The following is a 144,179-nucleotide window of genomic DNA, read 5'->3' as shown; positions in this document are numbered from 1 at the left end:
TGTAGGATTTTGAGCATAACCTTGCTAGCATGTGAAATGAGTGCAATTGTGCGATAGTTTGAGCATTCTTTGGCGTTGCCCTTCTTTGGAATTGGAACGTAAACTGACCTTTTCCAATCCCGTGGCCACTGTTGCGTTTTCCAAACTTGCTGGCATATTGAGTGCAGCACTTTAACACCATCGTCTTTTAGTATTTTAAATAACTCAGCTGGAATACTGTCATCTCCACTAGCTTTGTTGTTAGCAATGCTTCCTAAGGCCCACTTGACTTCACTCTCTAGGATGTCTGGCTCAAGGTCAGTGATCACACCAGCGTGGACATCAGGGACATTAAGATCTTTCTTGTATAGTTCTTCTGTGTATTCTTGCCACCTCTTCTTAATCTCTTCTGCTTCTGTTAGGTCCCTGCCTTTTTTGTCCTTTATCATGCCCATCTTTGCACTAAACGTTCCTTTCATATCTCCAATTTTCTTGAAGAGATCTCTAGTCTTCCCCATTCTATTGTTTTCCTCAATTTCTTTGCATTGTTCATTTAAGAAGGCTTTCTTATCTCTCCTTGCTATTCTCTGGAAATCTGCATTCAGTTGCTTATATCTTTCCCTTTCACCCTTGCTTTTCGCATTCCTTCTTTCCATAGCTATTTGTAAAGCCTCATCAGACAGCCATTTTGCTTTCTTGCATTTCTTTTTCTTTGGGATGGTTTTAGTTGCTGCCTCCTGTACAATGTTACGGACCTCCGTCCATAGTTCTTCAGGCACTCTGTCTACCAAATCTAATCCTCTAAATCTATTCATCACCTTCACTGTGTACTCACAAGGAATATGATCTAAGTCATACCTGAGTGGTCTAGTGGTTTTCCCTACATTCTTCAATTTAAGCCTAAATTTTGCAGGAAGAAGCTCATGATCTGAGCCACAGTCAGCTCCTGGTCTTGTTTTTGCTGTCTGTATAGAGCTTCTCCATCTTTGGCTGCAAAGTATGTAATCAATCTGGTTTCGGTATTGACCATCTGGTGATGTCCATGTGTAGAGTCGTCTCTTGTGTTGTTGGAAAAGAGTGTTTGCTATGACTAGCTTGTTCTCTTGACAGAACTCTATTAGCCTTTGCCCTGCTTCATTTTGTACTCCAAGGGCAAACTTGCCTGTTATTCCGATTACTCCTTGACTTCCTACTTTAGCATTCCAATCCCCTATGATGAAAAGGACATCTTTTTTTGGTACTAGTTCTAGAAGATGTTGTAGGTCTTCATAGAAGCGGTCAACCTCAGCTTCTTCAGCATCAGTGGTTGGGGCATAGACTTGGATGACTGTGATATTGAATGGTTTGCCTTGGATACGCACTGAGATCATTCTGTCGTTTTTGAGGTTGTACCCCATTACTGCCTTTCCGACTCTCTTATTGACTATGATTGCAACTCCATTTCTTCTAAGGGTTTCTTGCCCACAGTAGTAGATATAATGGTCACCTGAATTAAATTCACCCATTCCCGTCCATTTCAGTTCGCTGATTCCCAAGATGTCGATGTTCAGTCTTGTCATCTCATGTTTGACCACATCCAGCTTGCCTTGGTTCATAGATCTTACATTCCAGGTACCTATACAATATTGTTCTTTGCAGCATCGGACCTTCTTTTCGCTTCCAGATACATCCACAGCTGAACGTCCTTTCGGCTTTGGCCCAGCCGCTTCACTCTTTCTGGAGCTACTTGGAATTGCCCTCCGCTCTTCCCCAGTAGCATATTGGACACCTTCCGACCTGAGGGGCTCATCTTCCGGAGTCATATCTTTTAGCCTTTTAACATTGTCCATGGGGTTTTCTTGGCAAGGATACTGGAGTGGGTTGCCATTTCCTTCTCCAGTGGACCACATTTTGTCAGAACTCTCTGTCATGACCTGTCCGTCTTGGGTGGCCCTGCACGGTATAGCTCATGGCTTCACTGAGTTACGCAAGCCCCTTCGCCACGACAAGGCAGTGATCCATGAAGGGGTGGCTTTATTATGCTTGCACAAAATTGTGTTGATTGTGGTTACTCACCTCTGGTGATTAGCCTGGCCACTGACCCCGTTATTTACTGCTGAATATAGCTGAATAATCTTTGTTGGAGCACTTATTTTTATTAAAAAGCAAACTAAAACTTAATATCTGGAATCTCAAGGAAAATCTCCAGAGTCTTTAAAACAGCAGGATAACAGGGATTTTTGCTCTCCCAGCTTTACAAAGCTTTACAATTATCTAGGATGATTCTAATCAAAATGATTTCACTTTTTATCTAGCTTGATTTCTTTTCTTTTTTTTCCCACAAGGTTGCTGCAAAGCATTAATCTCTGCATTCAAACAATGGGTTAGACAGGTTGTGTTTCCATAGTGAAAGTTTAACTTGCTTGTAACCCATTGCTCCTATGCACTCATATTTGCTCATTCCTTGGTAAGATAAGTGACAAGAGAAGCAGTGCTTAAAGTTCTCCAACTGCATTTTCCTTCAAAGACAGCCAAGGGGCAATAATGAAATGGATCAAAGCATTGTAGGCCAGCAAAAAGGGCAAGTCAACTCCAGCAGAATATGCATTATTTCTAAGCTAATAATACTCTTTCCACACACAAGTGGAGAAGGCTTTCGGAGAAACCTGTAGGGGACCAATTCAACACAGCTCTTTCTGGATTATTGTGGCTTGTGTTAATCACTTGACAATGACTAATGGAGAGAAAGCCAAAGTGTATGTAACATCTTCATTAATTACAACTTAAGCTCCTATAAACAAGAGGTTAGCCCTGTTCAGCATGTATTTAACTGCACAGAATATTTTGAGCACATCTGCATAATCCTACTGTAAATAATTGAGGCTGCCAAATAATTATTTTTTTTGTCAATTAAGTCTCCTGCCCTTAACCATTTAATGGATTAATTACCCAATTTAAGCATTGCAGTATTTCAATAAAGATAATTTTTTGAGAATATTTAATTAAGGTGATTTTTTTTTTTTTTTAAGTAAGCAGCACACAGCAATCTAGGACTGAGCATCATTTATGGAATGCCATTTGATGAAATCCACTGAAATCTAGCTGGATTTATTCAATCCAATTGGATAAATAATATTAAATTATTAATAAACTATCGGGAGCCCTGTTTCCAACCCTAAAAATAGTAACAATTGTAACATTATTTTTAATATAGATGAACTGCAGACTTATTTGGGGTCATTTGTTTCAGCTTTTGATTCATTTTTGGTATGACTGTTTAGGCTCTAAAAGGACTGAACTCCAGGGCTTATGGGATTTCTTCTCCAATATAGTTTGAAGAAAGATCTCCAGGATTAGTTGCTCATATTTTGAGGATAAGGCAGGGTCTTTTCTGTAGTGATGCTCTTTGCAAATCTTTGCTCAGAGAAAGCTGCTGAGTTTTACCTTGACATTCTTGGATAGTTTTTGAAATAAATAAATAACTGAATGGATTCAAGGGTTAAATGCATGCTTATAAGCAAATCACTGTAATACCAGTTTTTCTTGAAAACTGCTATCCAATCCAGTCTAATACTACCCATTGTCTCTGGGGCAAAGAGAAATGTCTTTGGTATGTCTTAATGAGATGCTCAGTGACAAACTCATCAGCTTATGCAGTTACTCTGGACACTACATTGCATGCCACGATACAGGTATCAATGCGAAGCAGTGAGGGTAGCGAGGCCTTTCCTGCACAGCTGCTGCCAAGAGTTCTGTGCCTGCTCTTAGCACTGCCCCTCTCTGCCCATGAGAACCCAGAACCAAGTTTATTAGTATTATATAAAACAAGAGAAGAATCTCAGGAGAATAACTAGACAAATATTAATAGAAGTCATTATAATTATATGAGAATCAAGAACTTAACTTTGCTAAGCATGAATAAGGGGTAAGATTTTTTGTAAGGGGGGTTAAGGCTAAATTAGTTTGTTTTTGTGCCTTCAAATCAGTGCTGAATAAGGACTGAGCTGAAAACTTGGAGTCATTTACAAATTCTGAGTTATTTGAAATCTGACACAAATTTCACTGGAGGTGGTTCCTTGCTTTTAAAAAGTTGTAGTAACTTCCAGGTATTAGAGGCACCATTTAACTCCTCTTGATTATAGAAATAGTCAGTGCCAGTAAACTTCAGTGAAACAGAATTTCTAGCTTTCTTTAAACTCATCAACTGAAAAACAAACATAGAATATGATTATGCATGATTAATAAATACAGGATTTTTAAAGATATTCTGGCAGTTTATTTTTCTGAACTGCAAGTATGCAGACCATCTTGAATCACTAATGTGTCTTAGTGGAGCTGCAGTAAATTATACTGGCTTCAGAGATTGATAGGACTGTTCTCAAATCAAGTTACTTCTGCCATCAGTCATCAAAATCACAGCTTTTGAAACGGGCAGTGAGAGATCATGGGGACAGTAACTCTTGGGCACTGATTTGGCAATACAGAAGATTATTCAAAAAGTCAATTATGGGCAAAATGGGGACAGATCTTGCTCACCTTGGTGAGCCACAATTCATTACAGGAAAGCAAGATTAGAAAGGTAAGAGTCTAAGAATTTAGGGAGTAGCTCCAGCCCCTTGAGAACCCAATCTCTATGTCAAATCTGCTCAAATATGGCAGAGACCATTTGCATATTGACTGTAGAAGAAGAAAGCAACTTGACTAGTATAACAGATAGTCACTGTGGTGACAACAAACTTTATCAGTATATCCTTACGTATACCTCCTTGTGATCCTTAATCTATTAAGTCTAACAGCACAAAGAAAGCCTCCTTAGGAGATAACCTTGACCAGTATAAATTACAAACACACCACTATTCCTAAGGAAGAATGTCACAAAGTCAGCATAATTAAGTAGAAGATGCCAAATGCTATCTTTGAGAAAGCAAAAGATGTCACATAAAGGTATGCTTTTATATTCTGTTGAGAAATCTGCAACTTGAAATTATTCTGTAATGGCATGCACATGTGTAAGCAAAGTAATAAAAGCCCAAGCAATTTGGACAGAGTATCTGATCCTTTGGGGCAACTCCAACAATCGCTGTTGCTGTAATATTTCTTAATACATTTATTCTCTTTATTTATTGACATACAGTAGTTCATTGCTGACCTAAGGAATATTTCCTACATCACTATGTATTAGTATGAGGCTACCTTCTCTCAGCTATGACTCAGTAACAGAAGAAGCCAGGGGAAATGGTGTGGTTGTGATCCATAAGAGCAAGTCGTGATCCATATACTTACCTTCACTAAGATGAGAAAACCAGTTCATGCTGAATGTCTGTATCTTAGTCTTGGGACCAGGGATAGACTGGGGATTGTGTTATCTGCTATCCTCCCTGCTACCTAAGAGAGATCTTGGAACTGGGGTTGGATTACCCAAGGCTCATGGTGCTGAGTGACTTCAATATCTATTTTGGGTCTGGTATGTCAGGAGTGGCTCAGAGATCATAGCAGCTATGACAACAGTGAACCTATTCCCACAGGTCTCAGGGCCAATATCTGATACAGAGAACACCCTCAATTTGTTTTCTTTTGTCCCAATCAGAAGTGTGTTCCCTAGGTGAGCCACCATTCTCCCCAATGTCATATGTGTCTTGATCTGGTTAAGGCTGGATAAATGGAAACACTTCATCTCTGTAGCAAGAATGAACCTATTAGGATGGCTGCTGGATCTAGCTAGAAATATTGTGATTGTGTCCTAGGGACTGTGTAAATGCTTTGGCTGGTACCTGGGACAGAGAAGTTGGTAGACAATCAACACAATCCCTTTATGACATGCTTCAAAAGATGGATCCCATGGAATATGGAAGAAGTGTGAGTAATGTGAAATGTCCAAGTCAGCCTTCACAGCTCAGAATTACACTCTTTGAAGGAGTTCTTCTTCCCATATAGGGAGACATCTTTGGAGGGCATTCTCTGGGTGCCTTCCCATGTCAAGTTGCAGCATATATTTTTCAATAGCGGCCCCCAATTTTTGAATGCCCTACTCAGTGTGAATGCCTGGCATTGTCTTTTCAGTAACATTTTTATTCTCCTAGGACTTTTAATAATGTATTAATGCTGCTGCTATTTATTTAGCAAAATCACAGCAGACAAATGGACTCTGGATGGGGGCACAACAAGATCACAAACAAAAATATAGTACATTAAAATCACCGATAAACAATTAAAAGTTTCATAGGTGCCCTTTAAATTAATATAAGGGCCAAATGACCACTGGAACAATAATGCTTTGGCTAATTTTTAACCTTTATTGCTGATTTTATTCTGTTATTTATTTTACTTTGTATATATTCTGTATAATGTAGTTATATTTTTAATCAATTGTTTTCACTTCCTGTTTTAATTGCATGAATCTATTGTAAACTTTTTTTTTTAATGAGAAATGGTACACAAATGATTTAATTACTAAATATCTAAATTAGATGGAATTCAGGGAGAGGACAACTTAATTTAAACCCAATAAGCCTCTTCTGAATGTTTATGCTGTGGTTATAAGCACAGCAAAATGAGGTCCCCCTGCCCCAAATAAATTGCATCCAAAAGAACATGGCTTGCTGAGTTGTTTTGAATCATGAGATGGCTGACTTGTACTCAGCCTCCTCCTCCAACAATTTACTTAAAGAATCTTCATAGACTTGATGGAATGCTTTTAATTGTTTCTCCACTCCCCCCACCCCAACATTTGGGGCAGTCTGGATGCCATCACTGAAGCAGAGTCAATTATATGGGTGTCAGTCCAGATCCAGCTTCCAGACATCCCTTGAGGTAGCATCAGTCCTGTCTTCTGCTTTGTAACTTCTAGTGGAGAAGTTATTAGAAACAACTTATTTAACACCACTAAGTCTTCTTGACAAGAAACAATTATTAGACCTCTTTCAAAGCAACTTTCATTGGATCCCTCAGTAATAGATAATTATAGGCAAGTCTCTAACTTCCATGGTTGAGTAAGGAGCTCTAGATGGTGTACCAGGCACCTATAGGCAGTTCTGGAGGAAGCAGGTAATCTTGACTGGCTTCAGAGTGGATTCCTCTGGTTGGTCTGTTTGGATGATCTTTGGGGAGTGGTAGAGAGAGTGTGAGTTTTTTGGTTAAACATATTGGAGGCTTTTGATAGCATCAACCATGGTGTCAGAGATTTGGGAAATTTGTAATGCCTCCATTTCCATCTCTCAAGTTCCATTTTGTCCCCAATGTTTTGCTTTCTAAAAGGCCTTAAACACTCTCTTTAAGCAGGCTTTTAATTTGAGTTTTTAACTGTTTTTATTATCTCTGGTTTTAAAGGTAATTCTGGCTTCTGGCTCAAGGTTTACCTCAATTATAGGCAATCATATTGTACTCGTGGATGACCTGCTCATCATTAAAGTCACAGCATGTCTTTACAAAAGGGAAGAGTTAATCACACTGCTTTTTGCATGTTCAGTTCTACATGTGAATGTAGAACTTTGAGAGAGCTTAAGAGCACTCTGAACTGAAAGGTGACCTGTCAGTCACTAAAATCCAGCTGATGTTAAATCCATCTTATTTCCTCCATTATTTTCCCATCAAGTGTCTGAGAAAGTGAACTTTCTAAGAATGTGCCATAAAGAATCAAAGTTCCAGAGATGGAGATTAAGACCAGAGCATTGTACTGTAGAAGTCCAAAACTCTGCTAAATCAAACTGGATTTGCCAAGACTTTGAAATATATATTCTAATTATCCAGTTTTGTCTCTTGATGTGGGGTTCATCCAAACCTGATGTTTATCATTAATAAATATACACACAGAGATATGTATACACACATTTCAATCATATGCATTGATGTCTATATATACAGCTAAGCTGAGCTCTAATCTTTATAGCAAAATGAAATAAAGGCAAAATGAAGCAGGGATGGGTTGATCTGACATCTTGGGGATAGAGACTTTATTTGCAGAAGCATATCCAGCACAAATGATAGTGATTTCTGAAACTAATTTGAAATATAATGGCCCAGACGTGTTCCACAAGATCTTGGCAGGCTCAGGATGATATCCTACCAGTAAAAACATGCTTGTATGCCTCTTCAAGCACATCCCTTTTTTATTGCATGGAACATTCGTAATCATGTCTTTAACAGCCTGCTGTTCCCTTTGAATGATTTTAATATGAATATTTTCTGGACGTTGTAATTCTAACTGCTTAATAGCATACTGGCAATGAAAGCTACAGTGACCAGATGTAATAGGGAGCAGGTCTCTTGTAACTTTAATCATTGTGGAGAGAGGAAAAAAAGGTTTATTTCTTTTTATCCCTACATGAAATCAGAGTAGAAAGTAACCTCAAGGGCCATTTAATCCATCCCGTTAAAGAAGTACAATATCAACTTAGACCACAACATTTTCTACACAGCTATTAAAAAGTAATGGTGCCCTGTCCAACTTTGCATGTGTTCACCCATCCAGGAGGAAAAATCCATTTGCATTCAAGTTTTGCTTGTCCCTTCTGTAAACCCCATAGCTGACTGCAAAGGGTTTAAGCTGATCAAAAGGGTCTGAATAAGACAAAGTTTGCTGGGAAAATATGGCAACTTAAGTCAACAGGAATAATTTAGCAAGGCAAAGAAAGAATATGAGAGAATCTGTGACAATGAACGGCAGCCTTGACAGTTATCATCTTTCTCTCTTTGTTGTTCAAACCAAAGAAAAAGGACCGACAAAGTTAGAGATGCTCAAGGTACTTGTTTTAATCATATCTGATACAAACTGACCTGTTTACCACCTCCTGCTTTGATATGAGGATCAGAACACAGTTACCATAGTCTTGCTCTTCATGAATGGTTCAACTAAGTTTTTGGAACCAGAAAAATGTCAAGTCATATTGCATGAGACATTGATTCTGCTGATGTCTCAAATCAAATCAATGTATGTATCAATACATAGGCTTTTTTCTGAAAGCAAAGGTTAGCATATTCAAAGAGTTACTGTAGAAACAAATAAAAATTCTGATTCACCTTTGATAGTGTTTTCTGACAATGTGGAAATTTGCTCTGTTTCAACTGAAATTCTGAACAAATTAAAGATAAATAGATTTGGTTCAAATATGTGAATATGTAAATCAAATGAACCAAGTCTGCAGTAGACTTGAATTAATTCAGTTTAAAGGACCTGCACAAATGAAATAACCATCAAATCTCCAAATCATGTCAAAATCCTTCAGAATTTCAGAGATATCCAATTTGATGTGGAAAATAAGTCCTTTTCAGAGATTGAATTGAACCTCTAAATTGAGTATTCACATAGCCTTACTATCCACTGAAAAGACTTCAGCATTCCTACTGTTTAAATAAACTGCTTAAATGATACAAGAGGTTGTGGCACATGTGAATTTAGAGTATGAATCATCCTTTCAAGAATCCAAGCTGAAGAAATGTGGACTTCACCTTCAGGAAGAAAAAAAAAAAAAATCCCCAGAAAGGTATATGTCATCAGAATAACTTAACACAACGCTGGAGAGGTCTTTCTAACAAAGAACAAAGAAACAAACTGGACAAGCAGAATATTATTCCAGGACTGTAGAAGATACAGACTATTTTCTATTTTCTTGCATGGATCAGCATAGATCACACTGACTACTCCTTTTCCTGCTGCTTTGGACTTCAAAACTTTACTCTGCCTATCCATGAACACCAACTAGCAGTCAGAAGACAAGATGAGAACTTCATCTCAGAACACATGGGCAGATTCAACCATAGTTTCAACTGGGAAACTGTGAGTATCCTATGTCAGGTTCGGTCAGCACGGGGCTTCGGGGAAGCTCGCAGCCAGACCACACGAACTCCACCGGTGGCAGCTAGCGAGGGAAAGAGGAACTGAAAGCGCCGCTAATTAATGGGCCACCTGCGCCCAGCCAAACAGGAAAACCGCAGCGGAAGTTTTAACTCTACACTGATAACGGCGCGAGCCAACAATGAACGGGGCCGCAGGCAGCGAAACAAGATCGCCGCGCAACGCAGAACCCTTGGGCTTGCACGTAACGGGGGGGGACCAACCCAAGCCGGGGGGGGACTGTCAATCAAGGACAATGGACCCTGACCGAACCTGCCATCATGGACAATTAAGAGGGATTATTGGGGGGCCGATAATCCGCAGCGGTAATGCGATCGCGGGGCGAAAAAAGCGCGGGAAGGGGGGAATATAACGAGTGATGCAATTGTACCAAGCCAGTCCTGGCTTTGCTTGTGACTGCTACGTTATGCATGAGTAAACCTCTTTTGTGAACCACACGTGTCACGGGAGTTTCTCTGTCGAACAGGGCAAACCTTACATAAAGCCAGGACTCACCGTTAGCGCTACCCGGTGCCACCAAGGAGCGTTTCCCTTTCTAATATAGGCATGACCAGCGACGAGGAATCCGTGGGTCAGCTGGAGCGCGAGGAACCCAGACTCGAGGAGGGATGGTCAGAGCCACCCGGGAGCGACGGGGCAGCAGCCAGGGCCGGGGACCCTCCAACGGAGAGGTGGTCGATGTGCGTGAACCAAGGGCCAGACAGCTATGGGGTCACGATGACCCGGGGTTCGGGGGCCCGGAACCGCGAGAGGGATGAAAAGGTCGCCCAACTAGAGGAGAGGATCGAGCGGCCCCTAGACGCCATGGAGGTGATGCTCCAGACCTTGCTACGGAGGGCGGGGCCATCAGCGGTGAGCGATGGCACGAGCAACAGGGGTGGCAGCCCGGCACCCCAGCTGGCACCGCCCACGATGCCCCGGTCGGTGGACTGACGGGCGGCGGACGCCCTGAGACTTCAAGGCACCACCGGGAAGTTCTCAGGGGATCCTGAACAGCTGCCGCACTTCTTGACGCATGTCAGGGGTTTCATGCAGAGGGGTGGTCACCTATTCGCTAGGGAGGAGGATAGAGTATCCTACGTGGCCGAGCTGTTAGACGGCCAAGCGGCTAGCTGGGTGATCGGACTGTACGACGCCAACGCGGCGGAACTGCAGAGTTTCCCGGACTTCATGCAGGCGCTCCAGGACAGATTCGAGGACACATTGAGCGCCAAGCAGGCTGAGGACGACATCTTGCAGTTCAGATAGCGGGAGAAGTCGGTGTCGGAGTACGCCCTGGAGTTCCGGAGGTTAGTAGAGAAGCTCACAGACTGGCCGGAGTCCCTGAGGGTGAAGTATTTTAAGAGGGGGCTCAATCCGGAGATCCTGGAGCGGGCACTGGGGCAGGATGACCCGTCCACAGTGAAAGATTAGATCTGGCTGGCCGGAACGGCGGAATCGGCGTGGCGGCAGATTCAACAAAGCGCGAGGCGACAGGACCAGACGAGGAACCGACCGAGGGAGAGACCCCCAGAGGAGAGGCAGAGCAGTCGGCGGCAGTCCACTGGGGGGCGAGAGGCAACCAAAACCCCGAACCTGTGCTTCCGGTGTGGAGGCAGAGGCCACCGAGCGGCGCAGTGCCTGACCGAGCGGGAAGGAGCCTCACCACAGCCCGAAGTCAAGCCCCTGCGTCCTACCGGAAAAAGGGCCGGCGACCGACCACGGAAGAGTGCAGTGGCGGCAGTGACCGAAAGAGGATGGATGGGGTGGTCGACCCCAGAGACGGCATCCTCTGGAGAGGATTCGGAGCCGGCAGGAAACGAGGCGCGCTCGCACTGAACGGCGTCCCATTGCGAGCAGGGGAACCGAGGCGCGCGGACCCAATCAGGGATGAGGACTGCCCTCCATTCCGGGTGAGGATACACATCCGGGGGGTGAGATCCGGAGGGGAGGCACAGCTGCGGGCGCTGCTGGATTCAGGCTGCACCCACTGCTTGATGCACCCAGCTGTGGTCTCGGGACTCGGCCTACAGCTGAAGCGCCTCTGGGAACCCATTGCATTCAGCCAGCTAGACGGCTCGCTGGCGGGTGGGGGGACCAGCTCAGTATTACACCGAGCCGGTCCAGATGACGATCGGGAGCCACCGGGAAGAACTAAGATTTGTGGTGGTCCCAGTGGCCGACTACGTGGTGGTACTCGGCTTGGCGTGGCTGTGACGACGGAACCCATGGGTCGACTGGACGGCAGAGGCAGTGTGATTCGGGGTCGAGGGGCCGACGGAGCGCAAGAGCAGGCAAGACCGGTCCGTGGCGACGGACGCGACCGCAACCACAGATGGGCAAGTGGAGGATCCGAGGCACGGGGAGACGAGGCGGGAGCAGACGAAGCTCGAGACCCGGGCGGCGACAGCAGCAACAGCAGCGCCGGAGACTCGAAGACTCACAACGATCCCGAGGCGTGGGAAGGCAGCAGCGACTAGCGGGACAACTGCAAAATGAGGGCCAGAGTCCGGGGAACCCACGATGAGCGGCGGAATCCCGAGGCAATATCGAGACCTGACGGCGGCGTTTGGGGAGAAGGAGTCCGACCAGCTCCCTCCACACTGACCCAGTGACTGCGCCATCAAGCTAGAGCCAGGGGCAAAGCTGCCCAAACCGAAAATGTACTCCCTGTCAATGAGGGAGATGGGGGCTCTGCGGGAGTTCATAGACAAGAAACTAGCGTGGGGATTCATCCAACCCGCGAAGTCACCATTAGCGGCCCCGGTACTATTCCGGGAGAAGAAGGATGGCTCGCTCCGGATGTGCGTGGACTACCGGGGGCTGAACGGAATCAGCACCGAATACAAATACCCCCTCCCCCTGATGAAGGACCTAATGTCACACCTATCCAAGGGGAGGGTGTTCACAAAACTGGACTTGCGCAAAGCTTACTTTAGGGTCAGGATCCGCGCAAAAGATGAGTGGAAGATGGCATTCAACATGCCGCTCGGAAGCTACCAATTTTCCGTGATGCCGTTCAGGTTAAAAGGGGCCCCGGGGGTGTTTATGCAGCTAATAAACGAGGTGCTGCATGACCTACTCTACTGGGGCATCCTGGTCTACCTGGATGACATCCTCATCTACACCGAAACCCTGGCAGAGCACGTGAGCCTGGTATGCACGGTGCTCCAGAGACTGCTGAAGGCGCAGCTGTACGCGAAGCTATCAAAATGCGAGTTTCGTCGGGAGCAGCTGGACTACCTCGGCTACCGAATATCCCGTCGGGGAATTGAGATGGACCCGGCGAAAGTAAAAGATGTTCTGGGCTGGGAAGTGCCGCGAACCCGGAGGCAACTTCAAAGCTTCTTGGGGTTTGCGAACTTCTACAGACAGTTCATCCCGAACTTCGCCCAAATCGCCCTTCCCCTGACAGACTTACTAAAAACCAAGGGCAGCAGAAAGCCCCCCAAGCCCAGCATGGCACTCGCGTGGACTGCGGAATGCCAGGGGGCATTTCAGGAGCTAAAACGGCGGTTCACAGCGGAGCCGATCCTGCACCATCCCAACCCAGATCGGCGGTTTATCATACAAGTAGATGCATCAGACGTGGCAACAGGGGCGGTCCTGCTCCAGCCCAGCCCGGAGGAGGCCATCCACCCATGCGCCTACGCCTCCCGCAAATTCACGGAGACAGAGAGAAGGTGGATGGTGTGGGAGAAAGAGGCGTACGCAGTCAAGTGGGCGCTAGCCACGTAGAGGCATCTATTGGAGGGGGCAGCTGAACCATTTGAGGTGTGGATGGACCACAAGAACCTCGAGGCCCTGAAGGCCCCATGTAAGCTATCCCCCAAACAGGCGCTGTGGTCCCAATACTTCGGGAGGTTCAGGTTCACCCTAAAACACATCCCCGGGAAGCGCACCTTCCTAGCAGACGGGTTGTCTCGCATGCCCCAGCACGCCAGCCTACGAGAGGAGATCGTGGACTCCATCATCCCCGCCAGCAGGCTGGCTGCAAAGGCGGTGACCCGGAGCCAGACCAAGGGGGAGTGACGGGACCCAGTGCCTGAGGTAAAGCAAGGGTTTGTGGAGGCGGCGGAGCGGGACACTTGGCTCAAGCAAAACCGAGAAGTGCTAACCAGCCAAGAGGGTTTGTGGTGGCACGAAGGGAAGTTGTACGTGCCCAAGGGATGCCGACGGGGGGTCATGGAAAGAGCCCACGACAGCCGGAACGCGGGGCATTACGGCTTCGTGAAGACACTCCACTTAATTCGATGGCAGTTCTGGTGGCCAACGCTCCGGAAGGATGTGGAGGCATACTCGGGGGGTTGCCCGGTGTGCGCGACGGTGAAAGGGGCCAAAGGCAAGCCTAGGGGGTTACTCCAGTCGGTAGCGGACCCCGACGGCCCATGGCAAGAGATCGCCATGGACTTCATAGTAGAGCTCCCGGAGAGTAAGGGGAAGACCGCCATTTGGGTGGTTACGGACTTATTCTCCAAACAAGCGCACTTTGTAGCGTGCCGGCGAGTCCCCACGGGAGAGAGGTTGACGAGGCTGTTCATGCAGCATGTTTACCAGCTGCATGGCGCGCCCCGATGGGTCATCAGCGATCGGGGCGGCAACTTCATTGCGCGGTTCTGGAGGGAGTTCCTGAAGCGGGTGGGGACGAAGCAAGCCCTTTCCTCCGCGGCGCACCCGCAGACGGACAGAGCCATGGAACGCCTGAACGGGGGGCTCGAACAGTACCTGCACTGCTACGTGGGACACCAACAGGACGATTGGGTGGAGCTACTGCCATTCGCGGAAGTAGCATACAATAACGCCGTCCACAAAAGTACTGGCTTTTCTCCATTCAAAGTAGCCACCGGGAGAGACTTCGTCCCCATGCCGGAGTTGCCTCAGCCGGAATCCCAAATCAACTCCCTGGACGCCTGGTTCACCCAAATCGACGCCACCCGGCGAGCGGTGCACGCGGCATTGCAAAGAGCCAAAGCCGACTACAAAAAACACGCAGACCGCAAGAGACTCCCCGAGGGGCAGTGGAAAGTGGGGGACCAGGTGTATTTGTCAACCAAAAACCTAAAGACACACCAGACATCGAAGAAACTCAGCCCGAGGTTTGTGGGGCCGTTCCCCATTGCAGAGGTCATCAATCCAGTGACCGTCAGGCTGACGCTTCCGAAAAGCCTTGGGAAGATCCACCCGGTGTTCCACTGCAGCCTGCTAAAGTTGCACCAGCCGGGGAACGCCTGGCACAAGGCAGAGGGGATGCCACCACCCATCATGGTTGGTGGGGAACAGCATTTCGAGATCAACCAGATACTGGACACCAGGAGGCACAAGGGGCAGGTCCAGCTCCTAGTGCAATGGAAACATTTTCCCAAGTCCCACAGCGAATGGGTAAGCAAAACCCACATAAGAGCGCCGGACCTAGTGTGGGACTTTTACAACAAATACCCCAGGAAACCGAAATAAAGTCGGGGGGGGATTTGTTTTCAGGGGGGCGGTATGTCAGGTTCAGTCAGCACGGGGCTTCAGGGAAGCTCGCAGCCAGACCACGCGAACTCCACCGGTGGCAGCTAGCGAGGGAAAGAGGAACTGAAAGCGCCGCTAATTAATGGGCCACCTGCACCCAGCCAAACAGGAAAACCGCAGCGGACGTTTTAACTCTACACTGATAACGGCGCGAGCCAACAATGAACGGGGCCGCAGGCAGCGAAACAAGATTGCCGCGCAACGCAGAATCCTTGGGCTTGCATGTAAGGGGGGGGGGGGACCAACCCAAGCCGGGGGGGGACTGTCAATCAAGGACAATGGACCCTGACCGAACCTGCCATCATGGACAATTAAGAGGGATTATTGGGGGGGCGATAATCCGCAGCGGTAACGCGATCGCGGGGTGAAAAAAGCGCGGGAAGGGGGGAATATAACGAGTGATGCAATTGTACCAAGCCAGTCCTGGCTTTGCTTGTGACTGCTACGTTACGCATGAGTAAACCTCTTTTGTGAACCACACATGTCACGGGAGTTTCTCTGTCGAACGGGGCAAACCTTACATCCTAGACCAAGCCAAATCCAAAAACACTAGGGAATTCCTGGAAGCTTGGCATTCAGACAAATCAGCCATCAATAGAAACATAGAGATAAACCCCATTTACACACCATTCGAAAGAGACAATAAAAAAAGCTAAAAAGGAAACAAAAAGTCCAGCACACATCCTCTATAACAGCCTATACCCAGATAAGCAGGGATTAACACCAGATAAACAATCAAGCAGAAAACAATACCCTAATCAAGGAATTACCAAGGAGAAAACCACACTCCCACCAATGCTGGCAGGGCAAGCTACTGTACATAAACAGGGAGCAAATCCCACCTTCTCTCTCACTGGTGATGTTACTAGTCAGGTAACAAAATGTCTGCAAGCAAACAACCAAGCTCAGAGAGCACCAAGGACTCCACTGTTCAACCCTGAACTACATATATTCTCTTTTATTGGTAACATAAAATTATAGAGTACAGCAATTAAAACACAAGAGAATCCTATAAAATTACAAATAATTTTACGATGAATAATCTAAATGCTATAAACAACTAGTATAGATAACTTTAAAAAGGACATAAGTAACATTAGAATTTATAAAACACCCTGAGAATGTAAAGCTATGGTAACTTTTGTTTTAAAAGACCAACAGTAAAACTTGCCTCTCTCATGGTTATGAAACTATGTAGGGAATTATTCACTTTCTTTACATTATCAGAGCGTTAAAGCACTACCCTCACACACACACACCCAGGATGAATATTATCAAGTTTTGGTATTTATTAGTGTCTTTACTTTTATATCATTGATGCTCATTTTTATGAGGTTTTTATTTCTGATATTTGGAATATAGTGTTTATCTTGTAATAGGCCTGAAAATCAGAACATTTTCTATCCCTCCTGCTGTTTTGTCTGTTACCCAATTCTAAAAGATTTACCTAAATATTTTAGACAATTGCTGCCTATTTTATTCTAACAGTAGCTTAGTTTTAATGACTAGAAAGTTGCCACCAATTGCAAATTCACTACCAAACAGTGCAGGCCCACAATAGTTCCTGTTGTGCTGAAAAAATACTATGCATAGCTCACTTATCAAAGTTAATGGAATTTTTACATCTTCAAGGCAATCATTCTGCATTGTACTGAATTCTCATAGCATTTAGAAACTTGCCTGCTGTTTCTATAGAACTTATTCTCACGCAACTAAAGGCAACATATAGTGAAAGTAAACGTAGAAACTGAGTTTTTTTTAAAAAGGCCTTAAAAAGACAATTATGACCTAGTTTAAAAATATTGCTTCCCCACTGCTAATGGATGTTTCTTGTCTGGAATGATTGCACTAGGGTCAGTAGAAACAAAGTCCAGGACAGGGCCTGAGGTCTAGTGCAGTGAATCCAGCCAAGTAATGGGAAGTAGAAGGAAAGTCCCAGTGAAGACCAGGGTCAAGCCCAGTAAGTCCAGCTGAGTAACAGGCAAGATAAAGAAAAAACTAATGCACAAAAATTATTCCAGCAATGAACAGTTTGGAACTGAAGACTTTAAGTTTGAGTTCTTGGACCTTCAGTGTGGGTTAGGGCTCCATATGTTCCTAGGGTTAGACAATGGTTCATCTCATAGTTCTATAAAACCTGAGTATCTCCTGTTTAAAGGCGATCGGTTCTTGGCTGCAACATTCTATATAAGCTCGAGATGATTGACCAGAGATACAGAAAACTCTAATTTTGCTGCCATCTATTGCTCATCCAGAATTTTGCAGCCCAAATCTGATAGTCCTATTCTGATGTAAACTTTACTTCTCAAAGGAGAAACATTGTTTGAAGTGGCCTTATCATGCCTATCTGGTTATTTGTTTCTACAGGAAGAAATGAGTAGGACATGGCAAGTACTGGTGGCATTCTAAAGGTCTCCTAAAAGTTACCAGCTCTATCAGGAAGTCATTCAGCCTGTCACCGAATCCAGATTTTTCTCTAATATCACTCAAATAATCTGCTACTGTCCTGTTTCAGATTTCAAACTCATACACACACAGTTGCTAGGTGACAATAGCAATTTACTCAAGGCTGAATAGATAATGGTAGACAAGGAAAGGAATGTAAATCACCAAAGTCTCTTGGAAAGAAAGCTTGCCTGGGTGGTTTTGCTTTCAACAGAAGCACATAGAAGAGTAGTCAAAACCCAGTCTGAAGTTCAGAGACCCAAGTCAGGTTTGTCAGCCAGTCCAAGGTCAGAGTTCCACAAGCAGGATTCATAGGAACAGCACACCAAAGCAGGAGATCAGACAGTTGTTTCCAACAGAGAAACATGGGTCAGGGCTGTCTCTTAAAGCAGGCTGCGGTGAGCTGTCTTTAATTAAGAGAGTTACTTCCTTGCTTGGCAAGGAGCCTCACTGAGCATCTTTGCTCTCCATTCTACTCACCAAGTCCAAAGGCTTGGAAGCTGTACATCACCATCTGACTGCTCCAGCTGTTCAGGTGGTGCCTGTGTTTGATCAGCCTCAGGTGATTCCTGGCTTGGTATCTCCTGAGGCTGACATTCCACTGGTTCAGCTGGAGCAGCTTCTTCAGAGTCAGAGCCTGAGTCCTGGGCCATGACAGCTGCCACCATCTACTGAGGTGCAGGACATGGTTGGATTCTTTTTTATTATAGTTAATTCTGTCCCATGGGAAGAAATTGTTTCTGTAAATTTATCTGAAGCTGTCCATAAAAAAAAGAAGGGGAAGAGAGTATAGTTTTGTGACTGATTGTTGAGGTTTCCAAACAACAAATGACTTTCCTTCAGCTTTCAAACTGCAGTGCAACGGGACTCTTTTAGAAGTCAGTATAGGATAAAGCAGTAGCACACCAAGGATCATGATGTTCACAGTACTGAGCCTATCCCACTTCCAATGTATTTTAAAGAGACACAGTACAAATTAATAGTTATTGCACACTGATCGCACATAATCCCTATACATATGTGTGCCTCTTGCTTCAAAATGTCAACCCATTCAGTCCAAAATGTGAAAAGAAGTTAAAGCCATGGGTTTGTTTTCCCTTTTCATGGTTGTAAAACCTTTGGGGAAACGGCATTAAGAGTCTCAGGTGGTTCTTGTGAAAGTTTCAGGGATCCCACCTAGGCAGAACACAAGAATGAGTGATCAGAGCAGAAAGTGGCATGTTCACTATAAAAAGCAACACATTTTTCTTCTACCTGAACCATAAGATGATTCCATTCCACTTTATCCAAGACTTATGACTGAAAAAATTGATTTTAAGTTTTCTACTGAAAACTGCTTTGGGCAACTATGAACAATGGGGAGAGGACATGAACTTCAGAAAACTGAAGTGGGGCTCCATCTTGAACCAAAAGCACAATCAGGTTTGGTCTGGAATAGTCCAAAGCAGCAAAGCAGATCCCAAAAGATTTCTTTCCTATGCAAATCCCAATAGACTTATCCCAGAGTACTATGTAAGACATAGTCCCACATTATCTCTAAGATATACTCATTTAATGAAAGATATCTGGAAATACAGACATATAGGAAGCATCAATATGGGGCTGCCATGGCTAGCATTCTTTTAATTTTTTGAGGGCTGATACTGGCATGGAAGCTAGGGTTACCATATTTGGGCTGTTAAAAATCTAGATAACTACTAGAAGAACTTACGATGTAATTGTCATTCAAATTTTTGCAACCCAGATCTGGTAGGCCCAATAGGTAGCAGCTACATGGATTTCTATATTAGGAAACATTGAAGGAGCAAGGCCACTGCTTGATGTTGAAGTAATGTAAGATTAGGTCCTAAAAAGGCAGTGGGCCTTTCCAAATTGCATATGATTTGAAAGGTGAGCCACATAAGATGACAGTAAGAGCTTTGCAGCTTCATAAGGTCTAGGTTTAATGAGGCAAGAGGGTAAGCTGAGGCACAGACAATAAAGCACAAATTGTCAGTGGCAAACTAACAAAGTCAGTATAGATTCATACCAATAAGCTCTTGTGACCAGAACACCACCTTCTGCTGCAACCTAGTAATATAGATATGCTTTGGATTTGTGTCCTGAGCCCCATGTCAAAGTAAACTGATTTTGACCTCTTTAAGATGAAACAAGATGTAAAAATTGACCTGAGCTGAAATTGGGTTGTTGTAAGGCTTTGAAAGAAATTTAGCATTTGTAGTGTGGCAGGAAGGCAACCATTCTGCCTGCAAAAAATGAACCTACTTTCAGCTCTTGCTTTTCTAGGATAGGGAAAGAAGAATGGACAAAAATAGAATAACTGACAGATTATAGTGTAATCACTTGAGACTATCCATTGGGGGTCTTCAGTCAGACTACTTTGGGAGAGAAATGTTGAATTCTTGGACTGTAAATATCATTTAACTCTGTCCAAAGTTGCAGCTCTTCTAAAAATCAGAAGTGAAAGGAACTTAGCTTCAACACTCCCACACTTATACTCCTGAAATGTAGTTAGTGTGTAATTAAGGGTATCACTGCATGGAATTTTTATAGATTGCCTGCTAAACAATATGGAAGATTAGTGAAGCTTTTAATCCTCCCCAAATCTGAGAAAAGTCAAATGCTACAGTAATTACAGTATTGGGAAAGTTAGCTGATGGGAAATAGCAGGCTTTCAGAGTTCTTCCTCCCAATTGAGATAAAGTCCTATCCAATAGTCCTTGAGCCAGCAAAAAAACTACAGCCAAAAATTTACTGCCCCTGATGATATCCTGTCACAGGAACATTGCTAGCAAATAGTGCTGTCTTTGTTCATGACATAGAGGATAGGGATGGAAGGATTCCTCAGGCTTTGTTTCCTTCCCCTACCACTAAACCTCACTAGCTCTCACCAGCCTAAAATGACCAATAGGTACCAGGCTGATCTTACCCCTAGGGGTCACCTGATTATGCTACTGAAATAATGGTTGATGAAGCATGTCATATTGCTCCATCTGTGAAACCTGGCTTGAGATAAAGGGGAAAGCACAGCTTGGTAACACTAAGAACAATTTAAGGCCATCTCAGCTACGGGGTGAGGATCATATGAAGAACTCATAATGAAAATAAAGCAGATGAAAAAAGTACTTTGTACCACAGTTAAAGTAAAGTGAAAAAAGATTTTGAGATGCCCCAACTCTACTACTTTTGAGGTGGTTCCAAGTGAAAATGATACCCTCCAATTTGGTCCAAACTGAATTAGATTATTTTCCAAAGGACCAAATCAGGCACAAACTGATTTTTTGGCTGTTGGCAACACTCTATTATTATTAAAATCCCTTCCCAGCATGGCTGTTCTACATTGGCCAGATTTGAAAGCTGGCATACAGGTTGCGCAGTTGACATCCTATATGTCCTCTGTTCTGGAACCTTCATACACCTGAGTCCAGAAATCATTTATTTAGTACCAAACATTTACACAGAACAATCTCACATGAAACTTCAGAAATCACAGTAAAAATGGGAAAGGTTAATAAGATGTAACAATTTGTTAATATTGACCTGTGACAGCACATATAGCATCTTCCGCTTGACCTTTTAAAAAAACCTCACTTACATCTGTAAAACTTTCTTGCTAATAAAATACATCACTGTGGGCTGGGCTTATTTAATTATTCATTATAAATAAACCAATAAACAATCAGGGCACCTTCTCAACTTTGAACTGAGATTAACTGTCAGAATTGTCAAAGAACATCATTAGATAAGAAGTTTTTAGCCTCTTGCCAAAAGGTAGTTGGGCTAAATATAAATAAATTCAAAGGGAAGACTGAAGTGGATGATTATTAGCATTAGTATGATGGTATTTTTAATGAGCCATTGTTACAATGACGGATTGTTCTTGTATAATCAGTTTACCACTCATAACAGCATTTAATGATCAGTGTTAATTAACATTCTATTATGATTGTTCTTGTATTTCACAGATAGTTGAGAACAATTCTTTATTAAAGAAAAGTTGTATGAATTGTAGTTTTATCCCTTACATGCAGTCCTTTAATGTTATTCAGCCCTTGCAAAATGCTAGTCACTCTGAAATTGAATTAAGTTCCTAGGCAATTCAGGGTGAATGGGGCAAAATGTGGTTTACAAGGCCAAAGCTACTATAAAGTGAGATAAGAGTGCAAGAATTGTGCCTTTCCCTGCCTATAGATCAGAACACTGCATTGACTTGTTAGTTTATTTTCATTGGCTATATTTCTTTATGGATCACAATCACTGGATGAGAAAAATGTAAGACTAAGACTCATAATGCAAGATTGATTGGTTGGTTGGTTGGTTGGTTGGATGGTTGATTTTATAGACCACCATAATCAAATTGACTCCCGGCAGTTTACAACCCAATGAAAAATAGATCTACATTAAAACTACAATTTAAATGTTAATTAAACAAAAATCCAAATACAACCCTGGCACCAATCCCAGCAGCCACAATCTGGTCTCAGAAACTCTATGAAAGAACCTGTCTTCCCAACTGTATGGAAAGATTCCAAGGATGACGCTGATTGGCCCTCTCATGAGAGGCTATTTCACTAGATGGGAGCCACCAGAGGAAAACATAACTTCCAGGCTCCCATTCCTCTTATCTCTCATGTGTGGGAGCTTAAGCATCCCCACTTGGGAGAAACATACCAGATGGAACTGTGAAGGACTGTATCCTGAAAATACCAGCAGCCAAGGCGTGTAAGGCTGTAATTATTCAAACCAGCATTTTGCATTGTACCTAAAAAGCTACCAGAAGCCTATGCAATGAGCACAACACAGATGTTTTGGGGCTTCAGTGATTCTCACCCACCAATGTCTGTGCTACTGCATTTTCCACCAACTGCAGTTTACACATGGACTTCAAAGGCAGCCCTCGGCAAAGTGCACTGCAGTGGTTTATACTTGTGGCGATACAGATGTGAATCCTCCTTCAGGTAGATCTATCAGGCTTTTTCCAGCCTACATTATAGGAGGTATTAATAGACTGCCTGGCTCCTGCCTGGACCTCGAGTAGTCACATAAAACAAAAAATCCAGAGCCCATCTTGACGAAGTGATAGTTGCACTGGAGAGTGGGAAAAGGTAAAATATCTGTGCCGCCTGTCATTATCCCAGTATGAAGCCCAATGTAGCTAATGCACAGGCCTTTGGCTTCCAAAACAGGGAAGGATTATGTGAATTGGTTTTACATGTATTGTAGTTTAGGTATTGGTAATTCTCCTCTGTATTTTAAGTGCATAACAGTTTCATGCCATGGTAATCCCTGTGGTTGTGTAAAACCAATGTGATGAGTAAATGTTTGACTTGTGATATTTGTCGATATAGCTTTCCACCCATCAGAGTCCTTGTAACGTAATGTTCTGTTCACTTTCTGACACACATTTCTGCATTATGGCAAAAGTGCTGGTGAACCTGGGCATGAATAGACAGAGTACTGGCAGGACATTTGGCTGCCCTAAGATCAGTAAGTGCCACCTCAGCTGTCTTCTGTTTCATCTTGCCTCTTTTCTCATGGCCTCCACTAGCTAGCTTTTCCTCTTCCTTCTCCTCATGTAGTCTAGTATGGAGGAACATAGACCTGGCCTTGGGAAGAGAGCAGGGAGCAACAAACCATTAAGGGAGGAGAACAAATTACTTATACTTGAGAAAGAAGAAAGTATGAGAGAAAAACTCATAATAACCCTGCCTTGATATTGTTTGTTATAAGATGGGGTAGAGAGAAACTCTGATAGGCTTTCAAGATTCTGTTATTCTACACTGCCACAATAAAGAGCATTTCTGAAGTCCATACTGCTTCCCTTTCTTAGCCTTGGTGACCTCAAAGGGCTGATATCGGGTGCTTCTGCTGGTGGGGGCTTTTGTCCTGCCCTGTCTGATGGTACATATGTATGTATGTATCTATGTATCTATGTGTTTATGTGGTTGTACATGTGTGTATATGCCCAGTATGTGTACATGTGTGCTGTATGTGTAAAAAAGGACAGAGTAATAGAGGGAGACAGCTAGCAGAAGGGGAAAAGCGCTGTCTGCTTGAAGCAAAGCCTGATATAGCAACTGTAACCCATGCAATTCCCCTATACTCTATTTCTCAGAAAAAAAGGGGATTCTTAAAGAAAGAGGAGCCTATTTTCAGTGACTTATTTCAGATGAAATCAGATCCTGGCTTTCATTTACATATATATTCTTCATATTCATATATGCAGACCATTTTTGAAACAATAATATCTGAAACACATAAAATCCGTACAATATATGATCCTGGCTAAGCAAAAGGAAAACATAAACAGTGTTCTGGTGACTGCGTTGGACTTATTCCTGTCGTAGATTTCATTCATTATTTTGTTTTATTTTATAGTTCTCTAGATGTTACTGTCGGGTCTAATACTACCTGCTGAAGGGGAAATTAGCTTTTATAGGGGGTGTTTTAAAGCAGTGAGGCATTTAACACTGCCAAGGTGATAAACAGAAGAATATCCAAAATACGTTTTCTAGCCTGAAGGAATAAATTGTTTTAAAAGTAATATGACTTAATAGGCCTACAAAGCTGATGTACATTTTTTCTTTTTTCTCTTTATATTTGCACGCAGAATCCCTCCCCCAAGCAAATGGACTGTAGTAAGTATAATTAAATCTATTGCCCAGGCAAAGTGAAGATAAGAATCAATAAATGCCTCTGTTTGAGAACTTGTCATTTATTGATTAATGGGCTCTTTATCTCTTTCTAGCTGCCACTTTAAAAACAATAATCAGTTAATCAAATTACACAGATGGAGATAATAGAATGGAGACTAATAGCATTCCAGAAGTGATTTGCAAAAGGAAAGGGACATTCATGCTGGCTCGAAAGCAGAGTGATGGAAACATTTTTGCTCCAGCAGATGAAGAATGTGGATCACAAAATACTAAGCCAGGCTTGGCTTACTTACTTATCAGCGCTGCACCAGATAACCCAGCAGACCCCAGCCAGCTGTGGTTTTCTGGTCACTTTGAATGCTGGTCAGTGATATAGTGTACATCCGTGTTTTGATACTAAATGTATATAGGATCAAAGTGACCTTGCTTGGAGCTGAAGGCTTATGCCTCCTTAGATCTTAAATAAAGTCAACAGTACTACCCTACATGAAATGACATGAAGCAAGCTCCGCAGAAACCAGGAGACGGCAGCCTTCAGATATGTTATGAATAAAATACCTCGAGCTTCTAGTCAACATGAACAATGGCTGTGACGACTGGGAATTCTGTGAGTTGTACAATCTCAGCGCATCTGGAGTGCGGCAGATCATGTAAATATGATCTCAGGGTAAATATTTAAAGAAGAGATTTGACACCAATCTTTGGCCCATTGTATTTTGAGAAACAATAGAGTAGATAAGAGGAAGAATGTTTTTATGGGACTGCAATTTTAAAAACTCACTTTATTCTCCATTCCAAGATGTGTATCATGACAAAGGCTGTCTATGCAGAGTACTTTTAAGAATATGCTGAGTCCTTTTAAGAATATGCTGAGTTCTATAATCTAGATGAGAGACATCAATTAATTTCATCGCTTGTGAGTAGAAATGGGGTTAGAATCCTTGGTAAGAGTATATCAAGACTTCCTAACAACACTGAGCCCTACAGATTTAGAAAGTAAGCCATTCTTACTTCTCCTAATTTCTTCAATTCATGCACTTTTACAGGAACTCTTACATTCATGCATTTCCCGGGGGGCGGGGGAGAACCCACCTAAAATAATATGTACATCAATGCTTTTAAAATGTCAGGTATTACTTGCATTTCATTGCATGCAAGTTTATTACCTTTCAAAATCTAAATGGGTTATTTTCCTAAAATTGACAACATGAATTATTTCAACCTGATGTTTTATTTTGGTTTTATTCTGTGACTCTTCAAAGTAGCATTATATCTTATGCTTTTGCATTTTATAGCTTCCTTCCTCTTTTGTAATCCATTTACAGAGCATTCTGAATATTTGGGAGTAAAGTAAATACATGGCTTCCATCTTCTAGTTATTTATATGGGAACAAATCCCACTGAATTTTGAGGATCTATTCATTTGTTTATTTGTGCACTTATTTATAGACTGCCCACTTCCACAAAGGACTGTAGCTGGTTTACAATAAGCATTATAACAACTGTTAAAAATAACCATCAGTCAATCTAATCTAATTCATTAAAGCAGTGCTGAACACTGTGTGGAATAAAATAGTTTTTCAGGTCCTCTCAAAGGCTAAGAGCTTAGGGTCATTCCTTATCCTAAACAAGGCATGAGAAGATGTAGGCCTGCATGGAAATGTGATGAAGAGCTCATAGGAGGAGAAGCATCCTCAAAGAGGCATTAGCAACATCAAAGTGTGGGGTGTGACTGGGCGATCAAAGCCCTGGACATTATGTGCACGCAGCGCATGCAAGACACATTGAAAAGGGGCAGGACTTTTATCCCCTAGGCGTCCCCACCATTTTGATATCATTAACCTCCCCTTGCAGATGTCTTTGCATTGGAACATAATATTGCTTCCTTTTCATTATGAATTCAAGTAGTATATTCAGTTGATTGGAGCCAAATGAGATAATAGAGAATAGGGAGCAAGGGGGCGTATGTGAGGATATGAATATAGTCAAGAGGACAATTATCTATATTTGTATCTGTAAGTCCAACCTTATCTCCTTTTTTGTTTTAAAAAGGGGACCAATCTCGGTGGTCATAGCACATTTTTTGTTTATTATTTCAAAGATTTCTATCTTGCCATTCATGAATACTTATCCAGTGGCTTGACAACAAAGAAAGAAACTTCCAGCATCTTGCCTACAGGGCAGTTGATAGAAGTGACCTTCTGGAGGTGCTGAAGGTGAGAAATGAAAACCCCAGAATGGAATGGGTAGAGGAGGGGAAGATATTTGTTTTGTTCCTTGCCATATCCTTTATAAGCCCTATCCATAACTTCCTGAGAATACAAGATAAGGATTCAAAGCAGGTAAAGGGAAATGGCCAAACATCCTATTTCTGGTTCCTCTGTTCCTCATATGTGCCCGCCTGTACCCTTTTATGTTGTGAGGCAAAATACAAATTGGAGTTGTGTTGTAATTCTTCACACAATCCTGACATCTAATAAGGTAAAATTCCTATTCAGATGCTGTAGCAAGGTTGGAAGTGACATGCAAGGCATCTAGGAAAATTGTGGTGCAAATGGGAATCATAGATGGCATGGCTAGCGTGAAGGAGCAGGATGAAAGCTCAGAAAACTGAATGAGATAATCCTGCCTCCCAAATCTAATAACCTGTAAACAGAAGCAAATACTGCAAAAATACCAGAAGCTCCCAGTGGAAGTCAAACAAAACCAAACTGCAGAATGTATTTCTGAGTCACAGAATAAAACCAAAATAAAACATTATCCATCAGGTTGAAATAATTCATGTTGTCAATTTTAGGAAAATAAGTACTCACCTCTCAGAGGATGTGGCAGTATTAGGTTTAACAAAATGCACACAATTATGGTGTTCACATAATATGACCATAGACAGACAAGTAAGCCACCTTGTGGCTTAATATAATGGGCTAGTTCATTCACCTTGCTAAGGTCATGGCTAGGTTCCCATCGCATACTCAGTCACAAACTATTCATTCCCATTTTAGCCTAGTCTAGCTAGTTGGTTGCTGTGAGCTGCCTAGGATCACTGTGTGAGATAGGCAGCCATAAAAGTTCTTTAACTGAATGGCTGGCTGGCTGGCTGGCTGGCTGGCTGGCTGGCTGGCTGGCTGGCTGGCTGGCTGGCTGGCTGGCTGGCTGGCTGGCTGAATGAATGAATGAATGAATGAATGAATGAATGAATGAATGAATGAATGAATGAATGAATGAATGAATGAGTGATTCCCACAGCATATTCAATCACATACTCCTCAACCCCATTTTGTTATGGATGTGACCACAGCCTTTATACAGCATATGAAGTAGGTAAATATACTTGCCCTGCACATAATTATTATTATGGCTGGTCACACAGTCATCCAGAAGTTTAGGCTGTATTTGGCATTTTTATTCACCTATCAAGTCCTTTCCAAGGACCTGGGATAGGCAGATGTTGTTCTTTGATGGTGTTAAAGATATTGTTGCAGGATATAAGCTGTTCCAAGTAAAGCTGCTTTTTGCAATTGACTGATGGAGATTTTGTTGAAGCCAACGGTCTTCATGTGGTGTTCCAGAGGTTTTGGGTTTGCACCTAAGAGGCCTATAGCTATTGGTACTATCTTTGCTTTCTTTTGCCATAGTTGTTCTACTTCTATTTGCAGGTCTTTATATTTTGTGATTTTCTCCAGTTCTTTCTCTTCTATTCTGCTGTCTCCAGATATTGCAATGTCCACTATCCAAACTGTTTTGTCTTTCTTATCAACAGTTGTTAAGTCTGGGGTGTTGTGTGGCACATGCTTGTCTGTTTGAATTCTAAAGTCCCAGAGCACTTTAGCTTCTTCATTTTCTATTACTTTGTCTGTTTTGTGGTCCCACCAGTTCTTGCTTGCAGGCAAATGGTATTTCTTGCAGATATTCCAATGCACCGTTGCTGCTACTTTGTCATGCCATTGTTTGTAGTCAGTCTGTGAGGTCTTCTTGCAGCAGCTAACTAGGTGGTTGTTCCACTGTTTTTTCAGCTTCTTTGCAGAGGTGGCATTTGCTGTCTGTTGCTGTCTTCTCAATTCTGGCGGCTTCTTCTTCTTCTTCTTCTTCTCCTCCTCCTCCTCCTCCTCCTCCTCCTCCTCCTCCTGATGATGATCATGATCATGATCATGATCATGATCATGATGATGATGTATATGCTGCCTGACTCCCAGTGACTCTGGGTGGTTTACTGGGTGGTTATATTGTCAAAAACATTTAAAAACAAAGAACAATACAAAAACCACAAAACAGCAGAAGACAAAGTAACAATGATGGCAAAGAAAACAATCCCAGAGGGGAACAAGGAAAGAAAGAGGCATCAACTGTCTTTGTCAAAGGTTTGGGCGAAGAGCCATGTCTTCAGGGCCCTTTGAAATACCAGTAGGGTGGGCGCCATTCAAATCTCAGGAGGAAACATGTTGTAACTGAACTCTTTTTAAACCACTTAGGGATTTGTTCCTACTGTTAGCAAATTTTAGAGAATGACACAATGTAATATGACAATAACAGTGAAACAGCATTCAGATTTTCAATCATGAAAAAGATAATAGGGGAACATTGGAGGAAGTGACACTGATTCTCAAGCCAAATGGTTTGATATGGATAACACTCTCACAGAAAGAAATACTTTTCACTTGCCCAGGGAGGCATGGAGAAAACAGCGCCAAGGAAAGCAAGTTGGAATAGAAAGAAAAATTGAACTGAGGAACAGACTGTGAATCTGACTTTTGTGGCTCAGATGGAAAGAGCTAATGGCTTTTTGTGCCAAGGGCACCAGGAAATCATAAGCCTCAAGAGGTGCTTTTAATAAGTGAGAAAAAAGTTGTCAGAGGTGTTGTACAAGTTGATGCCAAGCATCTTTCCTTCCAAACCAAAGCACTGATTATGGAATTAATTTCTGCAAGGGAGGAGAATTTTGTAATGGATTTGAATTCCATATCCAGAGAGATAATGGCTTCAGTATGCATTTTGAGCTCTGAAGTTAGGAACTTTATTGGGAAAAGGGACTTTTGGGGGGGGTGTGAGATAGAGGTAAATAAGGTGACAAGATTTAGGGAAGCATGAATATAATGGGTTTAGAGGCATGTGGATGTTATAAAGAAAAGCTAATACTACTTTACTGTATTTATTGCATTTATCTTCTGCTTTTTCTCAGAGAGATGAAGACAGCATACATTAAGGGCTGTCCTAATTTTATCCCTCTAACAAAAATCCTATGGTGTATGTTAGGCAAGTTTTTGATAGTTACAGAGCTTCTTGCTAAGGTGGAAGTTAGGAGTTTGCTTTAGAGACAGTCTAAGCCTAGAGTACGAGATGAGATGGATTGATTCATTTATTTAGACTGAATGGGCAGGTCTGAATTTGCCCTATTCTGATTGAATTCCATTGTTGTGTTTCTTGGAGCTTGGTTGTTCTATGAAGGGAACCAGGACAGTAACCTACAGTCTTTTCATCATTTAGTGGGGAAGACAGGGAGAAGTACTGGATTCGGTAATTAATAGGTATGCTTGTAAAGAAAGTGATTCTTGCCACCACAACACTCTTGTCCTGGGAGATAGACAAATTTTGTGATTGAGAAAAGAATCCTTAGTTTCACCACTTGTTTCCTTCTGTGTAGCTTCCCATCCTTCGGCCATGTCTTCTGAAGTGCCTTTTGACCTAGCCTAGTGCTGATTTATTTTATAGGAAAGAAAAAGGAGTTAATCATTCTATCTCAACCTCCAGCCATCAGTTCCATCATATTCAAGAAAAGGCCTCATCATACTTTATCATATCCTTTCCTTTGGCATGAAACTCATCAACCTATCTGTCTGAAGTTTGGCACAGATATTCCTTATCAGTGGGACTATAGCTCTTGAAATTCCACTACAATCTGTCTAAAAAAAAACCAGGTAAAGATTCTTTGTCGTTCTTTTGATAAAAGGATACTTCTTTGTTTGGAACTTGGAATGCCACTTAAAAATCTAAGGAACCATGTGATATATTATGTTTTTCTTCATGATTTTGAGTGATGAAATAGTGAGCTTACATAAGGTTTGAAAACAATATTAGTTTGAATAAATACCTATCCTAGATGATTCTGAACAATTTTAATTATTCAGTAATCAAATTATTAAATACATCTAGAGGCAATCCAAATTAATTATGCTTTCAATATCTATTTCAAATCTAACACTGACACCTAACCTAGATGGGACAATGCAATTTTCATAATCCCTTATTCACCAAAGTATTCTGTCTGTTATTTTCAAGTACTGGAATATTAGAATGATTCTTTTGGAGATTCAAATCAAAATCAGAATGGAATTAGAGTTGTTAACAATTGGAAGCATTACATTTGATTGCCATTAGGTGTACAACAGACATTTTAATAGCACATGTGAGGCAGATTCTACCTCTGTGTCTGAACAAAAGCAAGTTCGTCTTTTATATGGGAGACTTATATATCTACAGTTGTTGCCCTAATGGGTAGAGTCCCAATTTGTGCCAATGTAAATAGTCTCCTATGAGGAGCAGATAAGATGTTAAAGACATATCTAGGAATAGTCCAGGGAGGAGGAGCATTTGTGCTATAAAAGGGACGGGAAACATTAGTTCTGTCAATCTGGATATCTAAATTCAAAATTCTCTGCTTCAATTCATCCAGAGTTTTATCAAGTCTCAAAGCAGGTAGTGCTGATAAGGTAAGACCTCAGTATGCCAAATCATCATTAATTTGTCTTCTTAAGGAAAAAGAGAACCTATCTAGCAAGGTGAGATGGACCAAAGAAGTTCCCCAATAGACTTGCCAAAATCTAAGATGGCAATGTCTTAATCGAGCCCCTAGGAAAATGCAACCTAATTCCAGCCATGTTAGAATACTAGAAGTTGAATAAGGAACTCATAATAATATTTCAAGAGGTTTGATTGCATTGCTTTTAAACTAGGAGACTCCTTATAAATATATAGCTGAGCACAATACAGCATAAAACTTTGCCTTTAAATAGCTTAATAGCTGCTAGGACATAATTATTATCAAACTGACTTGCAAATTTAGCTCTAGCAAGGGATGCTTTTGGGGCTTTTACTAGAAGCTTTCTAGTTTCAATAGACCAGCAGGTAGAAGATTGAAAATAGGCACTTAGATATTTAAAGGTTTTTACCTGCTGGATGAATTTGCCATTGAACATCCATCTAATTGGGGCCTTAAAGCATTTCCTAGAGAATATCAATACTTTTGCTTTAGAGTAGTTTATTTCAAGGTGTTTTCTAGAGCAGTAGAACGGTAAAGGTTTAAGGCATCTTTGAAGGCCTACTTGGGTTACAGATAGTATGGCTACATCATCAGCATAAAGGAGAATAGAGATGGGGGGTTGGGCAAGAGAGGGAGGATGAAATTCTGGCTTAGCAAACATCTCAACAATATTGTTAATGTAATTAATTGAATAATAGTGGGGCAAGGATATGTGTTAACCTTTGTTAGTGAAGATGGGTTCAGTTAAATCACCAAGGATATTAGCCTTAACTTGAGTGGTTGTGCCATGATGTAATAGCATTATTAGCCTGAGAAGACAATGGTCTCTCATTGTACTAGCTAATTTCTTCCAGAGTCATTCTTGTGGAATAGAATCAAGGGCCACCCTCAGATCTATGAATCATAACGGGCACCTTTAGGCTGGCTGTAATATTTCTCAGCTAAGTGATGTAGTAAGATTAAGATTAAGATTAAGATTAAGAAAAGATGAATATTGTATTGAAGATAGATGCTTAGGATATCGCAGTACAGTTATCAGACTGATAATTTTGAACCAGACATGTCATGCTGCATTTCCATATATAAGAAATGTAATTTGAGTGTTCTAAATGAGCACTTTCTGCAAAAAAAAAAAAAAGTTTCCTACCTATATTTATTTTATAGTAACATTTTGATTTAACTTGAGTTTTATTAGCTTCTGCTGTTTTATACATTGTATAAAAAGGTAATATAAAAAGTTCTCCTTCAATATGTTTCTCAAATGATGAAGACATCCTAATGGAAAGGATTATAATTACAAATTAGATAATACAGCTTCATGTTAAAATGAGTATAATTAAGCCAGGAGCCTGTTGAATCAAGTGATTTGTACCAGCCAATTTCATACATTGTGGTGTGGATTCAAGATACTTTACTGTCTAAGTGAAACAAAGGATGTCCTTCTACCATCTCATTCAGAAATCATCTGAACGAACATCTGAATTTTATCCAATGATGTCATAATATCTGTAACAGGTTAGCTTAGGGAGTCCAAGATAGGAAAGCTGACATACATAGCTTAGTTTCTAAGAGTGGGAAATGGCTAGCAAGGTGAGGATTCGCCTGAAAGAGGAGGCTGCTAGCTTAGTCTTTTGAAGCCATCAAATGTGTTTGTAATGTTCCAATAAAACATAAATTCTTTTTTTTTTTTTTTTTATCAAGACAAGGGGCTGCCATTTTGAGGAACTGTCCATTTTCTCATCTCAGGTGGGTAACCACTGACTATCTCTAGAGCCTCATGGCCCTCCTGCTCCTCCATAGTATTTAATTGTCCTCCATGAGCAAATAGTGAGGGAAACCAGAAGAAGCCATTATTAGCTCTGAAACCTGGGTTTACCGAGCACAAGAGAAAAGGGAAGTAATTGGACATTGCAACAGTGTTAAGAAAGAGGAGAGAAAGAGCCTATGGTGGCATCTCCTTAGAAACATCTTTGCCCCAGGGCCTCCCCAAACAGAAACTGAGCACTGTGTTTTATTATTTGTAACCAGTCTTGAAAACCTTTTATTAAAGGGCACTAAAACAACAGCAAACTATTAAATTAATAAATGCTGAGGAAGGCTGTTGTAAGCAGAATGGGATTAACGCACTATGAAAGAATGAATATTGTAGTGTGGCTTAAGAGCTAAAATACAAATGACATAAAACATTGATTAATGGATAATAAAATAACGAGTCAGTATGTTTATGAAGCATATTAGAGAGAATTTTGCATGCTTTACTCTGAGGGTCAGTGTATGTTCTTCTATCATTATAATCTATATGACATATTGTTGCATAGGTTATAAATGATTTGACTGCTACTTGTTGTCTGAACAGTTTATATTGCCAAAGGGAGCTTGTGTGTGACACTTTCTATTGGATACCATATATGTGCAATGATTTCTGAGTTTGATTACACATTTCATTGACATATTCATATACTTGTGCTTTTTCAAGGCTAATATTCAGTTCCTTTAATATTTCCCCATAATTCTCATGGTCTTGCTATTAATCCCTTTTGATTATAAATTGGGGTAAAATATACACTGCTATCATGTCATAAAAGTGTTCATTTTTTTTCAATTCCTAATTCTGCCTTTGACAGCAGATGCTCCATGACTCAAATGCTGCATGTTTCCACTTGATCAAAAGAGATTCTCAGATATTTAAAAACATGCATAAAGATTAATTGTAAGGCACAAAGATATTTTCAAAATGACACCAACAATGAAGAAAGTAATAATTTCTAAGAGGAAAGATGATGGCTTCCCTTGGGTTAAACTCCATATATCCATCAGCTGAAGAAAGTGACTGAAATCATCCCAAGAAGAACCAAGGTAATAAAAATGTAACAAACATTAATTCCCAAGTCAAAGAAACCACACAAGAAGAATGAGTTGCGTGTATAAGTACAAGGGGGAAGTTATAGCTTAGAATGAATATCTATATTCACATTATTTTTTTTATGTACTGATAGCCTGGGGTGGTTTGCTGTATTGTTTTTTCAGTGAAAGATGGAATGGGTTTAAGGTAACAATAAAAGGCTGTTGATGAGTCTGCTGATGACACATGAAGGAGTTTTAGAACACACATATACTCACAAGATGTGTGTGCCTGCAGAATTTTCCAGGGCATACTTTGGAAAGGCATTTTGAAATAAGGGCATACAATTTCACTTCCTGTTTCAGAACAGATTTCATACATCATTCAGAGGATCATGCAGAGATTCATGCAGCTATTCAGCCCTGCCAAGAAATGTAATCACCTACTAGCCCTCATCCCAATGTGTATGGTTTACAACACAATAAGAGGTAGAGGAACCCTAGGAGGCCCAATAGCCAAAAGATCCAATTTGTTCCTCTAAGTGAGCTAAACTCAAAAGTAAGCAAAGTTCTTCTCTTCTTTTGCCTTCTTCCTCTCCCATTATTGTCTCCTCTTCTTCTGAATTTTGGCAAGTTGGTATAAGCTTTGGCTCCAAAAATGTCAAGTGAACCATTTAAATTCTGAAATAGTGTAAAGTTTAGGGCAAATTTATTGGAGCTGTAGGGAAATCTGAAATTTGTCACTGTGTTCTTAACCAACGCATTCTGAAAAACAGGGTGGGAGAATCCGTATGTGGACATTAAGCTAGGGCAAAAGCTATTTTTTTCCAGCTTAGCTGCGGCACAGCTGTGCCTCTTCCTTGGAAAATCAGATATTTATTGCATTAAAACTGAGTCATTCCAATGTGCTCTGAATGATTTGCTGCTGAGCCTTTGTTTTTGTTTTTATATTACTGTTTTTGTTTCATAAATGTAAGCTATTCTGAGTGATTGTAAAACTCTAGGTTAAAAGATACTGTATATAAAATGTGGCAAATTATCAATTACTATTAAAATATAACATAAAAGAGCAGTTTCTTTTCCATCATACCCAAATATAGTGGCAAAAACGTAAAGTTTATATAGGTTCTACTAGAGCACCCACTTTGTGAAATGTCTTCCTGACACGGATATTTCATTATCTAAACATCTGACCCAAACATGATTGTTTTAGCTAATTGTTCTCTTGCCTTTAATATTTAATGCTCTTCCACCACAATTAAAGTCTGGTGATTTAGGACACAGGGGCATAACATTATTGTGAATATAATTTATGTCATATTTCTTCAAAGGATATAATTGACAGTAATACAGAGGCCTTATAACTTCTTCAAACTCCTCATTCTTAAATGAACCATCATATAATGCTGGGAACCTAATAAAATAGTTGTTCAAATACCATATATAATTTTTTGAAGCTGCAGTTGGAACCAATTTACTCTATCTAATTTTTTCTATAACTTCCATATATCTCCTTAATGTCAGCTATTGACAAATATTAATATATTCATTTTAGTTAATATAGAGCAGTGTTTTTCAAACTTGGGAACTTTAAGATGTGTGGACTTCAACTCCCAGAATTCTGGGTCCACACATCTTAAAGTTCCCAAATTTGAAAAACACTGATATAAAGTGTCTATGATTGAAGTGCTTCAGCAGGTGAAAGAAATTAACCAGTCTTGGCTGATCTCAGAAGCTAAGCAGACTTGACCGAGGTTAGCAATGGACAGGAACTATCTGGGAACTCCAATACTGTTCACTAGAATGGGAAATTTAAAACAACACGCTGGAAGGTAGAAATGGAAAGAAATGTCAAACCACTTCTGTAACAATGTCAAGAAAACTGCATGGATGTAGCCACCAGGAACCAAGGTTAGCTGCAGGCTTACTATTAGTTTGATTATAACTATTCCTATTCTTCTGAAATATCGACTCTGCCAACTTATTATTATTAACCTTATATTTCAGGGAGACCAAAATAAAATGAAGGTAGGTTGTACGTATAATTTTTATAAAGAAGAACATGGTTCAGCACCAAAAACTTCAGAGGTCAAGGGAGAATGTGCCTTGTTATTACAGAATTTACTTATTTGTACAGTCAACTTAGCAATACCAAGCAGACAAAATTCATAATAGAAGCCAGATACAATGGAAAAAGTTATCTTGAATGCTAGGAATAACATGCACACACACAGATACCCAAAGAGAAACCTAAACCTTCAATTTCATGTTACTGTCTGATTTACCAGAGACAGTTTTACAAGAGATGTGTTTTCTATCAAAAAACCAATAAACCTATATCTCAGTATTTGAGAACATGATATTTCACCTCCCAACAAAAACCATTTCCACTGCACCACTGTATCTTCAAAACAGATTTCTTAATTGTGTTCCTTCAGCGGCATTTTTTCTCACATTCCATTATAATTTTGAATCCCCCTAAAATGAGCTGATTGTCAGAATAATTTTAAAACATATATCACATGAAAACAACAACAGAAATATTTTAAATGTGATCCAGTAAGGAAAATAATTTATCAAATAGCCTAATATTTAAATAAAAAGAATAGTTCGGTTCTCATATATTAAAATATTGCCATATGTTTCTCCTAAGTATAAGTGTGCCCTCCCGTGGTTCAAAGTCACTCAGCCAGCTTCCCTGCCTAATGGAGGACTAGAACCTGGTTCTCCCACTCCTAGTCCAACATGTGTGTGTATGTCTGTGTGTGTATATGTGTGTATTTGCATATTGCATCTATGTAGCAAATTTATTTATATGTCATGGGTTAGGTTCAGACAATTAAAAATCAGTCTATGATCTCTCCTAAAGGAAATAACTTCATTTCTTTTTTAAATTACTTTCATATTGAATCTGAGCAAAGGACATTTCCTTTTGACATAATATGATGGCAATATGGTTTCATATCTTCTCTTCCTCAAAGTTCTTAGCCCATAAATAATAGACTGTACATAAAGAGAAAGGATACTACTGGTTTTATGTGACTGAATGAATTTACACCAAAAATATGTTTCGCAAATCATAGGAAGTAATCACTCTACTTCATTCTGCATTGTTCAGTACCCACTTTAAGCACTTTATCCAATTTAGGGCACCACAATTTAAGAAAGATTCAAACAAATTGGAACATATTCAGAAAAGAGCAAGGAGGGGGGTGGAGAGTCTGGAAACTAAGTCCTATTATAAAGAGACCTTGAAAGAGCTGGTTATACTTAGCCTTGAGAAGAAAAGCCTGAAGGGGGATGTAATAGAAATCTCAAAATACTTGAAAGGATGTCCCATAGAAAAGTTTAGGACTTTTTCTTCACCTAGACAGCAGGGCATGGAATAATGGGTTGAAGTTACAAGAAAGTGCCATATGTTATGGTGGACCAGTTAAGTGGGGGGAAGGAACATAAAAATATCAGGTCTCATCTTGAGAAATGAAAAAGCAGCCACAGATTCTAGAAAGTGTTTCATGATATCTTTGTATTTATTTATTAGAATTATACCCACCTTTCTTTCAGGAACTCAAGGAAGCATACATACTGGCCCCTCCTATTTTTCCCCGACTCTATGAGCTGTGAGAGAGTTACTGGCCCAAAGTCATAGAATAGAACCTGAATGACCCCTGCTCCCAGGCCAAAATGTTAACCATTAACATCTAAAATGAATCTTCAGCACAGTAAAAGCTAAGAAGGAAGGAAGGAAGGAAGGAAGGAAGGAAGGAAGGAAGGAAGGAAGGAAGGAAGGAAGGAAGGAAGGAAGGAAGGAAGGAAGGAAGGAAGGAAGGAAGGAAATTTTCAAGTTTAGCTCTATGACTAAATAGCTGAGCAATGAATGATTTACAGATGAAAGTGGAAACACCAGTATTGGTAGTATTTTCAAAATAACTTATATTTACATTGAAAATTTCATAAAGAATCCTGTCATAGTAGAGGAGAAGTAGGGGTCAAAGAAAAACAGAATTTATGACAAATAGTAAAATTATGTGATGCAATGTAATGGAAAAGATGGATAAAATGGTCATTTTGGGCTATTTAACAATATGTTATTTAAGTCATGCTACATTCACATAGATGTAAATAAAATTCTATCTTTTATGATGTTTCCTTGAAGAACACAATCTGCACAATCCTGTCTTATGGCTGCTTGTAAGTCAAAACATTTGCTCCCATAAATTCTGACGGTTATACTATAGCTATGGATATATGGATGCTAGCCACAGCAATTTTATTGGATTCTGTTTGTACAAAAAGCACCCAGTGGATTTCATTGTGATTTTACAGTTTATCAGAATTTTGAGAAGTCCATTCCTTGAGAGTTTAAGGAGGCATCTGTTAATGTTAAATGTCCATCATGAAAAATAAAATTGTCCATTAAATAATAATAATAAACATATTTCTTCTATTTTGAATATATTTCCACCCTTTCATTTCTTCACTGGGTACTTAGCAGAAACGGGCCCCTATGAATCACAAACAAGTGAATTAAGACTGATTAGCAATAGTGAGCTAGCTGTATAGCCAAAAGCTATTGACAGTGGTTTGTCCAGATGCTATGGCAGAAATGGAGGGTGTTTTAAGTAACTACCATTTGTTTCCATACATTGTCATCAAAAGGAAAAACTTTGTGCCTTTCCCAAGTTGGTGCCCTCTTGAATTGTTAAGCTACATTTCTCATAGTTCCCAGCTAGCTGTCCCAAAACATGTAATCATTTTGCCTTATCTGTCTAGGTGATCTCAGACAATTACCTTCAGAACTGAATTAGAAACCCTGTATGGTGATCTTATGTTTCTGATACACCAAGTGGGCATTATTCTAAGGATAAGAGAAATCCATAATTGAAAAGCCACAATGCACCAAGTGGGCACCATCATGGCAAGGCAGCATTATCTGAGTTTGTTGGCATTCATCATAGCTGGCAAGGTATGATTTTTAAGAAAGTTCTGTAAAACTGCAACAATGAATGTCAGGAAAAAATTGAGATTGTTGTGTGTGGGAAAAAAGTACAACTTGAGGATTTTATAGAAATTGCCACCAAAAATACATACATTGTAGAAAGGTATATCTCAAATTTGTGAAGCAAAACTGGGGGGGGGGGATCCTAGACACACAAAGCCCCAGCCAGAAAAACACAAAGGATTGCATGACTGCATCCCCTAATTTATTATTTTGTTTTTCCTCCTGCATCAGACATCATGCCCAAGATTATCCAAAGTACCTCTTTGAAGCTTTAAAAACAAGAAAGGAAAAGCAGAGTCATTAGGCATTAATCAAAATTATATTCAGGCTTACCTTGAAGTAATAAATGTATAGGAATTATTAATTCCCTTAATTTGAATTTAAATAGAGATTAATTAGTCTAGTTGTCAAATGTATGTAGACAATCCCTAAACAATGTTGAAAGATTCATAGGCAGTTGATTAACAGTAGTTTTATCTTGTAGCAATGCTGAGTATAACATGGTAAAACATTAAACAATTATGCCCCAGAGTTTTGACTCCAGTGTTGAGTTCACCTCCTGCTGGATTCATGGGGATGTCAGGGCAGGGGGTCAAAACCTTGCTGAATTCAGTCTTGAAAAATGTATGACAATTTACACCACTGAAATCCCACACTATTTTTCAAAAGCCAACACAGAAAAGAAAAGCCAATTCAATCCAACTGTAGTGCTGACTGCTCATTTTTATTCCATCTTCTTGGTAATTCTCTTGTGGAACACATATTTACTAGAAATATAATAGAGAAGTATAGAGAGGACCATACCCTAAAGGTAAAGAGATAAACTGGTATAAATAGTGAATACGTTGTCACTAAGGCTGATCTGAAATGTTTGACCTCCTGAATTTGACCAAGAGAAGGATGGAAATAGCCTGAAGATTAAGAAGAAGAACAGGCACTGGTTGGAATTACAATGGTAGACCAGTAGTGCTCACACCATAAATAATGAGATTCTCCAAACATAGGAGGATAGAAGGAGCACAACTGGGGTGTTTTTCTGGTGTCCCCAGGAAATTGTAGGCTTATTAGTATTTATTATCATTGATCGCACAGTCAGCCAGATGTTTGGACTGGATTTAGCATTTCTATCCACCTATCAAGTCCTTCCAAAGGACCTGGGATAGGCAGATGTTGTTTGGTGGTGTTAAAGGTACTGTCACAGGATATAAGCTGTTCCAAGTAAAGCTGCCTTTGGAAATTGATGGATGATGATTTTATCAATGCTGATGGTGTTCAAGTGGTGCTCCAGATGTTTTGGGATCACACCTGAGGCACCTATTACTATTGGTATTATATTTGCTCTTTTCTTTTTGCCACAGTTGTCTTATTTCTATTTGCAGGTCTTTGTATCTTGTGATTTTCTCCAGTATTTTCTCTTCTATTCTGCTGTCTTCAGGTATTGCAATGTCCACTATCCAGACTGTTTTGTCTTTCTTGTCAACAATTGTTAAGTCTGAGGTGTTGTGTGGCAGGTGCTTGTCTGTTTGAATTAAAGTCCCAGAGCACTTTAGCTTCTTCATTTTCTATTACTTTGTTTTGTGGTCCCACCAGTTCTTGCTTTCAGGCAAAAGGTATTTCTTGCAGATATTCCAATGCACCATTGTTGCTACTTTGTCATGCCATTATCTGTAGTCAGTCTGTGTGATCTTCTTGCAGCAGCTAACTAGGTAGTCCACTGTTTCTTCAGCTTCTTTGCAGAGATGGCATTTGCTGTCTGTTGCTGTCTTCTCAATTCTGGCTTTGTATGCATTTGTTCTGAGGGCTTGGTCTTATGCAGCCAGAATGAGACCCTCTGTCTCTTTCTTCAACTTTCCTGCTTAGTCATTGCCAGGTCTGTTGTTATCTGCTTTGCCTGCTAGTTTTGTGTGTGTGTGTGTGTGTGTGTGTGTGTACTAGCCATGTAATACTTTGCCTTGCCATATCTCTTTTTTATTCTTCGTTTGGTCTTTTTTATAGACCACTTTGGTCTCTTTGGTATTCAATAGGCATTCATGGTGTATTAGCTTCAGTGCCTCTTCTTTGCTGTCATTCAGATATCAACTGTCTGGTGTACTTGTAACATTCCACACCCACCTATGCTCCTTGGTAAGTAGAGTCTGTCAACGTTGCTGAGTGGATGAAGGACGTGATTCATTGTCATTATTTTTCTGGTCTTCCTATCCAGGGCTTTTAGTTCAGCTTGAGTCCAGTCCACTGCACATCTAATGACTGGAATTGCCCAGATGTTAATCGCTTTGATGGTATTTGTGCCACTGAGTTTGGACTTTAAGATCTTCTACACTCTTCTGATGTATTCACTACTAACCTTAAGTGTGCTTGATGTTGTGACCCTGAAGGATGCCCAGGCATTTGTACTGATCTTCTTCATCCAGACTCTTGATGCTACTTCCATAGGGCATCTTGATTCCTTCAGTTTTCACTATGTTTCCCCTGTTGATGGTCAGGGTGGCACATTTGTCCAGTCCAAACTCCATTGCAATATCTTGGCTGTATATTTGGACAGCGTTGTGCAGTGATTCCATTTCAGATGCTGTTTTTCCATATAGCTTCAGATTGCCTATGTAAAGGAAGTGGGATAAACTGGCCTTTCTGTACATGGACAATCTGAAGCTGTATGAAAAAACAGCATCTGAAATGGAATTGCTGCTTAACTCCTCCTCCTCCTCCTCCTCCTCCTCCTCCTCCTCCTCCTCCTCCTCCTTATTATTATTATTATTATTATTATTATTATTATTATTATTATTATTTCTGTTTATTCAACTGAATGTCACAGTCCAATCAGTTGGGTGTTGACTCCAATGATTCAGGTCCTAGCTGTGATGGAATGTACCTATGAGGAGGAGAGTGATGTGGGAGATCAAGGCGAGGGGAGGCATTTCAGCAGGGGAAAGGAGACAAGAGGCAACACAGTCCACAGGGGGAGCGTGAGAAGAGTAAGAGATTCAGGATAGCCACTCCCTAGAATCTCACAGGGTATATCCGCTAGTTGCTGTAGTATTGGTTAAGTTTGGCAAGATTCTGTCTATAAGGTGTAAGCAAATAAAGGAACTGTTCTCTGCTGGACTGTTTCACCATTGTTCTTGGGCTGGGCCTGACATTAGACAATATTTTTAGCCCAAAATAAATTGGGCAATCTTGATTTAAAAAAAAAAATCAAGGAAACTAATAACCATACCTCATGTACTTCACCCAAGAAATGACATTTGCAGATTATACGTATTCAGAAATAAGGGTTTTAACTCTAAACTCTTAATTTTTTTAAATGAAAATTATTAACATTCCCAATTGCAGGGGATCTCTTGCTATTTTCCTGTCCATGCTGCATGCCAGCACCAGTCAAGTCCCTTAAGAACTAACTGAAATGCTGGTGTTCCCAAACTGTTAAAATGGAAAATTATCAGTCTACCACATAGGATAAAATCAAATTTTCAGTGAATTCTTAGGAAACTTGGTACTGCAAACAGCATAGGCAGGAAAATAGCAAGATCCTCTTGTTTAAGTGTCACCTAACTAATATTTTAATTTGACAGCACTGTAATAGGGGTGATAGGAAAGCATTTTCATAGTATTTTACTTGCATGCTTGGCTGGTACAGTATTGCTGTCCCAATGTTAATGTGAGCAGTAATTTTATATCTATTGGAGCAGAAGCCACAACTCTGGAAATAATTGTCTCCCCAGGGCATTTTGGGTCTCCCACCAAATGCTTTACATGAGAAGTAGCCTTGTCAGAGAAGTTATTAATTTTCATGAAAGTCTAGAACAGGGGAAGGAAAGCGAGAGCAGCACTTTCAGCTTTGGGGAAAAGGTTTTGACTAAGATATGAGTTGTGCCCCTCTCTCACTGGAAGATCCTCCAAAGGACTTGCATTTTTGGTGACTAATCTTTGTTTGAAGAATCTAGGAAGTAATTGGTGTTCATCACCAATGATAAGATTTATACTGAATATTGGGAAAGAAAAGAAGCAGCTAGTCTTACACAGAGGCTGAATTTCGCCTGTTTGCTTTTAATTTCTAAGTCTGCCTCCTATTCTAATTGTCTGTTTCCAAAAAATACAGAAGGTGGGTACCTGAATTGATTACTGCTACATGGGCAGTGTTCTAGGCCCCAAATTTGGCTTGTTAAATAGCACAACGTTTGAACTTATACCTCCTGGAGATCAGTACTAGGCTAATTGGAGACTATAGTGTTAGAAAAGTGTTAGTTGTGAGATAGCTTTGATGGACAGCTATGGACTGGCAGCAAAATTCTCGATAATAGAACTGTGAGCACTACACCATGTGAAGAAGGATATGATGGAGCTTAGGGATCTATTGGCTTAGGGCTAATCCACACTGCCAGATTGCCATGTTGTAAGTGCAGGCCAATATCATTTTCAGAAGGCAGGAAGGGATGTCATCACCCTGTATCCACCCTCTGATCACTGTGAATGTGACCTCCAAGAACATCTTCCTGCTCCACTTCCAAAGCTGTGTTTTTCTGCTTCTCTCAGTTCAACTGCTGCTGTCTAGTTTGTCTGCTTTAATTTGCTTTCTTCAAGGACAATCACTGAATTTTGGCTATTTTGCAGAGATGATAATTCTCCCCTCACTGCATTTTCCCTGTTTTTCCTGAATAACCTTTGCTGAAAATGCTATTCTAGCAAGTCTTTCTTACTAGCATAATGGTTATAACGCTTACCTTGCATACAGAATGTCCCCAGATTGAAACCCAGCATGATTTTTTTTAATTACTCTTTTTTTTCCCCTGAGCTACCTACTTCTCTGTTGGAGTGGGTTGTTTTTTTTTTAATAAGTCCATCCCTGTACGATTTATCTTTTTTTTTTTTTTTTTTTAGTTGCTTGAGTCAAACTGGCATGAGAACAGGACTGAAACAGCATAGGTGTACAATGTAGATTTGCCCTTAGATTATGGCCACCTCTCTAAAATTGTTTTCTTCAGCCACAACTGGAACCGATTTTTCAGCCAAAAGCCACCTTCAAGCAAGCTTGCCTCTTTAGAATGCCTTATTCCATCTTTTAATGAACAATACCCACCACCCATCCTCATAATGCTTCTTGATGTCAATGGGCTCTGGTCTGAATGGCATTTCAGAGATAAGAGTCATCTTTCAGCCCCAGATTTTGTAATAATCACAGTAAAGAACAGCTGAAATCACCATGGTGGTGGCTCAGTGGAAGATACTATGCTTTGCATTTGGAAGATCACAGGTTCAAGAGTTCATCTCCATGAAGGACACAATTTCAGAAAGCTGCTACCAGTCAGTATTGAAAACACTATATTAATAGTGTGGCTGTTTAGAAGGCACATTCCTATGCTGTTATTACAATCAAAGTAACTCCATTTGAATGACTTACCAGAGTCATCAGAAAGAATCCCCGACAGAAAAAGAATAGTGGTGGTGGAGATGGCTCAGAGATAATTACACGCAGCCCAATCTATCCTTAATCTCTGTAAGTGAGCAAGCAAGCAAATAAATAAACTTGACTGAGCTCTGCATTGGCATGAAACTCAGGCTGCTGGTCTCCCATCAGAGAGAGAAATCCATATACATACTGAAGAGAGGGTAGGGTTTCTGTGACTATCACCATGCTTAAGTGGCTCACTATGCACAGTCTGGGGGCCTTGCAATCTCAGGGAATCAAGATGATAAAGCCCACAGTAATTTTACATGGCAAATATCTTCCTTCCCTCTCTTTTCTATGAGATGAATTGATGCCATTTTAGTTTTCTTCCAAACGTTTGCCTCCCATGAGTTGCCTCTTAGTTTGGCTTTCTTGCTGTGCTACACATTTTAACATTTCCTGCTTGTGAATTCATTTAAATGATGTCTAGATCAGTCAAGTCTCTTAAGCAAGGAGAAGCTGCTGCAGACAGATATATCATAAAAGCATATGAGCTTTTTAGTGAAACCACTACTTCTCATTTACTTTTCCCCACAACATTTCATCCATGTTTTTCCTGCTACTTCAGAGAAGTCCATATATCTATTTGACCATGAACCTACAGATGCACAGATTGCTATGATAAAATGCAAATATTCAAAAGAGAATAATGAAAAAAAAACAGGCCTGACAAATACCACAGCTGTTATCAAGGCCTTTGTTTAGTGTGCTATCCAATGGCATCACAATTCTTGTTACCGTCAATGAATATTCATCTGCGCATTAGTGCTGGATGAATTCTCTCTAGTTCAGTGCTGAGAAATTTTCAGAATGCAGTTATTTTTCTGACATATCTTTATGGTTTAAATAATTGCATACAAACCTTGATTTCTTTTGTAAATTCCTACATAGTGAGCAGCATTCTTAAAGATGAATTACTGGACTAATTTTTGAAAAGGCTAATATTTAATTATTTGCAACATTTATGAGCCAACCCATCACCCAAATTTCTCTGGTTGGTTGAGAAATCCCAGAAAGTTAAATTTAACCATATGATTTAAAATAAAGGCAAATACAGATTACAGCATAAAAGCTTTAAGGAGTAGAGAAATTTACAACATTGCCAAGTGAAGCAATCTTACTTTAAATATTTTTACAAGTAGTAAAAAGCTTAGACAAATAATAATATTCCCCAGCGATTTGGATGGCTTCCACCCTGATCATGTTCAGGAAGCTATTAAAGACCTGGTTATTTTCTCAGGCTCTGGGGCAGAGTAAAGGGTTTTTGGTTATATGTTGTTTTGGGGGCCACTTGTGTTTTCTTTTTCTCTTTTGTAATTTTTTGGGGGGGTTAATTTGTAACTGTAACCTGCCTAGAGTTGTTGAGAACCAGGCAGACTATAAATTGTATAAACAAACAAACAAACAAACAAACATTAGCTTTAAGAAACCAAAAAGAAAATTGAGTGGTCCTCAGGCTATGTGATTACTGGTGTCTGAGAAGACCTCTTCTTCCCATGATTGTCACAACTGTACAAAATGCAGAAAAGGAGGAACAAGAAGGGAAATAGCGAACTGAGCAGAGCAGATAGGGATGGGATCTTTCTCCTTCTAAATTTTTAAGAATTTCAGAACTGTATTCACAGTGCTGGGCATTTCTCCTAATGTAAAGGAACAAGGAGTCAGGAGATAAACCACAGACTAGCACTTGTTAGAGCAGCCATGAACGCCTTGGAAAAGATATTCAAATACTGTAATGTGTCTATACCTACAAAGATCAGAATCATGCAAGCCATGGTATTCCCTCTGACACTCTATGGAAGTGAAAGTTGGACTTTGAAGAAGTAGGATAGGCAGAGTATTGATGCCTTTGAACTTTGGTGTTGGAGAAGACTCTTGAGAATACCATGGACAGCCAAGAAAACAAATATTTATTTATTTATTTTATTTTATCAAATTTCTCCCCTGCCCATCTCCCCCGAATGGGGGACTCTGGGCGACTTACAAAAACATTAAAACCATAAATATACATAAAATATATAATACATCTACAATTTAATTTTTTAAAAAATAAATGGATCATTGAACAAATCAACCCAGAGTTCTCACTCAAGGCACAAATGACTCTGCTCAAATTATCCTACTTCAAATACATTATGAGAAGACCTAGCTTTAATGCTGGGAAAGGGGGAAGGAAAGAGAAGAAGAGGATGACCAGCAGCAAGGTGGATGGTTTCAGTTACAGTGGTGATGGGGAAGCCATTGGAAGAGCTGAAGGACCAGGTTGGGTATAGATCATCATGGAGAAAATCTACGTGATCAATAAGAGTCAACAATGACTGGATGGCACATAATCAATCAATCAACATACATTTTATATGCCTTTTTCTCCCAATATACACATTATTGCAGGTATTCATCCTAATATATACATCGATTTCCCCTAGCATGTATTTGGATCCATTCTTTTCTCTAACATACACATGTTTATATCTGTTGTTTAAATTTCAAAGCGTATTCTAACATATTGACCATTACAGTGTATATACATACACTTGCACATATACATACAAATTGTGTAATCCATTACAACACCGTATGCTTTCAAAGATTTCAGAATACTTTGCATTAAAATCTTAACTCTGCAGTGAAATAATATAGCAGCTATACCAAAACCCCCCCCCCAAAATCTCCTTTCTAATCAAGCATCTAACACTGACTTAAAAAAAAAAAAATTGTCCTGACTCATTCCAGAAGAGCAAAGATTGTATAAGAGGGTGGTTCAAATGCACTCTCACTCTTTCTTGGGACATAGGGAATAGTCCAAACAGACGCACAGCATCCTGTCTGTTGGTTGTTTTGATGGCACAAGATTTAGTAGAGCAGCAGCTGTGTTGTGGCTTGTGAAGTTATTTGCAGGAATATTTTGTAACCCTGATGCCTTAAGTGTTGTTGACTGATCTTTTCAGAATGACATCTACAAAGATTCCCCATAGTTGGCCATTAATTTATCTAGATTTATTAAAACACAATGTATGTTAGTACTGTTTACGGCATGCATTTGGATCCGTGTTTTGCACTGCAAATGTTGTAGGTATCCTGTAACCAGGCATTTCTACATATGCCTTGTATTAATAGATGCAGAAAGAGGTTTCAAGCCAGCTGAAATTAGTTGTGATTTTGGCATAGGTCTCACAATGAGCAGATAAGGTGGTAAACCAGGTGCTAGATTGCATCATTCTGAGTATAAGTGGAAGATCCCCCAGCACTTCTGTAAATGAACACTCTCCCTCCACCAACCCCTAGTGTAATGGTTAAGGTTCAAGTTCTTCCTCAGACATGGAAGCTAAATGGGTAACTTAGGACGTGTCACTTCCTTCAGCCCAACCTACTCTACAGAGTTGTTCTTGTGGGAGTGCTCTTGAGTTCTTGAAGGAGAGGTAGGATAGACATCTAATAAATATATCAATAATATTAAAACAACCTTATCTACTACTGATGATTTATCACACCCAGGTTGAAATTCTTTAATTCCCTCAGAGTAAGGCCTATTTAGAACTGGGTTGAACCCCAGAAAAGCCACCTTTGTGAATCAAACAACGTTTTGCCTCTTTCTTAGTGAACAGTTTTAATTTGCAGAAAATAATAAAAGTATCACAGAGCTTTGCTATGATATTATTTTGAATCATAAATACTTTGTGATGATAACTAATTCACCTTTTTAAAGAATACAGCATGGAACTGCAGCACTGTCCAACAGGGCAAGAAAAATAGAGTATTCACTAAAGCAACCCCAGTGGATTGAAATGGGGATACATGTTTCAAAACTGGTACAAAAATTAAGAATACTCAAATCATGTTAAGAGACAATGGAAGAAATGTGTTTTTGTTTGGCACACAGGGCCTATTGGGGAAAGGCACTACAGAGCCAACTTTTTTATTTTATTTTATTTTTGTCCCTTCGAGTCAGTGTTGACTCCTGGTGACTGTCTGGTCCAATCTGTGGAGTTTTCTTGGCAAGTGGCTCGCCCTTGCCTTTTTTCTAAAGCTCAGAGAGAGTGACTGGCCCAAAGTCACCCAGTTGGCTTTTTATCTAAGTCAGGACTAGAACTCACATTCTTCCAGTTTCTAGCCTGGTGCCTTAACCACTACACCAACCTGGCTCTCATAAAGCCACTTAGCTACCAGTTAGAAGACTGTTTCCCTGATCACCATTCACTGTGGTTTCGATGGTAGGATTATTTAGGGACAAATCAGAGTTACCATCTCAGTCAGTAGGCAGACAAACACCCCAGCCATAAACCATATCGAGTTTTAAAAATCAATCCAGCATTTTGAACTGAGCTCAAAGTATAGTGGGAGTTAATAAAAGAATCTTAGTAATGGCTCCATATGTCAGCTGCACACTAACCACAGTTCCTGAATTGACTTCAAGCACTCTAATACATAAAGTTCATTGCAGTAGAAACAAGGCTCACCTTTGGGGGTCAACACCCCTGAATTGTTGCTAATAATCTGAATGCTGAAGAAGGTCCACCAGGACTGAGCAGTGAATAAAGTGCCATGTCAAATGTACTTCTGGCTAATCAAAATCCAACAGGTGCCTGTCTCCCACCCTGACAATGCAAATCCATGAAGCTTCCCCTTTTTATATCCAGGAAGACAATTGGGGTACACTTGGAACTTTTTTTTCTTGGTCAAACATTGGCACTTCACCCTGATTCAGTTCCTCTGAATTAACTGTAGCAGTTACAAGTATGCAGGAAATGCATTGCGGTGCACCTCTAAAGCACATACTCATAAAAGGTCTCCAGTACCCAGCAGTGGCAAATCACATTTATAATCTACCCGGTTAAACAACTGGTGGTTATTTTGGGCCCAACAACTTTTGAGCTTCAGTGGTGATGATGGTGGGGAAGTGTTGTCCTCCTTATTCTCTTGTGAACATTTTTGGACCCTTTCTCATCGAGAAAGGTGGGGGAAGAGAGGAAACAAGTTGCATGCAATACAGAGATGAGAATGCAGAATCTACCCCCCACCCCTTTGTTTTTTCCACTCAGCACTATTATTTGCTTTGATTTGCAGCCTTGCCTCCACCCAGAAAAAATGATCAGGACTTACAAGAGAAAATAAAAGACCAAAACAATAAAAAGAAATGTTCTTCTTTTAGGAGCTTAAAATACATAAAGACAATAATAACATGATTAGACCTGCTTCTGTCCTCCCAGTAACCATTGCTTTAATCATACAACAAATTCATCAGGAAACATGGTTAGTTTGTGCTGGTGAATAAAAGTTTGAATTATGAACAATCCTGGGAATATTTCCTCAACTGAAATTTTATTGACTTATTTGGACTAACAGAGCAAATATAAGCTTCATACCTGAAGTAACATTCATTTGCTGAGGCTTTGCCATCAGGGAATGGACCTATTATTTTTTCTGTATCATTCACTACCACCCTACCAACCAAGTAATTAGACTTCCAGTATGTTTCATTCAAGTCACAGCTGAAACCATCGTGAGGGAAGGGGGGAGCTGTTGAAAAGCAATCCCATTTAGAGAGGGAAAAACATATTTCAGTTTTGAGCTCTATCTTTGTTTAGCTGGCTTCATTATATTGATGCTAGCAGGTAAACCAACCCAGATTAGAGTAGAATTCATTTCTTAGGGCTTTGACTCACCTCACTGGGGTGGGGGCGAAGCAGGTAGGATCTGAAGTGAATGGCTAAGAAAAGGAAATGAAGACAAGAAAAAGTTTAAATGATTGCTGTTCTGTTGCAGCAGCCACTGCATAAAAATGCTAAAAGACAATATGTCTGCTCCTCAGTAGATTACAGGTCAAAAATGATATGTGAAATGAGGTAGGAAATGAAGCACCCAGTATAATGTATGTCATATTCTACCGTGAGTAATATACTGCAGTAGGTAAGCTTGGACTGTAGTCTTTCCTCTCAGAATGTCTTCCAAAGGACTTGGAAACAGGAAAATACAATTGTCCTGTGTGTGCCTCCATAACAAAGGAACATAGTCTCAGCTGATGGTATATCAAGCAGATGATTATTTGGACACAGATAAAATGACCACATGGATCCAGTGAAAACATTTCCTGGCATATTCTAAGAAATGACAGGTTCCCGTGAAGTGTTCATTACAGGAATGCTGCAAAAGTCAGAGTTGTGTACAGGTTACTGTTTTAACTCAAAACAGAAAGATGCAGGAAAATAAAGAGAAATCCCTACATAAGGTTCCTTGAGCTCTGGAAGAAAGCTAAGATATAAATCTAGATGATGATGATGATGATGATGATGATGATGATGATGATGATGATGATGATGATTTTTCCCAGTTTGTAATCCCACTCAAAAAAAAAGGACATTGGAAGAGGGCATTCCAAATTTTCAGAAATAAAACTTCCAAATGATTTTAGATAAAATGTTTCTGTTTTTGTTTTTTAACATCTCTATTTTGTCTGGGAAAATGCAACAACAAACTGCAATTGGCTTACCTTGGCTTGGAGCTTTTCCTCTAAAGCAGAGGACTCATGGCTCCCTTTTAACCCCTATACTTCCAAAATTATGACAGTGAACTGCAGCAGCAAACCTAAGAATACTGGCAATATAATTTCCTAAAATAAACAAAACCCCAGTGCATCAAGCCTCAAATAGGCTTTTAATTTACCTCCTCTACTCCCTCCACCCCCAGCATAATGAATGAATGAATCACTGGTTACCAAGTTTGTCTGTCTGAGGACTTTTAAAAACTATTTAAGAACTTTTAGCAGAGCCAGGTTTGAGTTTCCTGGCCACCCTGCTTGACAGATGTTGGTAACAGAGGCTTTTGGATGACAACGTATACCTAGAGAAGTTTTGATAGGGTAGTTAGAAGAGAAGGGAGTGGGCCCTCTTGAGGTGCTCTGTGAGAGTAATCTTGAGGAACTGGAGGAAGAGCCACAGCCAAGACAATATTCAGATAAGAGAACCTCAGCCCAGAGGAGGAATGGAATTTGAGAAAGTGTCTCAGACCTGACCCTCTCTGAGTTTTTTTTTAGGGCAAGGACAGATAGGTTTATATCAGAAGGTGCAGGTATCAGGAGAAGGGGTGGGCTTGGAGATGTGCCAGATCAGCCCATAGTAAGGTCACCCCATCTTGTTATCAGAACCTACATTCTAGCAGTGAAGATGGTGGTATAATTTTACACTGCTTTTGTAAGTCTTAGGGATCATTTCCAGAGGGTATATAACCTGTGAGCCTTGGGTCTCTTCTGCATTCCTTCCACAAGGAGCCCAGTGATCAATGTAGTTGTGCATGCTAATAAAATATACTTTGTTGCATCTATTTCCAAACACTTTGGTTCCTTACTTAACTGGGAATTTTCCTCACAACAGATGCTACATGTATCACCTTGAGCTGCTGGAGGAAAAGTAGGATATAAACCTAATGGACGAATAAATGCATGCTATAGTGAGCCTTGAGGCAGCCAAGGGAATGAAACTTTAGTTCTGCCAAATTACTGTATCAGGTGGATGATACACATCATGCCCTTTCAAGTGCCTTCTCTTTCTACAACCTTGGCAGGAATTCAGTTGCTGTATTTTTCACCCCACTGTTTACTCACTTTTCTGAGGTTTTGAACCAACAAGTTCTTCCTAGGTTTGATCCTGCAATTCTTCTGTTCTCCAGATGAGGAATCCTCAAGAGAAGACAATGACAAAACTATCTAGAAATAATAATTTCATAGTAGTATCTGCTATGGCCAGAGTGTGAACATTTTTGTACCCTTAATTATAGAATATGTTCTGAATTAGATCTTAAAAATTTTAAATTGCGCTCATGGCTCATTTCAGAATATGACAATTATTGCTTACCATTATATTTCATATTTCTTTCTCACCTTTCCAAAGATATATACTTAAAGTGGTGAGCCCCACTAATTTTCCAATAAGGATAAGAAAATCCTAACATATCCAAAGGGAGTATTATAAATGACCTTCAAAATGCTGTTCTTTTCATTCTGATTGCTTTGTAGTAATTGTATATTATGTTGTATTTTAATCAGATTGTAAACAGAATAAATATACAATCAATGTAACATAATTAATCTGAAAACAGAAGAATGGTTCCCCATGATTTGCATGAGAGAATGTGCACTACAAAAATTATTTAATGAAACTTTTACAGTTATTATGACTGACAATTCCTTGGTACACACAATACAATAAACTGTAAAATGCTGATTAAAAAACTATAGTAAATGAAATAAAAGTGTTTTCAGACACATTTTGTTTTTAAGTCTGTTTTTTTTTTCCCACAAAAACAGAGTCATTCAATTTTTTTCTATTCCAATTTTTGCTCATTTCTCCAATTCTATAAAATAATTTCTGTTAGCATATAACACCCATGAATGATTTACTTAACGTTTCTTCCTGGAAGATTACTTTCCTTCAAATGGTAATTGCCTAAAATCTTTAGCATGAAACAGTATTTTGCCAACAGATGATTGGTAGTAAAATATGAAATGACAGCAGCAAAAGTATAAAATAATTTGATGACTATCAGCCTGCAGGAAAGTTTTGTTGTAAAGCTTCAAATATTTTTCTCAGCCATGACAGATTTACAAACTCAAAAGAGACTTTCCATAGTTTGAATGCAAAAGTCTCTGCTAAATACTAGAACTGCAAGATGAGAGGGGTGGAGCAACATGAAGCACCTCATCAAGGAAATTCATATTGCCTTCTCACCATGACATGGAATATTGTGTCACCTACATGGCTGCATCATGTATAAGCAAAGTACAAGTACTTTATACAGTCCTAATGTAAAATACAGGTTCATCAAGGCACCCTCATCAAGGACTATCTAAATTTCTTGAGATTATCCCAATATACTTTTGAGTAACTTCCATTAAAATAAATAAAATAAATAAAATCATATTCCTGTGATATTCAAATTATTTGCTGTCATAATGAAACCACTGGGCTTAGTTCAAAATGATGTTTTGAATTTAGAAAGCAGGAGCATCCATGAAGTTTCAAGGATGTCAAGAGGGAGAGTACAGCCAGGTGATCAACCCTTTCAGTATATATGTAATGCATGTTAAAAAGGGGTGCAGCTTCACTTTCCTAGTCTTGCCTGCCATTTTGACATCATTGATCCCTCTACCCCAATATACACACGCTGATGGTCTTGCTGGAAATTGCTTTGTGGCTTGGGACCACAATATCTGAAAGAACATTTCTTCCTATGTATTTCTACCAAGAGCTAAGATCATCTTCAGAGGCCCTCCTCCAACTGGTTGTCGAACAACAGGACTTTGCAGTGACTGTAGTTTCATCCCTGACCTCTGGAAATAGCCTCCCGAGAAGTTACACCCACACCTATTTTATTATGTGCTATTTTGTTAATTTATTTGACACTTGATTGTCCTTTGGATAGATAATGTAGAGTGCAAACCCAAATATTTATTTATTTGATTTACATTATACTTTATTATTCAGCTGGAGCACTCAAGGTACTTAACATTCAATAGAATGCAAAATACAGAAACTAAAAATTCAACAGCATCAATTAAAACCAATGTAAACATTAATTAACAACAAAGTATCTTATAAAAGAGGTACATCTGAATATTCTTTTAAAGGAAGAGCCAATAGGATCCAGATGCAAATTGCAAGGGAGTATATTCCACAGACTGAGCAAGCAGGACAATTGTCTTCTCCAGTCTGCCAAGAGATGAGCTTTTGATGGCTGAAGGCATCTTCACAAGGGTCTGTCCTACAGATTTTAATATCTGAACAGGATCATTACAGGAGTAGTTCTAAGCCATTTAGGGGTTTAAAGTTCAATATAAACACTTTAAATTGTGCCCGGTAAGGAACTGGGAACCGGTATAGATCTTTCCATAAGAGCATCATTTTGATCCCCATACCCTGCATCAATGGTCAATGTAGCTACAGCACTTTACCCTAGCTGCAACTTTGGGACCATGTTCAAGACATTGCAATGTGTTGGCACAGTGTAACAGGGCAAGTATAACTTGCCAAATCTGAGCCGCTCAGGAAGTGTTGCAGCTGGTACACTAACAATAATTATGCAAAAGCTAACCCAGTGACCACAGATCAGAACACTAACAGGTTTGTTTTGCCTAGAATGATGTTTTAGTTTCAGACAATACCTGTTTTGACAGCTGATATACATTCAAACAATGGCAAAAAGACATATCTAAATTTGTGTGGCAAGTAAAAAAAAACGCAAGTTAAATATAAAGTGTTAGAAGATCCAAAGGAGAGAGAAGGATTGGGTTTACCAGATTTGAAATTGTATTTTGCAGCTTGTTGTTCGTTTTGGATGAAAGAATGGATGTTGCTGAGAAACAAGAGACTTTTAGAGTTAGAAGATCATGACCTGCTGTTTGGATGGCATGGATACTTATAGTACTTAAGTTAAAATTAATGTGGATTTTAAACATCATTTCATTAGATGTGCCATATTGAGAATATAGAATAGATATAAGTCCAGGTTATGTCTGAAAACACCTTTATGGATCTCAGCACAAGAAGCATTTCACAGAAGAGAAACAGCAGGCAAAGGCAAATGGTTGATATACCATGAACTATTGTAAAACCATCAAGGGGAATTTAAGAATAAACCAAGAGAACAGCTAATACAGAAAGATATAGTTGTCAATGGTTTTCCCATTTACAGTTATCTGAAAGATTTAAAATGGACAAAAAGACTTATGGTATGGAGCAAAGTAAGACAGAATTTGAAGTACAATTGAGCACTGATGATAAACATGTAATTTCTAAAATGTATAAATTTTTGGCTGGTGTGGGTCTTCCGGGCTGTGTGGCCGTGTTCTGGAAGTTTTGTTTCCTAACGTTTCGCCAGCACCTGTGACCGGCATCTTCAGAGTGCAGGAACACGGACAGGAGCAGTTCTCTCTGTGCCCAGGATGAGGTGACCCTTTTGTGGGTATTTATAGAGATCTGAGGGGGGGGGGAAGGGGGGGATTGGGGGTGTGTGGGGGGGTTGAGTTACTGAGTGGCTGCTTGTTTGGGTGTCAGCATCTGTGTGTATCTTCCTGGGGATTAGGCAGGGTTATATCAAAGGGGTCACAGACCGCATGGGAAAACTGATGGAAAAATACAATTTCCAAACAATCTTCAGACCCACCAGAAAAGTACAAGAAGTGCTAAAATCAGCAAAAGACAAAAGGGATCCCGCAGGAGTATACCGCATACCATGCAGTTGCGGACAAGTATACATCGGGACCACAAAACGCAGCATCCATACCAGGATAAAAGAACACGAAAGGCACTGCAGACTACAGCAACCAGAAAAATCTGCAGTAGCTGAACATGCTCTCAAGCACACTGGACACAAAATCCTATTTGAAAACACAGAGATACTGGACAACACCAACAGCCACTATACCAGGCTATACCGGGAAGCCATTGAGATTCACAAACACCAGCACAGTTTCAATAAAAAAGAGGAGAGTCTAAAAATCAACAAAACCTGGCTACCAATCCTGAAAAATACAGCCTGCAAAAGGTCAACGAACTCAGCTCAGCCACCAGGATGTGTGAACAGTTCACACAATGAACTTGCTAATCACCCCCAGCAGCCCCTCGTTAACAATTCAATAGAAGAAAAAACCCTGCCTAATCCCCAGGAAGATGGACACAGACTCTGACACCAAAACAAGCAGCCACTCAGTAACCCAACCCCCCCCACACACCTCCAATCTCCCCATTCCCCCCCCCCCCAGATCTCTATAAATACCCACAAAAGGGTCACATCACCCTGGGCACAGAGAGAACTGCTCCTGTCTGTGCTCCTGCCCTCTGAAGATGCCAGTCACAGGTGCTGGCGAAACGTTAGGAAACAAAACTTCAAGAACACGGCCACACAGCCCAGAAGACCCACACCAGCCATCGTATGCCGGCCGTGAAAGCCTTCGACAATACGTATAAATTTTTGTTGAAATTTGAAACAGAGGAAGAACAAGTTAAAGAATGTACGATAAAGTGGGCTAAGAATTTTGTTTATAATATACAGATGTATCAGTGGCAAAATATGTGGTTAAAATGGTTGAAATTTACATTATGTCATGATCTTAAAGAGAGTTTTTATAAAATGATGTATCATTGATACATGACACCAGAGAAATTATCTAGAATGTATAAAGGCATTCCAAAGTATGTTGGAAATGTGAACAATATGAAGGGACATTCTATCATGCTTGGTTGGACATGTAAAAAATCTAAAAAAATTTGGATTCAAATACATACAGTGATACAGAGGATTGTAAAGATTAATAGTCAACTGAAGCCAGAACTTTTCCTTTTAGGATTGATGGATATACAGTTAGAAAAGAGTCATGGAAGATTATTTCAATATATAATTACTGTGGCAAGATTATTATATGCACAAAGATGGAAAGATTCAGCACTTTCCACTATGGAGGAATGGTTGGTGAAATTGACACATCTTGCTGAGATGGATAAAGTGATTTCTTTGATAAGAGAAAAGATAATTTCTACATTTATTGGCAACTAGCAACCCCTTAAGGACTTTTTTGCAGAAAGATGAAACTTGTGATTTATGGCTTTGGTGATTAGACAGGATAGATTACAGAAAGAAGAGAGTCATGATGTAACTTGAGAGAGAGAGGTGAAAATATAATATTTATAACTGTTATGAAGACTATTGGAAGCCATTTCTTTATCTCTTTTATAGTTTTCTTTATAACTTGCTCTTTTTTCTTTTTCTATTGCACTTTTAGCTGTTTCTCTTATTTCTTTCTCTCCTTTTCAATTGTTCTGTTCTAATTTAGTTTGTTGTAGTTTTTATTCTTTTATAAAAATATTTAATAAAAGTTATATATATATTTTAAAAAAAAAAAGAACACTAACAGGTTGTGGAGCTGCTCATTCAGGGCCTCTCCATCCAAAATAGCTGTCTCTCAGTCTGGTTAGTTATCAACAGCACTTTCATTTTATCTGAATTTAATTTCATTTTGTGCTTCTCATGCAGCCAATTATCGAATTTAAGTAACATTTATGGTATGATCTGCTTTCATAGACTTATATGATAAATAACAATGGTGTGAGTTGTTTAGATTTGGAATAGCACCCCATTCCAAATCTTTAGATGACCTTTCCCAGTGGTTTCATATAGATATTAAAGAATATGGGGACAAGATGGAGCCATGTGTGAAACCATAGATTAATGGAGTAAGTTTCCAATCTGAGGCCTCCGGCACCATTTTCTGGACATGACCCAAAAAGAAAACTGGAGCTATTACAAAACTGTGCTGTACAGCACAATCCTGCCAGATTGTACCAAAAGCTTTTAAGAGGTTTAGTAGAATAGCAGACCACAATCCTCGAATGAATATAATTGAAAAGTGTCTAGGTGGAAGTGACTGCCCCTCCAGTATGTAAGGTAGGACAAGCTACCAGACCCTTTTTACTATAGGTTTCCATGATAGAGATGCTTTGCTATCAAGTGATTTTCATTACTAAATCTCAATCTGAACATTTACGAATTCAGGCCTAAGGGTTGCACTTCCAGAAAAAGGCAAGCTCCTTATTCAGATCTTTTTCTTTTCTCTCTTTAAGAACCAAATAAGCACATACAGGCAATAGGTAAGACTGCTCCCTGACCTGGGGAAAAAATCAAGTCCATTTACCAACTGATATAAAGTAAAGGTAAATTGTGTTTATGTTTATTAAAGGATCCAGCAAAGAGTAGTCAAGAATGTTTAGTGGCCGGTTACATAAAACATAGATGTTGCTAATTAAAACTTATCAGATGTAGCTATCCTGACAGTATTAGGAAACTCAATCTTTCATTATACTTACAGAGCAATTATCTTGAACTCCTCAGCAAGGTTTTGCCTTTGCTCTCTGCTAGCTCTGGAATACAGAGCAGTTTTATCCAACTAGAGGTTTTCTAGAGGATGGGAGTAGCTTCTAAATAGGAAGATTCAAACTGACCTATCAAGGTCTTGGATGAACTGATCAGATGTCTTCCAGGTGCTTCCTACAGTTCTTGTTTATCATAACACTGAGCCATAGGAAAATCCACCTGGGACATGGATTCAGGTAGATTTGGTCAGGGAATGACTGAGTACTTCTGGGCAGGTCCTTTGTTTAAAGGAAAGTTCTAGCCATAAGATAGGGGGATATGCATTAATCCAATGGCATCCACAGCAAACTGCGATGATCACATGCAAAACATCATCATATAAATATCACGATTATGTCCTTGATCCTTGAGATCTGATGCAAGTTCATAAGTCAAGGCATTTGTGTAACGTCATCATGTGCATTTCACCATTTCCCCTCCCACGGATGCAGGGGATCCATCAGGAGGGGCAAGGCCTTATCTTCTAAATGAGCTTTCCAGGAATGGAATGTTTGACCTGGAACTGTGCAGATAACCGCAACAATAGCAGCAACAACAACATTATTGGCACAGGAAAAAAACACTCTTATTCTCCTGGGCCTTTCAATGTTAACTTTCTGTTCATGCTGCAATGGAGCTTTTTAATTAGTCTTCTGCTACTTTAGTTCCTGCTGTCAGAGGCTGTTTTAATTGCTCATTTAACTTACTGCTTTATTTATGTTTATGCACTTAACTGTTTTTAGGATTCTTTTTATAATACTGTTTTTAGTTTAAACATTTTGATACTTTTTGTTATTTTGAAAGTCATCTGGAGGGCAGGGGTGGATTGTCTTGAAGAACACATAAACCCTTAAATAATAAATAAGTTTCATGGATAAAGTTAACATACATATTTTAAAATTAATGGGCACTGCAGAGATAGGGCTTCCAGATTTAGGCTGAAACATGGATGACCACTAGATGGTAGTAAAGAAATATGGAGGGAGAGGGAACCTCTTAACCCATTGCTGCCCTCTCCTGGTTGTATGGATATTTGCAGTTTAGATCTGACATGCCTGTCCGGTCTAGGGATGCTTAATCTCCATACAGGATCAGGGGTATAGTATATAAGGAGAGAATTTTAATTCTTTCCCCTCTTGTAATCTCAATAACAATTTTCCTCCCAAAGGTACTCACAGCTCTATTAGAAAAGTTTGACTTGGTGGGAAATAGTGCTATATTGATGCTCCATCTCGGAGGGAGGGGTGAGAGTTTCTCTAAGATTCTGAATGAATGAGTCTGTTCAGCCATTTTATGTTTGTTTTTCTTAGAAAAATGTTTGCTTTTCTGTTTAAAAGCCATTCTTACCAAGGGCTCAAAAGGTCAACTCAGAAAATTCAAGCCTCAGGAGGAAAGAAACATAGTTTCTATGGGAACAGGCAGTTAGCAAAACTTTATCACCCTTGTAATTGGAAGGGAGAAATAGAATCATGTATATAAGTTGTATAAGCAAGCAATGAGAGGCTCCTTGAGGAAGAGGAAGAGGAAGAGGAGGAGGAGGAGGAGGAGGAGGAGGAGAGGAGGAGGAAAGTTTTGCAGAGGAATTTAGGTGCCGGGGAGAAAAGAGATTGATTGGAAAGAAAGAAAAAAAAGCAGAAGCTGCAGGACAAGCAGAGTAAAACAAGATGAAAGAAATTACTAAATCTCATCTGATAGAGGGAAACAATCTGATTAGGCTTAAATTGAGGTGTTTCCATGAGAATGTTATGGTTAACTGCAAAATGTGATTTTAAATCTATTGTCTCTCCCTACAAAATATCCCTATAACTATGAAATTGCTTTTTCAAAAACTGTAGCAAAATCTAAATTTATTGTTAGTTTAAACATTGGTCTGATGTCTTGATCTTTGCCCCATGCCTAATCACCTCCCTGCTCTACCAAGTAGAAACAATATAGGAACCTGGAGGTATTAATAATGTTATAAAAGACAAAAGGCTGTTTCAGTGAAGGCAGTCAGTGAGAAGCAGTTTCCCTTGTACAGTTCAGACCATCACAGGATTGGTGGGAAGAATTAAAATAGCCCTTTCCCACATTCTAAGGTTCCAGTTCTGTTCCACTCTTGTGCCACAAAAGGGGTCTGAGCTTGGTGTCGAAGCCAAAAGACATCCAAACACGAGGTGCAGAAGAAAGGGTTGCTTTTATGAAGGTACCAGAACAAAAGGACTCCAGCCTGTAAGGCGGCCAGAGCCCTGAGCACAGTTTGGTTACAATTTTTATATTTCCCCAATTCCCCCCCAGTCCCCCATTGGTCAGACACTATGGAGCTTACAACCTATTCAAAGCACCTAAACTACCCGCCCCTGTTTACATCTCCCACTACTCTACTCCAAAGCCCCCTTGCCCCTATTTACAACTATCCATATTTGGGACTTCTATTCACATGTTATCTCGAAAGTTATTGTGTTCCTATAGTTCCTACACTCTGCGGTTAAGCTGTCTGCATCCTGTTGCATCTGTCTACATTCTTCCCCCTCCCAACTCCCAAGTACATTTCCTAAGCATGCATGCGCTTTCAGCACCTGCTTCTGCTTCCAACCACACGATGCAACCGCATCCTCTGCATACTTTAAGCGAGCTAGGCAAAGATATTTCATATTAGCAACCCCCAGAGCAAGTGAAGACTAGGAACTTGAAACTATATGCCGCTAAAGCTAAATATCACACCAACCTTGGAAGGTGGGCACACTTGCACCTAATTTCACAACTATGCACTTTGCTTTTTGTGGGGTCCACTGCTGGCTGCCCACTATAGCTTGGAATGCGCCCTACGTTGCTAGAACCCCTATTATATGGGTGCAAGCTATTTTGAGCTTTTAGCTAAGTTTCACACATCCTGTTCTCCAGGTTGTGGGCCCTCTTGCAAGTGTTTCAGCACATTTACCCACATCCTTACCAGCTGTCCCAACGGTGGGTGGTTGGGCTCATATCCCTTCTTCAAGATGGCATTGATTTGTCCCCAATTCCACATATGAACCTGCATCAGGGCACCCCCTTCTCTGCTGTCCCCTCACCACCTACCTGCATCTGTTATTTAATCATTTGTATACAAAGATGTTGATTGATATGTGACTGCCAATAAACTGGACTGGGGAATGAGGACAAAGAAAAATTCAAATGAAGCGCAGTTGACAACTCTGCCAAGAGGAGGTAGTTCTGTTTTGAATATTCAGCTCATCTCTAAGTGAACAGTATTTCCTCTACATTTTATTATTGTCTTGCAGACAGAGGCCACAGTTGCACTGTGATTGTGGATGAGCTGATTGTAGGGAACTGAGGCCAGAGGAATGGCAAGGGAGCCCTGCCTTGACAACAAAGCCAACAGAGTTGCAGAAAAAAATCTTTTATATTTTCAGGGTCACAGTCTCCTCTTATTTTATCATTCAGCATTCCTGGTGATGTACATTGAGTAGAATATGATCCTTAATGTACACCACAAGTAATTGAAAGGCAAGTTGTCAACTCCACTTGACAGATCAACGTTAAAAGAGCAGAGCTTGGAAACTTCTCTATGCAATTCTGTTGATTCAGAAGTGAGTGAAATGGCTCTCCCTCTTAATGAAACACAATCAGAATCCTCATGGCTAAAGCAGGAAAAAGTAAAAAAATAAGGTGCAATGTTGTCCTATAAAATGGAAGCTTATTTTCTGATTAATAAAATAGAAACATATAGCATAATTATGTATGCTTGTCCCAAAGTAAGATGCCACAGCATTCAATGAGGTTTACTCCCAAATAAGTGTCAACAGACTGTTTAAAACCACAGATTTATGTTGGCTAATTCTGTGGAAGTGACTACACAGAAGTTGAATTGAGCCAGTCTTGAAAGAAGAAAAAAAAACACAATAAAGAAATCTGTGTTAGGCCATAATATACTGATTGTTCTTTAAGGAGCTGAAGGAGTTCTTAGTGGCTTAGAAATGATAGCCTAAAAAATCTGAAAGAGAAAGTGTTCAATGTGGAGATTAACTTTTTAATTCGAATTTGCAAAAGTTTAGTATTTAGGTTAATATAGTCCAGTCTTACATCATGCTACAATAAGGTATTAATTGAGTCCATCTCAGAGCTCTACTGAAGGAAGAGTTCAGTCTTTAATAGAAGGCCATCTCTACATTAGCCCAAGCAATGCAAGCTACAAGTAATACTGGGCCTAAACCACTCCCCAATTTCCCCAGAAAGTTGCTTTCTGTAAAAAAGGGGTTGCAATGTCTTGCATTTTTGAGGGCAGTAAAGGAGAAATTTCAGGGGGGATTTTTGGTTTGGTTTGGTTTGGTTTTGGAAGGAAGCACTTTCAGCAAATAACAAGGTAATCTATTATTTGTTTGTTTTAACTGAAACAAATATCAGTAAAGGCTTTCTCTGCTTTCGGAGTAATGAGGCAAATTATCTGCCTACTACAGCGGCTTTAGAAAAATTAACTGGATGGCGACTGTGATGACTGTCTGACAAGCTGAGACAGGTACTTCCCCTTAATTACCTTTAAGCTTTGCTAACATTTTACAGTTGAAAAAAAATGCACATAGTCAAATTAATATGGCCAATATTTTTTTTCTTTTGCGTAAGGCAGAGCTACCTAAATATATACCAACTGTAGATAAGGTGATAAAAATGTATTATTTTAGACTTTAGGGGTGGATTATTTCAGCAAATACTTCTCCATGTTTAAAATACCCATCTTCAGAAAGAATGAATGTTGTAACAAAACCCCCTAACCTAGCTTCTTTCATAATATTGCTATTAGGAACGTACAAAGACTATTGTTTGTTTTGCTTGTATCTGGAAGTGAAGTATTAATGTGCACAGCTCTTCCCCAACCTGGAGATCTGAAGTTACTTCAAAACATTATAACCTGTAAAAGTTTGTATTGACTGGTCATAAACACCTAATATTTTACTCTGTGTTTCTTTATGGGAAGACAAGAGACTAGAATGATGCAGTGCTATTCACACTTATACTATTGAGGGTTTTTTTTTTTCTGAATAAACATTCATAGGATTGTTATAATTGCAGATAGAGCATATAATGAACAGAGGAGGTTAGCAGTCTGATTTCCGTAACCTTTTAGCCAGAAAGAGCAAATGCTGTAAACAAGATTAGTATTATGTCCATTAAAAAGTTCAGAGAGTCAACAGTCAGCATAACAGACCGTCAACAGATATAATAAATGTACTCCATTTTGATCACAACAGGAAACATAATTTTTTCTTAGTTTCCAGGCTTAGTTGTTGATTCTTAATACTACCCTTCTGATGCTTGGAACGTCTAAGGGCACCCATTAAATTTTCTTTGTTTCTTTTTACCACATTAATGTATTTATTTCTTTTTCTCTTCCAAAGGACTTGCTGTTCTTTTGTTGTTGTTGTTATCCTTAGGACTTAGTATTCCATGCCAGCAGTCATGTAGTTTAATTTTTTTTTTTTTTTTGACCCATTAAAGTTGTTAGCTCTGTGACACCATGTTTTTGGTGAACTAATATTATTAGCTAGCTCCAAATGTCTATCCACAGGTTTTGAAATCAACTGACAAATAAATATGTTGTTGATACAAAAGCAAAAGGGAGGGGAATAGATGTTACAGTTTCCAAATTCTTCTCTAATCTTTCTCAGTATTGAAGCCAGTATTGAAAGAATTTGCTGATTGGTTCAGCAAGCTATGAAATTCAGCTCTCCCCATCTCATCATCTTGCTATGGTCCAGTTCCCATCACATGCTTCACCCAATTAGCCATGAAGCCAGTCGTTCTGTTTATCTATTATTCTGGCAGCATACAATCATGCTAAATAAAAAAAAAAAATCACCATTTATGGAATACAAACTGCCCCCCCATCCGCTTTTCCAAAATACATCTAAACCCTTCTAAGTGACTACATCACCCTGACCCAATTGAGCGTGTTTTGGGAATAGGCCTTTGGGAGTGCTTTTAGGTAGGTCCTTTTTGCCCTTGTAGACCTGCCAGATCACAACAGGCAATTGAAGCCACAAATGGAGGAGTGGGATTGTTAAGTTTACGATTATAGACAGGAGAGAGGAACCCATGGCCTCAGGTAGTCCCCCTGCCCCTATCGTGGTTCCTAAAGTACCCACTCCAAACCACAGTTGTTCTTCTTGTTGTTCTTCTTGTTGTTGTTCTGATAGGATGGTACAAAATAGGTGCAAAATTTGAATTCCCCTGTCATGGAAGGCAAAAAATGGAGCACAACTTTGAGGAAAAAGCTCATACTTTATTGAAACAATGATGATTGGGTTCCAGCTTACAAAGGAAGAGGAACAGAGAAAAGCAGAAAGGTAAAGTAAAAATCTTTCTGATTTGCCATCAAGATCTTGGGACTATATAGGGGAAACCAGGTAAGTTTTATTGTGTAAGGAGAGATTTTTCTTATTAAGGAAAATCATGCTTTTTAGTGGTGGCAGCAGTGCTGGAAATAGCCATTATCTCTTGTTAACAAGTAGAGGAACATTGATGGGACCCGGCACGTGCCCTTAATTGACAATGAAACATCTGCAGCTTTGCCCAGTTATATTGTCGCCTCTTTCTTATTAGATTTGCCTTAGAAAATTGCATAGGGCTGGATCTCCACTGCCTCTAGTCAATTTCATTCTGCCTTTGTTAAGCTGAGCAACCCTTCTTTCTTTTTTGGCAAGGAAAGAATTAGGAAGGGCTTTGTTCTGGGAAGGGGATTTTTTCCTTAGGTATGATGGGATTATGCAAACAGGGGAACTGAATCTGGCCCCTGTCATGTCCACAGGGCAGGGAGATAGGTCCTAAAAATAAATTATCTTTATTTCAGCCATAACATCCCTCTACTGCCAAAAAAGTTACTCCAACCTTTTAAGGTCAAACGTAGTGTCTAATTTCTTTAGCTACTAGCAACATCAGGAACTGAGCTGGCAAATACAAGCATAATGGAAGAATTAGGAGGGAGGAGAAAAGGAAGGAAAGAAAGGAAGGAAGGAAGGAAGGAAGGAAGGAAGGAAGGAAGGAAGGAAGGAAGGAAGGAAGGAAGGAAGGAAGGAAGGAAGAGGCTATCACCACTTTTTGTGCTTCTACAAGCAAGGTGGATGCTTTGTGAGTATCTGTCTACTCAGTACTAGCTATGCAAGTTCATTCTGTACTCCAAGCCATAGATAAATAGTATACAATTTCAGAAAACAGATAAAGGGTGTAAGAATAATTTGATTTGGAGACTCAGTTACAAGGTGATTCAGTCAATGCTCAAAATTGAATTGGAATCCCAAGTTGACAAGTTAGTGTTGGTTATTAAACAGAAATGGATGCCTTCAAATTGACTCAATTAGTTTAAAAGACATGTATGAATATATAAAAATGGTTTTGTCCAGATCATTTCAGTCTGACTGTTTGATTTGGAAGTCCAGCTTGGATTGATGTTCTGAAATGCATTAGAAATGTGAACTGAATCAGATCACAAAGTTGGATTGATTATTCAGATCACATTTTCCATGATTCCCACACCCCTATAAGCATATGTCATTTATATCACATATAAACATGCATATTTTATAGATTTCTGGGAACTGTGGATGTGATTGGAAGGAAGTGTAGGTCTCAACTTTTGCCAAACTCTTTAGGCAGCACACATTTTTTCCCATTGAAAACAACTGGTGGCTTCAGATCTAGCTAAAATAAGTATAAATAGCATACAAGTTCAGCCTGGCCTATTCACTAAAAAGAGAACAGTGACAGTAGAGTAGATATAATGGCAGGATAAATAATACAAGACAATATGACTGTTTGGACTTCCTCCATTTCACATGAATAAAGTCGCTTCTCAAGGGGAATATTCCAATATCTTACTTAAACTGAGAGGAAATGAGCCATCCAAGTAGAGCCCAGATTGGAGCAAATGTGAGATGCATCAGCTATGAAAAAGTTTACAATATGGCACAGCAGTTCTTCCCCCTCATCCCTTCTGTAAAAGGGAGTGGGTAACCTGGAACAAAGCCTCTGGACATGGACATGTGTTGCTGTCCTTACCCTTGCAGTATGCTCTCAGACATGATATACAGCTGTGGGTTGCTTTCACTTTTTATTTTTCTCCAGTTTTGTTCTAGGCATCTCTTTATTTGCTTTGTCAGTAAATCAAGAAGCTTGCTATGATCTGCGAGAGAGGAAAGAATGCTCATCTTGAGGGCATGGTATTAATTCTGGTGGTATAAGATCAGCTCCAGGAATTAAGTTGTTACCTCCTTTGGGATAACTAGGATCCATAATGAGTCAGAGGAAGACATTAAGTGGGGTGCCTGGGTAACATCCACAAAGTACAAGACATTATAATATACATTCTGTGCTTCAGCCAGAATATGACATCCCAAATCTTTGTAAGAATAGACTCCTATTGTTTACCATAAAGCAGACACATCTTTGGATCCAAAGGCCTGAATAAAATGGCTCCCATCATCTCTCAGTGCATCCCTTTCTTTCCTTCTTAACAGGGTTTTATGCTGTCTGTTCTGGATCAATACAGCCTGTGGAGAAACTAATGTACTATTGACCCTATAGAGCTTAGAAATGGCTACTAATGTATTTTTGAACATTGGCTCTTGTCAAATAAGCCTTTAATAATAGAAACACAGGCAAAGGGTCCACCTGAATTTGTGTAAGCAAAGGACCTCTGTAAGAATTGGGTCAGCTTCTGAGACTCTTCCAAACTCAAGAAGTTGAGCCAGCTGATAGCATTGCAACAGGAAGATGGAGAACATTCTCTGGAAGCAGGAAACCTAAAATCGGCTTGCTTATTCTAAAGGGCCATTTAGTTTTAATCAGCCTGTTTATTGCTGAGAGATTTGATTGAAAGGTAACCCCCACCAGTTCTCCCTTATTCCAGGGTGCAGAACAGGCACAGAAGAATGGCAGATTCCAACTGAATGGGGGGGGGGATTGATAAGAGTAGTTTGCCAATTACCCAGAGAGCTGGTGAGTTTCCCTTCATCACTTGTGTTGAAACAGAAGCTACACAGCCATATAACTAGTGTTTTAATTTGGATTGCTGCGCTGGGAAGGAGATTGGACTCAATGGCCCAAATGCTCTTTTTAGCTCCCTGGTTCTCTGATTCTATTCTGTTTCAGCGACATTAACTGGAACAATTATTTCCTGTTTTAAATTGTTAGTGGTAGGCACGGTTTCTGGAAGAGAGAATGATTCGGCTGCACCAGTAATTGATATTAACATGTGCTTAAGAACCTGCCCCCGCCACTCCGAGAGTAGGAAAAAAATCTAATTTTTCATCCTTTGGAAGTATACCGAGTTAATCAGCTGGGCTTGTAATATGCTGCTTAAAAACTTTTAATCAGAAGCAGATTGATTGCTTAAAATTTGGTTTGTCAGGATTGCAGGTAGCACAGGAGCACTCGGCATGCTATATGTTGGCACAATGCCATGTAGTTAGTACCAATGTCTCTTCCTGAGCTATCTCACTTGAAATAATTAACTGGGTTTTTTCTCATTACGGAACACCATATTGGAAAAATTTGAAACCCAGTTAAAAAGTTTTGATTTTACACAGTATGAGGTGGAATTGTAGAACAGTTGCAGAACAGAACAGGTTCTGAATAGAGAGCCAATTTGATGTAAAGCTTGAGGTTTTGCACTGGCACTGGGGAAACCCAGGTTCTAGCTATGGAAGCTCACTGGATGATTTCAGGAAAATTGCTTTCAACATCAGGGTTATTGTGGGGGGAAAATAACAGACATAATGTATACTGTTTTGAGCTGCTGTACAGAAGGCAGAATATACATCTAACAAATAAATATTAAAAGAATTGTCTTTCTTCCTACCAGGCTTGGCTATCATTTGATTGCACTCAAATCAATACAATGATGATGGCAGCAAAGGAGTTGACACAAGGGGTGAATGATTATTTTTCCAGAAAACCATCACTGAAGCAATGAGCATGAAACTGAGCAAACTCAGGGAGGCAGTGAAGGACAGGAAGGCCTGGCGCAATATGGTTCATGGGGTCACGAAGAGTCGGACACGACTTAACAACTAAACAACAACAACTTGTTAACTCTGTTGGAACTCTACAGAATACTCTACAGAATGATCTGATTAGTTTGAAGGCATCAGTTACGTTTTGCAGGGGTTTGGTCCAATCTTCTACTGTAACCAGTCTGTGCCTGGTTATCCAATGTGTCAACTTGCTAATTATCTCAAAGGGGAGTATCTTGAGCTTTTATAAAAGGAGTCAACTTGAGTGTTTTTGCATAAAGTCTCCAAAGGCATGTTTTAGCAAATCAGTTGGTTTATTGCTGCTAATTGTTCAAAAATGGCAATTAGAGTTTCTACAATTAAGCAGCATAGCTTGAATACATGATAATCTAAATCCTCCTGTAACAACTCCTCCTCTTTCTTATTTAGAAGGGGTGGTTCTTCAAGAAATCCTTTTGAGCGGAGATTTGAAGGGGACATTTTTCTATACCACTGAAGCTGTTGACAAGACTGAAAAAGCAGAAGGCAACTTATTCATTGTACTAATTTGCTGCAGTAGAGAAGAGGAGAGCATTATCAGACATTATTTCTTCAACTCTAGTTTCAGCACCAGTTCCAACTCTGGTCTAGCATAGCATATCTATTCAGAGTTGGAAATAATTTAATTTGTCTACTTTGCTTGCTGTTTTAGCAGTTGCTTTCCTCTAAAAGAGATCATGCATTTTTTATTGCTGTGCTGGCTTTGGAGAACTCAAAGAACTTGGGCTTATTCAGTTATGTTCTTTTTCCTTCCCATCATCAGTAATAACAATGTATGTATATTAAAAATAAAACTAATGAAACAAACAAGGAAATGGGTAAAAAGGGAACTGATGTATAAAATAGTAGATAGTAAGAACAATGACCAATAAAGATAATAAAAGAAAAGGCTAAACCAAGGAAGAGGATGCTAGGTACTGTAGCAGCTGCACACTGAGTACTAACTTTTCCCCTAAGGAGATATACAGTATGTATATATAGATACACACACACACACACACACACACACACACAAATACATCAAAGAAGAGTGCTTTTGCAAGCAAGATTTGGAAAGAGAATCATGCAGCACCCATTATGATCCATCATAGCACATAGCTGAGAATCCATAGGACATGTGGAGGAGTGTGGAAGACTGTGGGAAAGAAATGCAGGAGGAGTGTGGTTTAGGTGAAAAGAGACAACAGCTCAGATGTGAGAGCCATGGGAAGAAAGTGTTCAAGGGGACTCCACTTTAATTAACTCAAGTCTGGCTAGGAATGTACTCTTAGAGATTTGAAAGTAATATTTTTATCCCAGACTAGCATTAGAGATGCCTTTCTGAAATCTGTGTGGTTCTCAACCTCCATACTTTGCTTATGTGGAGCTTCTTCAAGTTCTATCAGTCTAACCAACCAGGCTGTATTTCATGTTGAAGACCAATTCTTCAATATCATAGCTCTACAGCCATCTCAGCTTCTGCTGTCACCCTGTCTATTTGCATAACCACTTAGCATTAGAGAATGGGAAATTTAGTCTTGTTGGACAGGGGAGCTCATGGTTATCGCTTTTTCCTAAAGAAATGTCATCTTTGCAGAAATCATGATGGTTCTTTTTCAACACAATTTACTCTTCTTAAAAAGCCAGTTCAAGCAAGGATACCTGTGGGGATTCAATACATCCTGAAGAAATAATCCCAAAGAAGGTAAAGGACCTCAAAAAACCCCCTTCTGTCCATGGGGAATAGGGAATAGGACTAGATGGGGCAGAGATCTGATCCAGCAAGGCACTGCTTATGTTCTTATGAATAGAAGCCTTTGGGAATCCATGACCCAGTGGATATGGAAGAATCCTCTGAACAGCAAGAGTTACTAATTCTAAGCCTTCTCAAAGATCCAGAAGCTCTCAGGTCACTTCCATCCTTTGAGGCCCTGGAAATAATAGAGTTTGAAACTCAATCCAAATGCTTCTGCACTCCCCATCCTACTAACTGGCTTCAGTAATAGTGGTTCTAATATAGTAAATGAAGAGCCAGTAAAGCTATTATCTCTACTTACATGAGTCAAAAAGGAAAGGGTTGTTGTTTTTTTTGTTACTTTTTGAGGCTATAGGACAAAAAATTCTGATGCTATTCTGTTGAAAGATGTTATATGCCTATTTGTGAAGGAGGCTGGACAGATTTTCAGAAGACTAAATTTCCTCATTCTGACACTGCCTAGAAAAATGTACTTCCCTAAGTATCTAATTCTGCCCAAAGTATTTCTTAAGGTGAAAATTAAGGAAGGGAAAGAACAGCCATTGTCTATGTTTGCAAACATTCTGACGACTACAAATATTTCTCCCATCAGTATTAGATCAAGCTCACGTATAAGGGGGAAATAGAAGCAGACTTTGCTAATAGAAACAGATTATTGGATGTCTAAAATAATTTGTATTGCTCGACTGGAAGAGGACGCTTTAATACAGAACATTTTAAAATGCTGTTCAAGAGCAAGAAGTTATTTGAAGTTATTTTCAAGGGAGAGGCCAGATAATAGGCATTCATCGCAACAAATGAGCTGGCACAATCTGCCACTGAGAGTTGGCTTCAAAACAAAACAAAAAAAAAAAGAGGAGTATACAGTTTGTCATTATCAACAATGATGAAAGCTATACAAAATAAGATGAACGTGCCAGCAGCTAAAAGCTGAAAGGTTCCAAGAGATTTGCAAAATTAAGATTCATTGTTAGGGGCCTCCTTCCATTCCTTCAGCAGTGCCCTGAAAATGGATTCTTCTGTGTGCTGAAATGCAAGCTTATCTCTGAAACAAACAAACAAAGGGAGATTGCATCTTCTCCCCTGTTTCTCAATAATTGTTTTCATAATTTACAGAAAAACACCATAGATGTTTGTGTCAAAAAAGGAGATGTTAATAAATACAATATTTATACAGTTTTTAGATAAAATATGGACCTGGCTAGGCATGATGGAAATTGTTAACCAACACATCTGAAAGAACAGGCTGTGGAAAGCTGGTGCTGTTCTTTGACTACAACAACAACTTTGCAGAGATAATATGAGTTATTATTCCTTGGTGGGCTGAATTTGAGGAAGATGTCAACATCTTAAAAATTCTCAGAGGTAATATGGCTGCGTCTTTGGATTCAAAAGTATATTATATGACTCAGTGACATCCAAATAACTACAACCCCTTCCTTTCTATAAATCTGAGGTGATTTTAAAAAATCGTTTTCTTAGCTATAGAGACTCCATTTAAGAAACAGGCACAGCTAAACTTAAATTCATTCAAACGTTGCAGATTCAAGTTCTAACAGACCAACTTAAGTGGAGACTTCTATAGCGTCAGAGCAGAGCAGTAATAGAAAAGCTCTTGTCTGATATCCTTATATTAAATAATTGTAAACATATTTGCCATCTTTTGTTTGCCTTCTGCAGTCCTGCCACAGATCTGCAGTTGAGGAAAAACTTCAGAGATAGAATCTAATGGAAATGTGGGTTGTTCCTTATTATGCAGGAAGATTTCATCTCAGGCACTAAGGTTGTCACCTTTTAATTTCAGAAATCTGGGTACCAAATAAAGAACCAAGGATTTCAGAGAATGAAGACTGGAAGCTGAAGCTGACAGATCCATCAGGGTGACTCTCTTTTATTCTAATGAAGTATGAAGCATATACGTGAGCTCCAACACTACTGTATGCTGAAGAAAGTGAATGCCTCAGAAAGCAAGGGCGGGGGGGATAGAAATAGCAACATTATAATATACTAATATATTCAACTCTCAGTTCTGTGTCACGAAGAAACATGCTATTATTCCCAGCCATCTTTGCTTCTTAGTGCAAACAGTAATTCCACACAATAGGCAATGTGCTAGTCATTTCAATTCTACCAGTATTTACACATCTTAAAACCTCTTTATCCATCTTAGGTATTCGTGTTCATCTACTTGCTCTAGTTTTTTGTCATTTTTGTATATCATCCTGTGGCTATTCATTCCTTTTATCCTGTCAATCTCAATGATGTTTGATACGTTAATTTTCAGATCTATATTGCTTGTTGCACCAAGCAATCTATCTGACATCTGCTGAAAACCAATCAGTTTCTCAGCCAAGAACCTGGCATCAGCGGCCTCTAAAAGTATATGCACATTCATGTCCCCAACCAACATGCCTATAATGTCACCACATGCATTCATTTTTCATTTATGCATAAATATATTAAACAAGGGGAACATGATACATCCATGTTATACTTCCTCTCAGTGCTAAACCATTTCGCTAAGCCTTCCGTTTATGTTTATGCACGCTCTAGCTCCATTACATACTAGTCTCATTGCACTGAACAACCAGTGTTTAACCCCACAGTCATGCAAAACGTTAGGTAACTCAAGCCTATTTGCTGTATCGTATTCTTTCTCTAAATCAACACACGTATATATGTTTCTTAGTGATTTGCTGAGTCTGCACACATCCTGCCTGACATAAAGCCACACAGCAGTTCCCAAATTTTGTTCACAGTCACTTCTCATAGTCCTCCGTGGTACATTTAACAAACTAATCTGCCCATTGTTTTTGCATTTATTTCTGTTATTTCTCCTTTTGTATGGGGACCAATAATCCCATACTCCCAAACATGAGCAGATATAGTCATCCACACGTATTAAATTGCACAGCCATAAGCAAACCAGCTCTGTATTGTAACATATTTCCAATTAACACCATGTAGTCTTGCAGATTTACATTTTTAACAATCTCACAGCATTTATGATCTGCTGTTCCATTTTTTCCCCCTTGGGCTTTAATATTTATAGCATCCATTTTAAATTCCACTTCCATTTCAGATTTCAACATAGCACAATTGTTACCATGCACAACTTTAAAATACTCCTTCCACCATTTCATCACTTCAGTTTCATCCCAAACCATTTCATTCACTTTCATATTCAGTTCCATTCACTCTGTTGGGAAGCTCCTTGTTTAACCTTCTAGACTTTTATTTCCATCAAAATGTTTTGTATTTTCTGTTCTTTTAGTTTTAACTGTTCCTTGTTCTATTTAACTACATTCTTTGCAACTATCTGTCTTCTGTCTGTCTATTCATCTATTCCTATCTTTCTCTTGTCCTCATTTTTACAGCAATAATTCTCTTTTATGTAGTTTTCCCTTATTCACAGCCTCTTTCACTTCATTGTTTTTCATACTTTTCACATCTCTTCATCGTTTTTCATACTTTCCACACTTCTATGGCATAATTCTTTGCATTCTGTTTCAAGCAACTTCCACATTTTTTCTTATATCCATTTTCCATTCATTATGTATTCTTTATTACATTTTCACAGAGGACTCATACCTTTCCTTCCTGTAATCACTTGGCTTTCACTGTAGGCTTTTTTCTTTTTATTTCATGTCCATTTTTCCTCCAAGATCTCACTCTTGATACTATCAAGTATTAGTCTGCCCTGTATTTAGAACTTCTCATCACTGTTTTATTTTTCACCGCTTCTCTCAGTTTCCCATCATAAATGATCAAATCAATCTTGGTTTTGGATTTATATTCATTTCTTTGCTATGCATTCATATGGCTAGGCTTATTCTTAAACACTATGTTCAAAAGAAACAGACCTTTTTTAAGTCAATACTTCACACTCACCATTCTCATTCATTTTAGGTTCTCTGAATGGCCCATTCACTTTTTCTGTACTCTTTCGTCTTGTTTTCACTCATTCATTTATGTCAGCTAATAGAATATTTTCCCCTGGATTGCATTCATTCATTTTACCACAGACTGGTTCTTCCATTAACACTATTTGCTACTGCATAACGTGCAACCCTATAGATTCTTACTTTCTTATGCACCTATAACAACTCAGATGGTACCAATTCATACTTTCTGACAGTAATTATAATACTATCATTCATAATTATATCTATAGCTTGACTTTTCTGCCTATATTCATTAAATCCACTCCACAAAATCAGTCCACTTTTATTCAGAACTGTTTACCTCCTTCCCCTTTCTCTTCCTTTCTGAAACACATCAATTTTCATTCCATTCATTAAGTCATGCTACCACTTACACCTGTTAGACTCAGAGTCTAAATCTTCCATATGCCATGGTCATCACCAGATGGGCCTATCATATATTGATTTCTGGTGCCCATCAAGGCTTTGGACAATTGAGACTTTCACATAAGGCTTTTTAGTAAAATTGAGGATGTGTAAACTAGATTACTAGCCTTAATCTTACTTGTGCCACATGCAGCATTCCTTACCAATGGTAAGGATGGTACTGGTCAGTTTGGGCACATTTGGGGCTATATTCCACAAGCACATCTACAATCTAGCTTTACCCCATGTACACTCATGCTATGCTATTCAACTCTGGATCTCTATTTTAGAATCTACTTTGCAAGTCAAGATACTGTTATCCATATTCCACCACTTAGGAGGTCTATGCACTATACTGACACATATTCAGAATGCAGATTCATGACTGCTTCCTCTGTAGGGCAGCAGATCTGTGTATGCCATAGTTGAATAGCCCCTCCCCCCCCAAACTAGCCTGCTACCTCAATGTATTGAAGAAGGCTGCATCCCATTGCCCATGCTGAAACCAGTTTAGCCAGAGTTTGTATACATACTAGGAGGCTGCCTAAGGCTGTCAAATCTGAGCTGCAGAAATGTGGATTTTCATGAGACAGCAACAAAGAGATATAGTCCAGATATGGCAGTCCTATATACAGAGCCCCCACTTTTATGTGAAACGTCCCTTAAGTTGTTTTAACTATTTCACTCAGGAAACATTTTCTCTCTCTCTCTCCCTCTCTCTCCATCCATCCATCCATCCATACATCCATCCATCCATCCATCCATTATCTCTATCTATCATCATGTATCTCTATGAATGAATGAATGAATGAATGAATGAATGAATGAATGAATGAATGAATGAATGAAGACATGAGACCTACAATAAAATATTCAACTGTCCAGTGAACTAGCCATAGTATTTCTTTTCTTTTCTTTTTACAGAATATCCATCTGTTCTACCTTCTCCAGATTTTAAATTCCTATCCTCCCTCAACAACCTATGTTCCATGCCTATTCAATACGCTCAGACCTGATTTGCAATGATATCCAACAATGCAATCCTATATACGTCTATCCAGGTAGCGCTACTACAGTCAGGGAGATTTATTCTCAGGCAAGAGTCAATGCAACTGCATTCTTTGTTGCTTCTTGAGATTGCTTCTCTAAGTTTATTTGTTCCTGAAAGCTTGCTGAGATCCCCCTATTGTGGGTTAGCATCATTTTGGCTACATAATGATCCATGCTCAGGGAATTAGTTTCCAGAGCCTTTCCAAAAGCTGCTGCCGAATGGAAAGATTGAATGTGACAGAAGGGGAGAATTTTTAACTACATGGGGCATAATAAAATTGACTGAGTTTAATTCCATATTAAATGAAAATGCATTTATTTTTGAGATCTTACCTACTTTTTGGGATGTGCCATTCATAAGGTTATATAAAAGACTAGGCATGCTGGGCAGATAGCATTTTATGAAATGCAATCATGTGCTCATTGAGAGGACACATTTCTAAGGAAGGCCTGCAAACCAAATGTTGCACAGAAACAATTCGTTCTCTTGCTGTTTGCTAAATGTGTAGGTAAACTAGAAGCGAATAATTGCAAATTAACAAATGAATAGCAGATGTCTAATATCAGATTCTCTGAACTGGATTCTTTTGAGAAATTTTCATGGTGCTCATCACTAATGTCCCAATGTTCTTACTATTTATGATAATTTAATTTTTCTAGGATTCAGAATTTACTGAGTCTGTTTTTATACAATTGATAATAGAAGGTGGATGGAGTTCACAGTTTTGCTTTCTGTGTGGTAAGAGAAGCATGAAGCTATTATTATTGTTATTATTAGTTGTACAGTCAAGCAGATGTTTAGAATGGATTTGGCATTTTTATGCACCTATCGAGTCCTTCCCAAGGACCTGGAATAGACAGATGTTGTTGTTTGATGGTGTTAAAGGTATCATTGCAGGATGTAAGCTGTTGCAAGTAAAGCTGACTTTTGCAATTGATTGATGGTGATTTTTTCAATGCCGATGGTGTTCAAGTGGTGCTCCAGATGTTTTGGGATTGCACCCAAAGCTCCTATTACTATTGGAACTATCTTTGCTTTCTTTTGCCACAGTCATTCTACTTCTATTTGCAGGTCTCTATATTTTGTGATTTCCTCCAGTTCTTTCTCTTCTATTCTGCTGTCTCCAGGTATTGCAATGTCCACTATCCAGACTTTTTTGCCCTTCTTATCAACAATTGTTAAGTCTGGGGTGTTGTGTGGCAGGTGCTTGTCTGTTTGAATTCTAAAGTCCCAGAACACTTTAGCTTCTTCATTTTCTATTACTTTGTCTATTTTATGGTCCCACCAGTTCTTGCTTGCAGGAAAATGGTATTTCTTGCAGATATGCCAATGCACCATTGCTGCTACTTTGTCATGCCGTTGTCTGTAGTCAGTCTGTGCAATCTTCTTGCAGCAGCTAACTAGGTGGTCCACTGTTTCTTCAGCTTCTTTGCAGAGGTGGCATTTGCTGTCTGTGATGGTCTTCTCAATTCTGGCTTTGCATGCATTTGTTCTTAAGGCTTAGCCTTATGCAGCCAGAATTAGCCCCTTTGCTTCTTTCTACAACTTTCCTGCTCTTAGCCATTGCCAGGTCTTGTTATCTGCTTTACCTGCTAGGGTTTTGTTTTTTGTTTTTTGTTTTTTGTTTTTTGTTTTTTGATTTTTGGTTTTTGGTTTTTGGTTTTTGGTTTTTGGTTTTTGTGTGTGTACTGGCCATGTAATACTTTACCTTGCCATGTCTCTTTTCTATTTTTCATTTGGTCTTTCTTGTAGGCCAATTTGATCTCTTCAGTATTCAGTAAGCCTTCATGGTGTACTAGCTTCAGTGCATCTTCCTCACTGTCCTTCAGATATTCTTCCAATGCCCTTTTTTTCTTCTCCAACTCTCTGGTGTACTTGCAACATTCCACGCCCATCTATGCTCCTTGGTAAGTAGAGTCCGTCAGTGTCACTGCATGGATGAAGGACCTGATTCATTGTCATTATTTTTCTGGTCTTCCTATCCAGGGCTTCTAGTTCTGCTTGAGTCCAGTCCACTATTCCAGCTGTGTATCTAATGACTGGAATTGCCCAAGTGTTAATTGCCTTGATGATATTTCCTCCACTGAGTTTGGACTTTAAGATTTTCTTCACTCTCATGATGTATTCACTACCAACCTTCTTCTTGACTTCAATGTGCTTGATGTTGTTGGCTTGAAGGATGTCCAGGTATTTGTAGTGATCTTCTTCATCCAGACTCTTGATGTAATTTCTATTGAGCATCTTGATTCTTACTATTTTTCCTCTGTTGATGGTCAAGGTGGCACATTTGTCCAGTCCAGATTCCATTGCAATATCCCGGCTGTATATTCGGACAGTGTTAAGCAGCGATTGTATTTCAGATGGTGTTTTTCCATACAGCTTCAGATCATCTTCTATTATCATCATCATCATCATCAACATCATCATCATCATCATCATCATCATCATCATCATCATCAATTTCTGCAGCCATAATATTCTTTTGAGTCAAACGGCATAACATGTAAATGCAATTCTCATTACTCTTCCACCAATCATGAAAGAAAACCTTACAAGTTACCATTGCTACCAAAGCACACCTGTCAAGGATCCCTAAGGCCTGATTCATGCCTGCATATGCAGTTCTTATTGATAGGAACATCTTAGCTAGAAGAAACATGATAATGTGCCATCACAGACATATCAGAGCCAATAAAACTTTCACATTCTCTTACATTGCCTGTAACATATTGCTGTTCTGCAGTATGAATTCAAATATACCAGGGCTATAGGCTAGACTGGGAAACATCTCAAATGAAAGCAGTGGCAAACCACATATGTGTTGTTGCCAAGAAAACCATATGGATGTGTCCATGAAGTCACCAGGAAGAGTGTGCAGCTTGAAGGAGTCTTAACTTCAGGCTTCAAAGCTCCATATAGGTGTTTGGGATGGTTGAATCCTATGATGCAAGCATAAAAGGGTAGGTGAGATTGCAGGGACCTAATTTTGTTCAGAGATAAAATGGTTGCATTGTTTTAATTTTTTGTCTTTGACTAACATTAATTGGTCAGCTTTTTTGCTGAATTTGATCTTGGTGGTTTACATATTAAGTTGTGAGGATGAAAAAAATGCTCTGGCAGCTGATTCTGGACTGTCATTTCACTTTATGACTTACTGCTATAGAGTCATAAACAAACAGCTGTATCCATCTCTCTTTCTCTCCCTCTTTGACAGAATTGGAACTGGATAACCATTAACTTGCAGGTGTAGTCATTTATGTATCTGCTAGCTTGGTGCCAAATAGTCAGTATTTTTGGTACAATGTGGCTTCCATGAAACTCCATGGTGCTTCAGTCTAGTCATCCTCTGTGCGATACAAGTCCAGTTTAAAAATAAAGGATCCTATAAAAGGAGAACAAGTCCTTGAAGTGTCATTGTCAGGTAGCATTTATACAGTTGGCTGAGCAGTGGATTGTGCCTTAACAATATTTACAGAAGATAATGTTATCAGAGCATCAATAATAAAAAGTCCTCATAAAATAAACTTCAATCAGTTAAAAGTCATTTAAAAATACACGAGCAAATAAAAGTGATTTTTGATCTACTCCAAAAACAGTGCAAAGTCAATAGCCATCAATCTTCTTTCTGGAAGACATTCCAGAATTGAGAAAAGTCTCTCTGCGGTATGGATACATAATGCACCTCTACTAATGATGGGTGTTAGAGAAGGAACCTCCTCTTTTGTGAATGTAATATTATGCCACCAGAAAAACCAATGCAAGATGGATGCTGCTGGATGAAACTTTTTATACGTCTAATCCAGTTCCTCAGCCAGATGTTAGACTGGTAACATCATATAAACAAACAAACAAACAAATGCTTATATACACGTGTTCTATTTTCATGGAATTGTATCAACAATGGCACTAAAAGTTGTAATTAATACTATAATATCTCTATGGCAGAATTACCAGGTGTTTCAATTTTGCTCTTTACTAAACCAAGTTTCAATACAAATAGAAAGCAAACAATCAAAAAAGGTGCCTAATAGAGGTTGATGGCTTGCTGAAGACACAGCCCCATAATTTGGAGCAGATGGTACTTTTAATAAGGCCAACTTATAACAAGTTAAAACCCATCAGAAAGTAAAATAACTGAGATTCCCATATGACCCCCTGATTTAAATTATGTGCCCAATGTGCAACTTCTTTTCTAAATGCTGCTGATATACAGCCAATTTCAGGAGAACTAATTGGGATGTTGGTGCTATTTTGCTTTAAGATAGCCTTATATCAAGCTGTGAGGCAATCACTGAACAGTCCTATTTCAAACAGAAAGGAAATTGTTGCAATCACTCCTCCATAAAGCTAAATGATTTATTTTTTTTAATTTGAAAATGTGACTTGAGGTTACAATGATCGTGCTGTCCATTAGTTTGTAACCTAGTTAGGAGAGGAAACAAACAAACATCTCTGTGTTAGGTAACATTATGTGCAGGTAAAGATCCGTAAGAGGGAACGCAATGTGCTTTTATTCATATGAAGAGTACAGCACAAATCTTAAAAAAGGAAGCAAAATTCAGGTATGAGCAAAATATGTTGCAGGTTCTAGTTTAAAACAAAATATTGATCCCTCTATTTGGTGGTGGGGGGGTATTTATTTATTTCATAGGCTTTAATGCTACTTCACATGGTACAAATCTAAGTAGCATACCCCAAAACAATGTAATAATAATCAACATAAATCAATACAATAATACTATTATAAATGACATTCCAATGACATTAAAAAAATCTAATATCATTTATAGCACTATATGCTCACCATGTCACCATTCACATTTGGCACTGCTCTTCAAAACAGACACATATTTAATAATTTCTTAAATGTCACCCTCCTTGCTTTTCCCACCACCCAGTCTGTTGTCTCTAATTCTTGAGGCAGTATACAGCAATATTTTGTCTAAACAATTTATAAAACTTATCATCATATCCTGTGGCAAACATGGACCATTGGTGATTTCCTTCTCTTTATGTGGTTTGTTCTGAAAATACCATTGTACTGGAGCCTACTTATCTACCTGCATTCGTGTGTGGTGTAAGGAGGCAAACCACAGAGTTCATGTGCCCCCCACCTCTGTTTTGCAACCCACAGACTTTCTCTCAGACCACCCTAATTAATAGCCCCATTTTTCAGGCCTTTTTAAAATTAAGAAAATAAAAAGCATAATAAAAAGTAGGCTTCATGCATACTATTTTGCCTTTGAAAAAAAGTAAAAACAACAAAAAACCCAAACTGCCACACACTGTTTTAACACGTTTAAATATTCACAGAAATGAACAAATTAATCTGTGCGCATTCAAGTCTATGAGCAGAAGGGGATCGCTAAGAAAATGTGCTATTTAGCTTAACCTCACACCCACTTCTGCTTCTTAAGGGAAGAGGCAAGCTATCTTGACAGAACAAACATGCTGCAGAAAAGAGTAAAGACACTTGATCCCACTTGTACTGTCAGCAAACCAGGGTGCCACAATGGACTAAAGTTAGATCATGACACCTCATGGCAAGTCTTGATGCTAATAGCCTGGCAAGCATCTTGAAGGTCAAAGGATCATGAAACTCCAAGTCTTGCATGTCTATTGTAAGAGGTGAAAGGATCATGGAACTCCAGCAGTTAAATGTTCCCTGCTCAACATAGCTGGCTAGCAAGCCCTAGTAGATAAAGCAAGTGGCAATTCCTTTGACAGAGGTGGGATCAATTCCTCATATGCTGAATTATCTCTTGGAATCTCTCAGAGAAGCGTACATTGATTTCTATGAGCCCCCATTCCAAGGTAATTGCTCATGAATTAGGCTGCCCGTTAGTGAGATCCAAGAACTTTGGTTTAAAGTTTCTTTCTTTTTAAAGATAAGCCTCAAAGCTGTATCACATTCCTTTGGGATTGGACAGCATCAGTTTCTGCTGTAGAGAGTGGCAATGAGTAAAGTCGTTCACTTGTGGGAATCTCTGTCTGCTGCTGTGGAGCAAAGAAGGAGAGAAAGAAATTCCTCTGATTTATTGCTTCCAGGATTTATTGGCAAACAATAGTGGCAGTTTGGTCATACCAAGCAATTCCACGGAAATGTGGATATTCTGAGTGGCCAGCTTTGCCACATGTGTCAGGCGTCTGTGTTAAAGGAAGTCAGCCAATCAGCACCACAGCCTTGCATGGAAGGGGTGTCTGCAGAATGCGCATGTGTAAAAAAAAAAAGTCAAGCTGGCAGCAGCAATCAAGTGATCAAAGCTTATTCACATGTTTGCATGTACATTAAGAAGGTACAAAATGCAATGCACACTAAAAAAAGGTGAGACTCATGCAGTTGCCGCTGGCATCTTGACTGTCTTGACCACCCCTGCATAGATACCTATCCTTGTATGGCATTAGCAGAAGTATTACAACTTCTGATTCTTACTGAAAAAGTAGGAATTCTAGTGTGCCTGTCAGCTGTTCCCAGCAATGGCAACTAGAGAATGCTTCACTTGCCAGCACTGTTCAGAACACAAAATATAGTGACAAGTCATGAAACAAAGCTATTATATTATATTATTACATTACATTATATTATTATTTAAGATGGTTCCCGCTGTTGTAAAGGGTGAGATACCCCTCCCCATTCTATTCTTTGTTTTCCTAATCTGTGAGAAAGTAGCTTTCAAGGAACTGTCATCTCACTTTCTTGACACAGGATTCCGGAAAGGGATTAACTATTCAAAAGCAGTCACTGAACCAGTGCAAATGGGAATTGCACCACAAGCAGTAAGTATGAAATATTAAATCAGCTCCATCTTGAAGCTTAAGGCAAATGGAATGTCGCAGCCTGTGCCTGTTGGGCCTCCAGTGAAATGAAAAAAAGTGGCAAGTGAACTTTGGGTCTATGGAAGCCCATTTATTTTGTAGCATTGGCACTACTGCATGGCCATGCATGTTACGTAAATGCCTCTCCTGAATGAAATTCAATTTCTCATTTAAGAAAAGCAAAAAACAAAACCTTTCAGTTAAGTGATTTAAACGCACATCAAGAGCAAACTGAAGCATCTTGCTTCCACCTGATTAGCCAAACATTTATCTCCACATTCCAGCTTTTCCTGACCTAGCACTCTCTTAGTAGCTTGCACTCATCTGGGTTGATGAGAGTTGTATTTCTGATTAATATGGAGGGTTCTAGGCTAGGGAAACATGCCAACACACTGGGAAGTCATGGGCTATATGTGTGCAGACTCATCCATATTCTTTAGAACCTGTATTCTACAAGATAAGATTTGAACGTTCTAGCCAGGTAGAATATTAAAATAGGTCTTCATCGCTGCAGTCAGGTTCTGCGCATTCTCCACCCAGACAGTGCTAAAGGAGTTGCATTGACAGTACAAGTCACTTTCTTCCAGCATGTAGAAAAGCCTTTATGAGAACTTTATGAGATTCTCTATAAAAGCCCCTGATAGCATGATAGCTTTTCTTTCTCTGGGACTTGCCCTTTTTCTTGTGAGACACCTTCCATGACCTCAGTGGCTCACAAGAAGGGCCTCTTTGACACTGAAGGCTCTCTTGACATCCTCCTTCTCTTTCTTTTTTCACCACTGTCTCTGCTTGGATGTTTGAAAATGAATATAGTCTACAATAAAGTGAAATTGTTATTTTCTAATAATGTCCAGGTCCATTGTTAGTCTGAATAGCCTAAGGTAGCTGACATTATTCAGTGGGCCATCAAAAAGAGCCACTCCCGTATTTCCTTCTTGGGGTTGAAATCCTGAGATGGGTGAGTTGTTTTAGAATTCTCCTTTTGAAGGGAGAAATGGCAAAGAGTGATGCTTGCTTCTGAATGGGAAACACTGGTCAAATGCTGTGTAGCAGTGAACTAACATAATTTGTGAATTTGAAGTGGACACTATCTACTATGCAAAGCCTCATCTCAGGAGCCCCAAAGTCCTACTGGTGTGAAAACAGCCTCTCCGTTTTGCAGACGCAGGGTTCCCTGTGCTATATGATCACAGAGAAAAATTAAATGGGATTATAATTTGCACAAATAAACATCATCCCCTGAGCCATGTTTTAATACATCATCCCCTCAGCCACTTTATTTATTATTTAAATACTACTTTCCTACAGTTGTTTTCTTCTGCTGCCTGACTTTGTATCCTGGGGACTGAAGAATGATAGAGATAACAGTGGCATATGGAAAAAGGGGATAAACACATACAAGAAATGAAAATAAGAAATGAAATAATGAAAAGTATGAAAGGTCACTAGACCTTAGATCACATCTAAGTGAATTTGAACTTTGAATCCTAGTGTTGGGAGAGTCCTGTAGTGGCTATCAAGTGCAATAAGTCAATAACTAGAAGATCAGAAACAAGATATGGGGAAGTTATAAGCCAAACAGATGCTGAATCTTGTTGCAGTAAAGAATCAATCTTTTTCTTGTAGCTGTGCTTTCTTAAATATACTATTATGACAGTCCTATAAATTACAATGTCCTTATTAAGAAAGACAAATTCTTTTCTGTAATCAAAGCTGTTAACAAAATAAAATGTATTTGTTTATTTAAATGTATACCTCACCCTACCACCTCACAGCTCTCAGAGCAGCTTCCAACAGTAAAACCACAATTATGATAACGTTAGAATTTCAAAAGTTAAAATGATTTTAGAACATTGAAATAGTATTATTAAAACTTCAAACGTCTAAAAATATTTCAAGACAAATTTAATAGAATTAAATTTAATTCTTCTGGGGATGCCAGAAGAAATAGATAGATCTTCAACTGTTTTCTAAAAATCTCAAGTGAAATAGACTATCTCAGTAGCTGGTAGTATATTCAGAGAGCTGTTGCTGCAATGGAGAAGAAGAAAGATGTTTTATTACATAAAACCAGAAATATTTTTGACCTTAGAACCTTCCTCCTCTGACCTGTACCCAGAAATCTTTGCTTGCTGATTCCTGAGAGCAACAGGGAGAAGGGGGGTGGGTAGTTTGAAAGGAGGAAGTCTTTGCCAGTTCTAGCTGATGAAGAAATGGAAATGGAAGGAGGAGTACAAAGCTCTTCACTCTTGCATGGCCAAAGAGCCTCCAGTTCCAGTGGTGGAGGAGAAAAAGAAAAGAAAAAGAGATGGAGTCTAAGGGCTGAAGCTGGTGAGGGACCTGATGCTACTTAAGCCAGACAGAACCATTGGGTAAACCCTGAGCAGGCGTTTTCCAATCTTATTGCTGGGAAAATCTCAAAGTTGTCAAAATTCCATTGATTCAAGATGGCAGAAGGACAAGGTCTAAGGTTTATATCCCAGAAGTGGCATATAGATAAGGCATGATTTCTGCAGTAGGCAATTCTTCTGGGTATACATGAATTCTTTCTTGTCAACAATAAAACAGGGCACCTAGCAGTATCAAGTCTGACATTTTTGCTGTTACTTAAGTCCTGAATGTGGGATTGAGTTTCTGGAGAGTAGAGAAACTGGGCTAAATTGTGTCTGGACTGAAGTCTGATACTATATAACACCACAGTTAAGACCATTTTTGAATGCAAGGAAGTTTCCAGGATTCTTGCTTAATGTATTGGGTCTCATCCAATCTATAGTCACCTGCAGATATTGAACAAGGTGTTCTACTGCCTCTCCAGTGAAAAGGAGATATGGAGCTGATGTCATCTGCCTATTAATAATATCTCACTTCAAACTTTTGGATGACCTTCCAAACAATTTCCCACAGATATTAAACAGCTTGGTAAAAAAAGATTTAACTTTACATAACTCAACAGCACAGGTGCTATGGGGATGAAGAGAAGAACCCAGCACCACTGTTAAAGAACAGACCTGAACATAGAAATCGAACCCCTGCAACACAGTGCCTCCAATTCCCAGCTCATAGAGTTAGTGCAAGCAAGGTTCATGGTCTGATATCAAAAGTAACTGAGAAATGGAGAGTAGCACACCCCCTGTTTCTTTTTAGTAAAATGTCATCTACCAGGGCAACCAAGTTGGTTTTTATGCTGAAACCAGTCCTAAAACTGGACTGCAACAAATCCAGAAACTCAGTTTCATCCAGCAGTTTCTGTAATTGTCAAGCCACCACTTTCTTAATAATCTTGCTCCAAAAAGGGATATCAGCAATGGAGAAGTTAACCCTCTGGAAGAGGTATAACCTCTGGGTCCAGAGAGGCCCCTTCAGGAGAGGTCAGATCACCAACATTTCAAGTCTGTCTCACACCATCCCTTAATAAGGCATTCTGCACTCTCTCCACCCACCCCAACGTCCCTAACCAGTTTATCTTCAAGAGCCACAAAGAGCAAGAATCAAGACGACAGAGACCTGGAAGAATAATCACAATGTGGAGACCATTCCTGCCAATTCAGCTTTAATTTGGCATTCCAAATTGGTATGGATTTGAGTGATTTCATCCATAAAGTGCATCACATATTCATTGCATTGCTTCCCTAAGCTGGGATCCAACCACCTCTACACTTCCAAATCATTAACTACAGGAAAAGTGCTATTGGACAGTTCAATGTGGATACGACAATGGAGGGAAAAGTTATCTTCTTTGCCTCTATAATTGCCCAATGACAGGGATGATAATGCACTGTCACCTTGCTCAATCATATTTGCATTGGACCACTGGCACTCTAGCTTCTTTCCACTCAGTTTCAATCTGCTGTGCCCCTCAGTTAACCAAGGACCCTCTGAGCAATATGTGAGTGAAGTGAATGCTTTGATGTGATCCTGTCTATCACCTGGGTCATTTCACTATTTCATAACAAGGCTAGGACTTCAGTAGAAGAGTCAGTCATATCGATCAGAAAATTCCCCCAAAGCATTCAAGAATCATTCAGATTTCAGAGGAAGTCTTCAGAGGCAAGCCATCGTAACTGACCCTTCACTCATAAGAAGGGAGCAGCAGTTAAACTAAATCGTACCAGGAAGTGATCCAACTATGATAACAGAATAACACTCACTTATCCAACCTATCCAGATGCTCAAAAGCAAAACATAGGTCAAGCATCACAATCTGACCTGCATATTGTGTCAGGCTTTTGAGATATGGAGCCAGCCTCATGTCTGTCATAGCAGCCTGAATCCTCAGCCAGTCCATTTCCATGATCCCCAGCATGGACACTGAAGTATCCAAGGCCAGAAGCTGTAAAATCCTTCAACTGTTGATTATCCATCAGGTCTGTCAGTCACAGCAGGTTTGGACAAAAAAGTAGACTACCAGAACACCAACAGCATGCCTGTCTTCTCCCTGCCATCAGACACAGGCCTTCACATCCAGACTACAAAGTGTTTGGTTTTCTAGTGAGGGAAATTAAATTCCTGTAGATGACTGCACCTCTATCTCCCCCCACCCACCCTTCTATGTTGACACTGTGCAACGTATCTGGATGGGAATAATTCAGTTAAATGTGGTCCATCTAGCAATGCCACCCAAATACCTGTAATTCATATCAGATCAGCCAACTGATGATACGTTCATGGATATAAGATATTCCATTTCAAACCAACCTGGCATTCATTAATAGGATCAGGAGATGGATAGGCTGACTGGTATGGCTACCTTGATATCAGCTGGTAAGATGGAGTAACCCAGGCCTCAGAATAGCCCTAAGGATGCTGTATTTTCTCTGTCCTGGAAAAGTGTTATCTTTTCTTATTGTATCACAGTTTCAGTAACGGATTAGGCTGTCTCCTCCTTTCCCTGTTTAGCTTGATACTGTTTAATACATTTTTAAGAAACCTCACTCCCCTCCTCCAAACATCTTCTGACAAGGCCAATGGAGATGGCCTTGCCTTTGTACTACTCCAAATTGGTTTTTCAAAGGGGCAACCCCCTTTTGGGGACAATCCCACCTAGTGATGAGTCCAACGCCACAAAGTTTCTATACAACCTCTGCAGTTTAAGGAAGATGGATTCAGGAATACTAACTAGCAGACCCCAGTCCTTGAGAAACTTCTCACCAGGTCAGCAGCATCCTCAGCAGTCCCATTGGTGTAGCCCTACAGTAGCTACATCTGATAGATGACAGACTCTTATCCTAAGCCATCTGGGAGTTGATAGTTTACACTCTGGCAGGCTTTCAGATAAGAGCTAATCATTGCCATTGTTAGCCTCCTTTTCTTTCCTCTTCCTGTTTTGCAGATGGATGCTCTGAAAATGCTTCCTTTCTTTTTAAACAAAGCACAAACACTTGAGCCCCTTCAGCAACTAATCTTATTTGTGGGGAGGAGGCATGGAAAAGGGGAAATGAAGGCTGCTATATCCAAGAAAGTATATGCAGCTTTCTGAATCAGAAGTCTTTGTTGTTGTTATTGGGGCTTGTTTTGCTGGAGTTGTAGGGATAGTATGTTGCCCTCAATGTGAAATATTTCTTTTTCTGCTTCCCCAGAACTTCAGCCAGCAGGAAAGAAAAATGTAGGGATTAAAATATGACAATGTTTCATGGGAAGGAACAGAGAACCACATTGGTAGAAATATGCTTTACAGTGGATTCTGAAACCCTTGACCTTCTGCTTTGGCAGACCTCATGCAAATTTTGATTTATAGGCCACCCAGCAGGTTGCTCAACTGATGTTTTCAATAGTGAAGAATGTAAAGGATTTCTTTTACAGCCCATTTATATCCCTTGGGGGAAAATCTGTATGCAATGATTATAACTTTATAATAGCATTTTTTTTCCCCCAGCAGTGGAATGAAATGCTATTTTGCTAGAAAACTGCCTTACAGTTCTTCTGGAAAGTGACTTAACTTTGATGAATCTATCAAGAAGAAAGTTTTCCAACTTTTGCTTTTTTTTAGCCTTGCACATAGATGGTACTGCAACAGGTGGCAATACTTAACCAACCTAGGCTGATCTATGTTAGCCCTGGTTAGGACTTAAATGAGTGATTATCTGGGAATTCCAGGGCTACTTGCTAGACTGGGAAATTATCCAGAACAAGGCAGTAGCAAAGTTCTTTGATAACACTGCCAAAGAAATGGCATGGTTGTAGTTACTAGGGGTTGAATTTAACTCAGGAATTGCTCTAGTCTTACCTATATGGTGCATGATGAAATATATCCACAACTCCATGAAGGTATCTTCTTGGGAAACTGAATGTTGGTACTGCTTTGTTGGATCCAAAATACTATAATGCATTCTGACTTTTAAAGGAATCTTTTATTTAGGCCACAAGAGCCTTACTTAGAAAGACTTATAAATTAGACTTAACAAGGTTTTACTGGTGATGGCATGGAGGTAGGTCATAGTTATCTATTTGGCACTGGTATGCCTTGGACCAAATAGAGGTTGATTGGTCCCTTAAGACAATGGTAGACAAGCAGAATTTATATACTGTGAGCATGTGTTACAAGTGTATGATGACCTAGAAAAAATTATGATGCTCGGCAAGATAGAGGGGAGTAGAAGAAGGGGAAGACAATGGATAAGGTGATTAGAGAGGATTGTCCTTGAACAAGGTATGTTATTATACAGGCAGGTCACGAGAACGAGAGTCCATGCAGTCACCAAGGATCAGGCACAATTTGATGGCATCCGCGTATGTATCAAGGGCAAATATTCTTTCAGGTAAATATGACCTTCATAAAAACAAATCACTGAGATTGACTACTGAGGAAATAATGACTGCGGGCCCAACCCTGCCAAAAACAAAAAAGTCAATAGAGGGATATGTGGTGGAAGATGAGAACGGGTAGGTAGCTTCTGGGGACAGGGGAAAATGTGAAATATAACTTCCCCCCCCCCCCGCCAGCTCAGTATATAAAGTTTACTTTTTGTTTTGTTTTTATAAAACTCCAATAATTACTGAACTAAACTGAAAAGGGTTTGGGAGAACTCAGCCATCTCCCCTCTACATACAGCTCTAATGACATTACGTTTAAGTCCAGATGCATCTCTGTATAGATGTGAAAACTAAATGGCTTCAGGGATTTCCTTTTATCAGAAATCAACCCCTGAAAAAGGGATACAGAGGAAATGGCAATTCCAAAGGTTATATGGATATATATTTCATGTGAATCCCAATTCATCTTAAGAGCTGATATAGAGATTTTCATTTTTTTGTGGACTATTGAAAAAGCAAAGGCCCTGAGGAGGGATTTTGTCTGAAATGTATTGAGTTTCACACTAAATGTATTTTCATATTATACTTGGAATGTTCTCTTTTTGTTGATGTACATCAGAATTACTTTTTTACTATAACCCTCGTATTCTAATGTTTGATTATGTGTCATCAAATCAGTGTCAGCTTTCACCACATAGACCTTCTCCAGGATTACCTGCTCCCAATCTGTTCCTTCATGTCTTCCAATGTTGCACCCATGACCATTGTAATAGAGTCCATTCACCTTGCTGCTGGTTGTCCTTTTTCCTTCCACCTTTCCTAGCATTATAAAACTTCTCAAGAGAGTTAAGTTTTCTAATCAGATGACCAACATATGACATTCTGAGCTTGGTCATTTGTGTTCAAGTGAGAACTCTGGATTGATTTTTTTTTTCTATGCTCCATTTCTTTGTTTTCTTGGTAATCCATGGTGTTTTAAGGATATTTGGGTTTTATCAGTTGATTTAAATCAATGGATTTAAAATAATGGAAATGCAAATTTTATATCGCTGGGAGTGGTGGTAAAAATGAAATGCCTGTTTAACATAGTTTCCTCAGCATCTCTTTTTTTCTGTCTGGTATAAATGTTAAAAACTTGATTTTTGCAGCAAATTCTCTTCCATCCAGTTGAACAAGAATTGGTACCAAAATGCAAGGTACGTTTTTGTCTGGCACGACTGTTTTCAGCATTTGGGATGTACAGTATTTTGGTTTTGTCATTAAATACATATGCTGGTTAGTTACAGGCACAGAAGCTTGTGTTTAGTTGTGCTTGGTTTGCCTGAGTGTACAATTTAACCTGTCCACAAAGTTAAAAAACATCGTGTGGTCATTTCTATGTCCTGGAAAATCTAAAAATCCTACTACAGAAAATTAGCCCATTATACTCTGTCATGCAGTGACCAACTACATATGTTTACAATTTAGTTACATATTTGCCATCTTTGTACATCACACCAATCATGAAACTCTGAGAGATGCACAAGGAAATAAGATCAGTAAAAGAAAAACCAAATCCAATATCACAACTTCCCATTAAACTGCACTAAATACAGATACAGTAACCAACTACAGTCATGCTAAGTCAAAGCACATTAAAATTTCCACAGCCTTACACAATGTAAGGAGGATTGGTCCAGGCATACTTCTGGGTTACCATATTCAAGAGTGTAGGGGCTTTTACTGAAAGGCCTGTTGTCTGACCCATACTTTGTGTACCTTCCTTAGCACTTCAGCAGACCTTCTCTAGATGATAATACTGGACAAGAAGAATCATATTTGACTAGATGGTTTTTGATATACCCTGGGCCTATACTATATACAACCTTATATATGTTAACAAGTACTTTGAATGTGAACCAGAAGTATACTGGCAGCCAGTTCAGTCACCTTAAGATAGACATTGCTCTTCAGTAGTACTCTTTCTCTATTTGGAGATAGTAGCAATGGTATATAATTTTCCAAAATCATTATATAGTTGTCCCACTAACATGAACTTGCCATTACCAGGAGATGCTCAGAAAGGAATTTGATAAACTTCCTGAAGAAGTTTTGATCATTTCTTATAGAAAACAAAAAACTGTAAAATCTGTTGAGAATCAGAGAGATGGTCTTGAGAGAAATAGGCAAGAACCATAACATAAGCAAAGAGGGATAAACATTCCTTAAGTCTTGGGAAACAAGCTTATATTCAGAAGAGGCCCAGGCAAGCTCCTCCATGATTCACTGGGGGATAAAAGGTAGAGCACAATCAGGCTTGCAAAATTCTGCTATTATAGCCTATTTCAGTAAAGTATAGTCCTAGTCTTTCTGCGGAGTCTGTTTCCTGATGTGGTCTACCCTGAAGGGCTGATAAAGCTGGTAAGATATACACTCTTCTTTTTTCACACATTGCATAGATACATAAAAGGACAATCTTAGTTCAAGCAAAACTCAAGATAAGCTTTTAAAAAACTTATATATAGGAGAAAAAAATGACATAGCAACAGTTATATTGATTTTATATCAGTTGGGTAATTGATGGATTTCCTGAAAATGTCCTAGAATGGATTCATTTGTAAATCATTCATTCATTCATTCATTCATTCATTCATTCATTCATTCATTCATTCATCGAATTTATATGGCCGCTCACCTCACAAACAAGTGACAGGTAACAGAGCTAAAAATAATAAATATATATGAAATTATTATTATTATTATTATTATTATTATTATTATTATTATAAACTTTAAAACTATAAAAAACACACAACACTAAAAAGAGAAGAAATATTGGGTGAAGAGGAGACATTAATGACAATGGAGCCACCTCACTATTTCACCAGTCCCCTGGGGTCCCCAGGCCTGAAGCTTCTGAATACGATTCAAGGGTAGCCCCATGTAGAGCACATTACTGTAATCCAACCAGGAGGTAACTAGGACATGAGTGACCATAAGTAGAGCCCCTCAGTCTAAGAACAGGTGCAACTGGTGCACAATATGAAGTTGAGCAAAGGCCCTCCTAGCTATGACTGCCACCTGCTCTTCAAGCAGGAGTCATGAGTCTAGGAAGATCCCCAGATTGGGTAGGGGGTCTGTTTGGGGCAGTGCAACCCATCCAGTGCCAAAGATGGCATAATCCTAGAACCAGCAGCCCCCAAACCCAAAGCCACTCAGTCTTGCCAGGGTTCAGTTGAAGCCTGTTGTTCTCCATCCAGCCCCCCACTGCCTCCATGAACCAGGATAAGATTACATAGCATTGTAATTAATTAAGCAATTACATTGCATTGCTTAATTCAACAGGGGTTGAGATGCATAATTGGGTGTCATCAGCATACTGATGATACTTCACCCCATGGCGATGGACGATCTCACCCAGTGGCCTCATGTAGATGTTGAATAGGAACAAAGAGAGCACCCACTCCTGAAGCACCCCACACAGTAGGGGTTGAGGGTGGGATCTCTCCCCCCTGCCAATCACCACCAAATGGAATTGACCCAGGAGAAAGGAGGTGAACCAGCACAATACCATGTTGCCCAAACCCAATCCTCTGAGTCAATCCAAAAGGATACTATGGTTGATGGTATTGAAAGCTCCCGAGAGGTCAAGTAGGGTAAGGAGGGATGCACAACCCCCATCCTGCCCATGCCAAAGTTCATCCAAAAGCATGACCAATGTTGTTTCTATCCCATACCTGGGCCTGAATCCTGTAAAGGATCCAGATAATCTGCTTCATCCAAGATCCTCTGAAGCTGCTAAGCAATTACCTTCTCAACCACCTTCCCCAAAAAAGGGAGATTAGATAATGGACAAAAATTGTGAGGTTTAGAGATGGCTTCTTGAGGAGGGAGTGAACCAAGGCCTCCTTAAGAGGTTATGGAACAACCCCCTGTCTCAAAGAAGAATTAACCACCACTAGAACCTACTCACACAACACCCCCTGGGCCACTTTGACAAGCCAGGAGGAGCATGGATCTAAAGAGCAGGTGGCTGAGCTCACAGTCCTGAAGACCCTGACCATTTCATCAGGCCCAACAGGTTCAAACCTCCCCAGGCATCTCCTCTGCACCTGCAACAAGGCCAGTGTCCAACTTTGAGTGAATTCAAGTGACTTTGACTGATGCTGAACAAATTCTTCAACATGCCCCTGCAAGGGGTTCTCTGAGCCCCCTCTATCCAAGAGGGCATGTGTCACCTGAAACACCTCACTTAATGATCCATGATCCTCTCTTAACGATGGCAACAGGAACTGCTGGGACTGCCATTGCTAAGCAATGCAGTCACGTGACATCTCGCTTTATGACCACATTGCTTAGCAATGGAAATTCCAGTCCCACTTACCATCATTAAGTGAGGACTATCTGTATTGCTTGTCCAGAAGACTGCAATGCTATACAGCCCTCACAGATGGAAAGCTAGAAGCCCTACAGACAAATCACTGGATTTGGAATCCCATGATAAATTATGTTGACCGCTTTGTAGCATTACTTATGGTCCCTGTGACTTTAGAAATAGGGGTTCTCCTTGTTGCTAAATGTTTTGGAGAATTGCCTATAGAAAATCAAAGCACAGTAATTATCTGAATAATGGTTGATAGCCAGAGATAAGTGATGTGTCTGAAGCTAGCTATGGATTAAATGGAAATTATCTTCTACAAAGTTAACTCCAGAATGTATAGAGTAACTGTTTTCAGGTATAAGAAAATCAGGACACTTAGCAAGTCTTCTCCATGATCTTCTGTCACTCAAATTTCCCCTCAATTTCCATACATTTAAGCAGCATGGAAGGCCTGGCAAGATCAGATCAGGAGGAAATACTTTATTTCTTTCCCTGCTACCTAAATTTTACCTGATTGAAATGTCATGTGGAGAACCATGAGAATTGTAATTATTCAAGAGCCGGTGCAATAGCAGTGATGACATACAAGATTTTCCTCCTTATTAATTGCAATTAATGTGTGTTATTTAATATGGACCTTTTTTTGCTGGCCAAACATTATTTTGAGGAACAAGTTTAAGCAAAGCCTATCACCCTTCATCTTTTCCACCATTGGAATATTTCCAGTGATGAAGTACTCATCTAATGATCCAGTATGCATTCCTTGAATTATACCACTAGTATACCTCTAGAGTCAGAGAATCAACACCTGCTAGCTCTGGTGACTTAGATCAAATCCTAAACAGTTCCAGTTGACATCATTTTAGCATAAGAAAGTTCTCAAAGTCTGATGATAAAATTGGCAAAATGTTACATTTAAATCAACTGTGCCAAGCAAATGTGGGAAAAACTCCATCCTTCACCTGTTCTTTAATTCTATTATAATGTATTGCTTTCAGTCCCATTATCCTTCACTTTGCTTAGAATATATTTATCTCTCTTCCCTTTGTGGAGCTGCAGCTTTCAAGTCAAGGCCATTACAGCAGCCTGCAGATGGATTTTTCTTTCCAGTAAGGTGGCAAATGGCAGAGCCCTGCAAGAGATAATATAGTGATGCTTCATTCTTCACAACAGGGTACAGAGAATATACAGAATGATCTAGACTTCCCTGCTATTCAGGACATGTTGGCCTTGCTTAAAAGAGTGAAGAATAGGAAAAGGGAGAGAGAGCATAATAGAACAGAGAGGCTGGGACAATGCTCTTTTAATTCATGAATCACATTGAGAAAGAAATGGCCAGAAGATCATTCTACCTTTTGAGAAACAATAAACAGTTAAATTGATGGTGGAAACAGACAAACAAAAAGCTGAAACATTAGAGCAAAATGGAAAAAGTGAGATTCTGCTGTAAGTAGTAGGGGTTAATTTCATCTTTATTTATTTATTTAAACAATGTATATGGCCATCCATCTCCCTACTGTGATTCTCGGTAGTGACCAAGCAATTCAAGCCAGAAAACAACAAAACAAGTGAATTAATTAAAAAGAAATTACAACCACAATAACTCTGTAGATCATGTCAGAGGTCCAAGAAGATCATTTCATATAATGTTGCTGGTTTCTATGTATTAGTTTCTTGTCTATTTATTGCTTCTATTTTTGTCAGCCACTCTGTTATTATGGCATCGTAAGGGGTGGGGTGGGGGGGGGGGCACATACATCATTTGACATAGAATAAAATCAGAAACAGAAAAACCATGTTTTGGGGTTCTTTGGAATATTTGCCCCCATCTTCCCTGGGAGAAACCAACTCTGGGCATCTTAACATAAGGACTTGAAAAATTAATATTAAGAATACAGGTGCTTCCAAAATTATTCTTATTCAAATACCTTCCTGACATTTTTTTCTTGCTTCTAAACAAATTAGTTTTAAAATTATTTTCATACTTTTATTTCTGAATATTTCACCTTGTTATTTACATTTAGATTTATAATGCCACCCAATTCATCACTGATGCTGGGCAGCATAGAGATTAAAAACAGATACAATATATAAAATAAGCATAACAGTAAATATAATGGGAGGGAATGGATATATCCTAACCACAACAAACCCTGCACACCAGATGGGCACACCCTGACCTATCACAGAACTTTGAAAAAAAATGGAAGAATCTGTTTAAAAGCTTGCAGTATTGGGGCACCCTGATTGTCTGGGCAAAATATTATCCTAAAGGGCAACTGATGGAACAGAGAAGGTATACTTCCTAGGTCCCATCAGATGGTGTTGCTTGATGGATGGACACAAAGTGTACCTGTTGTATCAGTTCTTATGGGTGGGTAGAAATTATGTGGCAGAGGTAGTCCTTCAGATAGCCAGACCTTTTGCCATGGAGAGCTTTGTGATAAACAGCATCTTGCATTATACTGGAAACTCAGTGATAACCAGTGCAGCTCATACCACAGAGGTGTTACATGGGGGTACTGCATTGCTGCATTCTGAACCAACTATAGCTTCCAAGTGGTTTCAAGGGCAGCCCTCTGTCGAGTATATTGCATTAATCCACATGTGAAATTACCAAGGCATGAGTGATCTTCAGAAGGGATTCCCAGTCCAGGAAAGGGCACAATTGGTGCACCAGGTGAATCTGTGTGAAGGCCCTCTTGGCCATAGTTGCCAACTTCTCTTCAAGCAGGGGCTGTGAGTTCAGAAGACCCCAAATTGTGCACCAGTTCACCACCCCATTCAGAACTAAAGATGGAGAATCTCCAGTACTGGAAGAAACATACCCATAGCCACTTGGTCTTATCAGGATTGAGTTTCAGCCTATTCCTTCCCATCCAGACCAAAATAGTCTCCAGCCACTTGGACAAGATCTCAACAGCATGAATTGTTGAGCAGGGTTGAGGTACACAGCTGAGTATCATCAGTGTACTGATGTTATTTGTGTACTGTACAGTATAGTGTATGGTATACTCATGATACTTGACCTTATGTCAACAGATGACTTCATGTAGGTCTTAAACAAGAAGGGTGAGAGCATAGAGCCCTCTGGGTTTGGGCTGGACTTCCCCCCACTTGTCAATACCAACTGGAATTGGCCACAGAGAAGGAAGGAGAAGCACTGTGCTTCCCATTCCCCAACTCCATAGCCAGTCCAGAAGGATATCATGATTGATAGTACTGAAAGCCACTGAGAGATCAAAGAACCAGGACAGTTGCACCACCCCTGTCCTGTTCCACCAAAGGAAATCAACAAGTGTGATCAATGCTGTCTCAGTACTCAGTACTTTGGCCTAAAACCTGAGTGAAATGGGTCCAGATAACCCCCTTCCTCAAGAACCCTTTGGAATTGAAGTCTGATCATCTTCTCAACAATTATTTATTTATTTATGTATTTATTTACTTATTTATTTATGCATCACATTTATATAGCCACTCATCTCACAAAACAACTCTGGGCATATAACATTACCCAAAAAAGGAAAGTTGAAGCCTGGAGGAAAATTGTCCAGACCAGCTGGGTTCAGCAATGGCTTCTTGAAGAGGGGATACCACTGTCTCCTTCAAGACAAGCAGATCCGTCCCATCTTTTAAGGAAGAATTTACCAACAGATAGATATAACCACATATCATCTCCCAGGAGGCATTAACCAACCAGGAAGGATATGGATCTAATAAACAGGTGTCCAGATGAACAGTTGCAGAGGATCCTGTCTACTTCCTCAGGCATCACAGGATCAAGCACTTCTCAGGTAACTGGACAAATTGTGCCTTGGCCAACTAGACAGGACCTGCCCTGTCAGAGTTAACCTCAGAGTTAATCCGAGTGACTTTATCTACCAGATACCTAGAGTATTCTTCAGAGCAGCCCTATAGATATTCCTAGAACATGTCCCTCCCCAGTTGGGAATGAGTCACTTTAAACAGGGCTGCTACCTGGCTATATGCAGCTTCTGTTACATCAGAAAAAAATATATTTGTATCTTACATTTATGTCCTACTTTTCCTCAAGGTGCTGTACATATTAAGAATGTGTGAAGCATTCGGACAAGGTGGTTCCCAACACACAGAAGCACAAAAGTAGCACCTCTATTTGAATCGCTGAAGAAGCTGTGTCTTCTGTAAGGCTTGCAGGGCTGCTTTGAAAATAGTTCTCAGCTGTCTCCAGATGTATATGCAAGCACAGCCACTTTTATTTTTGTTATACATTGTGGTAATATATTCTTTAAATTACTGAAGCATTATTAATCTCAGGCACACTTTCTGCTTAGGAAGAATTCCAGCTGGTATATCAGTGTTCGCTATTAGAAGAGAGTTCATTCCAAGGATGTTACTTGGACCCACAGATAAAAGCTGGACTGATCAGGATTCCCAGTCTACAAACATTGCAGGGGTGTTATTTAAATTAGATAGACAGTTTGTTATAGTAATAATTCCAACCAGTGCTGGTGTCCTCAGGAAAGGGGAGTCCATGTGATCCCATGCAATTTATTCCCAGGAAAATAGAGGATTTGCAGGCAAAAGAAGGTCCTTCTTCCATTATTCAAGGTGGAGGATACTCTGTTCTTCCTGTACTGGAAGTCTTGATAGCCAGACTTCCCTCCACCATTTTTCATTTCTGCATGATACCTGCAGGCCTTCATTAATTCTTCTCCCTCCCCACAGTTGCACCTGCATCTCTGATTGCCTCCACACTCAAGAAATTTAGTGGAAAATCAGTTTCAATCTGCATCTGTTTCATAGAGCATAAAGACAGGACATGGCAACATTCCCACCGTCCCTTGAAATGCCAGTCAGAGCTCCATCCCCAAGTGGGAAGAGAAACCACACTCTTCCATCTCTAGCAAGCCTCAGCATCAAGCATTTGACAGGATGTTGTGACTGATTAGGAATTGGGAATGGTGGTCTCCCTTCACTGGAGTCAGTCCACTATCTATCCCAACTCACTTTTCCTGCTCTGGCTATTAAATTTTATGTAGCCAACATGTTAAACAACCAATCTGCAAAAGCTAGACCAAACCACCTAAATAACAACCCTGAAGCATCACCCTTCCAGTGAAATACTATCCCATACAAAATTTCACCATTTCCTTGGTTAAGCAAACCAGTTGCAAACAATATCTGTTTTACTAGGACTGAGCTTCTTTTTATTGATCCACATTGCGTCCATTACTGATTGTAGACACTGTTCCAGCATTTCCAAGGCATTACCTGAATCAGATAAGATATTAGGTTAATTGGAAATAAGTCTGTCTATGGCTACTAGTCAAAATGATGCCGGCTGCTTATTACCTCTAGTAACATTAGGCCTCTAAATACCAGTTGCTAGGAAACGCAAGGAGAATGGTGCTATTGCACTCCTGTCCTGCTGAGGACATCCCATAGACATCTGATTGGACACCACAGGAATAGAATGCTGACTAAATAGACCTTTGGTCTGAGACAGCTTGAAGATTATAGGCAGGCAGGCAGGCAGGCAGGCAGGCAGGCAGGTAGACAGACAGACAGACAGACAGACAGACAGAAAATAGAGTAGCTAACTATCATCTTCTTAGCAATGGAACCTCACTGAAATATCTGTTGCTGCTGTTGCTTTTCCAACTCTGTTACGAGAAGCAAAAACAGCAAGACACGTGTTATAAAATCCACTTGTGAGTCCCCAAATATTCATTACTGATCATTATTTTTTGATAGGCAGTTTGCACCAGCCACTTTGAAGATGATGACAATGCAGACTCTTGGATGATGGCATATTCTATTTCTTCCGTTCGCTCAGATTTTTTAGAATGCCTGATTAGTGGCAGCAGTAATGAAAATGAAAATAACCTTCACACTGCTAACATTTATTTCTGAGGTAGCACACTTCTGAAAGCTGAAAGATAAAGCAAAGAAGGACAAGTATCTTTTGCTGATAGCTTACTTTAGTTTTTTCTAGTAAGTTTGATAGGAAATTGCAAGGAAAGGATAATGTAGGGCTTGAGCTTATGTCATTTTCAAGCTAGAGCAGGCTGATAGATTTGGAGAATGTATTAAGAAGTCTCTGTCCTATCTTAGCATTTACACATGATGTAGCATCTGGAACATTCATGCTGAAGCAGAAGCAAGTTTAATGCTCCCATTGTTGCATCTGTAGACTAACCTCACTCTTTACCATCAATAAATTGTGTGTGGACTCTACAAATGGGCAGCATTTGCAAGCTGGAACAGCTGGGTACTTCTCCTTCTGCCCAGTCTCTTTATGATTAAGTGCCAAGTCTAGATAGTTTTCAGTATCAACTATAGATTGCCCTGTTTGTCCAGGTCAGTGTTTCTCAACCTTGGCCACTTGAAGATGTGTGGATATCAACTTCCAGAATTCCCCAGCCAGCATGGCCAAGGTTGAGAAACACTGGTTCAGGTTATGGGCTGAACTCATGCTGATGTGTCACAGTTTGCCTGTAATTTCTACAAAATTACAAAACAATACATTGGGGTTGTTTTAACTTTTGAATTCTGTATGATTTGTTATTATTGTTCATTACTTTTAATGGGGCAGATGATTATGCATACAGAATCATTTTCAGCACCTGTAAACAGGAGTTATTGCAGATGTAGCCTCACTTCTGTGTGACGCCTGTGAGAACCCAACATGATAATTAATATGGAAATAGAGTTTGTATTTTCTTTTTCTATGTAAAAATTAGGCTATAGCTCCTCATTCTGTGATATTATTCTTGCCACTGTTGTGTTGTTGTTGCTATAAGCAGTGTCTGACCAAGTTCTATAAGAATGTTAGGAACTAAAGTGCTTTATGGGTAGGTACATAGAGGCAGGCATTCTGGAGGCTGCTAAGGAAATCTTAAGATTTGCCATTTGGAGGTCTGTGGTAGTAACACAACTTCAGTGAACTTTGTTCTGTTACAATTTTTTTGTTCACAGCAGTAGCTTTTACAAATATTGAAGATATTAATTAGAACTAGGCTTAAGTGCTGCTATATTAATCCTTAGAACAATCATTAGTACCTAGGTGTTATTAATTATTATAATCACCACCCTACTGAAACACAGGGAGAATAGCCACTTCCATTTATGATAGAAGAAAGAATTTACAACAGGAAATTCCTATGGTGGAATTTTAACACAGAACTGCCATCTGTTTAAGTTAGTTATAAGGTGGAGCAGCCTGGAATTGATAGGTCAACCTTCCATACTTGGGCTGTAAAACTCCATACAATTATGAGACGGCAACAAGGAGATAGCAAAATATATAAAAAACATACTCTTTGACTCTATCTTCTGTAATGCAAATATGGTATGCTGATTGCTTGGTCAACAGCTGCTTATTCTGAAATCTTCTTGTCTTTTGGAGGCAGGGAAAAAGCAGATTAGATCATTCCGTGCACAACAGAGCTTCTCTGACAGAAATTCCTGGGAAAGCATAAAAACGGTAGAAAATATCAGTTGTGAAATTTAATCATTGGGTACATTAATGAAAGAATCTACTTCAGTTTGTGTTGTGATGTGGCCTTTGTCAACTCACTCCTTCTCCACGTCCCATCCCAGAATTCTGTTTCTAGCAGCCAGGCATCCACTGGAAAGCTTATGTAAAGGGTATGACAATAGCAGCATTTCTGGCCCAAAAAGCTGGTATAAAATGCTACATTACTTCCACATATGAAAGGGTCAGTGTGCTAGCATCTTGGGTATGAGAAACTTCCATGGGAAGAGCAAGATTATGCAGGAGAAGAAAACATTGAAATGGTTGAATTGCAGGAGACTTCCAGTAGCTTCCTCTACTTTTTAGAAGCCCTAAAACATTGCCTGTACCTGTGATTTTAAAATATAAGAGATTAGGGGAAGGATGTGAACCGATAGCATTATATCCTATTGCTTTTAGATTAGAGTACTTAGAATAATCTCGTACTTAACAGAAATAGCACCATCTGCTGGCATTTAGTATTTCATAGTTCTATAAAATCAGTATGCTGTTCTTTTACATCCATGCAGTTGGCTGCTAAAGAGACCTTGTGTCTTGTTGTCCATTTCTGGTATGGATAAGAAATCATAATAAGGAATATCCAGGTAGTAGCTGTTAAGCTTGTAATATGAAGAATAAGAAGAATTGGCAGTGGGGCAGAATCCAATCTAAACAGGACATTATTTAGGAATCCAATTTGAACAGGACATGTTCTCCCTCCACACAAGCTAAGCTGGGCCAGGGAGCCTTGAAAGATACTGATAGACTTCAAAGTTTGGTATTAAGTTTCTTTTAATAAAATTCACTAAGGACCTCTTCTGTATATTTTCATGAATCTTAGTGTGGTTCATAAATTAATAGTTCATAAATAAAGTGCCATTAGCTATACTGCAATAGGTTTCTGATCATACCACTCTAAATTAAAAAAAAATCTGCATAATTTATTTCTGAGGACCAATTCAAGGTATTGATCTTAATACTGCACTGCAATCTGTCCTCCAATTTCTAACATGTTATGTTTTTTCTAGTTTATTCTCAGGATCTTTTAGAATTTCTTTGTGCTGTCTATTTCCAATTTTATTTTATTGTAGCTATGGAGACTGTGGAGTTTTTGTTGTTGTTCATCTCTTCATCTTTTTGCAGCATCCCTGGCTGCTTATACTTTCTGGCATGATGGCTTTCCTCAATTAGGACAATTTTACATATACATGGAATTTAAATGGCCTCAGGTTGGTATTTGCCAAAGATTCAGAGAATGAAAGGGTTGGAAAGGACTTTGGAGATCAGATAGTCCAATGATTTAATGGATGTGCAGAAAGCCAAGGAGGCTGTACACTTTGAGATTATTGTATACTAAGAGACAGGTCACTGTCATACACTAGCCTTGGCCACCTCGTGAGTAAGGTGGATATAAGAACCTTGTAGCCTATTCATGATAATGTCACTAAAATGTTCTTCTCCTTTGATCACCTTTTTGGAAGTACTTGGTTTTCCATCAGATTGAATGAGAATGGTTAAAACATACCAAAAAAAAAAAAAAAAAAATTAAGCACAGCACTAATGTTGACCCTTAGAGTCCTGAACAGCTGAATGAATGGATTTCTGAAGGTTACCCTGTCTCATGAGCCTATGAACTTATTATGAGTAGTAGAAGAGCCATTGCAAAAGTTAATAGAAATCTCCTTAGTGGGCACATGGAAAAGGGATTCAATACTCTCAACTTATGGAATACAATTTTCTTTGGAGCTGATCCCCACCTCTCTCCCTTCTTTTAGAAAGCATCTTTTTAACATAATTTTGTAACATTATTTTAATCATTTTGAATTGGAGTGTTTTATTATACAAATATTGTTTGGTTGTGTGACTATTTCTGTTCACTACCTAAGTTGTCAAAAAGGCAGTATAAATAAATAAACAAACCAACAAACAGAGAGGATGGCGTCTGAATCAATACATTCGATAAAGTATCTCCTATTATTTCCCCCTATGCTAGATTCCGCTGTTTTACTGTATATGTGGACTCTTTGCCCCAAAGTGAATTATTTTTATATTCATATTGAATGAATCATGTTCCCATTGATCATTTATCCAGGGAGAAAGAAGGAGAGCAAGATGGAGAGAAAGTGCCTGGAAAAGAGAAAGAAAATGCATTTTTAGGGATATGTTCTGACTCGGTAGCTGGCAGGCAGTGGGGCAGGAAAAGTGCCAGTACATTTCCAATTTACTAATCAAATGATGGCCTTTAAACCTCTGTTTTTATGTACTGCTTATGATCTTGTTTCTAGAACTTAAGTAAGAGTTAAGAGTGAGCCAGTACTCCTACAGGTGAATTTTCTTTCCATTGCTGTCAGCATAGTAATCATCATATTTGCTAGAGAAACCTTATACGACTCACTCAGTTCTACACATTACAGGAGCTCTCAGACCTGACACTAGGGCAGTAACTGTACTGACAAAACAAGGCAAATCAGTAGGCCTTCTGCCATAGTCATGACTGTAATGGGTAAACGATTGATATTTCACAGTCTGTGAAAAGGGATCTCTAATGTTATATTGCTCCTTTTATCCCCAGTAGACCTTCTCAAGCAAGTAACTATTAAGTGTACTTTTTTTATGGCCTCAGACTTACAGCAATATTGCAGACTAATTCTAAAGCTAAGGACAATTTGGGGCTTTGATAGATTTTTTGAAAATACTATCTGGAGTTGTGTTTCCTCCTTGCAGGAACTGAAATGTACAGTCTTGTAGTTCTGTAAGCTGTAATTTGAACCAACTATTCATCAGTGTTAGAATTACTTCAAAAATCACTGAAGGCTTTATATTTTCTGCCATTTATTATAACTTTAATTTACTTGATAGTAATCTTATCTACATGTACACAGAGATGAGAAAGGAACGTTTCAAATTGAAATAGGCGAAAGATTTATACAATCTGAAGAGAAACCAGAGAAAGTAGTGGACTATATAAATATGATTGTGCAACAAAAGCTAAAATTTTCAGAGGATAATATTCTTTTGAACTATATACCAAGAACATGGAATTTGACAAGCGGGCAATGTAAATGCATTCTCTGTGCCCTTACTATGGCCAAAAGACTGATATTGCAGCACTGGAAAGATAAATATATGGCCTCATTCACTCAAGGGATTGAGGACCTGATTGCCCTTGCTACTTATGAGCAGATTGCCTATAGACATAGACTTTGTATGGACATGTATAATGAAATATGGGACTCATTTATACAAAATACACTGGGTTAAAAGGAAAAAAAAAACAGGATCGTCATATAACTCTATTAGAAATATATATGCACTTGAATAATATTTGCATTAGATAAGCATATATAGAATTGTAACTGTTCACTGTTATAACGATATACTTTTTTTCTTTCTGTTATTTTTTCACATTTATGTTAAAGCACTTTTATGTATTAAAAAAATAAATTAAAAAACCTGAGATAGGCTATCTGAATCTCTACAGACACAAATTCTAAAAACTGAATTCACAGTTAAGAATAAAATAAATGCAATTAACACTAAGGCAGCTCCAGGTCTGACTTACTCTTGATTATAATTATGTGGTCAAATGCTGATCTGCATGAACTTTATAGGTGACATTCTAGATGAAACAGTACATTCATAATAAAATTCAGACTACGTTATTCAGAAATGTAAGCAGAAAGAGTGTATCCTTCCTTGTAAAAGAGGTACATGCACTGTACCTAAAGACTTCATGTACTGTATCATATTTACAAAGTGAATTTGTTAGATCATTTTGCTTTCAATGAAATGCTGAAGATTAATCAAAATATCTCTAAAATCAGTAGGGAACCATTCCTCCTAGTCTTGGTTTCAATGTAGTTCTTTCTAACAATATGGAGGTAGTTTACTATATAAAAAAATCCCCCTCTCATCCCTATGGGTGGTACATGTCTTCCTCAATCTCGGGTCCTCTACCAGAGGCCTGGGAGTTTGAGGGTTCTGCGCAGTATCTTAGCTGTTCCTAGCACTGCACTCTTCTGGACAGAGAGCTCGGATGATGTTCCTGGGATCTGTTGGAGCCACTCTCCCAGCTTAGGAGTCACAGCCCCGAGTGCTCCTACCACCATTGGGACCACTTTGGCCTTTACTTTCCACATCCTCTCTATTTTCTCCTTCAGGCCCTGGTACTTCTCCAGCTTCTCATGCTCCTTCTTCCGGATGTTGCTGTCACTTGGCACTGCTACATCTATCACTACCTCTGTCTTCTGGTCTTTGTCTACTACCAGGATGTCTGGTTGATTGGCCAGTACCTGCCTGTCTGTCTGGATCTGGAAGTCCCACAGGATCTTAGCCCTGTTACTTTCCATGACCTTCTGTGGAATCTCCTATCTGGACTTGGGAGGGTCTAGCCCATTCACTGTGCAGATGTTCCTATACACAATGCCAGCTATTTGGTTGTGCCTTTCAGTGTATGCTGTTCCTGCCTGCATCTTACACCCTGTCACTATGTGTTGGACTGTCTCTGAGGCCTCTCTGTACAGTCTGCACCTTGGGTCCTGTCTAGTGTGGTAGACCTGTGCTTCTGTGGATCTAATGCTTATTGCCTGTTCTTGTACTGCTATGATCGGTGCCTCAATGCTACCTTTTAGTCCAGCCCTTTCCAGCCACTGGTAGGATTTCCCAGTGTCAGCCACCTCAGCTATCTGTCAATGGTACATCCCATGCAGGGTCTTGTCTTGCCATGGCACTTCCTCTGCTTGGACTTCCTCCCATATCTACTGCTGCCTCAAGGCATTCTCTCAGCAGCTCATCTTTGGGTGCCATTTTACTTCTGGATGCTCTGGAAGTCATCCAGGACAGTGGCTTTGACATTCAGCAGACCCCACCTGCCCTCTTTCTGGCTGGTGTACAGTCTCTGGGTGTTGGACTTGGGGTGGAAACTTCCGTACATTGTGAGGAGCTTCCGGGTCTTCACACTGGTAGCCTCCATGCCCTCCTTTGGCCAGCACACTATACTGGCAGGGTATCTAATGACTGGCAGGGCATATGTGTTGATGGCATGGATCTTATTCTTCCCATTGAGCTGGCTGCTCAGGACCTGTCTCATCCTCTGGAGGTACTTGGATGTTGCTGTCTTCCTAACCTCCTCCTCATGGTTCCCATGTGACCATGGGATATCAAAGTACTTGTGGCTGGTCTGTATGTTTACTATATGGCCCACTGGTAGTTCCACCCCATCAGTCTTCACTACCTTCCCTCTCTTTACTATCATCTGGTCACACTTCTCCAGTTGGAATGACATCCCAATGTCCTCACTGTAGATCCATGTCAGGTGGATCAATGAGTCAATATCTCATTTACTCTTAGCATACAGCTTGATGTCATCCATGTAGAGGAGGTGGCTGATGGTAGCTTCACTCTTGAACTTGTATCTGTATCCACTCCTTGTGATTATCTGGCTGAGGGGTTTCAAGCCTATGTAGAACAGCAGCGGGGACAGTGCATCACCTTGGTATATGCCGCACTTGATGGCCACTTGTGCGAGCTATCTTGAGTTGACTTCCAGTGTTGTCCTCCACAGTCACATTGAATTCTTGAGGAAGGTCCTTAGTGTCCTCTTGACTTCGTATAGCACCAGGCATTCACAGATCCATGTGTGTGACATTGAGTCATAGACTTTCCTGTAGTCAATCCAGGCTGTGCTCAGATTGGTATGTCTAGACCCTTAGTCTTGGGCAACTGCTCTGTCTATGAGCAACTGGTGTTTTGAGCCTCTGGTGTTGTTCCCAATGCCCTTCTGAGCTTGCTCATGTACTGGCCCATATGGTCCTGTAGCTTGGTGGCTCTGATGCCTGATAGGACTTTCCATGTTATGGGGAGACAAGTTATTGGCCAGTAGTTGGACAGTGCCTTGTAGGGGTCTTTCATGATCAGCACTGTCCTTCCTTGCGTGTTGTGCATGAACATCTAGCAGCATGTCCCTCCTGTGCTGCTAAATGTTCATGTACTACTGTTGATTTCTTTAGTTCGTAGGTGTGGATCATGTCCAAGCCAGGTGCTATCCAACTCTTCATGTTCTTGACCCACTGTTGGATGTCTGTTACTGTGATGGTGACTGGTTCCTGTTCTGGAAGATTGCTGTGGTCTGCTCTCAGGTCCTGCACCCATTCTGCACTGGTGTTATGTGTCTTCTCTTTCTCCCATATGTTCTTCCAGTACTGTTCAGTTTCTGCTGTTGGTGGCTCCGCTGTTGCTGTGTTTTTGCACTGCAGTTGGGAGTACACCTTGAATGGGTCTTTGGAGAACAGGGCATTTATCATCTTGGCCTCTGCTTCTCTAGTGTATCTCCTTAGCCTGGTAGCCAGTGCTGTGAGTCTTTGTTTAGCAGTCTCTAGGGCTTCAGATGGAGTATTGGGTTTTTTTTAGTAGCTGAGTCTTATCCTTAATCTCCACACACTTCTGTACCTCCACCAGCTGACTAACTTCTTTCCGAGTTGCCTTGATCTTAGCCTCCAACCTAATTTTCCAGGGGGAGGTATGTACTGCTGTTATTTTTGACCGTGTAGCCAAGCATCTCTAAGATTATAGCAGCTGTTGTGCATATATGACAGCTATCCTACAACACACACGCACACACACACTCATACATATTAGATAGATAAATATCCTACGTCTAACTCTATCTCTATCTCTACTTCTATCTCTATATATACATCACTCCATTCTCCTTGAGGATAAGTGGGGGCGCAGTTGGTGGGGAACTTCCTGGAGGCAGGAAGTGCCTATCTCTGGGTCCAATAAGGCTGTTCTTGGACTATCCCTTCTCCCTTGGCCGCGCTGGCACCTATGGGAAGGGAGGCAGGTGGGGTTGGCCCCAATGTGAGTGCAGAGGGGTTGAGGGAGAGGATACATAGGTGGGGGAGACTTACCCCAGCAATTTACAATCTTCCCTGCTGGCTTCCCCTTTGACTTTCTGGGGAAGCTGGCATGGAAGGTGGCAAATGGGAATCATGTGATTGCAGGGTGCTTGGCAACCAATTGTGAGAATGGGTTGCCAAGCACCCAGATGATGATCACGTGACCATGGGGGTCTGTGACAGCCAATAATCACCATTCATTCAGTGCCATTGTAACTTTGAACGGTTGCTGAATGAATGGTCATAAGTTGAGGACTACCTAGGAGACCCAGGGGGCTGTAGCAAGGAGGTGCTCCTTTTCTATGGCAGCACCGACACTGTAAAATAGCCTCCCAGTTGAGATCAGGCTAGCCCCCTCTTTTTTTAACATTTTGGAAGTTTTTAAGGACCAAATTGTTCTGGAGAGACGTCTGATTTGGTAAGTCATCTCTATTTTTATTGTTTGTAATTTTTGTTGGGATGGGGTTGTTTTATTGTTTATAATTGTATTTTTTTTAATTTGGTTTTATAGTTTATGTAAGTGAGAGTGTCTGAATTGCAGTGGGGTAGAAATGTGGTTAATAAATAAAATACATTTTAAATAACTAAATTATTTAATTATATTTAATTAATTAAATTGAATTATATTTGCTTAGATTAATTCTATTGGTCAGGAGAACGTGTCCATCTAGATTTGGATTCAACCCAAATCTCGATAGGCAATAGAAAAATATCTGGTTCAATTCAAACATGCTTCATCCCGTATATTTCAGATATCTGGCCAAGGGGAGCTCTTCCATTATTGCCAATCTCCATAGTGTTCCAAACATGAAAGAAATTGTGGGGTGAGAGAGAGAGAAAATGGCAATGGTAACTTGCAGAAGTCAACAGGCTATTACTAAATGTCTATTTCTTCACAATGAAGATTTCCGAGCATTCTGCAATCTTCCACAAATAGGTAATATTGGATATATACTTTGTGAATTCCAAAGAATTCCAATTCTCTGGGTTCTCATAAGTAGTAACAACCTCATTTTTAGTCACTGTTACTATTTTCCTCCTCACTGGATCAAAATAAAGTAAGTTTGAGATATGAAGACAATGGAAAAGATGGTAATAGATATGATTTTGGGAAAAATGTGCAACATTCTAAATGAATGTAATCTAAAGGAAAAAGGTATTCTATTAAGTGGCATGATTGGATGAGCAATAATGAGAGGAAAAAGTACAGAAGAAATTAGTAGGCCATTTGGAGACCCAAGAATCAACAAGATGATTCTTGAGCATCTACTTGGAAAAACAGCTGTATGTTCTGAATATGTGGTTTAAGCATAATTCTAATCATGCATACATTGCAAGGAATGAATATAAATCTAAATGCACAATTGGTTTGATTGTTAATTATAAAGGATTGAGAAAATTATTAAATGATACAAGGGTGATGAAAGGTTCTGAATGTGGAACCATTTTTGGTAGTGTCAAAAGTGATCCTTGGAAAAAAAATGGATGTGAAAGAAAAAGAAGGATGTGAAAGAACCTTACAGTGAGAGAAGAGCAACTGCAAGCAGGAAAATATTAATTCAGTAGGGAAAAGTGTTAGAATATAGATAATAACCTAATAGAACAAATAGAAAATGGATGTAAGAAAGAAGGGTGTGGAAACTGCTTCGAACAGAGTGAAAAAAATAACATCTCAGAATACGACAGAAGCGTAGGGATATATGAAAAAGATGCTTGGTGGAATCATGCAGTGATGAAGCTGTGGATAAGGGGGAAATGTATATTAAAAAAGGATTACTGCAGCAATTCAGGACAAAAAACAGATATTGCAAAATGTGGATATAGAGAAAAAAATATTGTTGTAAAGAATGTAATCAAAGAGAGCAAAACAGTTAAGAGTAAAAAAAAAAAAAGCAGAGAAAATGTGGAGCAACTTTGACAGAAATAAAGTCAATTTGGAAGAGGGTGAAGAGGCCTAAACAAGAACCTCCAGGAGAGTAAATGGAATTTTAAAAATAATAGTGATGAAAAGATTTGGGATGAAATTGAAGTGAAGGAATTCTGGAAGGAGTATTTTATCTCTGTGTTTCCAGTCTGTGCCTGTTGGTAGGAAACATGCTGTTATTATTCCTAATACAAAAGGGAAGACAAAAAAAGTATAAGCAAAAACTCTGAAAGGAAGAGGATTAGGTTATTCTGAGTGTCTGGGAAGCTATTTAGCAGAATTCTGACTGAAAGGGTATTGGAGGTGACAATGAGCAGATTTTGGGAAGTGTAAGGTCGCTTTATGCCAGGTAGGAAGTGTGCAAGCCAGGTTTTCGCTCTTTAGCAGGTCATTGAGGTATGTATGATTAAGAAAAAGAAACTGATTATACATTTGTTGATTCAGAGAAAGTGCATGGTAAGTGAATAGGCTTGAATATGAAATATGTGTGATTATCAAGTTGAACATTTTTTACTGAGTATAATAATAGTGGTATATGATGGAATTAAAGCATGTGTGAGAATAAATTGAATATTTAAGGGAAGTTTATGATAATGGTAAATGCGTGGTGACTGGAAACATTAACAACATGTGCTTTTGTATGCAGAAAATGCCATTTTGTTGGATGAGAACCAAATGATTTGCAGTGAATATTAGCTAGCTTATATGATAAAATGGGGAGTATGGATCTGAAAATCAATAATTTGAAAACCAAGGAAAATGGAGTAAAATTATACATAAATGAAAAAAAAAATCAGAATAGAGCAAGTAGATAGATGTGTGTACCTTAGTAGAATGTTTACTAAAAATAGAATAGATGGAGAAATTTTGAGAGGTGCAAATGCTAGTAGAAAAGTAGTGGGCAGTATGTGGTCTGCTGCGAGAAATGAATATTTGTTGAAAAAGTGTTAATGGCTGTGCAGAAGCTCACACTTCTGCCCATATGGTTATAGGAAAATAAGAGATGGGTAGGTCAAGAAAACCATAAAAGTAAATTGAATGAAATAGGACTGGGAAATTTAAGTGGGTAAAGTGGGTAGTGTCAAGAATGAACCAGTACTGAACGAATGTTGATTGAATTCAAAATTGACCAGTAAAGAGAATTATAGTAATGTAGTTTGGTCATATAGAGAGAATAGATTAGGAATGAGGCATGAAACAAATATATAAAGGAAAAGTGAATGGTTTGAGAGGAAGGGGAAGACCAAGAAAGTTGTGATTTGGTGGAGTTGATGAGATTCTCAAGAGTGCATCCTTGAAGAAGGTGAGAAGTTTAAAATAATTAAGAAAAGGCAGTGTATGAGTCCATATAAATACGGCAGATGCAAAGATGGTTTTGAAAAAAATAGAAAAGGATGGAGAAGTATAATGAACTGTGCTGGTGTAAACTAGATTTAGCTGTATTTCCTTTTCTTATCTCATGCCTTCAGTTTATTTAGCTTAGTTCCTTTTTTCTTATTTGTTTCTGAAGTTTGCATAACACTGCCTACTTGAACGGGAACAGCATGATGGAAAAAAGAGAAATGGGCACATGAAAGATTGGCATGAAAGCAGCATAGCTCAACACTTGGAAAGGAGATGTGCTTATATGACAATGACCCAGGGATTCCACAGCTGGGACTTTTCCCTCCTTTCTGACATTCTTCTTCCTCTTTAAACTTACCAAGACTATGTGATGCTCCCAGTAATTATTAAATATGTGGAACAAAGGGCAGAGATATAGGAACGGGTAGAAAATGCAAAGTTCAATCAGATGGAGCAGAATATGTGTAATGGCTAGATGCCATGGCTTATCTAGTACACAGTATTCTACTTAACATGATTAGACTTTTAAAATGATTCACTGCCAACTGTGTGCAGTGCTAACTAATCAGTTCAGAATTACCTCTTTTGTATAAATACAATCAGACCTAATGCTTGAAAATAATAAAAATGGCTTGCATAGAAAGAGCCCAGTAAAAAATCAGTAGCTTGCAAGGGACTAAAGATAATTCTGAATAGTGATGTCAGTATGTGAACATGATGAGGTGATGACCTCCAGTCTAGAAAGCCCTCAAATCTTTTGTTAACATTCTCTAAACTTTACACTCATTTTCCCCCACCAGATATAGCAGTTGGGAGGAACAAGAATGCAGGAAAAGCTCTCTTCCACTGCCACCTTTAGTGAGTACACAGCTGTGCAAGAAGGACACCATCACTAACGGAGCACTGGAGACACAGAAAACTGTATTGCATTAATCATGAAAAAGCCACTTTTCCCCCGGACTGCTTGTGAGTTTGTGCGCTGTCTTGTAATGTCATGATTGACATTACATTGCATCAAATCCTTCTGCACAGAGATCTATCTCCCCAAATTTTAAAGCCTCTGATCTTAAAGTTATGATCTGACCTCGTTCAAGATGCCAAAAACCTGATTTTTAAAAAATATACAGTATTTTTATTAGATTTTAACAAACAATATCAGGTAACTACAATAACATAAATCCAAGGTACATATAAAGAAAAAGCAACAACAACAAAAGAAACAATACAGAAAATACAGAAGAGATCTACTGCAATGAGAATAAAGAGACAGGTACTGTACATATGAAAATTTGCCATATATATAAAGTATACTAGATTATAGCAATATAGTCTATTGCTATTGAGATAAACCATAAAATCCATCCAGATTTGATAGAATTGTGGTTTCTGCCTCTGATGTCTCATTAATTTAACTTTTTCTGTGATTTTTTTCGAATGTAGCAGGTGAAGAGCCCTTGTTAATCCACAACTGAACTGTTATATTATCTAGAGTTTTCCAGTGTTGTACAATTATTATTTTGGCCGCTAAAATTAAATAAATAATAAATTCTTTATTTTTAAGCTTATAGTTTGGCCCTGTAAATAAATGCAGCAAGCCTTTCTCTGGGGAGCATTCAATTCTTGATTAGTGATAGTACTTATCTCCCCAAAAATTTTATGCCAAAAGGATATAGCTTTATCACATGACCACCACAAATTTTAAAAAATGACCCTTTTTTTGACAACCTCTCCAGCATTTGGAAGAATAATTTTGAAATATACGTGCCAATCTAATGGGAGTCAAGTGCCAACAATGTATAATCTTCCACTGCAGTTCTTGCATTGAACCTGAGGTGAATCCACCCAGTTTCCATAATTTCTGCCAATTTATCTCCTGTATGGGATTACTGAGATCAGTATCCCAAGTTTCCTTTAAAGTTTCCTTTAGGTGGATCTCCTATTTCTAATTGCAGTAATAACTTATACATGTTTGAAATTGTTCCTTTTGGTTGTTCTAAATAGTGAAGTATTAAATTCTCAAATTGGTATAAGGCTTTGTTGCTGAAGCTCTACTATTTCTATTGCCTAAAAGGGATTTGAGTTGATACCAAAAGAGCCATGGTAATTTATTACCTATTCATTGCTCCATTTGATATTTATTGAGAGGTTCTCTATTAGTATAAAAATCTTTTAGTCTATAAAGATTGTATTCTCTCAAAAATTTCATTTTAGTCAAACCTGAATGATTATCTTGATCTATATGTTATTAAAGGAGTTAAAGGAGAAGTATCCTTTATCAAAGCTGTGTATTTACTCTTCTAAATTTGAGGCATAATTTTAGTGAAAACATTTTCAATGTGTTTTATTCTAGAAAAATATTTTGGGTAAAAAAAAACCATTGATTTATAAAATTATTTGACTCTAATATAGTTTCAATGTGGAAACATTGTTGGAAGTGTCTTCTATAATAAATGGAATCATATGCCCTAACTATGCTGCTTGATAATATATTATCAGATTGGGCATACCCCAACCTCCCTGTTTCTGAGGTCTATATAAAATCCTTTTTTAAAAAAAAAATTCTCAATTTTTTTGGATGAAAGCAGAAGCTTTCTATTTTATTTTATTTTATTTTATTTTATTTTATTTTATTTTATTTTATTTTATTTTATTCTTTTTCTCTTTTTTTTGCCTTAAATTCCTGTTCTGGAATTTCCACTGGGAGAAATTGAAATAGAAAGTTGAGGTGGGCAAGGATTTTCATTTTTACCCCTGCAATTTGCCCTAAAATGTTAAAATGTTTTGAAGCCCAGTTTTTCATTTCTCTATTTAATTTCTTCCATGTTGGTATACAATTATTAGTAAAACATTTTTTAATATTCTTAATAGTGATGCCTTATTAATACTTTAAAGATGTATATACTATTGGAATCTCTAAAACTGTAGAAATTTCCTTTTGAGTTTTTGAGGTATATGAAAAAACATCAAATGTGATTTATGAAAATTAACTGATAGTCCTGACGTCTCTGCAAATTCCTTTAGTTCCTCCTTAATATAATTAGCTGAATAAGAAGCATTTGAGAGAGTCAAGATCATATCATCTGCAATAGATTTAAAATATATGTTTTATCTCCTATTTTTATCCCATTAATCTGATTATTGGTTCTAAGAGCTATTGCCAGTGCTTCTGTAGCTTGGTTGAATAGTAAAAGTGATAAAGGACCATCCTTCTTGGTACCTCTTAAAACCATGATGGGATCTGAATTATAACTGTTAAGTCTTATCTGAACTTTAGTTGGTCCATAAATATGTTCAATCATCTTACAAAAGCCTGCCCCAAATTTAAATTTAATTAATATTTGTTTTGAAAATTGTATTTCCAGAGAATCAAAGGGTTTAAATATACCTAAAGAACATATGGCTAATGAAGATTTATTAATTTTACTAATTTGTATAATATTTAATAATTTCCTGATAAGGGTAAATATATTTTGATTTGAAATAAAGCCAGATTGGTCCATATGAATAATTTTACCTATAATCACTTTTAATTGGTTAGTTAACAGTTTAGTATATAGTTTATAATCTGTATTGAGAAGTAAGATGGGCCTGTAAAATGCCAAATCCTGGGAATTTTTACCCGATTTTATGGATCAAAATTATCTTGGACTGTTTCCAAGATTCTGGTAAAGGTTCCCCCTGGTGCAAAGAATTGCATAAAAATAGAAATTCAGGTATTAAGACCTCTTTAAATTCTGTATAAAATTCCCCTGACAATCCATCAGGGCCGAGAGATTTTCCCTTTTGAATAGTGTTAAAGACTTCAATGATCTTTGAAATAGAAAAGGGAGATTACATAAATTGTAAATCTTCTGGAGCCGATTCTGGGAGTGTTAATCTATTTAAATATTGATTAATTTTTATTGGTGATGGATTATTTGAGGAATATAATTCTGAAAAAAAGTTTGAATTGTTCACTTATATCTTTACTTTTGGTCACGATTTGACTGTTGCTATTTTTAATTGCACTAATACATTTTTTTCCTTTTTTTCAATTTGTTTGCCAGTATTCTAGAATTTTTATTATCATATTCGTCGTATCTTTGCTTAGCAAAAATAAGCTGAGAGATTTTATCTGTCTGCAAATCATCCAGCTCTCTACTTTTATTTACTATCTGTTTGTAAATACTATCTAATCCAGTTCTGTTACAGTTTGCTAATAAATTGTTAATTTCTAAATAAAGCTTACTTGCCTTTCGTGCTGATCTTGTTTTTAATCATACTCATCTGGTTTATACATTCTCCTCTTAATACTGCCTTCACAGCACCCCATCTTGTTCTTCCTGATGTTTCATTTGTATGATTTTCTTGAAAAAGGTTTCTCAAAGTTTGAGTTAGTTGTTGCTTTGCTGCTACATTGTATATTATTATAGGATTAAAATGCCAATTATAAGTAAATGGAACGATTTCTTCTAATCTGAGAGTAATAATCACTGGAGTGTGATCTGATATAAGTATTGGTGCAATTTTAACTTGTTGCAAAAAAATGGGAAAAAAAATTAGATATCCATATATATCTTAGAATGTGATTTGTCTACCTGAATAAAATGTACATGCATTTGTTGCAGGATTCATAATTGTCCATGTATCTATGAGTCCAAGACTACGCATTAAACTTTGGGTTATCTGTATTCCTTTTTTTCTGTTCATAATCTTTTGTAAGTAACTGATCTGACCCTGATTAGGAATATAAATAGATGCTAATTTGATTTTATTATCAAATTCCCCTTCTATCAATATATATCTACCTTCCCTATCTTTCAAAATCTTTTCAACCTTGAAATTTATGCCAGATTTGAAAAGAATAGCTATTCCCTTTGATTTATTAGATCCTTGTGCAAAAGTTGTTTATAAAAATACTGTACCTATTGTTGAACCTAATTGTTGTATGTTTCTTGTAACATAACCACATGAGGTTTAAATGATTTGACATAATTAACAATCCTTTTCCTCTTAATAGGATCTCCCAGACCTCTGAATTTAAAGAAATCATTTTCCGTTGTTCTCCCATTACCTACATTTTTAGAATGTCTCTATCTAATTTCTCTATGAAGTTAAGATTATCTCACATACCGAAAATTATTGAAAGCTTATTGCTCACAAAATCTGTCAGAAAGTTGCCTGATAGTATAAAGAGCAGGTATAGCTTTATCCATTAATATCCTCCTCCCGTTCTCCCTCCCACCTTTGAAAATCACCCTCCTCCCTTATCCCTCCCCTGCCCCATCTCCCACACTGTACCAGGCCTCCATATCCAACCTCCCTACCATCCAATCCCACTTAAACCTGATTGAAGAGAGCGTATCTTGACCTATTAAAAAGCTTGAGTCCCTTTCATTAACAAATACAATGGAGAACTAAATATATAAAAAGTTCATAATCTATCAAAGTTTAGCTTGCCTAAAAGACATTCACACAGAGTCCCAAAATTTCATTTTTTACAGAAATTCCCAAAGAAGAATTATCTTTTTTTTTAAATCCCCCTCTAGCCTCTCTTTCCCTGCTCTCCTTGTTTCTCAGCTGAGTTCCATGTTATGATTAAACAGGAAAAGGCTATCAGGGGATAAGCTCCAGCAAGCACAACAATGTGGCCTTGATGGACCCGTCACTTTCCAACCTTGTAAGCATGTCAGGAGAAAGAGTGAGATTGAAAAGTATGCCTAAATATTGGCACCATCCCACTTTCATTATGAGATTTCATTCCACATCCACCAATGTCACAATATGGGTCATAATATCAGCTACTGTATGTGAGTTATTCTAAGGGTTGATTCAGATTTACTAAGATATAAAGTTAGGCCTATTGATTACTGTAAGTCTACAAAACATAAATGAATCTAGACTGAATGTGAATATTCTGAAGCAAAATTTAGGCAGAATTAATGAACCATTATTCATATTAAATACAGAACAAAAACTGTCACAATATTAATTACTAGGGATGTGCAGATTAGTCTAAATTTGGTCCATGTCACTGTCACAGATGTTTATGTATTATTCTTTTCTATCTAAATTTGTATGATCTTTTTGAATGGTGGAAAATCTGCATTCGGTTTTTTTTCTTTTTCAACTTTCCTTAATAAAGAATTTGATATGCAACTTTCTCTAAGAATTTTGTTCACAAATTCCTTCATATATTTTGAACTGTACTGCTTCTGCAATACATTACTTGTATTTTCTCAAATATATTCTGGGGAAATAGGATGCTTTTACTTTTTCAAATGCATCTTTCACAAACTAAAGGCCTTTTTTCAGATTTTTTACTCTAGAAGGACAGATACAGGCTATTAAATGATGTTATACATGCCACATCAGAGTTCATTTTGGGTGGCAAAAACTGGATGACTGCTAGATGGCAGCAAAGTGAGAGGGGAAAAAAACCCTTTAACTCTTTTTGCCATTCAATAATCATATAGAGTTTTGAAACTCAGATATGGTAACCCTACTTTAGCAAATCTCACAAATATTCCCATAGAAATCTGTGAGCAATGATACAAAGTCTTAGCTGCCAGAGAGGTTTCCTAAAACTGAAATAAATGGGAAATATTTTGAACCATGGAACCATTCAAGATCACTGAGCGTGGTCCTTATTCCATTAAAGTTAAATGGCAAACCTTGCGTAGATGTTAAATGTCTGTTGGTTTACAGAGTGTTCCTTGATGAATAGTGCTGAGTGTTTTGGCCCCTTCCAGTTCATTTTTTCCAACTTTTTTACAAATTAGATACCCACTGATAACAATGTTTTATTCAGGAACAATCTGATTCAAGAACACATTATCTGAGATAAGAGTTGTGGATTTTGTGTTTGGGTTCCTATTTGTGAGCAGGAAGAGGAAAAATATTTAGTTACTATTGTTCTTAACATTTTGGGGGGGGGGAATCCTCAAGATTTCTTTGCAGGAAAAACAAATATAAACCCTATCCTTTATGCATTCAATATAGCTCATTTCCTAGTCCACCTATTTTCATAATTCAATTATTTTACTTTCCTGTCTTCTCACTGGTTTTTTTTCTTAAATGATTAAGCAAAGACACTGATAAATGAAGGCATGTGCTTGCTTGACTATGGAACTCCAGAATCACCTGAATTAAACCTAATCACTTGAAACAACTTCCAGATGGAAAGTCTATAGCTATAAATCAACTAACCAAAATTGGAAAGAAGTATTAAGGGAAAATCCTTTATGGATCTGAACTTTGAAGGATAAACATCTGAACACTCAGTTAGTTCTCCTGGAGGCATTCAGCCTCTTTAGATGTTCTGTAGAACATGCAAGAGGTAAAGTGAGTAGGGGGCAATGTTATGTATGCTAGTCCTGCCCCAGATCCTCCATACAGATCCTTATGGCATTATGCCATAAGATGTGAAGGGATGATGCGCTTGCATTTATCTGGTACAGCCTCCTTTAACCTTTAACGCTTTAACCCTCACTTTCTATAGAACTTAAGGAAGACTACTTCAAAGATGCTCAGAAGAAGAAGTAAATGCACACTTCCACACCTGTATGATCATTTTTGGAAAATTACAATCTGACTTTAATATAAGCAACTAATGTCTGCTGAACCATGACAAAGAAAAACAGTGACATAATTCAGTATGTAGGAAGGAATCATTGTCCTAAAACATACAAAACACAGCTCTCTCCTGATCTGCCTCATGATATATCTCATCTGTAGTGCAACTTTTCTAGCAGGATCGGTTCCAATAGTTCAGCTTCTACATGTGCAAAACATGGGCACAATTAGTTACAGGAGTAGATAAGAGCATGAGGTCAGAGTGAAACTGCAGCACTGTTTTGTTATCTTATTAATATTCATCATTATTTGCTTCCTAAACATCTTCTCAGAACAGGAATATATTTAAGATGCTTTGAGTTAAATTGGTGATGAATGGTCTGTATTCTAGTTCTGCCCAGATTTACCATCATGTGTTAATGGCTAGCCACAGTGATTTTCAGCTCTCTGAAGATGAGCTGGAGACAGAAAGTCTGCAAAACTGCAAGGCATGTGATTTTACAAGAAGGTAAAGTTGATATAGTATCTCAGTCCAAACAATACTAAATTCAGATTTGTGGGGCTCCAGGTAACATTAAATATGCTATAATACTCTTTCCCGTCTTCTATCTGGAGTGAGAGCAAAGAGCACATAGGAACTGGAGAGCTTAATGTCTGGTAGAACTGGTAATTGTTGGCAGAAAAAAAGAAAAGAAAAAATAACTAGGCATATACAGGAACAAGTCTGTTGAACTAAAATCAGCTTGGATTCTGCAAAGGTAAAACCTGCCTCACCAAACCTTCTGGAGTTGTTTTTTAAAGAGTCAACAGGCATGAGGATGGAGATGATTCTGAAGTCACTGTATTTTCATCAGTGATTCTTTAATAAATTGAATAGTCATGGGATGATGAGCTATTCTTGTATGGATTTCTAACTGGTGTATACACACACACAGAGATACACACACATATATATGGAAATAAATGGTCATTTCCTCAATTATGGGAATTAACAGGTGTCCTTCAAGCATCTGGGTTGGGACTGGTGCTTTTAAACTTATTCATAAATTATCTGGCCTTAGAGCTAAGCACTTAGCTGACAAAGTTTGGAGAGACAAAACTGTCCAGGGTGGTAAAAACCAAGAAATTGTGAAAATCCTCAGAAGGATTTTTTTATACTGAGTGAATGGTCAACCAAATGACAAATGTGGTTCAGTTTCAGTAAGTGATGCCCAGTGGGACCAAAATTTTAGCATCTTATATATACTGATGGAGTGTAAGCTATTTATAACTAACTAGGCAAAAATTTTGGGGTCAACATAGAATTGCTCAATGGTGATTGCTCAATGATTGAAATTGTTCAATGATTGAACGCAGCATGCAGCAGTGATGAAAAAGACAACTTCCATGTTAGGGATAATTATAAAAGAGACTAGAAATAAAGCTGCCAACATTTTAATGCCCTTATATAAATCTGGAGTACATCTGAAGGTGGAATACAGTACGCTGTTCTAGTGGTTACGTTTGAATGAAGATAAAGTGCAGAAAAGGTTAACCAAAATGGTTAGAAGATTTGAACACCCACTGAGAGAAGACATGACCAGGATATATAACACTGAGCATGGCATGGAGAAATTGAATAGGAAAAAGATTTTATCCTCTCTGAAAGATCTAGGACCCATGGTCATCCAATCAAGCTAACTGGAATGAGATTTAGAGAATTAAGAAAGCACTTTTTCATACAGCACAAAATAAACTTTTGGAAGTCCTTACCATACGCCATGGTGATAGTGACTAATCTGATGGCTTTCAAGGGGGATTAGATAAATTAATAAAGTCTATCAAGGGCTATTGGTTTTAAAAAATAATATGTCTTCCAAGTTGGGACAGCATTCGTCTAAATGCCAGTTGCAAGGGAACAACAGCAAGAAAAGGTATGTCTCTAGTTCCTGCTTGTGAGCACCTCAGAGTCATCTGGTTGGCCACTGTGGAAACAAAATGAAGGATGGGCTTTGACAGATAGAGCAGGGCTATTCTTATGTTTGCATGTTTCTACCACTACATGTGATGCTAAACAAACAGCTGCTGCCACCCTGCTAACTGTATAGGCAATTTTCTTCTTCCTTTTTGTTTTAATGAAACCAAACACAAAAGAGAAGAGAGATTTCTTTTGAAAAAGCAGCAGTGCTATACTGATTTGCATCATTCAAGGAACAAACTTTCTCAGAAGCAATGGACCAGTTGCTTAGGAAATAGGGTCCAATCTGTCTGGCTGCCATGGTAACCAACTCATTTACCTTCTCTAGGATGAGATAGCTACTGAGCCAAACTTCTTGCTCAGTGAGGTACTCTAAAGTTGGGCAGCTCCAATGAATCCCCTGTCCTGCTACTGACAGACCAGGAAGGTGGAAGAGAGAAGGGAATGGCATTTTGAAGTGCCAGGGAGCAAGAGAAGGCAACGCATTTACACCAGGCAATGATTAGCTTCAGCAGAAGAGAATATCAGTAGCTCAGGATTGAACTGTGGGGTCCTTGGTGCTCTCTGAGCTTGGTTTTTTGCTTGCAGATGTTTCATTACCCGACTAGGTAAGATTGTGAATGCAAGTGAGTGTGGGGTTTGCTTCCTGTTTATATACAGTAGCTTGCCCTGCCAGTTTTGGTGGGGGTGTGGTTTTTTCCTTAAATGATTAGTTTAAATTCCTTGGTTACACAGGGTGAAGAGTTGGATCTCTCTTTTGTATCCCTAGGCCCACTCAGGTTGCTTTTGTCCAACCCCTAGCATTCACCCTTTGGTTTCCTGACATCAGAGTCTTCAACGTCTGAAAGAGCCAGCCTGAGAGTTCAATGGAAGAAACAACCTTAGAGGGCAGTGATACATAGGATTGCCCCTTTGAGACCAGAGCCCTATTTTTCTCAGAGGAAGCTTGAGGGGATCCTGTGGCAGGCTTTGTCAGAGGCCATAGGATTTCAGCCTTGGTGCTGCTTAAATCACAAGCATTACTTTGAAGTTTAGGTTTATTAAGTGTGTGGTCCTAAAACGTTACCCAAAGCAAGTTACAAAAAAATCTTGCTAATCTTCATTGAGCTAAGACATGTTAAATGAGAAAATACCCTTTACAAGTGGCTGCATAGAGTTCAAGTAGTTGGGCCTTATTTGTTTGTTTGTTTGTTTATTACATTTATATGCTGCCTGGCTCCCAGCAACTCTGGTTTATAAATTGTTAAAAAAAATAATTAAAGCAAGAAAACAAAAAAGAGTGAAGATGGCAGAGATAACTAGCCCAGATGGGAAGAAAGAAAAAGAAGAAAAGGGGGTTCAGTCACATTCGCCAAAGGCCTGAGCAAAGAGCCAGGTCTTCAGGGCCCTTTGAAACATCAATAGGGTGGGACATCTCAGGGGGACCCTCATTCCAGAGGACAGGTGCACCACTGGAGTCCCAAAAGAAGGCATCGTTTAACCAAAGGAATCCAGAGCATGCCAACCATGCCAGATTGGATCAGCCAGGCAGATGCTATGGGAGATAGGTGGTCCCTCAAGTAACCAGGCCCTATGCCATGTAGGGCTTTATAGGTAGCAACCAGCACCTTGGATTGCACCAAGAATTCAATGCAGCTCACAAAGCAAATTTGTTATATGGGCATACTGAGGCATCACATACCCCACCACTGCATTTTGGACCAGTTGAAGCTTCCAGGTGGTCTTCAAGGGCAGCGCCATTTAGAGCATGTTGCAGTAGTCAAGCTGTGAGTGACCAGGGCATGAATGACTGTCTGAAGGGCCCCCCCAATCTAGAAAAGGGCGCAACTGGCACACCAGATGAAGCTGTGCAAAGGCCTTCTTGGTCACAGCTGCCACCTGCTCATTAAGCAGGAGCCGTGAATCCAGGAATATCCCCAAATTGTGCACCACCCTTGAATAGGGAAGTGCCACCCCTTCCCAGGCCAAAGATGGAATATCCCCAGATCTGGGTGGTCCAAACAGCCATAGCCACACCCACTCAGTCTTGGGATTGGGTATCCCCATCCAAACCCACACAGGCTCCAAGCACTGGGAAAGAACTTTGACAGCCTCTTGTGGCTGGCCTGGAACCAAAAGATATAATTCGGTATCATCAGCATACTAATGATACCAAACTCCAAACTGACAGATGAACAGTGGTTTCATCTAGGTGAAGGAAGGGGGATCATCCCCTAGGCCCCTCCTTCCACGTTCCAAAGGAGGGGAGAGAGAATAGAACTCTGCATCACCCCACAAAGGAGGGGTCTAGGGGACAATCTCTCCCCACCAACCAACACTAATTGGAACTGTCCCTGGAGAAAGGAAGAGAACCACTGTAACACGGTGCCCCAATCCCCAACCCATAGAGTGTCCAAGGGGAGAGAGGAATTCCTCTGTATGAGAGTTGGGAAGTTTGGCTCTGTCTACCCGAATGTCTAAATCCCATACCCTCTGCTTAATTTCTACCATGTTTTTTTTTTCCTAGGCCCAAAGCAACTGGAATTGACAGTCCACACTGTCTCAGATCTTGGTCTGTTTGTTTTTTCAGAGTAGATTGATGTATATCATACGGAATGAGATGTACCAGTGAGGTTCCCCAAATGATTTGTTTTGCCCAGATTCTTAGCTGATGTAATCTTGCCCGGGCCTTGAATGAGATGCAACCTAGTTCTAATCTGGTGACAGTATTAGAAGCTGAATAAGGGATATGTGCTATTGATTTTAAGAAGCTTCATTCACTTTCTGACCTTTATCGTGGCACCTATTTTGGGCACATATGGCTGAATCAAGACCAAAAGCAGGGCACTCTAGAGGAGAGAATGGGCAACTGAATCTAGCTAACTTTTCAAAACCAAACTGTGCAGTTCCTGTTCACCAAATCTTTAAACATCTTACTTTCTGCCAGTGCCTTTTGACTCAACATTTACACACACACGACTTATCACTTGCCTGTTAATATGGATGTGTGATTTTTTTGGGGGGGGGGGGATGGAAGGCAGCAGTGATTTAGATGTTCAATTAATACCCATCAAGCAAACACCACAAAAGTCATTTTGCTGGAATCAGACCTAATCAGAGCTCTCCCCTTGCCTTGATCAATGCGGTTGGGATTTGGTTTCCCTTTTATTGTTCCTGGAAGCTTGCATTAAAATGCCTTTTCTCGCCTAAGAGCTCTCTGTAACAATATGACTGTATGTCTCCAGAGTCTATATTGTGAAGGATTAGCTTTCCTAGCTGATTTTACTGCTACAATCACAGCTGCCAGCTTATTTCTAATGCTCAGAGTTTCAGGGATGGATTTTTCCTTTTTCCTTTTGTTGTTGTCTTGGCACTCAGTCATGCTGATGATAACCTGCTTGCACACATGCAGAGCTTCATGACTAAACTTCATCCCCTTCTCGTGGATATGAATACAGGAGACGCCAGAGATATTTGGCTTAATATGCAACCACACTGTTCTCAAAATAACTACATGAATGGAACAAAAGCCAGCTGCCTTTCCATCCTAGCAGACCCCTCCCCAAAAGCTGAAAAATTTAGCTACTCAATGGCATCTGGGAGAGCCAAGGGGAGGGTGGAAGTGATGATGTGTGTGTGATGACATCAACATGCAAATACTCTGACTTAGGAAATTGCATCAGACTGCAGGACATAATGGTATTTGCACACTTGCTGTCATGTTGACATCATTACAGTTTGTTGCAGATGCTATTGGCCTAGCCCCACAGGCTTCTGATAAAACTTCCATGGGGAGTACAAAAAGGTAACAAAACATTACACACACACATAGGCACACACACCTAAGTACATCTTCAAAGCAAAGAAAGCATTTGTACCATAGGATGGTTAAAACATCCAGCCAGGAGAGAATGCTCTGGATATCCATCCTTTGAAGGTGAAGACTGAGTTTTTCTGTGGTAGCCTCCATATTGTAGGACGGCTTCCCTTGGAGATTGGGGTAGCTCCCACCTTTTTATCCTTTGTGAAATTGGTGAGAACTGCCTCTTCCATAGAGCAATTAGAAAGGTTTTTAATTGGGGACAATGAATAATATCTATTTTAACTTTAGCTGTTGATAGACAATGCTGTAATGTTTTAATATTGTAAGCTGTATAAAATCTGAGCAGCAGGCAGCAAACAATTTGTGGCAATTAAGTGATAAATGGCCTTAAATCATACACAGGTTGAAAGTTTGGGTGACACTAGAGGAACCCACAGTTTGCAGAAATGTTGTATGGATGGATCATATACACTTATATAAACAGATATAAGCAGACTCGGAGCAGCCTAAGATTTACAGATGTAATCTCTTTCTCTCTAACTATGTAAAGCGTCTATACAGTGTGTGTATGTGTACACACACACACACACACACACACACACATATTTTGCCTTCCTCTTCTCTCACACACATATACACACATTTTAAAAATCTCTCAAGAAAACAAGCTATGGACAAGGGACTCATGAAAACAGGCCATTGATGACAGAGCATGATCAATGGATGTGGAATTCTTCAATTATGATATAATCTTCCCAGGATATTTGCCAGGAAGGCAGATATAAAAACAATCCATTTCTTAAAAACAAACAAAAATGAATGTCACCGTCGTAAGGTTTGTCATGCCAGCTTATCCATGCTTAGAACTGAACAATATGCACCTCTGTTCTGCTCAGAATGATGGGACTAGCATTAAGGCCGTGTTCTAACTCTATGGCAGGGAAGGTTTCAGATGTGAGATTTGCTCTGCCATGCCAAAGACTGAGACAGCCCACTTTCCTACTTTATTGTGCTCAGAATTTAAAGAGCAATACAAACACATTTTAAAATTGTATTTTCTTTGAGTTCTTCCCTTAATAAACATATTCAACCAGGGTCATTCTTTAATCAAAGATCTTCAAGTATTTGCTGATCCAAAATATGGTGAAATAGAATTTGGGAGATCAAGCCAAAAGCCCCTTATCCAAATACATCTTCCAGGGAAACAAAAGGGCTAGGCTCAGCTAAAATCAATTAGGCACTAGAAACACTCAGGGACAAAGGTGTTGCAAGTGGAAACAAGATAGCAAAAGTATTAACCACAAGAATGCTAACTAGGGCAATGAGGAATTAACTAATATAGCTGGGAACTCAAGGTTTTTAGATAGTGAGTAGAGGAATGTAACAGCCTCAGATATGGTTTCTTCAATCCTTTGTTTCAACCCAAGGGTGCCATTATATTCAGACCCATTACCTTATCCATCTCACTTTATTACCATGAACACTAACATGCATATGTTATAACCCAATCAATGAATCTAAAGCAAATTTAATGTATATTACAATTTATATAAGTCAATAGAGAGGAACTGTAACCCCTCTCCTCTTTAGGCTTGCCTTCACCTCCGGCCCCAATCAATAAACCAATTTGTGCTTCAATTTATGTTTACCAATTGAAGAGAATATATGTAGCTCATGATTGATTGTGGAGTCCTTGGTGCTGTCTGAGCTTGGTTGTTTGATTGCAGATGTTTCATTATCCGACTCGGTAACATCATCAGTGCGAGTGAGTGTGGGGTTTGCTAGGGGAGTGTGGGGTTTGCTAAGGGAGAGCACCAAGGACTCTACAATTTATGTTTAAATGAATTCAAAAATTCTCCTACAATTGGCAGTTTCATGCCACCATCTTTGCTTCCTAGTCCCTTAAAAGCAGTTTGAAGTTGATCCCCAATCTTCCTTTCTGCCAAATCCAAACTATTGAGAATGGGCAAAGAATAATTGGTGTTCCCTCCAAAATTCTAGTGTTTTCTGAATTGTCTAAAAAAATGAAGTGGAGGTGAAAAGAGATGAGATATTTCAGCAAGATAATAGAAGAGCACAAAACATGGCATTCAATCAGGGCTTGTTCCTTGAGATGCCCTCACTACTCTCATAGGAAAAAGGCAATGCATTAACTGCTTGTTGTATGCATTTGACCATTTGCATAAATAAACAAATAATAAATAAATAAAAATAAAAATCTGAGCAATTGCTATAATGGAAACTACCTGACTGTAAAAGCACCATTCTTTCTATTTCTGTGTAAAAGCCATTCCAAGCTGCCACCCCAAAAACAATGTCAGCATTTTGCAAGCAAATCCTTTCCACAAATTTTTGAATCGTAATTGTTGCTGTAGTAGCAGGAAAGGGGAAAGATTAATCACATCGCCCTTCTGCAAATTTGAAGGAATACTATTTATGGGCAATTGCTTGCAGATTCAAGATAACAAAACAATGAATGTGGCAGGTGCAGAATTTTGGACTCCCATCTAGTCAGTCGTTTGCAATAACTCCCTTGGTGGAATATCAGCTTCCAAACATTTCCTTTAGCCAATTAAGACATTTTCCAGTTCTTGCTGTTGGAATATTTCCCACTTGTCTTACTCAGAAATATTCTTAAGTCTACTTACATGTACTGCAGGTCTGAGATCTCCCCACAAATTTTCAACAGTAATATTCAAATCTGGAGACTAGATCATTCCAAAACTTTTACTTTTCTTCATGCTTGATCTAGAAGTATGTTTTAGATCATTATCTTGCTGAAATATCCCATCTCTTTTCACCTCCACTTCATTTTTTTAGACAATTCAGAAAACACTAGAATTTCTTCTATAGCTGGATAAGAAGACTACTATTGTGTGTGTCTCTGTATGTGTGTGTGTGTGTGTGTATTTGTGTCTTAACAGAACTCCTGTCTCATCTCATTACATGACATTATTGGAAACTTGAGAGAGTTTCCAAAACCATTTGCAGCACAGCATGGGAATACTGTTATTAAAGGATGTGGTACAGTCAGCATCTAGCTGGGCATCTCAGATCTTTGAGACCTATGAAAAAGAATCATTTGTTGGAGTTGAAATGCCACTGTACCTCTAAAGATGGATACATGACTTGGTCCTAAGACCTGTCTGCACATCTTTATTGCCTTCATTTTTAAACACTTGGAATTTTCTCTTGCCCCAAACAATAAAAGCTGCAACTGCCTCTATCCCTATGCTTCACTGGATTTACTTTTAGAGTAACCATGCACAGATTACTCAAGATCCTAGAGAACAATCTACATTTTTTTTCTATTTCTGCACAGATTTTACAATAACTGCTTTGGGGTGCTGTCTTTCCAGTAATAACACTCACTGAAGTCCGATTATTAGTTTTTAAAGACTATGCTAACTGCAAATCATGGAGGATATCCAAATTGATTTTGGATTCATGGAATTAACATTCATTTTGGCATATGCATCCTATGCTAGAGAGCAAACCATATGTTCTCTCTCCTGATACTTCTTTTTGGAAGGGACCCAATTAACCAGTAGCAGCATGTTGGATCATTCTGATTTCTAACTCATGCAAAATTCTCCAATCCTGTTTGTCTTATAGTATCCTATCCTTATGATCACCAGAATAAATGCTCACTGGCTCCTCAGTTCATTTACTATTTTATAAATCAACAGGAGTTGTGCAGGGACTGTTAATCCTCCCCTGTTAAGTGTGAGATTAGAAAGTAACACTCTACTGAGCAACAATGATTTTGCCTTTGCAAAGATAGGGATATCCTGCAGCAATACCTTCATTATGATTTAAGCCCGTGTCAGAGAGACTAAATTGGGTGAATACTGTACTATAAGTTTTGTTTTCATTCCCTCAAGATCCATTTTTCCCCAGTGCCATAATGCAACATTAAAGCCTTGTAGATGATCATCACATTTTGACAGTTGTACTGCTGGGTCAGGAATTAGGAAAGTACAGGATTGCACCATGGGGAAGTAGCTTCCAGGAAAGTGCTGATCCAAAGTCAGCCAAACAGTAAACTATGTTTTCATTATTGGATTGTAAGAAATCTAGAGGGTTGAAAGGCATTATCATTATTCCACCCACTCACATCCATTGCCCCATGGTGGAGCTTTTTGATTTGAAAGCAGCAGGCTGATTTGGATTTAGATCTCTCAGTAGCTCAGGAGAAATAACTCAGAGAAATCCTTTATTTCCATGCCCATTTTTAGGAGGAAAAAAAAAAATTGCCTCTTAATGCTGTTTTTTTTTTTTGCCCCTCTGGTTTCCTTGCTTGAGCCAGCTTCTCAGCGATTCCTCAGCATCTTCTCTGCCTATAAGTCACAAGGCTGTAATTCTATCATGGCTACTGTTGCCATTATGCGTAGCCTCCATAACTCATGTAACCTGTAATGTGCCTTGTTTTCTACCTTTCTGCTATTTTCAAGAAATCTCGGGTAGCCTGTATTTGTCCTCTTCACCCTGTTCCAAACAATAGTTCCAGAAGGAGTCTTCTCTAGCTGCTGGCATAGTTTGGAGATCACCAGTGTTAGTCCTTTAGTTATATGTGATCTTAGTTTCCACATCTTCAAAGCTTTCCTTCTAAGCCTGTGAGGCTTTTCTGATCCGGCACATCTCCTGTCCTGTTTGTGATATATGCTCTTTCAGTGCAGTTCTGAAAGGATATTTCCTGCAGCAAACACGCAAAGTGCACCTTTGAAGATGAGCCCCAGAGGCTTTCACAGATGCTGAATGTCAAGGACTGCATGAACTAACATCTGAGTCTGCAGATCACATTTTCAGGCTACAACTAGTTAATATTTTTCCCATTCTTAACAGTCACAGACAAAGGAAGAAGGGTCTGGAGCTCCCTTCTATTTTGCAATCCATAGTGACATTTTCCAGGAGGTATTTTGAAGTTTTTAAATAAATAAATAAAAATAATTATTGTAAGATCATCTGCACAGAGGTTGACGGTACTCCAAATATACCATTATTTAGATCGAAACTTTTTTAATGTAAAGTAACACATAGCTGTATTTCAGGAGGAAAAATGATCATGCATTGCCATAAAAGGATGGAGTAAGAATAACAGAACAATATGGGGGGGGGGGAATCCACACACATTTATTAAACCTAATGAAAAGATGTAAAGTAAAGACAGCCATGGAGATGCAACATACATGACACTTTAATAGTTCAACACCCAGAGAAGAAAAACAAGCAAAAGGCATCTTCCCCTACTTGGAATTCATCAACATATGATGCTATAATTTTTCTCCATTTTTTCTTTCTAACATTGCCTCTGGCAACTAGTTCCCCACAACATCTCTCTTTTTTTAAAAAAAAAAAAAAGTCACATAGTCCTAAGGCTTCAAAAGGCCTAGCTGCCTGTTAAAATGTTATTCTAAAAAATTATTCTATTATTAATCAAGTATTCAACCTTTTAACACTGACATCCCTATTCTAATGAAAAGCCCTGTACAATGCTGGATTCAGAGGAACCAGGATTGGTTGGATATACCTTGCTTCTGAGGCCAAGGTGAAGATGGGGCTTTTCTCTCCTCCACTGGTTGAAGCCTCAGTTGGAACAACAGCAACATAAAGTCTTCTACTGCATCTGAGGACAGCACTGTCCTCCAACAACATCATGCCAGAACTGCTGCTCTGCCTTGAAAATAATAGAAAAATAGCCTTGAATCAATGGTAAACCTCACAGCATCATAAACCCAGAAAACCCAGATATGGCTCACTCTGTAAGCCCCACGGATCTGAACATGGTGTTGGAAGAAAAAGTTATCTTACCCAGTCCGTTTCTGAGCCGGGAGTAAAGACACTGACGAATTGCATGAAGTTAGGAGATTTATTCTTCACCCAAGTGCAGAAGCAATGACAGCAAGCAGTTAGGTGGGCGGCCGCACTGGGCCCCCTCCCCACAGTACATTATATACCTTCTGTTACATTCAAATCCACGTTAAGATGTCATGACTTTCTGATCCAATCAAAGCCAGTTACCTTGATCCATACTCCTCCCCTTACCCAGGACCCCTTTCTCTGATGCTGAATAAGGTTTTTCCTTTCTGTATGTAAACTAATTTCTATCACCTTGAATGTTAACAGCCATATGTAAACTATCCTTTATCACTCTGATTGTCTACCAGGCGCTGTCCTGATTTACATCCCTAAGAAACAAGGTCAGGACCGCTTATCTTTCTTTGTGAGGGGTCATCTGAACAAGAAGAGACTATCAGGTCAAGACAGTTTATCTGCTTACATGAGTTGCCGCCTTTCCAGTCAGGAAGAGACAAACCATGAGAGCAATTAACACATCCTTGAGATTTTGAAAAGTGTTAAAGGTCTCATCCTCAAAATGCAACCTTTTGATAATCTAAAGTACAGTCAACCATACATACAGGAAAGGGAATATTGGCATTTTGCTAGGCCTGCTTTTACTTCATATTATACAATATATAAAGATAAATGTTTAAACATCTAAATGTCTTAATATATAAAATTGTCTACATGTCCCAACCTTCTAACAATGGATTGATTCATTTATTGTTATGCCCCTACCTCTAATAGAGATGACAGTGCCAAAATATAAGCATCTGTTGTTTTCACACAGAGCAGCATTCAGACTGGGCCATGCAGGGCCACTGCAAAATTGCTATTTCTGTGCCTGTGCTCAGCACCACGTATTGGAAAGCACCAAGTCCAAAGAATGGCTGCAAGCATGCTTCTTTATTCCTTGGATTATGGGGGCGATAGTCATGAGGACTTTTTAGAAATAGCCATTTTTTTCAGATTTTTTTTTTTTCTGAATAGCATTGTAATGCCAGAAACAATCCAAATGCCTCTTTCCATCTTTTAAAATGTTCTTGCATGTTCAAATCTGAATGCGACTTCTCTACATTTTTTTGCTGTCCAACTCCTTATCTGTAATTCTGTGCACAATTTGGTCTTTTCCACCACTCTCAAAGACCTACATTTTAATATAAAACCACATCTTTTTAGGCTTGCAGGAACAGGAACTACACGCACATCTTGCCCTAAGTGGATACCATCCTCATGACCTTGGGTAAGAGCATTATCTTCAATTATATCTGGTATCATGCAGCTTTTTCAGTGGAGTGAATAACTTTGTCCCAACAAAGCAGTTTCTTTTCTCAAGTTCTTCATGTTAGTTATTCTGACTTTTTTGCTTTTTTGAATATTTCCATTACATTATAATGCAATGAACAGCAAAGAAACCATATTCGTGGGATTCTCTGTGCCTTTCTTTTTTAAAAAAATAGACTTTGTTCTCATTGCTTACATAAAAGCAAGCCTATTTTCCTCGTTCAGTTTCTGTCCAGCTAGAGATGGTAGAAGCTTCTGAAATGAATAATGACATAACTGTCCCTGACTCTGCAGAGTCAGCCCATTGTGTTATACCAGCTGTGTTATACCAACAAACCCGGGCTACCATTTTTCCTTTTTACAAGTTCAGTAGGGTTTTCCCCAATTTCATAGCCAAAATGGAGAATGTTATATGCAAAAATGAGAATTTGGTACATCATTAAATCAGTCCTGTAATCAAGAAAACTTGGAGTTTGATATTGATAATCATGTTCTGAAAACATCCTGGCTCAGGTGTTTAATAAAATATTTTCTCTCCCATGTGGAAGGAAAGCCTTGCTGTGACTAGTGTGAACTTTTCCTTCCCTTTGTTTTCTCCCTTGGGACTTTAAGAACACTAGACCACAGCTGGTTTCCAATTATAAAAAGAAAATGCTGATAGCCCCTGAAGGTGGGTGTGTAGAAGAATGATTTGTGTTGTATGGGAGAGTAAAGAGTAAGAGCTTATAATTGAGGAAGTAGAGCAGTTATCAGGTTAAAGCTCAGCTCAGCTTAGCAGGTGACTGATGGTGAAGGAGGAGGAGCAGGCTTGGAATTTAGCAAACCCACAGCAGACAAGCTAAAAGGGGCAACAGAGCCCAGCAGAGATGCTGTGAACCTACAACCAACCAGCAGCTGGTAGAACATCTTCCTTACCCTCAAACCCAGCCCCAACTGAGAAACTATGCAAAGCCAGTGCTTCAGCAGCTGACAGCAACAGAAGCCAACTAACTTGAAGGTGGTTAAATGGTATTATAAGCTCAGGCAAAATTGTTGATAGGACTGTTAAGGAGTTAGATAAACCCATAAGCATAGATGTAGGCATTACTGTAAGTATGGTGTGATATAGCATAGGTTTAGTGATATGTTTTAAGTTAAAGGTTAGGAAATAAGAACGGTTGTTAGACTTTTTATATAATAAAAACTTCCCTGGAGACACAGGGGAAGATAACAACAGCCTCTTTGTTGATGTTCTGTACCATTTCTTGAAAGAACTCCTAACATACTATCCCCATTTTTATTTTCTGAGTAAGCTGCATCTTATTTATGGTGCTTCCCACCATCTTGGATCTATTGTCCATTCCATATACAAAATTTTGAAACAAGATTGAGTAGCAGTGAGAATTGCCACCACCAGAAGTCCTGGCTGGGGCGGGGGGCAGGAAGAGAAGAACCTCTGCTACTGCTAGTTCAATTGGCGAGTACCACTGTCAAGAACCATTTCAAAAAAATCCTAAGAACTACAGTAAAATAGCTTCCTGACTGTTGAGATTGGCCAAGTGGTGGATGTAAACCCACAGAGACTGAGATCAGTAGAGCCACCCTTTGGGCAATGGCAGAAGTTGCAGAGCAGCTGAAGCCATTCCAGTGCATGGAGTGCTGGTTTCTTGACTCATCCTCTATGGACAGCCTTTGCTCATACAATGAGAAGGTGGTGAACCAGGGCTTCATTGCCCAGCATGAAAATGTTACCTAGCCGGGTAATGAAACGTCTGCAAGAAAACAACCAAGCTCAGAGAACCCCAAGGACTCCACAGTATTCCATGTAGGTCAATGCAGGGAGTGCCAGCTAACTTTTTATCCTTCCTCTTTCAGTGGGACTAGAGGTCTTCATGAGTTCCTGCATGGAAAATGGTTGTTGCTTTGCGGAAATTGGTTTTGCTGAAATGACTTTCCTTCAACAGCACCTCTGAAAACATTCCATCTGAACTAAGCAGCTGGGAGGCTGCTGGACTCTGGGCTGGATCATCTAGCTTTCCATCCCAAATTGGGAGCCATGAATTCTTAGAAATGAATGCAAAAGATCCTTGCCAGATGACTTGGGTTTTGTGAAGAACAGGGCTCTAGATAACACTGTTGGGGTTTTATTTTCTTGCCATACTGGACCTCATAATTGGATTATTACAATGTACTCTGTATGGGGCTGCCCCTGAAAACCATCCAGAAGCTACAGTGCAAGCAGTAATGGACGCTTCTCATTATGCCTATATGTCGTTGCTATATGAGCTGCATTGATACCAGTTGGCCTCTGGGTGCAATTCAAGGTGCTGGTTGTCACCTATAAAGCCATTCATGGCATAGGGCCTATTTATCTGAAGGATCACCTGACTCCAGTTGTTTCTGCCCTTCCAGTGCATTCAGGCAGAGTGGGTCCACTCCAGGTCACCTTAAATGAAATGATATCATCTTATTGGACCAAGGAAGCGTGCCTTCTCCATTGCAGCTCCTGCCCTCTGGAACACCACTTTCCGGGAAATACGCATGGTTCTCATTCTCCAAATGTTCCAGAAATCTCTTAAGACCTGGGTAGGGGTATTTGCGGAGTTCATGTCAATTGGGGGGGGGAGGGATTTATGTGGTTTTCTCCAGATATTTGTGTTTCTTTAAATTATGTATTATTTAAAATATGGTAAGCTGCTCAGAGTCTTTTTGGAGTTGGATGGCCTCAAAATAAAATTTAAAAAATGAAATAAAATAATAAAATAAGCAGTGCTTAGGGTAGGAGGTAGCAATGTGCATTTTGGAGAAAGAACCTTTTAATATTAATGAATACCAGCAATACTAACTTTGGGAAAGATTCTGTATACCAGTTGCTTTTCCCTGTCCATTAGCAATATTGATATAAAAGTCAACAGGACCCAAAAAGGACACAGCCCATGATTTCCATGTTGATCCCTCAGTGATTATTTCCAATTTAAGTTGTCCAGTTTTGGAACTTGAAACTGCTGGTAATTCAAGTTTATCTCTGCTCATAAAATTGTGGATGAGAAATATCACAATTAAGGACCAAAAACTTTTGAGTATTTCACAAAACACCTGGAGACTCACTGACATTCTGAAGTGATGTCAGTACAGAATGACATTATACTCAAATTGTTTTCTCTCCTTTCTCCTGAGAAAAGATTCCAAATGATGTTCAAAAGGCCACTTAGGGTTATTTTATACTCTGCTAAAATATTCAAACATGGCTAAATTGTTCTCTGAGCTGGCAGCATTTGAAAACAGAAAGGAGGGAAGTTAAATCTGTAAGGAAGTCTGCATGTGGAGGGAAACCTAGACTTTTTATTTCCAAACTGCCAATCGCAATATCTGGGTGAAGCAAAGAATAAAATAAATGTAAGCACATATTGTACAAGATAAAACAATGTAAAAGCCAACAGAGAACATAACAATCACAGTTTGATTGGAGTTCTCCCTTGAAAGAAAATCAAGACTAGGAATGAGAGGAGTCTCACTCTTTTTCAATCTTCGGCATGTGGCGTGCTGTGTGAAATCTAATCATTCAGTTTCTATAGCACTGGGTGTCAGTGAATGGGAAAAGGGATAATAGGGATTCTGTGCCAATCAGCTGAAGAGGTCAGTTGGAATGTGAACTTTAAGCATATATAAAAATCAGATTTGATCTGAATTTTGTGAAGAGAAAATTGCTTGCTATATCTTATTCTTGACCAAAAGTACTGACCTGTGCTGAATTCTAGACATCCTAAAAATTAGTTTCAGGTGCTTTTTGTCCTCCTCAGATCACCTAGAATCATGGATTAGCAAGTCTAAGCAGCTGGACACAATCTGGGAACAACACAATAAGCACTCTTCTCTCACTATATTTTAGCAGAAATAATAGGAATAGATAATGAACAATTAGGATGCAATAGAGACATGTGGGGCTATTGGGCATGTGGAATACCAGTGATTTTATGCAGTGATAGAAAGAAGATGGTGGAGGAGCAGAAGCAGCAACGTGAGTCTTATGTGGGAAAAAAAAAAACAGGGTTGTGATGTGAAGGCACTGGTGAGTACATAGATCATAAGGTGTATAGAAATAGGCTATAGAAATTGCATAAATAAATAATTGAGGATTAGCAAATAAAACTTTATATGAGCATGTGTGTATCCAAGGTAATGTTAGCGGGAAAAGTACAAGAAGTGAAATTGTTCCATTACTGGTTCTGTGAAAAATGTAAGGTAAGGCACTTGAACAAGAGCTTGAATAATGGTTTTCACCAATACTTGTACAAGAGGAATCAATCAGCTGCTATACTTGTGCAAATAAATTTTCTGCAAATGGTAGAAGCTTTCTGATAGCAGAATGACACTGTTGGATACAATCAATGGTGGTTTTTTCATGTATGTTAATGGAAGTTCCAGTGAAAGAGCAATGACGGAGTTTAGAACTCCCTTCGTACATTGATTCCTTTCTTAGTGTATGCATTCAGTCAAGAGGAATAGAAGCTTATCTTTCTTTTAAATGAATGAAAAAAAGTTGAGGCAGCCCCATCAATTAAGCTGTGTTGAATTTTTACCTTAATCTAAAATAAGATGGAGAGTTGAATTTTCAGTTACAATGGTTCTTGTAAATAAGAACCTCAGCATTCTGTTTGTTTCTTCTCTGTGAAGATACATTTGAGTCTTGAATAATGGAGGTGTACCTCAAACAAGTCAAAGTTTAATAATGCTTAAGACTAGAAAACTTGGGTTAAAATCCCCCACAAAACTTCTTGGAACTCAGGGCTTCTGATTCCATATGAACTTAGTTTTGTTCAAAGGTCATTGTGAGACGTTTTAGAGAAAGAAATTGCAAGATTTGCCCCACTATAAAATAAGGGAATTATACTTGTGCTTTGAGACCTAGCAAAACTAAGATTCCCACTACTGTATTAATACATGAAACTATATTTATGCAATCTGCTTTTTACTTCTTTAATAGCCTGCAATACAGAGCAGAGGCCAACATCTCTGCGTATCAACTCAGTTTTAATAAGGACCATTATCGACTGTTACATTGTTCTCTTTATACATGCATGTCCCAGTTTTCTCTCTAGCCCACTTCTTACGTGTGAAAGCTGACTTCTTTCACTAATTAAATTTCATCATTACCTGTTACTAAAAGAAAGAGACCGAGAGGTACTGATTGGTTCCTTTTGAGGTACTTAATGAATTCCTAGAGGTCAGATAATTATCCAGGGGGTGGGGGGAAGTCCTCTTTATTTCATTGTCTTCCTTCTCAAACTCTCCACTTCCTTTCTCACAATAATGACAAGTTATATGGTCTAACACATATTCACTAGGGGATGCAGGGAATCGCATAACCTAGTTCAGGATACCAATTTTATATTTAAAAGTGACATCATCTGGCCCAGTTCAGTCTGGAGGCAGTTCAGTCTGATGATGGCCAGATTCTACAGAATATGAATGTGCACACGATGGAGGTTCAAGAACAGAAGCATCTCCTCAGCCCACAGCCTGAGCCTGGGAAAGCGAAGAGGATGAGACTGGCACCACCCTAAGGAATTCGTAGTGTTTAATTGCAGACTTTGGGAGTTAGAGTTAGTCTGGTGAGATTCTGTCTAGCAGGTGCAAACTAATAAAGTGACTGAGCTGTTCCAGTACTGTCTCGTGGAGTTTCTTGGGCTGAACCTGACAGTGCATCTGTGTATCCAGCTGAAGAAGGATGGTGGCCTCAGAGATATGGAAGGGTCTACCAAGGAACCAAACCAGAGCAAAGGCTCAGAGGCAACATAGGACAAATGTAGCGGCTCCAGATCTTCTGGATTTAGGTCATTATTCAGTACTGGAACTTTTCCTTTGAATTGAACTTGTCTTTTGTTCCAAGTTAGATTTTGTAACAGGATTTCCTCACAGTCTGACAAATACTCGTGCCATAGTTTTAAAACTCCCATCAAGCTTGCCTTACATAGTACCTTGGGGAGCCATAGAATGAGAGAGGAAATATAGGACCTTGGGCTCAGTGGTATCTGAAGTGAGGCTGAAAGGGTCACCAGGTGCTAGGTTAAGCCTCTCTCACACGTACGTTTCGTGGGTGCTAGTCCAGTGATGGTTCCCCAGGATCATCAAAGTGCCATAGCAGACTCTTTTTCTGCCTCAAAAGACCATAACCCCCAAGCATCTCCAGGAATGATTTCCATGTAAAGACTTCCACAAGCAGGGCTCCATCCCAGAATTCTTGGACATCATGGCCAGTGTTGAGGATTCGGGAAATTAAAGCCCAGAGATCTGACCTCAAGAGCCACTGTCAGCCAGTATAAGAAAGCAAGACTTATATGTCTCAATAGTCTAAATTAATTTATAGGAGAATTTCCTGTAAATTTGGGGAGGAAATAATGAAACAACTGTCAGCTGACAAAACTGAATTTTGTAGGGAGATGATGGAAAAGGAGTGTTGAGTCTCCTAGACAATTTGTATTTGTATTTCTTAATTTTTAGAGAATTGGTGCTCACAAGCACTCCCCAGCTCAGCACGTAGGTAAAAATCAGATTTGTCTTTCTCAGAAGAATCTGATTTTGTAACAGCTGCCCCTGAGTCTTATCGCTAATGGATAAGTGCACAAATTAACATTACAATTTGTGGTATAAATCTGCCTTAGAAAGCAGAATCTTCTATTATTTGTGGAAGCAAGGGATAAATCCTATTTCATGTTTCACATACCAATCCAGGAATAATTATATAGCTACTTAGATATTTGCATGAACAGGGTAAGCCTTGTGACTCTGTTTCTGTTAACCACAGCCCATCTCAAATTCCTTGGGCAAATTTAGCATAACTTGAAGAAAGTCAAGGAAAAATAACAAAGAAGAGATAGCTCAGTTAAAGAGAAGAAGTTTAATGACTCCAGTCAACCACACTTCTGATCCTTTAAAACTTCTTCAGATCTCAGTAGAGGAGTGAAAGTAAAGCCACAGAAAAACAAAACACGTTTGCAGACCCTGTTGACATGTTTTGGACAACAGCAAGGAGACAGAACCAACCGTGCCCATTGATCATTTGAGATTAGAATTGTAAAAAGACAAAGAGAAGCTACTGAAATTAGTACAAGTGAAATTATATCTCTCTCTATCCATATCTCTACTATGGCTGTACATGCTTTGCTGTAGGAAAGGTTTGAGCGAAACTCCCCTTCAAAGCAAAACAATAGTGCCTTGCTTTCAAACAATGAAACAGCCTTGAGAGCAATGTGGCTTCTTAGGGCACATCAGCCCTGCTATGACATTCATCAAGATGGAGCAACACAGGTCTGCATCAAAGCTGGTCACAGTAAGGCACTTCAGCAGGATGGATCCTAGACAATCTAGTTAGGAAAAGATAGCACTCTGCAAATATATGAAGGGACATCATATACACCTGTGTTTCTTAACCTTGGCAACTTTAAGATGTGTGGACTTCAACTCCCAGAATTCCCCAGCTGGCATTCTGGGAATTGAAGTCCACACATCTTAAAGTTGCCAAGGTTTAGAAACACTGATACAGACAGTCAGGACATGTTCTCTTTTACTGCAGGGTACAGGACAAAGAATAACGGAGAGCCTAAAGGCTAGAGTTACCAAGGGCTGATCGGTTTATTTATTTATTTAAAATATTTTTACGGCTGCCCGTATTTTCTAAAATAATGTTGGGCAGCTAATAACAATTGAACAAATAACAAAAGACAAAACATGAAAAAAAACAAAGCGTTTTCACTGGATTCACAGTGAGGACACTCTGAGTAAACACACTTAGCTGAAATGGGCAGGGTGCTTGCCATGATCTGCTTCGTATCCATTGATTTCTCTCTCAGAATTTTCATTGCATGCAAGGGTGCTTGTAACTGTGATAAAAAGTGCTTTTTGATGGTGCTTGAGATATTGTTGATGAACAACTCCACATCTGGGGAAAGCACTGAAAGGCAGATCTTTTATTAGCAGGCACTTTCTAGTGCTTCATTCTTATGCCATGGGATATAGGATGAAGAAAATATTGGTTTCTACCCCATAAAAGAGTCAGAGATCACTTGAGAAAATGATGCTGTGCACTCTGCATTACACTCCCCATTTCAAGTTCCCTTTATGGAGAAACCACATCTCTTTTGCCTGCTTGTCTCTATAGTGGTTTCTAGTATTACAGGAGGTCTACCCTTTCATTTGAAAGCCAAGATGCACTGTTTCCTTCACAATCTGGGTTGCATTTGTCCTATGAGTGGCAGGCCAGATGAAGTAGGCACAGGGCCAAGATGAAAGAGTGGGTGAGGCTAAGACAAAAAAATAAACTTTATTTAACTAAAATGCATTTAAATAATTAAGTAGAGTTAATATGATCACTTCCTAGATATTTAATTGTTTTTGTCTTCTATCTCATTAAAAAAAAGATTTTTGGGCAACATCATAGGCTTTTGAAGCTTGTATATAGTCCTGTGAACTTCAGGTTGTCCACCTCTGTGTTAAAGAATTAAAGAAACCTGGAATGCCCACATAAGCTCTTAGGAGGCTTCAAATATCTTCTTTGATTATGGCCAAAAAAACCCCAAAGTGTTTAGATGTTTCTATTACCATTAATTCAGAAGCCAGATTTCTAGTAATCTTTGGGTTGACCGAATCCCTTTTCATTCCATTTCCTAGAATCATAAGCAAGTTGCAAATTAAAGATTAGATTTCAGCACGGGACATTTACTTTTGCTTTGTAGAAGGGTTCCCTTAAGGCCTAATTATCCCAAATTGGCCCTCATTGTGGTCATTAATGCTTGGAAAAAAACCATTTAAATGGTCACCTAGAAACTATCTATAAAAATACATGGAAGAAGGAGATAGTTTTGTTGCAATGTGTAAGTGAAAAAGTAACATTTTTTTTTATTGCCATTGGCACCTGTTTCATTTAAGAGGTTGTACAGCTGAAGGCAAAGGTTGAACTAGAACATATTGTAGAAATATTGGAACTTTTTCTCTGAACATCATAATGCAATAACTTGGAAGATATTTCTTCCTAAAACACTCAGTTAGCAATTGTCTTTTGACCTGAAGGTTTGTATTCCGTCACAAAGTTGAACAATTGCAATGTAAGTGATCTAGTACCAATTTAAACTCATTTATCTCTCTGTAGATTTTTGCTGCTTTCCTAACCCTGAATATTTCTCAACTACAGGAAATCCACAATTCAGGGATTCTGCCAGGGGGTGAGGGGGCTGTCAAAAAGTTAAGATGGCCAGGCAACCAAAGCCTTGTTCCTTTTTTTCTGTGTGTTGTATGTACAAAACATCTTTAAAAAGGGCAGAACTTCAATCATGCAATCAGAGCTGCCATTTTTATCCCCCCCCCCCATGGATGCCTCAGTTTACTGGTCCTCACTTTAGTGGACTTTAGATGCAGTGAGAAAATCTGTTTATCCTTTTATGCATGCATAAAATTCCATTTGTCATATTAGAGTCTAATGGGCAGCAATCGTCCATTAAATTGAGGGTTTATTGTAATTTGATTGCAGAGTTGGACAAAATATCTTTTTCAGAGCTATGATTAAAAACAAACAAACAAAAATCAATGCCGGCTTAGCTAGGTTTTTCTTTTAAATAATCGATCTTTAGCTCAGTCTCAAATGATCAAGACCCTGACCAAAAGCCAAATCAAGAACCCGATAAGGCAGCATATAATGGCTGGGTTCACACATTGCCATTAGTTTGGCTTCTGTTTTATAAACTGTGGTTTATGGCTTAGCATTATATACAAACAAGTACACTATGGCTTTTTCAGCAAATAATGGTTTAAATAAACCATGGCTTAATGCAGCATGTGCACCCAGCTGTGTAAGAAAATGTAGTTCAATGGTAAAGCAGATATGATGCTTGTTTTAATTTGGGCTTTCTAATTAAATTCAACTGAATGTGTAGGGAAATAATGTTGGTATTTCCCTCCCCTCAAGTATGTAATGTTATTTACCTTTTGAAGATGCCTTGGTGAACAAAAACAAAACAAACCCCAAGAACTCAAAGTCAAAAAACTCAATTTCAGAAGGAGAAAACAACTTTATAGACTGAAAAGAGACTCATATATTAGAGCATGTCTCCAACTGGGAGGCTGAATCATGAAATCCAGCAAAACCAACTACAAATAGTTTTTGCATGATGATGCCAGCTGCAACCATGAGGCATAATGTCTATCATCATCACCTCATTCTTGGAGCAAAGAGCTTATGTTCCGCTGACATAAGCATTATTCAGAATGAAGTGATCACCAGGACTAGACTTGGTGAGATGGGATAAAGCAATGTTTCTCAACACTGTTGGCCACTTTAAGATGTATGGACTTCAGCTCCCAGAATTCCCCAGTCAGCATGGGGAATTGCTGGCTGGGGAATTCTGGGAGTTGAAGTCCACACATCTTAAAGTGGCCCAGATTGAGAAACCCTAGGGTAAAGGGTGGAGGACTTCTCTGCAACGGTTATTTCCAGAGGTCTTTGCATGATCATTCTAAGGTGTGTGGCAGTTTTTATTTAAGGGCTGTGATATCTGGGTTGCAAAGAGGTGGGTGGCCACTAGATGGGAGAATAGAGATTAAAAAAGGCTTTGCTGCCTTCTAGGAGTTATCTGTGTTTCTGCAGCCCAGGTGGGTCTGGATTAAGCCTTATTCTTAGGGCACCAAGGGCAAGAGGCCACCACAGGTTTTTTTCCCCCTACCTATCATGCCCTTAATGCTTTCACTGTCAGACTCAACTTTAGCTGAATTTTTTGTAACAGTCCTTATCTGCTGTTTGACTTTAATCTGCATTTTTTTTTTTTAAAGTATTTGGCATGGGGAGGGACTAAAGTTTAAAAGTTTGTCTCGAAGGTGTTGTCAGATGTCACATTTGTTTCCATCTCATGGAATGAAAGTTTCTCTTCTGTCAAGTGGTGCCATCATTGGGCTGTGTTTAGGGCATCAGTTGGCCTCAATCTGGCCCTGAGCTCAGGTATGATAGCTCTATTTATTCTTAAACTAGAATTTTAATAATCAGGGAAAAGAGTTTATTATATACATGTCCTGAATGCTAGACACACTGGCTTTGAATGTGCCTGTGAGTAAGTTTGTGCGTGTGTACATACACACGCATTTACCTTACATATGTATGTAATTAAATTCAAGTGTTTCTGATCTTTTTAATTTAAAAAAATGTAAAAGAGCCTATATTGCATTACATACTGTATGTGTGAAAAGTGATACTTTTTCTCAAAGCTAATTAGCCAATCTGCAGAGCAAACACAAAATGGTAATATAAACTCACTGGAAATACAGCTCAGCCAAACTGACAAAGTTACCCCTGGATTTCCCTGAGAAACTACATAGCCCCTTGTGCCTTCAACAACAGTTGCATATCAAAGAGGGATATTGAAACATGGTCTGCAAAAACAAAAGAAAATATTGGCAGCAAACATAATGAAGGGTCAGTGCATTGTTTAAATGTCTATGACAATGGAAGGATCTTTGTATAATATCAGAAGGGAGGAGGATTCTCTGGGGAAGTCACTCCTGAAAGGAAGCCGTGCCATGAAAAATGCCTCTCTAACCACCCATTTGGCCTCATTTGGTGAGAGATTCCCGATGAAGATCTTAAGATCCAGGTAGTTAGATATGAGAGAAAACAATTCTGCATAGGTATACATGTAGTTTATCCTGTCTCATGCTTTGATAATAAACTGGAACATACTTAGTTGGATTTCATATAAATGTTTGCAGAAAGAAGATGATTGATTACCATACCACTTCCCTAGTGCTGGATCAAGCAGGCTATTCCTAATGAGAGCAAGAGAACAAGAAAGGATGGAGATAGATGATTATAGTTTGCTAAATAAGAAGCAGGGAAGATGCTATGGAAATTGCACAGGGAACAATTTCAAGGAGGAAGAGTGGACAGGGAGCCCTGGGCATGGTACATTCAGTATTTTGAATGAGAATAGACTGAAGTTACTCTTATATTTTTGATTTTCCATACAGAAGAACATAGTACTACTAGGGCTCTGAGTTTTCAGCTGATTTTTGTCCCCTCTACAGTCTCAGCCTTGGTCATTTGATAGCAAGATCTAAGGAGAGGAGCAAAGAGGTTCAGCATAACGGTTCCTGATAAAGCACAGGAGTGACAAACTTAGCAAATTGGATTTTGCTAACATGGTCATAAAAGGGACTATGGTTGATTGGGAGCCAAACAAAACTGGAGGAAGATTTGTGGCCTACAGGAAGGATGTGGAGAAGATTGTCTAAGAAAGGTATGGCCAAGGATAACCAGATTTTGGTACAGATTCTCATCTTGGGGAGAAATGTCATTTGCATGTGTAATGATGCTTTAGAAAAAGTTTTCAAGGACAATGCAATGAACGAGAATACATCTAAAAGAGAGTAAATTTAGCATATGCTGGTAAGTTCTGGAATCATTCCAGGTAACATTTACAATTAAAATAGTGTCATGCCATGGCCAGAGAAGGGAGCATAATTAAGGAAAATGTATGGCTTTCCTTGCAGTGTCAGTATGAGTGTTTAACAAAGAGCCCATCAAATGGCTGCTTTATAAGTCAGACCATAATAAAAGTTATGAAAATTACAGTAAAATTGATGAAGTGACAAAGGTGAAGATTTATACCAAATTCTTCATAGCCTTAAATAATTGATT

General features: G+C 39.3%; 1 pseudogene; it reads right to left on the bottom strand.

The window, feature by feature from the left end:
* Positions 1 to 27,866: 27,866 nt before the first annotated feature.
* LOC148217131 (uncharacterized) lies at positions 27,867 to 120,402 on the bottom strand (annotated as a pseudogene).
* Positions 120,403 to 144,179: the final 23,777 nt, after the last annotated feature.

The sequence above is a fragment of the Python bivittatus genome, unplaced genomic scaffold (genome assembly GCF_059951505.1).
Source record: "Python bivittatus isolate LINGU-HERP-01145 unplaced genomic scaffold, Pbiv_v1 ctg000020_np1212, whole genome shotgun sequence".
Taxonomy (NCBI): Eukaryota; Metazoa; Chordata; class Lepidosauria; order Squamata; family Pythonidae; genus Python; species Python bivittatus.
Note: the sequence above shows the minus strand (reverse complement) of the source record. Positions and strands in the feature narration are given on the sequence as shown.